Source organism: Salmo salar, chromosome ssa01, assembly GCF_905237065.1.
Source record: "Salmo salar chromosome ssa01, Ssal_v3.1, whole genome shotgun sequence".
Classification (NCBI taxonomy): domain Eukaryota; kingdom Metazoa; phylum Chordata; class Actinopteri; order Salmoniformes; family Salmonidae; genus Salmo; species Salmo salar.
Window position 1 is genome coordinate 124,219,002 of NC_059442.1, and position 144,179 is coordinate 124,363,180.

The following is a 144,179-nucleotide window of genomic DNA, read 5'->3' on the forward strand; positions in this document are numbered from 1 at the left end:
AGTACGCCTTCACAGCTCAGTTCATCCTGTGCCAGCGCCCCGCACTTGCCGGGCTAAACTGAGCATCCAGCCAGGACGGGTTGTGCCAGCCATACGCTCCAGACCTCCAGTGCGCCTCCACGGCCCAGTATATCCTGCACCAGCTCTACGCACTGTGTCGCCAGTGCGTCTTCACAGCCCATTTCGTCCTGTGCCAGCGCCCCGCACTTGCCGGGCTAAAGTAAGCATCCAGCCAGGACGGGTTGTGCCAGCCCTACGCTCCAGACCTCCAGTGCGTCTCCTCAGTCCAGTGAGACCTGTTCCGGCTCCACGTACGAAGCCTCCAGTGATGATCAATGGTCCGAAGCCTCCAGTGATGATCCATGGCCCAGAGCCTCCAGTGATGATCCATGGCACAAAGCCTGTAGTGATGATCCATGGCCCGGAGCCTGTAGTGATGATCCATGGCACGGAGCCTCCAGTGATAATACATGGCACGAAGCCTCCAGTGATGATCCATGGCCCAGAGCCTGTAGGGATGATGCATGGCATGAAGCCTCTAGTGATAATCCATGGCCCGAAGCCTCCAGTGATAATCCATGGCCCGGAGCCTCCAGTGATGATCCATGGCCCGGAGCCTCCAGTGATGATCCATGGCCCGGAGCCTCCAGTGATGATCCATGGCCCGGAGCCTCCAGTGATGATCCATGGCGGTAATGTCACGCCCTGACCTTAGAGAGACGTGTTTTTTCTCTATTTGGTTAGGTCAGGGTGTGGGGTGGGCATTCTATGCATTCTACTTCTTTGTTTTGGCCAAGTATGGTTTCCAATCAGAGGCAGCTGTCTCTCGTTGTCTCTGATTGGGAATCATACTTAGGCAGCCTTTTTCCCACCTGTGTTTGTGGGTAGTTGTTTTCTGTTTTGTTAGTGTACCTTTTCGTTTTTGTTTGAGTGTTTATGTAAATAAAAATCATGAACATGTACCACGCTGCGTTTTGGTCCACTCCTTCTGAAGACTGCCGTTACAGCTACAGATATACTGTGAAATTATAATGAATTTAACAGGATTGTGAAAGTGCACATTATGAACTTGATGCTCACATCTGGGCACTGACATCAGTTCAACGTCTAGTTTTTATTTACATTTGGTTGACTTGTGTGAATTAAATGTGAAATCAACAAAAATTGTCATCGGATTTGGGTAAAAAGTTGAGTTGAAAAAAAAAAAGACATTTCCCTTGCGCTGATTACTTCTTGCAAATCCAATCATTTTCCCACATTCAAAGTCATCACATAGATTTTTTGGGGTTGAAATGATGTGGAAACAACGTTGATTTAACCCGTTTTTGCCTAGTGGGTCATTTCCAATAAATCTTGAGGGTCTTATTCTAGTGAAATGATGATCAATGCTTGGCTGCCGTTTGACAAATAAAAATAATCTTGCTCTTTTGTCCATAATCTTACCATGTAGGTAGCCTACCTGCACTGTATCAGCAAGCTGATGTCTAGAGCGTGCCAAGACCAGAGTGGGCACATTAGCTATATAACACAACATATTTTGTGACAAAACGATCCGTAGAGTTGATGCGATGGAAACCCATTTAACTTATATTTTGTATTTGGTACATGAGAATTTAAGTGCAAAAGTTATTTTTATGTACGCTACCTCATCACGTACAGCATTTAATCCACAAGTCAATTTGATGGAAACACATCTCTGGTAGGAAAATTAGCATATTGTTTTTATGCAGATTTTAGAATATTCGCATGAAAATCTGTTGCCAATTGGGTGGAAACCTACAGGTAAACTTGTAGTCATGACCAAATTACCGACCAGGCACACAGGCCACATGCCCAGGTTCCCTGACCTCCAAGGGGCCCCCATTTATTTTGTTAATTACTCTCAATCAGATATCATATTAACATGGTATAAGTCATGGCAAAATGTGTAGAATTGCAGGAAATTTGCTTTTAAAACGGCAAAAATGTCTCCCCACCCCATGGCAAAATGTGTGGAATTGAAGGAAATTAGATGTAAAACTGCTACAAAAACAAGTTCTGTAAAGCAAACGTACACTACATGACCAAAAGTATGTGGACACCCGCTCATCGAATGTCTCATTCCAAAATCATGGGCATTAATATGGAGTTGGTCCCTCATTCGCTACTATAATAGCCTCCACTCTTCTGGGAAAGCTTTCCACTAGCTGTTGGAACTGTAATGGGCGTCGTAAGGATTGGACCAAGGTGCAGCGAGAACGTGTATACTCATCTTCTTTATTAATTTAAAAGAAGGAAAAACAAACAAATCACGTATACAAAACAATGAACAACACTAAACAGTCCTGTCAGGTGCACAGACACAAAACAGGAGACAACTACCCACAAATCCCATTACAAAAACACCCCTATACATAGGACCTTCAATCAGAGGCAACGAGGAACAGCTGCCTCCAATTGAAGGTCAATCCAATGAACTAAACATAAAAATAGATAGACTAGACTGAACATAGAAATACACTAACATAGAACATAAACCCCAAAAAAACAGAACACATAAAACAAACACCCCTCTTACATAATACCATAGCCCAACAAACCCCGAAACACTCTAAACAAACATCCCCTGCCACGTCCTGACCAAACTAAAATAACAAATAACCCCTTTACTGGTCAGGACGTGACAGGAACATTGCTGCGGGGACTTGCTTCCATTTAGCCACAAGAGCATTAATGAGGTCCGGCACTGATTTTAGGCGATTAGGCCTGGTTCGCAGTTGGAGTTCCAATTCATCCCAAAGGTGTTTGATGGAGTTGAGGTCAGGGCTCTCTGAAAGCCAGTCAAGTTCTTCCACCCCAATCTCGACAAACCATTTCTGTATGGACCTCGCTTTGTGCACAGGGGCATTGTCATTCTGAAACAGGAAAGGGCCTTCCCCAAACTGTTGCCACAAAGTTGGAAGCACAGAATCGTCTAAAATGTAATTGTATGCTGTAGTGTTAAGATTCCCCTTCTCTGGAACTAAGGGGCCTAGCCCGAACCATGAAAAACAGCTCCAGACCATTATTCCTCCTCCACTAAACTTCACAGTAGTGTTCTCCGGGCATCCACCAAACAAAGATTTGTCCATCAGACTGCCAGATGGTGAAGCATCACTACAGAGAACACGTTTCCACTGCTCCAGAGTCTAATGGTGGCAGCTTCACACCACTCCAGCCAACACTTGGCATTGCGCATGGTAATCTTAGGCTTGTGTGTGCCTGCTCGGCCATGGAATCCCACCATGAAGCTCCCAATGAACAGTTATTGTGCTGACATTGCTTCCAGCGGCAGTTTGGAACTCAGTAATGAGTATTGCAACCAAGGACAGACAATTTTTATGCGCTACATGCTTCAGCACTCACCGGTCCTGTTCTGTGAGCTTGTGTGGCCTACCTCTTCATGGCTGAGCCATTGTTGCACCTAGATGTTTCCACTTCACAATAGCAGCTCTTACCGTTGACCGGGGCAGCTCTAGCATGGCAGAAATATGCAGAACTGACTTGTTGGAAAGGTGGCTTCCTATGGCAGTGCCATGTTGAAAGTCACTGAGCTCTTAAGTAAGGCAATTCTTCTTCAAATGTTTGTCTATGGAGATTGCAGTAGTGTGTGCTCAATTTTATACACCTGTCAGCAACGCGTGTGGCTGAAATATCCAAATCCACTAATTTGAAGGGGTGACCACATACTATTTTATTTATCCCAGTCACAGCCGGTTGTGACACAGCCTGGATCTGTAGTGACACGAACCCGGGTCTGTAGTGACGTCTCAAGCACTGGGATGCAGTGCCTTAGACCGCTGCGCCACTCGGGAGGCCCTGCCCACATCCTTTTGTATATATGGTGTATTTGTTCACCTTTTGTTAATAAATACTTTTTCTAATTATAGATCCTTCTAGTTAAAAATCCCCCCCACCCAAATTTTACTAACAGACCCCCCCCAAATCTGCTGTCTCTCTGAACAGCCCATCTGATTTTCAAAGGCCCTGTCAAGTGAGTGATAATATGGTTGAAGCTCAATGCCCTTGGCCTGCGGCTGCTGCTCTCTCTCTCTCTCTCTCTCTCTCTCTCTCTCTCTCTCTCTCTCACACACACTCTCACACTCTCTCTCGCTTTCTCTCTCTCTAAGTCCCTATCTCCACTCCTCTCATTCTCCCTGGTCCAGTCATTGGAGAGCAACACACATCAGGCATTCCTTCTACTCCTGTGGGAGAGCTCTAGTCTAGCTGCCTGCCATGACTGCTCCTCAGTCTCTCTGTCTCTAGGGGTCGTGAGTCTGCCGTTGGCTCCTCAGAAGTGGTGAGCTTCAGAGATTCCCACTCCTGATCCCACATGTCTTGAATATATTTTTTAGAGATTATGTTAGAACTGTGAAATAAAGTGCTTCCAAAATAGGCATTAGGAAATACTGAACTGAGAGTAAGACTGAGAGTAAGACTTTGACTTGGATGTACTAAGACAAGAGAGACCCAACTCTAAAGGAGTAACTCACACACAAGCTACTGTCTTTTAACACTACAGTACAAGCATATCTTATTCTAAAATGCCTGAGGAGACATCTTTAATTTATATTATTTTTACATAGGCTTACATTACCCCACTGTTCCTGTATCACATGTGTGTATCCTGTACAGGACTGGTAGTCAAGCATTCCTCTGGGTTTGTGGTTTGGATCAGTTGAACTCAGTTCCCAGTTCTACAGAGTTGATGACCGAGATGTTAGTAGGTAAGTGAGAGAAGCCACCTAGCTAACAATTCTAGGGAGAGGGAACGTTTTTGTAATGTTACCTGTAATGTTCCCCTAACGTTTGGATGTCCAGTTTTCTGTTAGTTAGGGGAACATTAGTCTATGTTAGCAAAAACTTGCTCAGAACCTTTTTAGCATGTTTTGGAATTACAGATAGGAGAACATTCCCTTAATGTCAAACAAAACTTATCATGTTCTCAGAATATACAATACTAATGTTCTAGACACATTTCATGGGACGTTGCAAGAACATTCCTGTGTCCAGTTTTCTGAGGGTTAGGATAATATTCCATAACATTCCACCAAACATACACAGAACATGGTTGCTAAGTTCTCAGAATATAAGATATTTATGTTCTAGACACATTTCATGGGACTTTGCAAGAACATTCCTATGTCTACTTTTCTGAGGGTTAAGAGAATATTCCATTAACGTCCCACCAGACATACACAGAACATGTCAGTTATCAGTTAATTTGACTGTTCTCTCATCATTAAATTTGATTAACTTATTTCAGCAATTTAATAAGGGCTTTCTGCGTAGTTGTCTATTGCTGATGGGGAATATTAACCTGTTCTAATGATACACCTCAATGACTATAATCAGTAAAAGTTGTCTTTTTTGTGTACTTTTAACAGAGCTGAGATTTACTTCGAAGTGTATTCACCCTATTGCTTACAGCCTTACACCTATCAGATCTACAAAATGCTTCGTAAACAACAGGTGTAGACTAACAGTGAAATGCTTACTTCCCAACAATGCAGAGAATTAAAAAAATATATATACACTGCTCAAAAAAATTAAGGGAACACTAAAATAACACATCCTAGATCTGAATGAATTAAATAATCTTATTAAATACTTATTTCTTTACATAGTTGAATGTGCTGATAACAAAATCACACAAAAAGAATCAATGGAAATCCAATTTATCAACCCATGGAGGTCTGGATTTGGAGTCACACTCAAAATTAAAGTGGAAAACCACACTACAGGCTGATCCAACTTTGATGTAATGTCCTTAAAACAAGTCAAAATGAGGCTCAGTAGTGTGTGTGGCCTCCACGTGCCTGTATGACCTCCCTACAATGCCTGGGCATGCTCCTGATGAGGTGGTGGATGGTCTCCTGAGGGATCTCCTCCCAGACCTGGACTAAAGCATCCGCCAACTCCTTGACAGTCTGTGGTGCAACGTGGCGTTGGTGGATGGAGCGAGACATGATGTCCCAGATGTGCTCAATTGGATTCAGGTCTGGGGAACGGGCGGGCCAGTCCATAGCATCAATGCCTTCCTCTTGCAGGAACTGCTGACACACTCCAGCCACATGAGGTCTAGCTTTGTCTTGCATTAGGAGGAACCCAGGGCCAACCGCACCAGCATATGGTCTCACAAGGGGTCTCATATCGGTACCTAATGGCAGTCAGGCTACCTCTGGCAAGCACATGGAGGGCTGTGCGGCCCCCCAAAGAAATGCCACCCCACACCATGACTGACCCACCGCCAAACCGGTCATGCTGGAGGATGTTGCAGGCAGCAGAACGTTCTCCACGGCGTCTCCAGACTGTGTCACGTCTGTCACGTGCTCAGTGTGAACCTGCTTTCATCTGTGAAGAGCACAGGGCGCCAGTGGCAAATTTGCCAATCTTGGTGTTCTCTGGCAAATGCCAAACGTCCTGCACGGTGTTGGGCTGTAAGCACAACCCCCACCTGTGGACGTCGGGCCCTCATATCACCCTCATGGAGTCTGTTTCTGACCGTTTGAGCAGACACATGCACATTTGTGGCCTGCTGGAGGTCATTTTGCAGGGCTCTGGCAGTGCTCCTCCTGCTCCTCCTTGCACAAAGGCGGAGGTAGCGGTCCTGCTGCTGGGTTGTTGCCCTCCTACTTTCTCCTCCACGTCTCCTGATGTACTGGCCTGTCTCCTGGTAGCGCCTCCATGCTCTGGACACTACGCTGACAGAAACAGCAAACCTTCTTGCAACAGCTCGCATTGATGTGCCATCCTGGATGAGCTGCACTACCTGAGCCACTTGTGTGGGTTGTAGACTCCGTCTCATGCTACCACTAGAGTGAAAGCACCGCCAGCATTCAAAAGTGATCAAAACATCAGCCAGGAAGCATAGGAACTGAGAAGTGGTCTGTGGTCCCCACCTGCAGAACCACTCCTTTATTGGGGGTGTCTTGCTAATTGCCTATAATTTCCACCTGTTGTCTATTCCATTTGCACAACAGCATGTGAAATCTATTGTCAATCAGTGTTGCTTCCTAAGTGGACAGTTTGATTTCACAGAAGTGTGATTGACTTGGAGTTACATTGTGTTGTTTAAGTGTTCCCTTTATTTTTTTGAGCAGTATATATATTATACTGCTAAAAAAAATTATAGGCAATTAGCAAGACACCCCCAATAAAGGAGTGGTTCTGCAGGATTTTTTGAGCAGTATATATATATATATAGGAATAAAATACACAATGAGTAACGATAACTTGGCTATATAGACGGGGTACCAGTACTGAGCTGACGCGCAGGGTATGAGGTAATTGAGGTAGATATGTACATATAGGTAGGGTAAAGTGACTAGGCAACGGGATAGATAATAAACAGTAACAGCAACATATGTGATAAGTCAAAAGATGTAGTGCAAAAAGGGTCAATGCAGATTATTCTGTGTAGCTATTGGTTAGCTATTTAACTAACTATGTAGCAGTCTTATAGCTTGGGGTAGAAGCTGTTCAGGGTCCTGTTGGTTCCAGCCTTGGTGCATCGGTACCGCTTGTCGTGCGGTAGCAGAGAGAACAGTCTATGACTTGGGTGGCTGGAGTCTTTGACAAATTGTAGGGCCTTCCTCTGACACTGCCTGTTATAGAGGTCCTGGTTGGCAGGGATATACTGATAAACTACCCTCTGTAGCGCCTTGCGGTCAGATGCCAAGCAGTTGCCATACCAAGCGGTGATGCAGCCAGTCAAGATGCTCTTAATTGTGCAGCTGTAGGACTTTTTGAGGATCTGAGGGCCCATGCCAAATCTTTTCAGCCTCTGAAGGGGAAAGAGGAGTTGTTGTGCCCTCTTCACGACTGTGTTGATGTGTGTGGACCGTGATAGATCCTTAGTGATGTGGACACAGAGGAACTTGAAGCTCTCGACAAGTGCCTAGGGAGGTGGGATTAGGGTTTCTTCTGGACAGGGCCTAACTATACAGGCCCAATAAGTACATGCCCTATCCACTGTCCCTTATTGGGACAGTGGATAGAGTGTCCTTCATTGATGCTGGTGGCCTAGGTTTGAGACCCGCTAGGAGATTCGCTGTTCTCTCACATTCTTAGCAAAACATGTTAAAAGGGGACTGCACTTCCTAATATGGCATTGTTATGGATTTGGTTCATTAAGAAATTCTAGCAACCATTCCAACATGAGTTGGTTTCAAGTTGTGGTTTGATATGGGTGTTTCGTGTGTGTGTTCACAAGTGGGAAGAGTTAGAGAAATTATTTGGCCAATTAACTTCAGCCGGCTGGTGTACACTGTGGCAAAGGTAGTTTGACTTTGGATAGCCTACCTCTGGGGCTAGTTAGGGACGTCAATAAATTACACAATGTAAATTAGACAATATTTTCATGTTGCACACCTTTTAGTTTTCTCATTAAATCCTTTCAATATATGCATATGAATTTCTACAATTTATAGTTGATTTGAGGTTTTTAAGTCATTGAAACTTGGAGCTATTGGAATTTTAACATATTGTCCCATGTACATTGTGTAATTTATAGCTGTGGGCATGTGGGTAGGATTGAAGCAAACCCAACCTTAATTTATGTTGTGATGCAGTCACGACCACGTCTCACAAACTCTGTTTTGGATAAGACTGACTTTATGACCAAAATAAACCAATTTACACTTTGTAGTAAATTTTGACAGTAGAATAAATGTTTCAGACTCATATCGATGCCACATAGGCTGTTTTCAAAATTATACGTTTTTAGGGGCATTGGCTCTTTAATGTCATTATTTGGCAACAGTTACACAACACACCTATCTGATCTAACAAAATGAGTTTCTCATTGAAAGATGGGAATCCATAGGATTTCCCCTTGAGCACTAATTATGACCACATTCAATTATCAGTATTTATTAATTGTATATAGCTGAGCATCTCAAAGAGAACACTATCGTCTTTTTGAAATCCACACCACATATATCATGTAGAACAAACGTGTCAAAGAGAAATTCATTGTAATTAGATCAGATAGGTGTGTTTTAACTGTTGCCAAATAATTACATTAAGATTGCTAAAAATGTGAGAGTTGGGTGACTCCCCTAGCGGGTCTCAAACTCAGGCCACCAGCACCAATGACAAATGCCTTAACCATAGTCCCAATAAGGGATACACAGTATCTAGAGCATGTGCTTATTGGGCTAGTATAGTTATAGTTCATTGACTCGGCAACAGTAACAGGGCTTGATGTGTAATGAAACCTTTTTTTGGGGGGGAGAACGTTTCTTTGGGACCATCAGGCGACGTCCTGACAACTGATACACAGAAATGTTCTTGCAACGTTACTATGAAACGTGTCAAGAACATTAATATCTTATATTCTGGGAACATGGCATCCAAGTTCTGTGTATGTTTGGTGGGACGTTGATGGAATATTCTCCTAACCCAAGGAAAACTGGACACATTACTGTTCTTGCAACGTTCCCATGAAACGTGTCCAGAACGTTCATATCTTAAAATCTCTCTATATATTTTTTCTCCCTAATTGGTAGTTACAGTCTTGTCTCAACGCTGCAACTCCAATGGACTCAGGAGAGGCGAAGGTTGAGAGCCATGCGTCCTCCGAAATACGACCCAACCAAGCTGCGCTGCTTCTTGACACAATGCCCGCTTAACCCGGAAGACAGCCACACCAATGTGTCGGAGGAAACCATACACCTGGCAACCGTGTCAGCGTGCATGCGCCCAGCCCGCCACAGGAGTCGCTTGAGCGCGATTGAACAAGGACATCCCTGCCGGCCAAACCCTCCCCTAACCCGGACGACGCTGGGCCAATTGTGCGCCGCCCCATGGGTCTTCAGGTCGCAGCCGGCTGCAAAAGAAGCCTGGACTCAAACCAGGATCTCTAGTGGCACAGCTAGAAATTGCAATACAGTGCCTTAGACCACTGCGCCAATCGGGAGGCCCCATATCTTAAATTCTGAGAACATCGTAACAACGTTCTGGGTAAGTTCTATTTGACATTAAGGCAATGGTCTCTTGGAAACATTCCCTTGCACTTCACAGGAACATTCTTATGCAAACATTAGTTAATGACCTACTGAGAATCTTAAGGGAACGTTTTCTAAAGTTGTGGGAACGTGTTGTTAGCTGGGCAGGTACTGGGTGGAAGGGTGGAACATAGAAGTTTGGACCACTGGGATTTCTTCTCACTCCGTAGCTATTTCCTGTGGACAAGCTGTTGTGACTATTATGAGCTGCTCTGAGGACTCTCTCTCTGTGGCAACCATCCAACAGGACAGCCTGTATAGAGGATGGTAAAATGAACAAGTTGTAGAGTAGAACATGTGTTGTCAACTTGGGGTAGGGACTGACATTGGCATGGTAGTTCATCTAAAGGGTTCATAAAAACTCCTATGCAATCTTTATAAAAGACCTTCACTCATTTCGAGACTTCCCTCATATCGATTATCACTATCAGATTGATTAGGTCACGTCAGTTTAATCTTTGACAGTGAAAGTAAACCATAGCTGTTTTAACCAGACATCCTACTAGGTAGTTCTAGAACTACCCTGCCCTAGAACAGTTCATCTCTCTGGTAGCTACAGAACTGACAGTTGTCTTTGTCATTATTTCTCTTCTCTGGCCATTTTCTCAGACCTATGGACAGATGAGGAGGGAGTCCCAGCCGTGAATATAGCCTGGCTTGGTCCGTTGGTTTCACAGTCTTTCGAATGTCTGTCACATTATTTTTATCTTTGACTGACGTGAGACAAAGGATTATGTAAGTAAAATGGCACCCTATCCCCTACATAGTGCACTACTTTGGACCAGAGCCGTATGGGCCCTGGTCAAAAGTAGTGCACTATATAGGGAATAGGGCGCCATTTGGGATGGCTTCTCCTTTGAACTTTCTCTTTGTCCTCTGCCACCAAGGGATGGGTGCATCACTCCACTAACAGACGATTGAAGATGCATAAAGACATTTGATCTAAAAGAAGATTTCCACCGTCTATGACAGACACATTCAGACAAGCCGCATTGTAGGACCACATCTGCAGCAAGCAAACATATTTGATATTTATCCATTTCTCATTCTCTGGAATCATCCAAAATAATAATTATTACACTAACAAATGATTAGCAACCATGAGGGATGGGATGAGTAATAAATAATACATAAAGAATGAATGATAAAAAATGTTTGCATAGCAGTGATTGTGAAACACTTTTGTATTATTTTATCTTTGAGAATCTCATCCATGCTGTACTTGAAAGCAAGCATTCGTGTTTGTAATCTGCTTTCCTGGAAGCTTGCTTAGCTTCGAGCATTACAATTCATGACAGCTATTGGGATAGGCATACTAATAGATTTGGCCTGTACAAATAATTGTTTTTGGAGTGTCAGTAACCTGAAACAATGGTTTAGTTTAGTTTATTAGGATCCCCATTAGCTACTGCTCATACAGTAGTTACTCTTCCTGGGGTCCACATAAAACATACAAATACATTACAAAGTACAGAACAATTATAGACAAGAACAACATAAAATATTACATTAAATTCAAAATAAAAAATTATTATGCGGATTGACCTGCGATTTCTGGGAATTTGTGACAGAGACACATAAACAGATATATCTGATTGGAAACAACAGACAAACAAAACGCAACTATAATCCCTGACATCAACAACAACAACAACTACAGAGTACCGTTATCTGATAACTTTATTAACAAGTTAAAAAAAGACAATGAGTTACAATATTTACAGAATATCCAGAGATAAAATGGAATACAATTGTAAACAATCATTCTAGGTAATATCACAACCCACCATCAGGAATCAGATTTTCACAGGAGAAAGGCAAGATGGAGAATCTAAGGTAGTCAAACAATAGAGAACAGTCTGAAGAGAAGAAGAGGAGAGAAACATCATGGAAACAAACTAAATATGTACATACAAGTATCCAGTGTGTTATGACGAGCAGGGGTTCAATTGGGAGGTGGGAGGAAGGGGTGAGACCAACAACCAACAAAGTCCCGCCACCTTATGGTACAGTGGGACACTGAATACAGTGAGTATTTAACAGATGTCTATTAAAAATGGACAATGGAAAAGCAGCCAATTTGGGATACAGAGAGACAGGACAGTTCCAACCACCTCACAAAATCCCAAATTAACCCCACTTCAAAAAGCTTATTTCCTCAAACAAACATTTCTCTATGGGTTAATGTTTAAAAAGCTAAGCTAGTCCTTTTAAAGGATAGGAGGAGGAGGGGTAAAAGATTCAGCACCAAATCACCCCCATGTTGTTGTTTTTAAAGGTACAAAATAAAAGAAGACATATTTCTTATCAACCAGACGTTGTACAACAGCTTATTATAACATTTTGATTTGGGAGTCTGAAAAACAGCTCACTCCAAAGTTTTTTTAAAATCTTTTTACTTGATCTTTTTGTTTTGTTTATTTGTTTAATATGAGACCAACACCTAAAGGAAAAAGGTAAACATTTCCTTTCTGAAACACCACAGTTTCAAACACTTGACAAGTAGTTTGTTTTTCTATACACAACTGCATATCACATACGTACATGCATGACTCTCGGAATGCACCCTATAGGGGACTAGGATTTTACCAGAGCCACATATACATGTATTTATGTCTCTGGGTTCCGACCCCCTTTGCAACAATGGTTCGTTACTCAGGAAAGAACATTGTAGCAAACATAGCCAGCTAAATATTTTGGTACCAAGAGCACATTTCCATTTTTTGCGTTTCTCCTTTGATGGCTCGAAGGAGTCATATTACAGATACACTGTCAATCACTTTGTATTGGTTTGTATCGGTTCCAACCAACCAGTGTTGGAAAGAAAGCATTTCTATTGACGAAGCTTGAAATAATTGCTATTCATTATTCTAATAAGGCTTTGGGGTATTTGAGCAGCAACTTCTAACATATACAATCTCTGCCTTATTGGTCAAAACAGCGTAGTCTAAAAAGAAGCATACAGAAGAACAGACTCTTCAGAATCATCTTCATACACAATAATAGAATCATAGAATACAGCACTTTACACTGCAAAATGTAAGTTAAACACCTAAGTGTTGTACTTTCACATTGCTGGTCAGTCACATTTATAATCCGTTTCTCTAGCATACTTACACGTTCTCTTATAAATGCTGTCACAATTATCTGTTGATGAAGTGAATTATCTGCTTACATCATGCCATTTTCCCCATGTTAATGTCAGAAAGAGAAACTATAGCTTCAGGATGTACAGTATTCTCTCTATGTTCTTCTGACATTGGTGACATGTACTGTATCACAGACTACAGTGCAGGTTTTACAACAACATCTAACTTGTTATCGATAAACCAAAATAACAAGGAAACCAATCAATGCCACAATAATAAACGTTATTGATTTAACTGCTGGTTATCATTTTGGGTGGACATTTGTGTCAGTTCACGTTCAAATTTACAACTGTCAGAAGATGGACAATAGACAATAAAAGCAGTATTAAAGAGTGGAAGTGCTGGGAATGCCTAAGGCTGAAGGCATATTGATCATATTCAAGGGTACTATTGTATATAACAATTTGCTATATATAAACTTTGGGGCAAAAGTCAAGTCAATATTCTAAAAATGTAACAAATCAACGTTTGAAATATACTATAGACAAATAAGGTGCAACTATTCCTCAAGGAATGATTCTACTTGATTAATAACACAAGGCTAAAAATTAACTAATGTAAAGTTATCATCCGGGTCAAATCACAGAAACCGTTCTACTGTATGTTTTACTGTATGTTTTACAGCTAGTATGGACGGGGTGGAGAGTGACAGTTGAGAAGACAGATCTAGGATCAGCCCCCCCCCCCTGTCCATATAATCATATTCAGTTTGGTCTAAAAGGCAAAACAGCTCTCCTACTCTGAAATGTTTTATGAATACAGGCCCAGATCATGGTGAGTCATCTCTCACACACAGCCTGTCTCTCAACATTACAACACTAGATGATGGGATTATAAGTATATTAGGATCTTGTTGGTAGCAGTGAGGTTAAAAGGGGGTCAGGGAACTAAATGTGGTAGCTCATACAGTAGGTTATCTATATTTATAGAACCCCTCGTTTGGAACTTCCAAGGGGTCAGTATATCTACGTATATCTAAAAAGAAAATTCCCCCAATTTCAAAAATGTTTTCCCAACATTTCTTCCCACAACTTCAAACACGTTTTTGGGAAATGTGACCCACTCTTTCTTTCTACAAAATATTGTAGTTAGTAGACATGAACTAGGACTTTGAACTGTAGAAACTGCAGATTTGACCATAATGTGTGCTTTACAGTAACATTCACTATTGGTTACCAATATATTAACATCTGTCCTATGGGACCATTGACTCATTTTAAGGTTCAGCCATTTAAAAAATGTAGGATGTAACACAGCCTATAGTTTCCAATATGTAACACTTAAAATCTAACAATACTCCAAAAGGTGATCATTCTTTTTTGTTCCCATAATTTTATTTTCTTTCTTTAGCAGCCTATTTTTGATACACAACCCAATATCAATATCAATCCAACCTAATGTATAGTCTCTAGCAAAGTGACTACAATGTTAGGCCCCAGTACTCTTCTCTTCCATCTTCTTATATGTCATTTTTTGGTTTCAAGCATTTCTTTGTTGTCTTCCTCATTCAGATTGTTACTACTCTGTAATAGGTCGGAGGCATATTCTTTCTCCACTTCCATGCCGTTGCTAGATAGGTCCACTCCTCTGTCCGTCATCGTCCCAATGGTCGACGAGCCAATAGAAGGCAGAGCTGAGGCTGATGCGTCTATTGCTGGGGTGGTGCTAGTGTCTGTTCTGCTGTTGGTAACAGTCCTGTATTACGATGAGAGGGGGAAAGGTCAATGTCCATTACCACAGGAACATATTGGGGGAAAACATGCAGAAGAATGAGGAAGGGAGGAAGAGGGGTAAAGAGAGAGAGATAGGGAGGGAGGGAGGGAGAGAGAAAGTATGTGTGTGAGGTAGAAGGAGAGACGAAGGTAGGAAGAGAGAGAGAGAAAGAGACTTACATGCCGTGTCGGAGGACGTGTCGTTCCCACTCTATGCTGTTAGTGAAGCAGCGACCACAGAACTCACAGGGGAAGCGCTTTTCAGCGGAGGCAGTCACACTGCTGCTGCTGGGGGAAACTACTGGGACGTCTGGGGAACAGACAGAGATCAGCATGATGAGAGGTGCGTATGATACGACATCAGCCCAGACAGATACAGCAGAGACCCAGTCATGTCAGATTACAAGGTTGGAGTGAATCCCATTTAAATTCAGGAAGTAACTGAATTGGAATTTCAGTTTACCTCTCTGAATTGACTGCATTGAAATGGGACTGAGCCCAACCCTTTTGGTAGCAGCCAACAGAGTTGGATTTTGCATTGTTAGTCATATTGTTAGTAGTAAGTAAGTAGCCTTGCATGAGCCTTGGCTTCTGCGAGCCAGAATGGCTCATAGGGAAGGAAACAATCTCCTGTTTCTGTAGCGAGAGGCAGCTTTATGTACAAGTACACCCCCTGGACAGGACGCTAGTCTATCGCAGGGCCTTACCCCCAATATATCTCCTTAATGCTGAGATCCAAACGGAGACGCATCAGGTCCCATTTTTACAGTATTTGGTATGACTCGGCCAGGGCTTGAACTCACAACCTTCCAATCTCAGGGCGGACACTAACCACAAGGCTGCTGAGTTGTTAGTTATATCAATAATGATGATGAAGATCCTTGTTTACCTTTTGGAGCTGGCTTTTCTGCCCCTTCCTCTTCAATCCTCTTCTCCTTCTGCTCTAGCTCTTCATCCATACTCTCCTCCATCTCCACTTCATCCTCCACAATCTCTTCCTCCATCGCTCCTAATCCATCCTCCTCTCTCTCCTCTTCCTCCTCGGCACTACTGTCCCTCTCCTTTATAGCATCCAGCTGATCCAGGTTGACCTGCCCCATCAACTCAAAGTTACGGATCACCTGATCAACAAAAAAAGACAGAGGTAGGATTGATTGATTCATTAATAATTGATTTATCAGTAGGATCAGTGTTGCAGTGGAAGGTAAACGCCTTTTGAGTAAAAATGCATTGAAAGTATAGGAAGTGTTACTTTATTCACTGTGAATGGCAGTTTCTTTTTCTTCACTACATCACCGAGTATGAAGACCCCATTGGGTATTACTGGAACTGAACAGGTTGTAATGAAGTCATTTCAACCTGCTGCCCAATGGGACTGTCTCTGAACACACATTCTACAGGCAGTTCAAGTTGCTCATGTTTAGTGGTACTGTATATAATGCTATTATTCAACAAGAAGTGCATTTTTATTTTACAATCTATGAGCACGTCACCACACACTATGATTGACAGGTATCATGTCAGAAAGAGTTGCTATAATTGGCCAACAATGAACACACAGTAAGAGCAACTTCTCTCTTCCTTCCCTTGAAAGGGAGTCTCCGTCTGTGCCCTTTTAAGTTTAATGTATACTTCAACCTCATGAAATGCCATGTGACCTCGCTCAGCATCTCATGCATTATCCCCATTATGGGACTAAGGGAAATGAAACCTATTATTTGTGATGTGCACTCAGAATAGATAGCAGGCAGCTTCTTCCTACCAAGCATATGTGTGTGGGATTTTAATCATCTGGCATGATCTACTTTGTATGACTACAGATCCTTTTATCGGTAAGCACATTTGATCTGCATGCCATGGAGGTATCATGATAAAGTACTGAAATAACTCATTAGACACTGATATTAAAGACACTAAAGACCAATTGAAGCCATTGTTTTACAATCAAGGTATCCGAGCGTTTTGGGTTTTCATCTCTGAGGTTAAGGTGTGCCAAAACGGAAACTGTATACAAGTTGACACGATCGCGTGATTGTCTCAGGATGACATCCTTAGAAAACTGCCTGCTTTAAACAGTAAGTAGGTCATTTTGGATCATTTTCTTTTAAAGCCAACCCACCCTACCAAATGTTAGCTCTCCAGGTACTTGTATTAAAACTGACTGACTGTAGGTTTGAGCCAGGGTGCATGCTGGGACTTGTAGTTCTGACCTACCTTGTGCTCGTCTCGGAGATGTGTCTCCAGCTGGTAGCGCTGCCTGCTGTCGTAGTAGCACAGCTGGCACTGGTAGGGTTTCATCTCGTCGTGCTTGGTGATGTGCATCTGCAGGCTCTGGTTGCTGGAGTGGAACACCCCGCCGGCCAGGTGGCGAGACAGCTTGTAGCGAGACACTTCCAGGGGCACCACACGCTCCTCTGGGGTAGGGAAGGAGGTGGTAGAGGGAGGGAGGGAGGGAGTGAGGGGGGGGAGAGAAAGAGATAAATATTGTGTCAACAGCATCATAGCACCTCCAACTGTGAAGTTGTAACTTAGTATAGCTAATAGCTAAGTATAGCTAATCATTATGGTGTGCGACAATACAGCGTGATGTCTAGCACTGCAATACTAGTACAGCTTTGACTTTTAGGAGGACTCAATGAGCTCCTTCCACCTGGCACTAACAGTTATTTCCTCTAAATTGTCTTAACAATATTTGAGCACATCAAACAAGTAATCACAGGTTTTGGCTTGGCTTACCCCTGTGCAGGACGATGTGGTCGATCATATTGCTCTTGTATTTGGTGTGGTAGAGACAGAGGGGACAGCGTAGGTCTTTGGGACCCTCCTCAGGAACCACAGTGTGTCCTGCTTCCACATGCATGGTGAATGTCGACCTGAGAAGAACAGAATAGATGTAGTGAGGCCAAATGGACATAAGAAGAAACAACCCACGGCTCAGTTGTCAACCAACTATCGTAAAAAGAAGAAAAGGAAGACATAAGCTCTTTCCCAATTTGACTCTCCGTGATTTCTTACACCCACTCTCTTCTTCACTTTCTCAAAATGTTTTGGAGGAGAAGGTCCGAAACGAGGGACTTTGGATCCTCTCCTCCAATGCGGTTTGAGAAGGAGGAAAGAGGACGTGATTGAAATTGAAAAAGAGACCATCTTATGTTGTCACAGTAACATTCATTTCCTTACTTGGAGCAGGTGAAGAAGGAGCAGTCTTTGCACTTGAACAGCTTCTTGCCTCCGTGTCGGTCTCTGTAGTGGCGTCTCAGGCTCTGCATGTATCCCGAACTGAACTCACAGAACTCACAGGTCAGGATGCCGTCCGGCCGGGTGTCAGAGCTCGCAGCCTGGGGCCGGGCGGTGGGGCTGGAGGATGTCACATGACTACGAGACGCCACCTGGTAGTGACTGAGCTGCCGCCTCACGTCCGCTGTCTCATGCAGGTACCCACCGTCTGAGAGAGAGAAGTGTGTCACTGTCAATATTGACAGTTCTGTAAGTCGCTTTGGATAAAAGTGTCTGCTAAATACTAATATCATATACAGTTGAAGTCGGAAGTTTACATACACTTAGGTTGGAGTCATTAAAACTTGTTTTTCAACCACTCTACACATTTCTTGTTAACAAACTATAGTTTTGGCAAGTCGGTTAGGACATCTACTTTGTTCATAACACAAGTAATTTTTCCAACAATTGTTTACAGACAGATTATTTCCCTTATAATTCACTGTATCACAATTCCAGTGGGTCAGAAGTTTACATACACTAAGTTGACCGTGTCTTTAAACAGCTTGGAAAATTCCAGAAAATTATGTCATGGCTTTAAAAGCTCCTGATAGGCTGATTGACATCATTTGAGTCAATTGGAGGTGTACCTGTGGATGTATTTCAAGGCCTGCCTTCAAACTCAGTGCCTCTTTGCTTGACATCATGGGAAAATCAAAAGAAATCAGCCAAGACCTCAGAAAAAGAATTGTAGACCTCCACAAGTCTGGTTCATCCTTGGGAGCAATTTCCAAACGCCTGAAGGTACCACGTTCATCTGTACAAACAATAGTACGCAAATATAAACACCATGGGACCACGCAGCCGTCATACCGCTCAGGAAGGAGACGCGTTCTGTCTCCTAGAGATGAACGTACTTTGGTGCGAAAAGTGCAAATCAATCCCAGAACAACAGCAAAGGACCTTGTGAAGATGTTGGAGGAAACTGGTACAAAAGTATCTATATCCACAGTAAAACGAGTCCTATATCGACATAACCTGAAAAGCCGCTCAGCAAGGAAGAAGCCACTGCTCCAAAACCGCCATAAAAAAGCCAGACTACGGTTTGCAACTGCACATGGGGACAAAGATCGTACTTTTTGGAGAAATGTCCTCTGGTCTGATGAAACAAAAATAGAACTGTTCGGCCATAATGACCATTGTTATGTTTGGAGGAAAAAGGGGAGGCTTGCAAGCCAAAGAACACCATCCAAAAAGTGAATCATGGGGGTGGCAGCATCATGTTGTGGGGGTGCTTTGCTGCAGGAGGGACTGGTGCTCTTCACAAAATAGATGGCATCATGAGGGAGGAAAATTACGTGGATATATTGAAGCAACATCTCAAGACATCAGTCAGGAAGTTAAAGCTTGGTTGCAAATGGGTCTTCCAAATGGACAATGACCCCAAGCATACTTCCAAAGAAAAATGGCTTAAGGACAACAAAGTCAAGGTATTGGAGTGGCTATCACAAAACCCTGACCTCCATCCTATGGAAAATTTCTGGGCGGAACTGAAAATGCGTCTGCGAGCAAGGAGGCCTACAAACCTTACTCAGTTACACCAGCTCTGTCAGGAGGAATGGGCCAAAATTCACCCAACTTATTGTGGGAAGCTTGTGGAAGGCTACCCGAAACGTTTGGCCCAAGTTAAACAATTTAAGGGCAATGCTACCAAATACTAATTGAGTGCATGTAAACTTCTGACCCACTAGGAATGTGATGAAAAAAATAAAAGCTGAAATAAATCATTCTCTCTACTATTATTCTGACATTTCACATTCTTAAAATAAAGTGGTGATCCTAACTGATGTAAAACAGGGAATTGTTACTATGATTAAATGTCAGGAATTGTGAAAAACTGAATTTAAATGTATTTGGCTAAGTTGTATGTAAACTTCCGACTTCAACTGTAATTACAGAGAAGGGCCGAGTGTGGACATGGTGAATGATAATCATGAGGAAATACTACCATTAACCAGGATACAGTAACTTCCTAACACCCCTCCAGAATCTGAGAAGTGTGAGGATTTACCCAAAGACCCAAATAAGTAAACATCGCTTCAGAATCAGAATGGATTTGAAGTGTGTAGGGTTTTGCTTCTAGAATTCCAGAGGATTCTGGAATGGAATTTACACCCCACCACAGCTCTACCATAACATCCCAGAACTGTGCCGGTGATTATCACCACAACTCCCCCACCCCCCCTCCCATTCCCAGTGTAGTGTATAATATCAATGAGCAACCTCATCTACTTGTCCTACTTCCAGAGTACACCACATCAATAAATAAAACCAAGTGCCGGTAAAAGGATGTCTGCATGTGAAAAATACTTCATTCAGCAGTGGCAAGATGAAGCGAGCGCAGAAGACGGCAGAAAGACAGATTTTTTTTCAAATGCATTTCTTACTTTCTTACTTGGGAAAGAAAACTGGGTCCCGCTTGAAATTACGTTCGGCTTATAAAGGCTTCATAAGGCTTCATAAGCACTACATAAATGTGTTAAAGCATCTGTAACCATATGTCATGCTTTATAAAGGGTTCATAAACGTGTCATTACTGTGTGACATAAATACCAATGTCAAAAGGTGACATAACCCTCTATGTCGATATGATATAAACTTGTGCTTTATAAAGGGTGACATGTTGTGCTGAAGGATGGCACGCTCTCTAAAGGGAAGTCAGTTAGTCACATTACACCTAATATTTTAATGAAGGCCAAAGTGAAGGCCAAGTTTGATGCATTGGTCCACCACGTGTGAAAGGTCTGGTGGACCAATGCATCAAACTTGGCCTTCATTAATTAGGGTTAAGTTTCAAATCCAATTTTAAGAAGAGAAATTATGGAAATGGACAGGGTTTCGCCATAATTATTACTTTGTGGCTGTGTTAAATAGTGACAACCGGCAAACTCAGTAAAGTCACTCCCATAGTGGGTGTGACCATAGAATTCTAAGACCAACATTGAATGGTTGATATCTCAGGCTTAGATGTGCTGTGTGCGCAATAGCCTGGAGACGGCATTATACCAAAAAACACTTATCTTGATGAAAGCACCCAACATAAGGAAATTGAAAGTGTTTCTTCTGGAACCAAATTACCTGTTCTTCAGTACACAAACACACACAAAACTATATAACGAGCCATACCGTGCATTGATGGACCTAGTCAGGTCTTTGACACATTCACCCACTCCCCCGCTGAAAGATCAGCCACAAAATGTTGGCACCATTGTAACAGATTACAATCAAGCCCTGGTCTCCAGCATGGGAACAGAAGACAAATACCTGGTGTGGTAGTCTCACATAAGACTACTTCAAATCATCTTGGCTCTGACACACACACACACACACACACACACACACACACACACACACACACAAAAAACTTTGCAGGTCCGTCAACCCATTTAAATACCTCTCACACCCTACCTACACTAACCTGTGAATAATGAGATAACCTTCATTAATCAGCAGAACGTTAATAACCTATTTATTGACACTATGTAGTGTCCTGTAATACTTTGTTTGAAGTGAAACACCTTCGGTCATTCATAACACTTCCATAAAAATGTATCATATGACGCTGTACTTACTACACTAAACAAAAATTAAAGCGCAACATGCAACAAAGATTTTACTGAGCTACAGTTCATATAAGGAAATCAGTCAATTGAAATGAATTAATTAGGCCCTAATCTATGGATTTCATGACTGGGAATACAGATATGCATCTGTTGGTCACAGATAACTTAAAATAAAAGATAAGGGTGTAGACCAGAAAACCAGTCAGTATCTGGTGTGACCATTTGTCTCATGCATCGTGACACATCTCCTTCACATAGAGTTGATCAGGCTGTTGATTGTGGCCTGTGAAATGTTGTCCCACTCCTCTTCAATGGCTGTGGGAAGTTGCTTGATATTGGCGGTAAGTGGAACACACTGTCGTACATGTCAATCTAGAGCATCCCAAACATGCTTAATGGGTGACATGTCTGGTGAGTTTGCAGGTCATGAAAGAACTAGGACATTTTCAGCTTCCAGAAATTGTGTACAGATCCTTGCGACATGAGGCCATGCATTATCATGCTGAAACAAGAGGTGATGGAGGCGGATGAATGGCACAACAATGGGCCTCAGGATCTCGACACGGTACCTCTGTGAATTCAAATTGCCATCGATAAAATGCAATTGTGTTTGTTGTCCGTAGCTTATGCCTGCTCATACCATAACCCCACCGCCACCATGGGGCACTCGTTGACATCAGGAAATCGCTCACCCACATACCTGTACACACTGTCTTCCATCTTCCCGGGTACAGTTGAAACCGGGATTCATCCATGAAGAGCACACTTCTCCAGCGTGCCAGTGGCCATTGAAGGTGAGCATTTGCACACTGAAGTTACAACGCCGAACTGCAGTCAGGTCAAGACCCTGCTGAGGACGACGAGTACGCAGATGAGCTTCCCTGAGGAAGTTTCTGACAGTTTGTGTAGAAATTTGTGCAAACCTACAGTTTCATCAGCTGTCTGGGTGGCTGGTGTCAGACAATCCCGCAGGTGAAGAAGCCGGATGTGGAGGTCCTGGGCTGGTGTGGTTACACGTGGTCTGCGGTTGTGAGGCCGGTTAGATGTACTGCCAAATTCTCTAAAACAACATTGGAGAGAGCTTATGGTACAGAAATGTACATTCAATTCTCTGGCAACAGCTCTGGTGGACATTCCTGCAGTTAGCATGCCAATTGCACACTCCCTCAAAATCTGAGACATCTGTGGCATTGTGTTGTGTGACAAAACTGCACAATTTAGAATGGCCTTTTATCGTCCCCATCATTGTGTTGTGTGATAAAACTGCACATTTTAGAGTGGCCTTTTATTGTCCCCAGCACAAGGTGTACCTGTGTATTGATCATGCTGTTAAATCAGCTCCTTGATATGCCACAGCTGTCAGGTGAATGGATTATATTGGCAAAGGAGAAATGCTCATTAACAGGGATGTAAACAAATTTGTGCACCAATTTTGAGCGAAATAAGCATTTTGGAAAATGTATGGGATCTTTTATTTCAGCTCATGAAACGTTGGACAGACACTTGTTCAGTATATCAAGTCAGACACTTTTGGTCATTCATGACACATACATAAAGGCTTAATGATGTAAACACAAATGGGGAATTATCACATAGGGAATTATCACTAACAGGTAACACATATAAACATTAAAGACATGGTTAAACCATACATTTCCTTTTATTTTTTTTAAACAATACACATACATTAAGTTTCCAAAAGTCCAGCAATGTAATTTTATACATTTCATTCATTTGCTGTGCATGACTGCACTTTAAAGTGTCTCATCCTGTAGTCCAGCATTTTAGGGAAAGTTGAGGCCAGGTTCAATATTGGCGATGCACCCAAGAGAAAAAGCGGTTGGGCCATCCTAGAAATGGTTAGAGTAATATAAGATATGCAATTTAGCAGACACTTTTATCCAAAGCGACTTGCAGTCATGCGTGTGTAACAGTGTAGGTTCCGTCCCTCTCTTCGCCCCAACCTGGGCTCGAACCAGGGACCCTTGCACACATCAACAACTGACACCCATCGTTACCCATCGCGCCACAAAAGCCACGGCACTTGCAACGCAAGGGGAAACCCTACTTCAAGTCTCAGAGCGAGTGACGTCACTGATTGAAACGCTATTAGCGCGCACTACCGCTAACTAACTAGCCATTTCACATCGGTTACACGTGTGTGCATACATTTCCACATATGGGTTGTCCCGGGAATAGAACCCACTATCCTGGCATTGCAAGGCTCTACAAATATGCATGACAAGGTTATAAATTCTTTGTGAAGCCTCAATCTATTATGATTTATAAAGCCTTTATTAAGCGGTACTTAAAACACAGGTTTATGTAATATTTGACAGTGGGTTATGTCGCATTTGACATTGGTGGTTATGTCACATTTCTTAACCCTTCATAGAGCACGAAATACAACTATAGATGATATGTGACACATTTATGTAGTGTTTATCACGGATTTATGAAGCCATTACAAGCTGCACGTCATTTAAATTGGTTCCGAAAAGGTCTTAAATCAAACAATGCCACACCTGATTCATAACAGCAATCTTTTCTCTGTAAAAGAGGAAAATATGTAGGTGGGATGGCAGGTACAGTTTGAGAAAGTAGTAATCTGTCTTTTTAAATAGGAGTAGCAGAGCCAATACCTCTGTCCAAGAGATACATTACCAGTCAAACGTTTGGACACACCTACTCATTCAAAGGTTTTTCTTAATTTTTTTTTACTATTTTCTACTTTGTAGAATAATAGTGAAGACATCAATACTATGAAACAACACATATTGAATCATGTAGTAAGCAAACAAGTGTTAAACAAATCAAAACATATTTTAGATTTTAGATTCTTCAAAGTAGCCACCCTTTGCCTTGATGCCAGCTTTGCACACTCTTGGCATTCTCTCAACCAGCTTTACCTGGAATACTTTTCCAACATTATTGAAGGAGTTCCCACATATACTGAGCACTTGTTGACTGCTTTTCCTTCACTCTGCAGTCTAACTCATCCCAAACCATCTCAATTGGGTTGAGGTGTCACGGTTGTCTGAAGGAGTGGACCAAGGTGCAGAGTGTTTGTAGTTCCACATTTTATTTATTAGTGAAACATAATGCAATACACTAAATAACTGAATATACAAAAACAACAAACCGTGACGCAGAGAGAAACAAACACTACCATAATTTCCGGACTATTGAGCGCACCTGAATATAAGCCGCACCCACTGAATTACAATTTTTTATTTATTTTGAACATAAATAAGCCGCACATGTCTATAAGCCACAGGTGCCTACCGGTACATTGAAACAAATGAACTTTACACAGGCTTTAACGAAACACGGCTTGTAACAAAAATAAATAGGCTTTAACGAAACACGGCTTGTAACAAAAATAAATAGGCTTTAACGAAGCACAGCTTGTAACAAAAATAAATAGGCTTTAACGAAACACGGCTTGTAACAAAAAATAAAAAATTAGCAGTATACAGTAGCCTACCAAGAAAGTCATTGGTCACTATCTTCCTCCTCCTGTGCACTGAAACCACTGAAGTCATCTCCTTCGGTGTCGGAGTTGAATAGCCTCAGAATTGCTTAATCCGATATTGGATCGTTTTCATTGTCGCTCTCGTCACTGTTTGACCTTAACCCGTTCGGCAATTTCATTGGTCTAATGAAAGCTTCATGCCGCCAAAAAACTGAGCACGTCACAGAATGTGTTTTTTTGTAGAAAAAAAATTTGAAAGCGGGAAAAATCCATATATTAGCCGCGTCATTGTTTAAGCCGCGAGGTTCAAAGCGTGGGAAAAAAGTTGCGGCTTATAGTCCGAAATTTACGGTACTCAAAAAATAATAACCCACAAAACAGGAAGAGGAAAAACCCCTACTTAAATATGATCTCCAATCAGAGGCAACGAGGATCAGCTGCCTCCAATTGGAGAACAACCCAAACAACCCCAACATAGAAATAGAAAAACTAGAACTTAAACATAGAATTAGAAAACATAGAAAAACCCAAAACACCCCCTGTCACACCCTGACCTACTCTACTATAAATGACATCTTACTAGGGTCAAGATGTGACAGTACCCCCCCCAAAGGTGCAGACTCCGAATGCAACATAAACAATAAAGAAACCACAAAGCAAAAGGGAGGGTAGGGAGGGTGATAATTGTCTATGGCGGCTCAAATGCAGTCCACATAACCTTAACCTCCAGCAGAGGAGGCGGCTCCGGTTCGGGGCGTATTCCCCGCTCCACCCGCTGATCCCTCCGCTCTAGTACCACCGGACCGTGAATCATCATCGGAGGAGGAACCGGACTGTAGATCATTGCTGGAGGTTCTGGGCTGCAGGCCGCCGCTGGAGGTTCTGGGCTGCAGGCCGCCACTGGAGACTCTGGGCTGCAGGCCGTCGCTGGAGACTCTGGACTGGGGAACTTCTCAGGAGGTTCCGGACTGTAGACCGTCTCAGGAGGATCTGGACTGTATGCCGTCTCAAGCGGTTCCGGAGTGTAGACCTTCTCCGAAGGTTCCGGACTGTAGGCCGTCTCAGGAGGTTCCGGACTGTAGGCCGTCTCAGGAGGTTCCGGACTGTAGGCCGTCTCAGGAGGTTCCGGACTGTAGGCCGTCTCAGGAGGTTCCGGACTGTAGGCCGTCTCAGGAGGTTCCGGACTGTAGGCCGTCTCAGGAGGTTCTGGACTGTGGACCGTCTCAGGAGGTTCTGGACTGTGGACCGTCACTGCAGGCTCCGTGCCATGGATCATCACTGGAGGCTTCGTGCCATGGATCCTCTCTACAGGCTCCGGGCCATGGATCATCCCTAGAGGCTTCTTGCCATGGATTATCCCTACAGGCTCCGGGTCATGGATCATCCCTACAGGCTTCTTGCCATGGATCATCTCTACAGGCTTCGGACCATAGATCATCACTGGAGGCTTCATTCGTGGAGCTGGAATTAGTCTCACCGGACTAGAGAACGTCGCTGGGAGTTCTGGACTAGGGAACGTCTCAGGGAGTTCTGGACTAGGGAACGTCGCTGGAGGCTTCGGACTGGAGAGCGTCGCCGGAGGCCAGGTGTGCAGAGCAGGCACAGTGTATACTGGGTCGTGGAGGTGCACTGGAGATCTGGAGCTTATGGCTGGCACAACCCGTCCTGGCTGGATAACCTCCGTAGCACGACAAGCGCGAGGTGTTGTGACAGGTCGCACAGGTTTGTATTGGCGAACTGGGGTTACCGTGCGTAGAGCTGGCGCAGGATAACCAGGACCGAGAAAACACACCGGAGACCAGGAACGCTGAGCAGGCATACTCCTTCCTGGCTGAATGCCAACTCTAGCATGGCACCTGTGAGGAGTTTGCACCGAGCGCACCAGGCTGTAGCTGTGCACTGGCGACACAGTGTGCATCTCAGCATAACTTGGCGCTTGCTCGGTCACTCGCCCCCCACAGTAAGCACGGGGAGTTGGCACAGGTCTCCAACCTGACTCTGCTAATCTCCCTGTGTGCCCCCCCCAAATTATTTTTTGGGGCTGCCTCTCGCACTTGCCTTGCCGTTGGTATCGTGCCTCCTCTCGTCGCCGCTCTGCTCTTGCTGCCTACACCTGTTCCCATGGAAGGCGATCCCATCCAGCCTGGATCTCCTCCCATGTCCAGGATCCCTTGCCGTCCAGAACTTTCTCCCAGGTCCATTCTTTACCACGCTGCTTGGTCCTTTTATAGTGGGTTATTCTGTCACGGTTGTCTGAAGGAGTGGACTAAGGTGCAGCGTGTTTGTAGTTCCACATTTTTATTTATTTGTGAAATGTAATGCAATACACTAAATAACTGAATATACAAAAACAACAAACCGTGACACAGAGAGAAACAAACACTACTCAAAAGATAATAACCCACAAAACAGGAAGAGAAAAACCCTACTTAAATATGATCTCCAATCAGAGGCAATGAGGATCAGCTGCCTCCAATTGGAGAACAACCCAAACAACCCCAACATAGAAAGAGAAAAACTAGAACTTAAACATAGAATTAGAAAACATAGAAAAACCCCAAATACCCCCGTCACGCCCTGACCTACTCTACTATAAATGACATCTTACTAGGGTCAGGACGTGACATGAGGTCAGGTGATTGTGGAGGCAAGGTCATCTGATGCAGCATTCCATCATTCTCCTTCTTGGTCAAATGGCCCTTACTGTCATGCCCCTGATCTGTTCCACCTGTCCTTGTGCTTGTCTCCACCCCCCTCCAGGTGTCGCCCATCTTCCCCATTATCCCCTGGGTACTTATACCTGTGTTCTCTGTTTGGCTGTTGCCAGTTCGTCTTGCTTGTCAAGTCAACCAGCGTTTTGTCTCTGCTCCTGTTTTGTCCAAGTCTCTCTTTTTCTCGCCCTCCTGGTTTTGACCCTTGCCTGTCCAGACTTTGAGCCCGCCTGCCTGACCACTCTGCCTGCCCCTGCCCCTGCCTGCCGTCCTGTACCTTTGCCTCTATTCTGGATTATCGACCCCTGCCTACCTTGACCTGTCGTTTGCCTGTCCTTGTTGCTGTAATAAACATTGTTACTTCTGCATTTGGGTCTTACCTGAAACCTTATAGTACGAACTGGCCATGACTGACCCAGCAGACTTGGACCAGCTCCGCAACGCCATCTCCTCCCAAGGAGCCACCATTGGTAGGCACGAGGAGTTGCTTCGCGGTCTGATGGAAGGGGTCCCAGCTGGTAGCAGCGCCGTCACCCTTATTTCCCGGGAACCCTGCTTACCTCCCCCGGAGCGTTACGATGGAGATTCCAGAACCTGCCGGCCCTTGTTTTCGAGCTGCAGCCTTCTTCGTTCCCCTCAGACTGCTCAAGTATACGCTGATGTCTGGGAGGGCACTCGCCTGGGCCACGGCGGTGTGGGAGCAACAATCCGCCGTCTGCCTCAGTCTGGAGGTATTCGTTGCGGAGGTGAGAAAGGTTTTTCGAGGCTCTGGTGTCCGGGAGAGAGGCTGCCCGGAAGTTGCTCCAGCTTCAGTAGAACTCCCTCAGTGTGGCAGACTATGCGGTGGATTTCCGTACGCTAGCAGCAGATGGTGCCTGGAACCCGGAAGCACTGTTCGACATGTTCCTACACGGATTATCGGAGGAAGTAAAGGACGAGCTTGCAGCCCGGGAACTACCGACGGATCTCGACTCACTCATCGCTTTAACCATCCGGCTCGATGGACGGCTATGGTAACGTAGGAGGGAGAAGAGGTCTGATTGCAGTTCCAATCACTCACTCAAGGATCCCACCTTGCATCTGATGAACTCCTGAAGTCCCTGGCATCTACACCCCCGAGAGGATCCGAAGTCTGCTGATTTATCTCTTCCCAAGCCGATGCAGCTCGGCAGGGCTAAGCTGTTTCCAGCCGAATGCGTACGCAGACTTAACACCCAGAGTTGTCTGTATTGCGGTACTGCCGGTCATTATGTGTCTACCTGTCCGTTCAAGAGTCCTAGCTCATTTGTAGGAATGAGTACTCTGGTGGGTCTTAAGGACAATTTTGCTTCTCCCCCTACTTGCACCCCTCTCCATGCCACCATGCTGTGGGGTGACCAGTCCAAATCTATCCAGATACTCATCGACTCGGGGGCCGATATGAGTCTTATGGGCGTTACCCTGGCGTCCGAGCTGGATATCCCCACTCAACCCCTCTCCATTCCCATGAGTGTTAGAGCGCTGGACGGGCGCTCTATAGGCCGGGTCACCCACCATACCACCCCCATCAACCTACGAGTGTCGGGGAACCACAGCGAGACGATCCAATTCCTGCTAATTGAGTCTCCGCAGGTTCCTGTGGTTTGGGATTCTCCTGGCTCCAGCGACACAATCCCTCGATTGACTGGTCTACTGGTGCTGTCGTGGGCTGGAGCCCGTTCTGCCACACTCATTGCCTGAAATCAGCTCTGCCTGCCCCAGGACGTATTCCCGGGGGCTTGGAAATTTCCCCGAACCTCACCGCCAGTCCCGCGGAGTACCAGGACCTCCGGGAGAGGTTCAGTAAGGCCCGGGCCAATTCACTTCCGCAACACCGACTGGTACCCAAGGATGTGAAGGTGGATGCTCTGGCACGCCGCTATAGCCCTGCGGTTACTCCCCTGGAAGCTGAGACCTTTCCCCACTGCTCCAAGATCATTAGCCCCTCTGCTGTTTGTCCTCTGTTGCCCCGTACTCTCCCCATACTTCCTACTTTTAATGTGTCTAGATGTAAACCCATGTCTCACAGCCCTTTGTCTCCTGTTTCCAGGCCCACCCCTCTCCCCCGTATCATTGACGACCAACCGGCGTACAGAGTGAGACGTCTCCTGAAGGTTTGACCTCGGGGTAGGGGATTCCAATACCTGGTTGACTGGGAGGGTTATGGCCTGGAAGAGAGGTGCTGGGTCTCCACTAGGGACATCCTGGACCCAGGCCTCATCTCTGAATTCCAACACCAGCACCCCACTCAACCAGGTATCACACCTCCTCCTCCATGCTTCAGGGTGGGAACCACAAATGCGGAGATCATCCGTTCACCTACTCTGCATCTCACAAAGACACAGCGGTTGGAACCAAAAATCTCAAATTTGGATTCATCAGACCAAAGGACAGATTTCCACCGGTCTAATGTCCATTGCTCATGTTTCTTGGCCCAACCAAGTCTTCCTCTTATTGGTGTCCTTCAGTAGTGGTTTCTTTGCAGCAATTCGACTAGGCCTGATTCACGCAGTTTCCTCTGAACAGTTGATGTTGAGATGTGTCTGTTATTTGAACTCTGTGAAGCATTTATTTGGGCTGCAATTTCTGAGTCTGGTAACTCTAATGAACTTATCCTATGCAGCAGCGGTAACTCTGGTTCTTCCTTTCCTGTGGCGGTCCTCATGAGAACCAGCTTCATCATAGCGCTTGATGGTTTTTGCGACTGCGCTTGAAGAAACTTTCAAAGGTCTTGAAATGTTCGGCATTGACAGACGTTAATGTCTTAAAGAAATGATGGACTGTCGTTTCTCTTTGCTTATTTGAGCTGTTCTTGCCACCTCATGAAGTTGGTTGAGAGAATGCCAAGAGTGTGACAGCAAAGCTCTCATCAAGGAAAAGGGTAGTTACTTTGAAGAATCTAAAATATAAAACATATTCTGATTTGTTTAACATTTGTTTGGGTAGTATATGATTCCACATGTGTTATTTCATAGCTTTGATGCTTTCACTATATTCTACAATGCAAACAATAGTAAAAATAATGAAAAACGCTGAAATTAGCTGGTGTGTCCAAACTTTAAACTGGTACTGTATTTAATAGTGCAAAAGCACCATGTAGCAGTAAGTAGCAGAGTCGTTGGGGAGTTTAGAAGATCAGCCAAGGACAGAAAGCAAGCCATCTTCAAAGTGGAAATTATAAACTTCTGAAGCCCTTTAAAACTGACCATCCTACCGATCCTCGACTTTGGTGATGTCATCTATAAAATAGCCTCCAACACCCTACTCAACAAACTGGACGCAGTCTATCACAGTGCCATCCGTTTTGTCACCAAAGCCCCATACACTACCCACCCATACACTACCCACCATCATACTCGTCGCCAAACCCACTGGCTACAGGTTATCTACAAGTCTCTGCTAGGTTAAAGCCCCGCCTTATCTCAGCTCACTGGTCACCATAGCAGCAACCACTCGTAGCACGCGCTCCAGCAGGTATATCTCACTGGTCACCCCAAAAGCCAATTCCTCCTTTGGTCATCTATCCTTCCAGTTCTCTGCTGCCAATGACTGGAACGAACTGCCAAAATCTCTGAAGCTGGAGACTCATATCTCCCTCACTAGCTTTAAGCACCAGCTGTCAGAGCAGCTCACAGATCACTGCACCTGTACATAGCCCATCTGTAAACAGCCCATCTATCTACCTACCTCATCCCCATACTGTATTTATTTATTTATTTATCTTGCTCCTTTCCACCCCAGTATCTCTACTTGCACATTCATCTTCTGCACATCTACCATTCCAGTGTTTAATTGCTATATTGTACTTACTTCGCCACCATGGCCTATTTATTGCCTTAACTTACCTTCATTTGCACTCACTGTATATAGACTTTGTGTTTTCTTTTGTTCTACTGTATTATTGACTGTATGTTTTGTTTGTTCCATGTGTAACTCTGTGTTGTTGTATGTGTCGAATTGCTATGCTTTATCTTGGCCAGGTCGCAGTTTCAAATGAGAACTTGTTCTCAACTAGCTTACCTGGTTAAATCAAGGTGAAATAAAATAAATAAATAAAATAAAAAACTTCAAAGACACTACAAGTTTTTAAATGTCCTGCATTGCAGGAAAGTTCTACAGCAGGGTGATCAAATTAAAACTGTAGCAGCCTCCAGCACGATAGCTCGTCATCTTAAAAATCGTTTTACACTAGTATCATTACGATCACAGACAGTCAAGCAACAGACAAGATCGTTCATAGCTTAAAACTCTACACCTAACTAAAAGTTTAGCAAGCAATCCACCAGCTTTACCATGTTACCAAGCTACAAAGATTGAGAGTGAGAGAGAGATATTTGATAGGCTCTGGTCCTCCTCAATGCTTAATTTGTTTTCTGTAGCCAACAGTGACATGGCGGTGGCATTCCATAGTGCTTCTCTGCTCTGCTCTGTCTGTGTTTCATGTTTTGTGTTCCACTTCCACCTAGAGGGAAAATTCCATTGTGCCAGAAGCAGATGACAGCTGCCAAGAACATTCTAGAACAGAGCGGACCGTCGGTTGGACACATGGAGAGCCGGGCACCTGACACGCTAGATTAACACCTTCTGGGAACCAGTCATGGGCACAAACAGAAGGATATATCCTGTTTGATCGGGTCTAACAACGTGAATTCTGTGATTTCAGTGGAAGACCATGCTTTTACTCCTACCACAATGTTTCCCAAAGCGGTGAAATGGGCTGCCCTGCTGAGTTCTGATGCTCTCCAGACTTGAAATGAACAAGACTTGTACTGGTAGTAATTGAAAATGTGTATTTGTGTCAACAGCTCCTGAACGGCTCCTTCTGTCAATGGCTCCTAAACTGCATATCAGCGAATAAATTATAAATTAGGGCTCATTTGAAAAAGAGATATCTATCTAATTGTGACTTTCTTGGTAAATAAAGAATAAATAAATAAGAAATAAATAAGACAAAAATAAATCAAACCAAAAACTCTAAGATCAATAAAAGTCGCCCAATCTGTTAGATGCTACAGATGGAGCTCTTACCGTCAAGGTCAGAGGTCAGGGGTGTCTGGTGAGGATCTGAGCCCAGCCTGAAGGGCCTGATCTGGGGGGCGTGGCCGGCCTGGGGAACCTGGGTGTGGGTGGTAGTGCCAGCGCGCAGCTTGGGGAGGGTCAGGGCCTGTCCATGGTCCCTCAGAGAGTGCTCCTTCAGTTGGCTGATAGTCATTGAGGAGAAGGGGCAGGACAAGCACTTATACGTGTTCTCGCCTGTAAGATAATAATAATAGAAGGGTTTTATAGAGCACTTTTTAAGGACCTAAAGACGCCTGTGTGTGTCAAGAGTAAACAGGAATGAAATCAATCTTTCATGAATCTCGCAGTTTTATTATGACCCCTTCGGACATGAATAATTATCGCCCGATGTCTAAACTACGTATATCTGCTGCTTCTTTGGTAATAAATTGACATTGTAAATAGCATTGACAAAAGGCAGCATTGTGCTGACCTTTTTCTGGACCTGTCAAAGGCTTTCGACACTGTTGACGTTCCGTTATTCATTCTTAGACTGTCTAACATTGGCCTGGGTCAGGCAGTCTGCAATTGGTTTGAAAATGACCTGATAGACAGGACACAATGGGTTTCTTCTGATGGTGTTAAGTCAGGTTTCTTTGACATTATGAAAGGTGTCCCACAAGGGTCAATTTTAGGTCTTGTACGTTTTACTGTCTATATAAACAATATTTGTTTTTCTGCAAAATTTTTTTTTTTTACATACTATACTCCTGTATGCAGATGACACTGTTGTGTATGCTATTGTCCCCACGGTCGGCCAGGCTCTTTCGGAGCTCCAGTCTGCCTTTAATGCCCTCCAGAAAGCCTTTGTTGAATTGAAATTGGTACTAAATGCAGGTGAAACCAAGTACACTATATGTTATTTTGTAATTCACGTAAAAATGTATCTGATGATTTACGTATAATTATGTATATTTGATGGTGCCCTCATTGATCGTGTTATAAATATCTGGGCATCTGGATGACGAAAATATTTCAGAAAGAATGTTAATGAGTTAAGAAATTAAGATTTCAAATGGGCTTATGTTATAGGAATATGTCATGCCTTTCGTTATATAGCAGAAAATAATAATTCAGTCGACATTCATTCCGGCTTTAGACTATGGTGGTATTGTCTATATGAATGCAGCTGCCACTGTATTGAACACAGTTTATCATAGTGCGCTACCTTTCATTACACCAATAGGTTCAGTATCTTTATCAGAAAGTAGGATGGACCTCTCTTAAGTCTCATAGATCAATTCACTGCTCTGTTTTTGTTTACAAAGCCTTCTAGTGCAAACTTCCACGATACCTTACTTCATTGTTAAATTACAGACATACGAGTTACCAGACCCAATAGCAGGGATGGCTAACTCTATAGGTCCCGTTGATCACTAAAGAATTAGGAAATCTGCAAAGCCTTCTGCACTTTGATGGTCTGGTGCTTCTAGGGCAGTTCAAGTTGTTAATGAAGGACCTCATTGTGTTTGTTCTTAAATTGCTTGTAGTATTGTATGTTTGTATTATGTTTTGGGTTTGAATGCTGTACATTTAATGAATTGTGCTCATGCAGGGCTTGGTTTCAATGGGACTCCCTGCTAAAATGAAGTAAACAAATATATAACTATAATTTCGTTAAAGCCCAAGTCCCAGTTCAACCCAGCTAAAAAGAAAAAGACAGAGTGCAAAAGCAAGGACTATCTCTCTTTGGCCAAGGAGAATAAACTTTGGTCAGAGAGAAACTCTTTTGAGAGTGGCTTTATCCAACTTAGTATAGAGTTGAGCATGTCAGTCAGTGTTCAGACTTCGAGTAGCACAAGACACAAAAATCTGCCTCTGTCACCAATTTTCTATTTTTTTTTACACTTTTTATGATGACCTCCCTCAGTCCATTCAAGGGAAAATCGATTGGCTTGGTACTATATAGTAAGCCCAAAAGCTTTCAGCCAGACAGACAGAGCCAGCGCCTGCCGACGGATCTGAAAAGAGGGGTGTTGACACTCATTTCCTGCTAATCTACCCTCGAATGACTTTTGCACCTTATCGAGAGAACCAGCATTCACATAACGAATGCTACCCACTACGCTACCCACTGTGCACACCATGTCATTTGAACGTGGAGATGTTGGTAATATTTGGTTGAGATCAATGAGATTTCAATCTTTATTCACCCACTCACAAGGAGGGTAAGTAGTTTGTTGAATTCCCAATGTGTTCTCACTATGCTTAAAAACATCTAAAAGAACAACCAAATTCAAAAAAAAAAACTATGTTTGATTTTTGGTTTCGTTGTCTTCAAACACTGCGCTTTCAACTATTTAAAAGCCAAACAAAGGCCTAGGTCAGATCAAGCATTAACCGGCGATAGCCGACACCCGCATAGGTAGTGCTTTGGCGGTGTCTGAGGTAGAGCTGTCAAATCAGAGCGGCTGCTCCTGTGGTCATTGTCACGAAGCCACACCCGTTCCACTTGTGTTAGAAGTTTAGAATGAGAAAGTGTCGGCTAGCACGGATCTGATAGAATCTGGCCCAAGGTTCAAATGGGAATACAATGTCAGATATTCTGTATTCATACATCTTCACTGTACTACTTCTGAGTACTGCTAGGTTTTACACAGTCAAATGTAACAAATAACTACATTTTCTATAAAAAAAATGGTACAAATGATACATTTGTGACATCAATATATACTATATAAAATAATAAAAATTACTCAATACAATAATATGTGATCTGTATGTAAAACATTTACATTTGACATTTTTGTCATTTAGCAGATCTAAAATCTATGGAAAAAATTCTGAGAACAGTAATATTTTACACAAACATGAAGGTACCCATAAGCAATAATTTCAGAAGAAAACAGACAAATGTAAAAAATTGGCGGAAATAGCGTTTTGAAAATAAACTCTTCAAATACTGTTACAATAGTTTGCAAGATGGCATTTACTTTAGACTATGTACTGTATTACAAAAGTAATAATGAATTGTGTTTGGTTGACAATGCAACCAAATACCAACATGAAGTGCATTTAAAGTTTGATTTGATTTATTCCTATCCTTTATCTTAGATTTTCGGCTGAGATGGAGACGTGAATCCAACATATTCCTTATTAACTTGAAGATTAAATCTGAAATCAACATAAGCCTCAAGTCCTAGGCTTATATGTATTGTAAATTTTTTTGTTGAACCCTGGGTTGAATTGAAACATTAGTTGTTACTAACTTCAAATGCCGTAAGCCTAAATAGTATCCTTGATGATATATCACTTATGGTTACATTTTATTTGCTCTGTTAAACCTACCCTTTGAAGGACTTCGATAGCAACAGTGAATATATTTAGTTATTAATAGATAGATTCAATAATCATTCTCACGATAGCACATTGGCAGTAGTCAGTGACAAATACAAAGCTAAGCAGGGCTGACCTTAGTTAAAACCCTGGATGGGAGACTAAATAGGTAACTGTACTGTAGATAGTTCAACTCTCCAGTAGATGGTGCGGCCCAGCTTATTTTTTTTTTCTGATAGTGGATATACCATTGAAAATCTGACGTTGTTTCAGAGGTACAAATTCAACATATTTTATACAAGGTTCGTCTATGTTGAAAATTGGTTACCGTGATGACATAATCCCGTGGTTGAAATTGTATCCTCCAAACAACAGTTTTGATTGCTTTTTGCAAATCCAATGTATTTTCCACGTAGACTCTACGTCACAATGAGTTGACAAATTACGTTGAAACAATGTTGATTCAACCAGTTTGTGCCCAATGGGTATGGATTCCACAGCATACACATTATGCATTACCAAGGCAGCAATCAAAACCCACAGGCAAATAAGTGGCTGGATGATTGTGAGATTGATACAATATACAACAGAAGCAGAAAACATGGTGTTTTGACACCACCGCCAACAGACCATGTCAGAACACTTTCAAAATGTAATCAGATTCTAAATGGCTCTGGTTCGGAAGTCGATTATCTGAATCAACTGTTGATTGTTGTTGACTCATCTTTCTGTGTTATTTTCCAATCATAACTGAGACAACATTCGCGACTAGTTTTTGTACTCTCATTGTCATTTGTGATGATTGACTATCTATTCCTCTGCTCGGGCGTTGGTTCACTGGCTGCATTTGTGGAATCAATTTCTGTAGACTACAGAATCCTTTGCAAAAATACAAAATATCTAATGAAAGAAACATAACATTGAACAGAGAAAATATACAGGCTGTGTCTGCAATGGCACCCTTTTCTCTATATAGTGCACTACTTTTTGACCATTTTGGACTCAACCAAAGACTCGCATAGCTATGATATTCAATGGACTCAATCACAAGACAGTTTAAGATATTCCCATAGGGGACATCCTAAGGGAATGATGATATTAGTGTTGATTTAAGATCCTCAAACAGCTGTGGTAGTCAGACATTCAGACTAGCCCACAGCCCAATACACAGGTGTGGTCAATAACCCACTAGTCTGTTTCAGGATCAGTTTGTGCTGTTTAGCCAACTACAAGTAAAAATTCTACTTACAGTGCCTTCAGAAAGTATTCATACACCTTGACTTTTTCCACATTTTGTTGTGTTACAAGGTGGGATTAAAATGGATTCAATTGTCATTTCTTGTCAACGATCGACACAAAATACTCTGTAACGTCAAAGTGAAAGAAAAACATTTGTAAAACATTTATGAAAAATAAAACACTAATATATCTTGATTACATAAGTATTAAACCAATACATATCAATACATGTTAGAATCAATTGATTACAGCTGTGAATATTTCTGAATAAGTCTAAGAGCTTTGCACACCTGGATTATACAATATTTGCACATTATTCTTTAAGAATTTTTGTTCACACTCTGTCAAGTTGGTTGTTGATCCTTGCTAGACAGCCATTTTCAAGTCTTGCCACAGATTTTCAAGCCGATTTCAGTAAAAACTCAGAAACATTCAATGATGTATTGGTAAGCCACGCCAGCGTATATTTGGCTTTGTGATCTAGGTTATTATCCTGCTGAAAGGTGAATTTGTCTCCCAGTGTGTTGGAAAGCAGACTGAACCAGGTTTTCCTCAGATTCTTTTTATTAAAAAAACTCCCTAGTCCTTGCCAATGACAAGCATACCCATAACATGATGCAGCCACCACCATGCTTGAAAATATGAAGAGTGGTACTAAGTGATGTGTTGGATTTGCCCCAAACATAACCCTTTTTTATTCAGGACATAAAGTTTCACTTTAGTGCCTTATTGCATACAGGATGCATGTTTTGGAATATGTTTTATTCTGTACTGCCTTCCTACTTTTCACTCTGTCATTTAGGTTAGTATTGTGGAGTAAGTACAATGTTGTTGATCCATCCTCAGTTTTCTCCTATCACAGCCATTAAACTCTGTAACTGTTTTAAAGTCACCATTGGCCTCAAGGTGAAATCCCTGAGCGGTTTCCTTCCTCTCTGGCAAATGAGTTAGGAAGGATGCCTGTATCTTTGTAGTGACTGGGTGTATTGATACACCATCCAAAGTGTAAGTAATAACTTCACCATGCTCAAAAGGATATTTAATGTCTGATTATTATTTTTTACCGATCTACCAATAGGGGCATTGGAAAACATTCCTGGTCTTTGTTGTTGAATCTGTGTTTGTAATTCACTGCTCTACTGAGGGACCGTACAGATAATTGACTTATTGACTCAAGACATTTCAGCTTCCATTTTTTTATTAATTTGTAAAAATGGCTAAAAACATAATTGTACTTTGACATTATGGGGTATTGTGTGTAGGCCAGTGACACAAAATCGAAATTTAATCCATTTTAAATTTAGGCTGTAACACAACAAAATGTGGAAAAATTCAAGGGGTGTGAAAACTTTGAAGGCACTGGAAGTAGAAGTTTTGTCCCATAACAAACACTGACCACTCGTGAAGTCGTGGTGAGCACAGAGTAGTGAGGTGTGTGGTTTTTACCTGGGTGTGCTTTGTGCAGATGACTCTTCAATCGGCTCAGGTAAGCAGACTTAAAAGGACAGAGCTTGCATCTGAACGGCTTGTGGTGCCTGTGGTGAGACTGCACATGTTTGTCCAGACTGAGGAGAGAGACACAGACAAAGAGGAGAGAGAGTGAATGAGAAGAAAGGGAGGGAGACAGAGAGAGGGGGGGGTCAGAGTGGGAGAGAAAGAGAGATATAGAGAAAGAAACGCCTACACCAGGTGTGGGCAAACTACGGCACATTCAAATCCAGCCCACGGGAGGTTTGATAATTTAAAAAAAATTTAAACTCTTGAACGTCTAAAACCAGATAGAAAGTATGTAGAAATTAGAATGGACTTTTGAAATAACTGCCCTTTTCCTGGCCTGCAAATTGATTTTTACAAACAAATCAATTACAAAAAATATGTGCGGCACTTGAAATCCTGTGGCCCTTGAGCCAAAATGTTTGCCGACCCCTGGTCTGCACATATGTTTCAACACATCACAACAGAATACTTCCAAGGAAGCAGAGGGAATCTGATTGTACCTAACTTGATTTTCTGAACCACAACTAGCAGAGCATTTCCAATGACTATTGAGCAGAGGCCATAGCGGAAAACCATCTACCATGGTCCCAGTATCCCTAGTGTATCTCTGTGTGTCTGACTGCAAACCACATAGAAGGTATCTGGGGAATATGAATGTGTTTTCATCCCAGCCTCTTGGGTGGCATAGGAACACATTTACTTTCTGGGTCAGCAATACAGTGGGACTACACAAAGGAGCTGGGATGAGGTCTTTCAGCTTTGGATAAGAAGACAAATTACACTATCAAAATGTCTGCCATGTCTACAGTGTCTCAATGGATTCTACTGGAGTGAGTTTTGGAGGAAATGCGCATTCCATCTAGCCTGGTGCCAGATCTCTTTGGGCTCTTTTCTACCCCATTGCTCCGTCATTGTCAATCACAAACAGACTGGCACTTAGGCTACATTCCATCCAGAGTGTATGTCCGATATAAAGCACAGCTCAGATGACAGATGGCGTTGACAGATAGGGCTGCCGTGCTTCTAGCGCTTAGGAAACTTTGCAGTATATATATTTTTTGTGTTATCTCTTACATTATTAACTCATAATTTTTTGTGTGTTATTACAGCCAGGAAGAACTGGCTTCAGAACGGCGGTAACTCACCAGCATTATCAGCACTACGACCAGGAATACGACTTTCCTGAATCTAATCCTTTGTTTGTACCCCCCAGGGCAATTGAACTGATTCCAGAGGCTGACCCAAAACACCACCGGAGGAGAGGTCCTTGGAGTGAACTTCTAGTCCTACTCAGGAGGCGCGCACACCACCCACCGCTTCCGAGTATATTACTCGCTAAAGTTCAGTCTCTGGATAATAAAGCTTACGAGCTCAAGGCGAGGATTTCCTTCCAGAGAGACTTCAGTGATAGTAACATACTCTGTTTCACGGGAACATGGCTCTCTGTCTGAGTTCGTACAGCCAGTTAGGTTCTCAGTTCATCACGCAGAACAGGAAAAAATATCACTCCGGGAAGAAGAAGGGCAGGGGTGTATGTTCCATGATTAACTACTCATGGTGTGATTGTGATAACATACAGGAACTCAGGTCCTTTTGTTCACCTAACCTAGAATACCTCACAATCAAATGCCGACCGTATTACCTCTCAAGAGAATTCTCTTCGGTTATAGTCACAGCCGTGTATATTCCCCCTCAAGCCGATACCACGACGACCCTCAAAGAACTTCACTGGACTTTATGCAAACTGAAAACCACATATGCTGAGGCAGCATTTATTGTAGCTGGGGATTTTAACAAAGCAAATTTGAGGAAAACGCTACTGAAGTTCCATCAACACATTGACTGTAGTAGTCGCGCTGCTCAAACACTCGACCACTGCTACTCCAACTACTAGGATGCCTACAAGACCCTCCCCCACCCTCCCTTCAGCAAATCTGATCACGACTCCATTTTGCTCCTCCCTTCTTATGGGCAGGAACTCAAACAGGAAGTACCCATGTTAAGGACTATTCAACGCAGGTCTGACCAATCGGAATCCACGCTTCAAGATTGTTTTGATCACACGGACTGGGATATGTTCCAGGTAGCCTCCGAGAATAACATTGATGAATACACTGATACGGTGACTGGGTTTATCAAGAAGTGTATAGGAGATGTTGTACCCACTGTGACAATAAAAACCTACCCTAACCAGGAACCAAGGATAGATGGCAATATTTGAGCAAAACTGAAAGTTCGAACCATCGTATTTAACCATGACAAGGTGACTGAGAATATGGCCGAACACAAACAGTGTAGTTATTCCCTCCGTAAGGCAATCAAACAGGCAAAACGTCAATATAAAGACAAAGTGGAGTCACAATTCAAAGGCTCAGACACGAGACGTACAGTTGAAGTCGGAAGTTTACATACACCTTAGCCAAATACATTTAATCTCAGTTTTTCACAATCCTAGTAAAAATTCCCTGTCTTAGGTCAGTTAGGATCACCACTTTATTTTAAGAATGTGAAATGGCAGAATAATAGTAGAGAGAAAGATATATTTCAGCTTTTATTCCTTTCATCACATTCCTAGTGGGTCAGAAGTTTACATACACTCAATTAGTATTTGGTAGCATTGCCTTTAAATTGTTTAACTTGGGTCTTGCGTTTCGGGTAGCCTTCCCACAATAAGTTTTGGTTTGTAGGCCTCCTTGCTCGCACACGCTTTTTCAGTTCTGCCCACAAATGTTCTATAGGATTGAGGTCAGGGCTTTGTGATGGCAACTCGAATACCTTGACTTTGTTGTCCTTAAGCCATTTTGCCACAACTTTGGAAGTATTGTTTTCCTCCAAACATAACGATGGTCATTACGGCCAAACAGTTGTATTTTTGTTTCATCAGACCAGAGGACATTTCTCCAAAAAGTACGATCTTTGTCTCCATGTGCAGTTGCAAACCGTAGTCTGGCTTTTTTATGGTGGTTTTGGAGCAGTGGCTTCTTCCTTTCTGAGCGGTCTTTCAGGTTATGGCGATATAGGACTTGTTTTACTGTGGATATAGATACTTTTGTACCAGTTTCCTCCAGCATCTTCACAAGGTCCTTTGCTGTTGTTCTGGGATTGATTTGCACTTTCGCACCAAAGTACGTTCATCTATAGGAGACAGAACGCGTCTCCTTCCTGAGCGGTATGATGGCTGCGTGGTCCCATGGTGTTTATACTTGCATACTATTGTTTGTACAGATGAACGTGGTACCTTCAGGTGTTTGGAAATTGCTCCCAAGGATGAACAAGACTTGTGGAGGTCTACATTTTTTTTCTGAGGTCTTGGCTGATTTCTTTTGATGTTCCCATGATGTCAAGCAAAGAGGCACTGAGTTTGAAGGTTGGCCTTGAAATACATCCACACGTACACCTCCAATTGACTCAAATGATGTCAATTAGCCTATCAGAAGCTTCTAAAGCCATGACATAATTTTCTGAAATTTTCCAAGCTGTTTAAAGGCACAGTCAACTTAGTGTATCTAAACTGACCCACTGGAATTGTGATACAGTGAATTATAAGTGAAATAATCTGTCTGTAAACAATTGTTGGAAAAATTAGTTGTGTCATGCACAAAGTAGATGTCCTAACCGACTTGCCAAAACTATAGTTTGTTAACAAGAAATTTGTGGAATGGTTGAAAAACAAGTTTTAATGACTCCAACCTAAGTGTATGTAAACTTCCGACTTCAACTGTATACACTAAGTGTAGAAAACATTTGCAACCTAATACTGAGTTGCACTCCCCTTTGTCCTGAGAACAGCCTCAATTTGTTGGAGCATGGACTCTACAAGGTGTCGAAAGAGTTCCACAGGGATGCTGGGCCATTTTCCCACAGTCAAATTGGCTGATAGTGGATCTCTCCGAATAACTCATTCCAGATCATCCCACAGATGCTCAATTGGATTGAGATTTGGTGACTGGGCAGGCCACTGCAGTAAGATGAATTCTCTGTCATGTTTGTGGAACCATTTCTGGACAATCCTAGCCTTGTGGCATGGGGCATTATCCTGCTGAAAGAAATCTATTTGCACTGCTGCCATGAAGGACTGCACCTGATTGGTAATGATGTTCAGATATCCTGTGACATTCAAACATTGCTCCACTTTTATTAAGGGGTCCAATGTGTGCCATGAAAACACCCTCAACACAATCACACCACCACCATCACCAAAAGTGTGCAATGTTGAAACGCTGATGGATGCATGTACTCATGGGGTTTTCTCCATACCCTAGTCCTCCCATCAGCGTGAAACAGCAGGAACCAGGATTCATCAGACCAGGCAATGTGTTTCCAATTCTCAAGGGTTCAGTGTTTTCGTTCCTTAGCCCACTGCAGCCGCAGTCTCTTGTTTTTTGCTGAAAGAAGTGGAACTGAAATACCACATTGTGTCAAGGTACGACGAGTTGTGCATTCTTTTATGTGTCTTTGGGCAGCAATGTTGTACTGTACTGTCAGTTGACTAACCGTAGCCAGTCTGTTGCTCTGCACAATTTGTGTCAGCCCTCTTTGTCCTCTTTCCTCAATGGCCCGTTTTTGACCACTGGCTGGATATCCTTTTGGTGGTGGACCATTCTTTATACGCACGAGGAACTGTTGAGGGTGAAAAACCCAGCAGAGTTGCAGTTCTTGACACACTCAAACCGGTGCGCCTGGCACCTACTACCATATCCCATTCAAAGGCACTTACATTTTTTTCTTGCCCATTCACCCCTGAATGGCAACATACACAATCCATGTCTCAAGGCTTAAAAATCTTTCTTTAACCTGTCTCCTTCCGTTCATCTACACTGATTGAAGTGGATTTAACAGATGACATCAATAAGGGATCATAGCCTTCACCTGGATTCACCTGGTCAGTCTATGTCATGGAAAGAGCAGATGTTCCAAATGTTCTGTCCACTCACTGTAATATAATATATGCCATTTAGCAGAATATTTTATCCAAAGCAACTTACAGTCATGCGTGCATAAATTTTATGTATGGATGGTCCCGGGAATCAAACCCACTAGCCTGGCGTTACAAGCGCCATGCTCTACCAACTGTGCTAAAAGGACCATTATTCATCATAACAGTAACACACTCAATGTTAAACAATGCAGATGGCTAACGTCAGCGAACTCCAAATCCCAGAATGCCCCTGGTACATAAAGGTTATTTTCTGGATCAAAAAGGGGCTTAGGTGGTGTGTGTGGCATGGGGCATGGCAGGGTGCATAGCAATGGGCTGGATTTTAGATAACATTTTAGAGGCCCCCATCTTGCGGTGTAGAGAAATGTTTTAATATTTATTCCTGCAATTCTACAAATATCTCCATGGAGTTAAGAGAAAATGTAGTAGTTTTAAAGCTAACTTCCTGCGATTCTACATATTCTGCCATGGAGCTGAGAGAAAATTGTTCCGTTTTATGCATTTTGCCATGGCTTAATGCTGTGTTCTTTTGCTCAAACATAATAACAAAATCAATACCGCAAAATGCATTGTTTTGGGAATTTTAGCTTTTATTTTGGTGATTGTTAGTTCTCAAAGACTATATTATAAAAAAATATATAGGTCCATTGTCTTTTCTACATATTTAATATCTTTATATCTGGTTTTAGTCAGTTAAGTTTACAGTGAAAGTGTCTTTCCATCCAGAAAATGTATTTACAAAAAAAAATCATATTTATATACAGTACCAGTCTGGACACACCTACTTGTTCCAGGGTTTTTCTTTATTTTTCCTATTTTCTACATTGTAGAATAATAGTGAAGACATCAAAACTATGAAATAACACATATGGTATCATGTAGTAACCCAAAAAGTGTTTAACAAATCAAAATAAGTGTTTTATTTTAGATTATTTAAAGTAGCCACCCTTTGCCTTCATGACAGCTTTGCACACTCTTGGCATTCTCTAAACCAGCTTCATGAGGTATTCACCTGGAATTTCAATGAACAGGTGTGCATTGTTAAACGTTAATTTGTGGAATTACTTTCCTTCCAATCAGTTGTGTTGTGACAAGGTAAAGGTGGTATACAGAAGATATCCCTATTTGGTAAAAGACCAAGTCCATATTATGGCAAGAACAGCTCAAATAAGCAAAAAGAAACGACAGTCCATCATTACTTTAAAACATGAAGGTAAGTCAAAAGTTTCTTCAAGTGCAGTCGCAAAAACCATCAAGCGCTATGATGAAACTGCTGGTTCTCATGAGGACCGACACAGGAAAGAAAGAAGCAGTTACTTCTGCTGCAGAGGATAAGTTCATTAGAGTTACCAGCCTCAGAAATTGCAGCCCAAATAAATGCTTCACAGAGTTTAAGTAACAGACACATCAATACATCAACTGTTCAGAGGAGACTGTGTGAATCAGGCCTTCATGGTCGAATTGCTGCAAAGAAACCACTAATAAAGGACACCAATAAGAAGAAGAGACATGGTTGGGCCAACATGAGCAATGGACATTAGACCAGTGGAAATCTGTCATTTGGTCTGATGACTCCAAATTTTAGATTTTTGGATCCAACCGCCGTGTCTTTGTGAGACACAGAGTAGGTGAACGGATGATCTCCGCATGTGTGGTTCCCACCGTGAAGCATGGAGGAGGAGGTGTGATAGTGTGGGGGTGCTTTGCTGGTGACACTGTTGATGATTTATTTTGAATTCAAGGCACACTTAACCAGCATGGCTACCACAGCATTCTGCAGCAATACGCCATCCCATCTGGACTATCATTCGTTTTTCAATAGGACAATGACCCACACACCTCCAGGCTGTGTAAGGGCTATTTGACCAAGAAGGAGAGTGATGGAGTGCTGCATCAGATGACCTGGCCTCCATAATCACCCGACCTCATCACAGTTGAGATAGTTTGGAGTTGAGTGAAGGAAAAGCAGGCAAAAAGTGCTCAGCATATTGTGGGAACTCCTTCAAGACTGCTGGAAAAGCATTCCAGGTGAAGCTGGTTGAGAGAATGCCAAGAGTGTGCTACTTTGAAGAATCTGAAATATAAAATATATTTTGAATGGTTTAAAACTTTGCATTGCGCATGATGATCTTAGGCTTGTGTGTGGCTGCTTGGCCATGGAAACCCATTTAACGAAGCTCCCGACTAACAGCTCTTCCAGAGCAGCTCTTCCATGCTTCCAGGGGCAGTTTGTAACTAGGTAGTGAGTGTTGCAACCGAGGACAATTTTTACACGCTACAGCACTCGGCAGTCCCGTTCTGTGAGCTTGTGTGGCCTATCACTTTGCGGCTGAGCCGTTGTTGCTCCTATACTTTTCCACTTCACAATAACAGCACTTACATTTGACCAGGGCAATTCTAGTACGGCAGAAATTTGAAGAACTGACTTGTTGGAAAGGTGACATTATATGACGTTGAACGTCACTGAGCTCTTTAGTAAGGCCATTCTACAGCCAATGTTTGTCTATGGAGATTGCATGTCTGTGTGCTCGATTTTATACACCTGTCAGGAACAGGTGTGGCTGAAATAGCTGAATCTACTAATTTGAAGGTCATGACTTTTGGCCACATAGTGTAGAATGGTAGTCATCTTACATTTGGGAACTTCACAGACCTATTGATCAAACAACCATGAAAAAGGTATGCTCTCTCCCTCAGTTGCCTATGTACATCAACAACAACAAGATCAACAACTAATGCTAGCCAGAGAGAGATGAGCTAAAATCTAACGAGGGAACACTAGATAAACCCCCTCAAACTTTTTCAGCTAGTTGGCCGTCAAAATTGCACTGATAAACGATGGGGAGTAGTAGCCTGTTCGTCCTTCTGCAGGTTGTCTGCCAATGCATGCTTGTTCTAACCCACGTTTTGACAACTGAATGGGAACTTTCCTTCCTGCCTGCCAAATACATTGACGGACAACTAAGAGATATGCTAAATGTGGATAACAGTCGTTCAAGTTCAGCATAGCTAGCTAGCAACACGATTCACGTGTCTGTACACTTTCCTTCCGCTGCTCGCTGTAAACGGGACAAACAAAAGCAAAGCAATTGAAGTTGAATTCAATAATGCAAATGCATCAGCCTGTAATTTCATTAAGTAGAACTCAACTGTTGACTTGCTTGTGTGTCCTATTCGGCCCGCAGGCCTTGTGTTTGACACTTACGCTAGCCAATTAGCCAAGTTATGACTGACTTGTGATCATTGCCCTTGCTCGTTTGATTGTATTGACATTCCCAGCCTTAGTCACAGTAATCCGTTTTTGTTCAAAATATTGAGTCGTTGAAATTGAAACAGTGTATCCCGAATGAGTGGAGGCAGCAAGAAATGTACCAGGCCAGCTGTGATTTACAACCTGATAGCAATATTTGTTGGACTACCAAGAAATGTATTGGTGAATTATATTAATCATGCATGGAAATGCATCTATCTATTCTGCCAACAATGTCTTAGTGTACGTCATGGAATGTTGAGTCAAATAGAACCTATTTGTAAAACCTTTTATGAAGTTGGTTTTGTAGCATAAACTAGGAATTTTATAATAATATGATTGTCTGTTTGTTTCACATTTGCAAAGTAGTTAAAACACTGTCAGTTCCACTTTAAGTCTATATTATGTCCTCTTACTTGTGTCTGAAGGGGGAGACAAACTGGCAGTACTGGCAGCTGTACTTGTCCTCTCTGGTGAACATGGCCATGGCTGAGTGGCTCCTCTCGTGGGACCTCAGCCCCTGCATGGACATGAAGACACGGTCGCACTGGGCACACGGGTGTCCCCCAATAGGCCTCTCCTTCACCTGGTCAACGGGCAACACCGCCGCCCCAACCACCGGTGACATCCCAACTGCCATCTCTGCCGTCTCCATGGCAACAGCAGCCCCGGCGACCACCGGGCACATCGCAGCGGCCACCATCGTCAGGTCCTTGGGGACTGACTCCATGACAGAGTCGTTGGTCACCTCTTCCACCTCCCCGTTAGTGAGGCTGCTCTCAGCCGGGATGGTGGACAACGGCACATCTGCGACTTCCTGCTGTTGAAACATAAGATAAATATTTACTCTCAATTTCCATTTCACAAATATGCTCTGGCAGGTAACATGACATCGAGACTCATGCACTGTACTCCGAAATGTTGCCATTGTACGGGAGGTGAGTGTGCTAAAACAGTCTTGATATTCAAAGAGGACCTGGAATCGAACTCAGTCAGTCACACCTTTGTGGCTGTTATTAGATTCCTGAATTATTAGCCATAGAAAACTAACTTTGCCTTCCTGTAACTGTAGACATTAGCCCTGAAGAGGCCTCCTACCAGGCGACCAGAGACCACAGCCTGCCCTAAAAATGTTTTGCAATGGGAAACAGAAATGAACATTTCTTATTAGAGTCCAAGTCGTTTCAGTCTGTTTTCTTCCATTTCGTGCCTAATGAATACAACCCCAGGCTGCCCTGGTCTGTACGTCCCACTTCCTTGATCTGGGAAAGCACAAAGTGCTTCCTGTCCTGTGCCCCTCTCTCGCTCCGTCTCTCTCTCGCTCTCTCACTCTCTCTCTCTCACACAGACAGGACAATTAACAGACAGCCAACCTGGCTTTTTATGGCCTACGGGAAGCTCACTATTTCTGCTGAAGGACCTGACCCTGCACTTCATAGGACCATAAATAAGATGGGCGTCCACAGAGCCGCCCAGCCTTGTATCATCAGCCTATTCTCACCAAACTTTATGAGAGCGATGGGGACAGACCAGGGCCAGTCACAATGTAAATGGCAAGAGATCTAGTACAAATTAGTACAGAAACATCTAATAGCCTACATGTTCATATGAAACTAATATAGTATAATTATTCCCTTTCATTTGTATTTCTCTGGCAGACTTCATATCATCATATTAAAAACATTTCCAACACACTTATGGCCAAAACTCACCAAAGGCGAACATGCATGTGATTCATTTTAGAATGCATTGTTTTTAATTATAATGACCCAACCAGGCGGGTTGTCCGCTTTGACACCTCTCTCAATTAGGAGGTGTCTCTATTTTCGCATTTTATAGCTGATGCTGTAGTCACACAAAACAATACAAAAAATTTGTAATTATTCACTCTTTTTTTGTTGTTTTTTAATTGGAAGAGGTAGCCAAGTGTTGAGGCTTTACCATTCATACTAAATTAGACCAATTCGTCCACTTATGGAAACACAACATCGCTATCAGCAAAGATGATTGTAGATATGGACTATCCTGCTAGCATACAGTCTGGCTCGGATTAATTCAAAATACACCAGAGAACATAATTTAGCCACAGAGGATAAATCTTTTTTTTATTTTTTTTGTGGATTCAGTTTTATCACAAGCACATACAGGTAACTGCCAAAATAAAGGAAACACCAACATAAAGTCTCTTAAAAGGGTGTTAGGCCACCATGAGCTGCCAGAACAGCTTTAATGTGGCTTGGCATAGATTCTACAAGTGGACCTAAACCATACCAGGAAAATGCACCCCACACATCATAACATATACTTTGTATCCTTCATTTACTCAAGTGTTTCCTTTATTTCGTCAGTTATCTGTATGCCTACAGTCGGGAAGGCAGCAATTTGGGCAGCATTAGGGCTGTTGCGGTGACCGTATTACCGCCACACTGGCAGTCTTGAGTCATGACCGCAGTAAAATTTCACGTGACTGTTGAGTCACGGTAATCTCCTTTTATGCAGCCTGGACATGTGTTGGTAGGACCTAACTCCATCAGGTCGCTAATTGCCTTGTACTCAGGGCTCTATTGTCCTTCTAACCACTCTGACATCAATGCAAATGCAATAGAAAATCCCATCAAACACGTATCATCGAAACAGTAGGTGTTTTTAAGTCACCTCACTGTGATTGATCAATTTGAAGAAAGAAGTTCAGCATGTTGAAACTGAGTGGAAAACATGGTCGTTGTGGATGTTGTTTCAAAGCCTAACCCAATGAAATTGACTTTCTAATGATCAATTCAAAACTGCATATGCATTTTAGAGAAACCCTGAATTAAAATAATGATTGTGCTGTTATAATGATTGTGCCATTATAATGATTGTGCAATACATAGCCTACCGCATATTACCCACGGCAGAAAAACATTTAAAAAAAAAAAACTGATTTAAGATGTCTTTGGTACATAATTGGTCTTGCCTACCTCCGAAATTAAACAAATGAATGTGGACTGTATTACTATGCATACTCACTGGGCTGGTTACCTTAAGCTACAATCCAATCTTTCTATTCATGAATCTGGGAGAGAATGTATAGGCCTAGGCGATGCTGTGGGTTCACTGACTATGCAGGGCGTCTAAGCCTACAATTATAGTTATTTTGTATTTGATATTGAATAGCCTAGTAATAGGGACTTTTTTTTATATTTTCCCAATTAAAAGGCTGACACATTACCTTTAGCTACAGAATATCTCACCCCTGTGCGTTTCCATCTCCTCTCTCTCTTTCATTCCTTTCTCCAGCATGCTGAGAGAGGGGCTGTCAACAATTTAATGATATATGTTTTGTTGTGAATACATGTTACTATCGATGTTACCGAACAGATTTCACTAGGTTTCCCAAATTAAGCACGGGGTAAATGCAAGAACAGGGTTGGAGAGCCCATGGCATAGAGAGTTTGGGCGGAATAACACCTGCCGCGCAGTGGTTGATGAATGTAGTGAAATAACCGGAGTAGCCTGAAAAAGGAACCAGTGGAAAGTAGCATCCATTCACTATTTGAGTGCATATGGATGACATGTCTTTTGAACAAATTTTACATATTAATAAAGACAAGATTAAATTGAGAATAGTAAAAATATGATCACTTGATGAGAGTGTGCAGCCTGAAGCAAGGAACATAGTGCAAGCTTTTTTTGCAACTTTTTCAAATCATCAATAGCCTATAGTTGTATGATGCAGCCCATATTTGTTTTGATTTCTAAGACATTCTAAGGTTTGTATCATTCACAACTAAAGTTGCCAAATGACTCTAAATCTAGCATATAGGAACTTATTCAAATGATGGCTTTTACGCTCAATATAGCCACTTCCTATATGCACTCGATCCAAATGGGAAACATATATTTTATTCAGCTAAGATCAATTATATTCTTATTACTATAAAATCATATAATATAAAATAATGGCATGGGACTTATAAGCATATCTTCTCTGCTAAATTATCTTATCCTTATCTCAGCTCACTGTTCACCATAGCAGCACCCACCCGTAGCATGCGCTCCAGCAGGTATATCTCACTGGTCACCCCAAAAGCCAATTCTTCCTTTGGCTGCCTTTCCTTCCAGTTCTCTGCTGCCAATGACTGGAATGAACTGCAAAAATCACTGATGCTGGAGACTCATATCTTCCTCACTAGCTTTAAGCACCAGCTGTCACAGCAGCTCACAGATCACTGCACCTGTACATAGCCCATCTGTAAATAGCCCATCCAACTACCTCATCCCCATACTGTATTTATTTATTTATCTTGCTCCTTTGCACCCCAGTATCTCTACTTGCACATTCATCTTCTGCACATCTACCATTCCAGTGTTTAATTGCTATATTGTAATTACTTCACCACCATGGCCTATTTATTGCCTTACCTCCCTTATCCTACCTCATTTGTACATACTGTATATAGACTTTTTCTACTGTATTATTGACTGTATGTGTCGAACTGCTTTGCTTTATCTTGGCCAGGTCGCAGTTGCAAATGAGAACTTGTTCTCAACTAGCCTACCTGGTTAAATAATTATTATTATTATTTTTTTTAAATGAACAAGCCTACAGTGTCATGTTGGTATGAAGAGATTCGGGAGAAATGCTCAGGAATGAGTAATATTTTTTTTTATTAAGCCCAAATTGCGGCGTGCCGTGTAAAGGCACGGGGAAAAAGACCAAACAAACACCTAGCAAAACACAGGGTAGAAACCCAAAACAAAAGAGCGAGGAGTACCGTGAATAAATAACACACGTGCACAATGATTAACACACGGCACGAGACCCGTAATCATCTGAGCAATCCACAATGGCACGAAAGCCAAAACACACAGCACAGGTACTCACACGCACCAACGGACATAGTAACAATAATGGACAGCCAAATTTAAACCAAAGGGCACACTTATACAAGTACTAATCAGTGGGAATAGGGGACAGGTGTGTGTAATGAAATTTCCAGAGGGATCTATGATATACAGCCAATGGTATGGCGCATAGCCAGATAACATACAGTAGGCCATCTCATATTCTGTTCTTCTGAAATAAAATGTCTTCCTATCATAATGTTTCTTTAGACCTGCCTAAAATAAATAATGGATTTATTGTGATGGTGTATATTAAATTGATTTATTCAACTTTTTTTTACGTAGACATTCCAAAGGTGCGCATAAGTGGCTTGTATGCAAGGAGACGCTAAACGTGTTTATGTTTAGTAACGGTCAATTACAGTGAGACCGGCACACTTTTTGCATGACAATAACCGTCTGACAAAATGTCATTACCGCCACAGCCCTAGGCAGCACGCGTGCCAAATATAGAACAGCTTGTTGCTTTGTGGCCATAGACATATAGCATAATACATAGAAGGGTTTGAGAACCTCTTACTCTGTTAAAATCATGGATAAACTAACAATGGATTCCAGTCCTGAATTGACTGTAAACTGCCATCTATGGATTACATTTCTATAGTCAGTTGCGGCTATAATTTTGCCTATAGCAAACTTCAAAATACAATTGTGGGAAGAATGTACAGTTTGGAAAGCAAATGCCTATTGTTGAAAAGAGAAGACTAATCTGTCTGTAGAAGCAATAGAAAAATGTATTCCCAACTTTAAGCGAACAGCAAATTGTTTTTCCAAAGTAGCTTATCTTGAGATAGGATATTGCCATGAGGAGCGCATCGGCCATCACCAGGTAAGTCGGTGTGCCACTGGAAAGTTTATTTAGAAGCCTACTATGGCCTGTAATACATACAGTTGAAGTCGGAAGTTTACATACATCTTAGCCAAATACATGTAAACTCAGTTTTTCACAATTCCTGACATTTAATCTTAGTAACAATTCCCTGTCTTAGGTCAGTCAGGATAACCACTTTATTTTAAGAATGTGAAATGTCAGAATGATAGTAGAGAGAATGATTTATTTCAGCTTTTATTTCTTTCATCACAATCCCAGTGGGTCAGAAGTTTACATACCCTCAATTAGTATTTGGTAGCATTGCCTTTAAATTGTTTAACTTGGGTCTTGCATTTCGGGTAGCCTTCCACAAGCTTCCCACAATAAGTTGGGTGAATTTTGGCCCATTCCTCCTGACAGAGCTGGTGTAACTGAGTCAGGTTTGTAGACCTTGCTCGCACACGCTTTTTCAGTTCCGCCCACAAGTTTTCTATGGGATTGAGGTCAAGGCTTTGTTATGGCCACTCCAATACCTTGACTTTGTTGTCCTTAAGCCATTTTTCCACAACTTTGGAAGTATGCTTGGGGTCATTGTCTATTTGGAAGACCCATTTGCGACCAAGCTTTAACTTCCTGACTGATGTCTTGAGATGTTGCTTCAATATATCCACATCATTTTCCTCCCTCATGATGCCATCTATTTTGTGAAGTGCACCAGTCCCTCCGCAGCAAAGCACCCCCCACAACATGATGCTGCCACCCCCGTGCTTCGCTGTTGGGATGGTGTTCTTCGGCTTGCAAGCCTCCCCCTTTTTCCTCCAAACATAACGATGGTCATTATGGCCAAACAGTTCTATTTTTGTTTCATTAGACCAGAGGACATTTCTCCAAAAAGTACGATCTTTGTCCCCATGTGCAGTTGCAAACCGTAGTCTGGCTTTTTTATGGCGGTTTTGGAGCAGTGGCTTCTTCCTTGCTGAGCGGCCTTTCAGGTTATGTCGATAAAGGACTCGTTTTACTGTGGATATAGATACTTTTGTACCTGTTTCCTCCAGCACCTTCACAAGGTCCTTTGCTGTTGTTCTGGGATTAATGTGCACTTTTCGCACCAAAGTACGTTCATCTCAAGTAGACAGAATGCGTCTCCTTCCTGGGCGGTATGACGGCTGCGTGGTCCCATGGTGTTTATACTTGCGTACTATTGTTTGGACAGATGAATGTGGTACCTTCAGGCATTTGGAAATTGTTCCCAACTTCAATGAGTCGGAGGAGAAAGACATATTGATTATCATCTCGGGCCAGGCCCACACTCGTAGAAGGGGAAGACGGTGCTATAGAGGCCAGCGTGGGCACCTTGATGAGACTACGGCGGCGAGTGAAAAAAACACCTCTACCCCTGTTCTATTGGCGAATGGTCAGTCACTGTTGAATAGACTGGATGAGCTCCGTTCGCGACTACCCTATCAACGGGACATTAAGAACTGAAATGTGCTTCTCGGAGTCATGGCTGAACAAGTACATGGATAATAAACAGTGCATTCGGAAAGCATTGTCACCCCTTGACTTTTTACACATTTTGTTACGTTACAGCGTTATTCTAAAATGGATTAAATTGTTTTTTTCCCCTCATCAATCTACACACAATATCCCATACTGACAAAGCAAAAACAGATTTTTAGAAATTTTTGCTAATTTCTTAAAAAAAATAAAACTGAAATATCACATTTACATGAGTATTCAGACCCTTTACTCAGTACTTTGTTGAAGCACCTTTGGCAGAGATTACAGCCTCAAGTATTCTTGGGTATGATGCTACAAGCTTGGCACACCTGTATTTGGGGAGTTTCTCACATTCTTCTCTGCAGATCTTCTCAAGCTCTGTCAGGTTGGATGGGGAGCATCACTGCACAGCTATTTTCAGGTCTCTCCAGAGATGTTTGATCAGGTTCAAGTCCGGGCTCTGGCTGGGCCACTCAAGGACATTCAGAGACTTGTTCCGAAGCCACTCCTGCATTGTTTTGGCTGTGTGCTTAGGATTGTTGTCCTGTTGGAAAGTGAACCTTCGCCCCAGTCTGAGGTCATGAGCGCTCTGGAGCAGGTTTTCATCAAGAATCTCTCTGTACTTTGCTCCGTTCATCTTTCCCTCAACCCTGACTAGTATCCCTGTCCCTGCCGCTGAAAACCATCCCCACAGCATGATGCTGCCACCACCATGCTTCACCGTAGGGATGGTGCCAGTTTCCTCCAGATTTGACGCTTGGCATTCAGGCCAAAGAGTTGAGTCTTGGTTTCATCAGACCAGAGAATCTTGTTTCTCATGGTCTGAGAGTCTTTAGGTGCCCTTTGGCAAATTCCAAGCGGGCTGTCATGTGCCTTTTACTGAGGAGTGGCTTCCTTCTGGCCACTCTAACATAAAGGCCTGATTGGTGGAGTGCTGCAGAGATGGTTGTCCTTCTGGAAGGTTCTCCCATCTCCACAGAAGAACTCTGGAGCTCTGTCAGAGTGACCATCGGGTTCTTGGTCACTTCCCTGACCAAAGCCCTTCTCCCCCGATTGCTCAGTTTGGTTGGGCGGCCAGCTCTAGGAAGCGTCTTGGTGGTTCCAAACTACTTGTATTTAAGAATGATGAAGGCCACTGTGTTCTTGGGGACCTTCAATACTGCAGATATTATTTGGTGCCCCTCCCCAGATCTGTGTCTCAACACAATCCTGTCTTGGAGCTCTACGGAAAATTCATGGCTTAGTTTTTGCTCTGACATGCACTGTCAACTGCGGGACCTTATATAGACGGGTGTGTGCCTTTCTAAATCATGTCCAATGAATTGAATTTACCACAGGTGGACTCCAATCAGGTTGTAGAAACATCTCAAGGATGATCAATGGAAACAGGATACACCTAAGCTCAATTTTGTGTCTCATAGCAAAGGGTCTGAATACTTATGTAAATAACTGATTTCTGTTTAAAAAAAATTATACATTTGCAAACATTTCTAGAAACCTATTTTCACTTTGTCATTATGGGGTATGGTGTGTAGATTGATGAGGAAAAACATTGATTTAATCCATTTTAGAAGAAGAAATTGCTCATCGAGAGGCTGCGCTCTTAGTGGCCAGTGATTTTAATGCAGGCAAACTGAAATCTATTTTACCTCATTTCTAACAGTATGTCACCTGTGCAACCAAAGGTAAAAAACTCTAGATCACTTTTACTCCAAACACAGAGATACATACAAAGCTCTCCTTCGCTCTCCATTTGGCAAATCTGACCATAACAATATCCTCCTGATTCTAGCTTACAAGCAAAAACTCAAACAGGAAGTACTAGTGACACGCTCAATACAGAAGTGGTCTGATGAAGCGGATGCTAAGCTACAGGACTGTTTCGCCAGCACAAACTGGAATATGTTCCAGGATTCATAAGATGCCATTGAGGAGTTTACCACAGCAGTCACCGGCTTCATTAATAAGTGCATCGATGACGTCATCCCCACAGTGACCGTACGTACATATCCCAACCACAAGCCATGGATTACAGGAAACATCTGCAGTGAGCGAAAGGCTAGAGCTGCCACTTTCAAGAAACGGGACACGAATCCAGACCCTTATAAGAAATCTCAGTACGCCCTCCGACGAACCATCAAACAGGCAAAGTGTCAATACAGGACTAAAATCGAATCCTACTACACCGGCTCTGAAGCTTGTCGGACGTGGCAGGGTTTGAAAACTATAACAGATTACAAAGGGCAACCTGGCCCAAGAGCTACTCAGTGACCATCCTACGAGACGAGCTAAATGCCTTCTATGCTCGCGTCGAGGCAAGCAACACTGAACCATTCGTGAGAGCACCTGCTGCTCCAGACGATTGTACGATCACGCCCTCCGTAGCCGATGTGAGTAAGACCTTTAAACAGGTCAACATTCACAAGGCCACAGGGCCAGATGGATTACCAGGACGTGCACTCAGAGCATGCGCTGACCAGCTGGCAAGTGTCCTCACTGACATTTTCAACCTCTCCCTGACCCAGTCTGTAATAGCTACGTTTCAAGCAAACCAGCATAGTCCTGTGCCCGAAAATGTCAAGGATACCTGATTAAATGACTACCGCCCTGTATCACTCACATCTGTAGCCATGAAATGCTTTGAAAGGCTGATCATAGCTCACATCAACACCATCGTCTCAGAAACACTCAACCCACTCCAATTCGCAAACCGCCCCAACAAATCCACAGATGACGCAATCTCTATTGAACTCCACACTGCCCTTTCCACCTGGACAAAAGGAACCTACGTGAAAATGCTTTTCATTGACTACAGCTCAGCATTCAACACCAGAGTGCCCTCCAAGCTTATCACTAAACTAAGGACCCTGGGTATGAGCAGCTCACTCCGCAACTGGAACCCGCGCACGACTCCAACACCATCATTAAGTTTGCAGAAGACATGACGGTGGTACGTCTGATCAACGACGATGAGGAGACAGCCTATAGGGAGGAGGTCACAGACCTGGCAGTGTGGTGCCAGGACAACAACCTCTCCCTGAACGTGCATAACACAAAGGAGCTTATCGTGGAATACAAGAAACGGAGGGGCAAACACGCCACCATTCACACTGACGGGGCTGTAGTGGAGCCGGTCGAGAGCTTAAGGACCTATCATGGTCCAAACACACCAACACAATCGTGAAGAGACCATGACAATGCTTCTTCCACTTCAAGAGGCTGAAAAGATTTGGCATAGGCCCTCAAATCCTCAAAAAGTTATACAGCTGCATTGTTGAGAACATCATGACTGGCTGTATCACCGCTTGGTATGGCAACTGCTCGGGATCCGACTGCAAGGCGCTACAGAGTGTAGTGAGTACGGCCCAGTACATCACTGGGGCAGAACTCCCTGCCATCAAGGACCTCTATACCAGGCGGTGAACCAAAAGGTACCTGAACAGCTTCTCCCCCGAGGCCATAAGACTGCTGAAGAGTTAATCAAATGGCTACCAGGACAATTTACATTGACCCCCTTAAATATTTATCTTTTCATCTAATTTATTTTGCACTGATACTCTTGCACTGGCTCTACGCACACTCACACTCTATACCCATGCACTCACACATACTGCACTGACACTCCAACACACACACACACACACACACACACACACACACACACACACACACACACACACACACACACACACACACACACACACACACACACACACACACACACACACACACACACAGAGACCTGCATATTGATGCCACATACTCACACATAGACACACTTTAATACTCTTCACATACAGTGCCTTCGGTAAGTATTCAGACCAGTTGACTTTTTCCACACCTGTCTATATAAGGTCCCATGGTTGACAGTGCATGTCAGAGCAAAAACCAAGCCATGAGGTTGAAGGAATTGTCTGTAGAGCTCCGAGACAGAATTATGTAGAGGCGCAGATCTGGGGAAGGGTACACCTTCCAACAGGACAATGACCCTTAGCACACAGCCAAGACAACGCAGGAGTGGCTTCGGGACAAGTCTCTGAATGTCCTTGAGTGGCCAAGCCAGAGCCCGGACTTGAACCCAATCGAACATCTCTGGAGAGACCTGAAAATAACTGTGCAGCGACGCTCCCCATCCAACCTTACAGAGCTTGAGTGGATCTGCAGAGAAGAATGGGAGAAACTCCCCAAATACAGGTGTGCCAAGCTTGTAGCGTCATACCCAAGAAGACTCAAGGTTGTAATCGCTGCCAAAGGTGCTTCAACAAAGTACTCGGTAAATGGTCTGAATACTTATGTAAATGTAATATTTCAGTTTTTTATTTTTAATACATTTGCAAAAATGTGCTTTGTCATTATGGGGTATTGTGTGTGGTTTGATGAGGGAAAAAAACAATTTCATACATACATGTGGAAAAGGTCAAGAGGTCTGAATACTTTCCGAAGGCACACTATGATGCTGCTACTCTGTTTACTATATATCCTGATTGCCCAGTTCCTTTTATGTCTACTTACATATACATACTGTATAACCTCAATTACCTCAACTACCTCGTACCCCTGTACATTGAGTCGATACTGGTACTCCTTGTATATAGCTTCATTTTTAAAATGTTATTGTGTTACTATCTTCTTTTTTATTTAGCTAATATTTTTCTTACTATTAACTATTTTTAACTCAAAGCCTTAGGGCCTATGATTTCTTAATCTGGCCCTGCATACAGTCACTGCTCTGCCTGTCCAGTCCTTTCCACCCGCCTTGCTCTGCTTGCTCCGCCCACCCACTTCTCGTGAGTTTTTCCGCTTTAGTTGGGGGCAAATTTCCAGCGTTTTTGGTATGAAGATGGCTTCTCTCGCTCTCTCTTTCCTATAATATTTTTTGGGGGTAAAATAAACATACGAACAACAATTTACAGACACCCCTATCCTTAGTGCCTGCACTGTTTGCCACATGGACTTAAATTGTACCAATTCGTTTTTCTCAATCGCCCATGCTATTTCAATGATAAATCATTCGATTTTTCCATTGTGTTAATGATGGCGGATTACGTTTTTAATATATGTTTTTCAAGATGAGAAGGGAATTGTACAGCCCATTGGGTCTCTAACTACACGCCCATATTCCGTGTTCTGAAATATGCAGACAGACAGATTAAAAGTACATTTGAATAACTTTTGTACTTTAAAGCATTCCCAGAAAGCATAGTGTCACGTCCTGGCCAGTATAAGGGTTAATTGGTATTGTAGTTTGGTCAGGACGTGGCAGAGGGTATTTGTTTTATGTGGTTAGGGGTGGTGTGTTTGTTGTAGGGCAGTTGATTTAGGTATTCCGGGGTTTTTGGTCACTGTTTGATTTTCATGTATTCTATGTTTAGTCTAGTGTGTCTGTTTCTATGTTTGGGTTCATTGGGGTTGGGACTCTCAATTGAAGGCAGGTGTTGTCTATTTGCCTTTGATTGAGAGTCCCTTATATGAGGGTGTGTTTGTGTTTGTCTTTTGTGGGAGATTGTTTTTGCACTGCGTTTTTGGATAGCCTGCAAAACTGTTGCAGTGTCGTTGTTTATTGTTTTTGTATAGTGTTCAAGTGATCGATTAATTAAACTCAAAGATGAACACGACCTCGGCTGCGTATTGGTCTACTTTTTCTGATGAGGACTTTTCTATTTCATCTGAAGACGAAGACGACTGTGACACATAGATTATTGAATCATTGTTAGTTTTAGACTTAAGACATGACTCTGTCGTTGTACTGTAGAATGTGTGAATTTTGTCTTTTGCATAATAAATTCTATACGTTAGTTTATACTGGATTAAGCGTACATTTTCGTTAACTGTAATTTCATTAGTTATGCTCCAACTTTCCCTCCATCTTGTGCCAACGTCAGTTCGTTTTCAGTCAAATAGTTTCTTTTATTAAGAGATTGTCAGTTGGATAGGCTCTCTGCAAGATTTGTACATCGTATCTATCATATGAACATCCCTTTCTGACTCAAATAAGATTCCCTCATGGGTTGCTCTGATGATCAAAATATTTCAAATCGAAATTGTGTGATTATGTAACTTTTGTGATATGTATTTCAAATGATCTACGTTGGTATGTCCAAAATTACTTTTTCATTCTGTAATGGAAATATGAGTATTTCATGTTACCAAGTCATTTATGATTTCTATGTCTTTAGATATCCAGGTTGTGTTTTTAGAGAGTGATATTGGTTCTTGTAGAATATGTGAAATTTTCTTCTATATTGTTAATGTGTTCTTAACTATGAAGTTGTTAATGTTTTTAGATGTATCCTTCGAAAATAGACACATAAACAGATTCTGGGGATGAGCATGATCATCTTCAATATGTACCCATTGTTCCTCTTTAGTGCATTTAACTATATGTCTCAAGTAAAAGCCTTGGGTAGTGAGTTGATACACTTCCAAGTCTGGAAGGTTAAAACCACCCTCAGGCTTTCATATTGTTGAGTAATGGAATAACGTTATCTTTATATATTTGTTGTTTGTTGACACTTATTAAGCATCCTAAATATTACATTTTTAATAATCCACAAAGGATTGCTGTAGATTGTGAGTTATTCTTTTTCTTTTTCCTATTGCCATTATTTTGTTTTTTCCCACGTTATTTTATAACCTGAGATTTTAGAGTATTCTGAAAAGGACTTCAGACATGCCATCTTCTGTATTCAGTATACAACTGCCTGGACTGGCCTGGCCCTGGTCTGCAGAACCAACAAGGCCTTAATTTGGCTCCTGTCTTGGGTGAGGCTTAAATCCTCAGGCCTGCCGTCCCTTTGCCAAGTCCCTGGCAACCTCATCGGAATACTAATGTTGAAACGGTTACCCGCTGCCCTCAATGTTATGGCCTCTTTTCCCCTTGCCTGCCTGCAACGGTCAGGAGGGACTACCTCGCTTGTTTTCTCCAGGGGAAGTTGACAGACTGTCTACCCAGGGGTCTCCATTGCAATAAAAAAAAAAATGGAAACAGAACCCTGCCATCCGTATAAAACAGACTTCGGCAGTGTGGGGGCCTCTTAGGTCTGAGAGTCAAAAGTCAAGTCGGACTCTGTACTAAAGAGTTGGGGGACACAGTGGATTTTAGACAGAAGTTGTAGGGAAATTATATTATTTTCAAAGCAGCTTCAGAAGTAACCTTTCAGTTACAGCTGAAATAATTTACAATTCTATTTCCTGCTAAAATGAGTTATGGGATGAAAAAAACATAATAATACATCATCATTCTATTTGTAAGAAAGTAATTAACAATCTGAATGCATGCACATGAATAATATGCATATAAATCATTAACATTTACAGTGGCAAGAAAACGTATGTGAACCCTTTGGAATTACCTAGATTTCTGCATAAATTGGTCATCAAGTCACAACAATAGACAAACATGTGTGCTTAAACTAATAACACACAAATGTTTGTATTTTTCTTGTCTATATTGAATACATAATTTAAACATTCACAGTGTAGGTCGGAAAAAGTATGTGAACCCCTAGGCTAATGACTTTTCCAAAAGCTAATTGAGTCCAATCCATGAGATGAGATTGGAGATGTTGGTTAGAGCTGCCTTGCCCTATAAAAAACACTCACAAAATTTGAGTTTGCTATTCACAAGAAGCATTGCCTGATGTGAACCATGCCTCGGACAAAAGAGCTCTCAGAAGACCTAAGATTAAGAATTGTTGACTTGCATGAAGCAGGAAAGGGTTACAAAAGTATCTCTAAAAGCCTTGATGTTCATCAGTCCACGGTAAGACAAATTGTCTATAAACGGAGAAAGTTCAGCACTGTTGCTACTCTCCCTAGGAGTGGCCGTCCTGCAAAGATGACTGCAAGAGCACTGCGCAGAATGCTCAATGAGGTTAAGAAGAATCATAGTGTCAGCTAAACACTTACAGAAATCTCTGGAACATGCTAACATCTCTGTTGACGAGTCTACGATACGTAAAACACTAAACACGAATGGTGTTCATGGGAGGACACCACGGAAGAAGCCACTGCGGTCCCCCAAAAAATATTCGGTACGTCTGAAGTTTGCAAAAGTGCAACTTGATGTTCCACAGCTCTACTGGCAAAATATTCTGTGGACAGATGAAACTACAGTTGAGTTGTTAGGAAGGAACACACAACACTATGTGTGGAGAAAAAAAGGCACAGCACACCAACAACAAAACCTCCTCCCAACTGTAAAGTATGGTGGAGGGAGCATAATGGTTTGGGGCTGCTTTGCTGCCTCAGAGGCTGGACAGCTTACTGTCATCGACAGAAAAATGTATTCCCAAGTTTATCAAAACATTTTGTAGGAGAATGTTAGGCTATCTGTCCGCCAATTGAAGTTCAACAGAAGTTGGGTGATGCAACAGGACAACGACCCAAATCACAGAAGTAAATCAACAACAGAATGGCTCCAACAGAAGAAAATGCGCCTTCTGTAGTGGCCCAATCAGAGTCCTGACCTCAACCCGATTGAGATGTTGTGGCATGACCTCAAGAGAGCAGTTCACACCAGACATTCCAAGAATATTGCTGAACTGAAACAGTTTTGTAAAGAGGAATGGTCCAAAATTCCTCCTGACCATTGTGCAGGTCTGATCCGCAACTACAGAAAACGTTTGGTTGAGGTTATTGCTGCCAAAGGAGGGTCAACCAGTTATTAAATCCAAGGGTTCACATACTTTTCCCACCCTGCACTGTGAATGCTTACACGGTGTGTTCAATAAAGACTTGTTTGTGTATTAGAATTGTTTGTGTATTATTCGTTTAAGCAGACTGTTTGTCTATTGTTGTGACCTAGATGAAGATCAGATCAAATTTTATGACCAATTTATGCAGAAATCCAGGTATTTCCAAAGGGTTCACATACTTTTTCTTGCCACTGTTTAGGCGCAACATTTGTATGCGAAAGGAAATTAAATACACTAAATATACTAACTTAATTGACTAGTAAATGGTGTAAACAAATATGAAAAACTGGGTAACACTTTACTACCTGTTAGACATAACAGGACGATTCCAATGCCGGAATAAAAACAATTCTTATGAGAGGGCCATGAACAGTACCCAGTAATGCTGTATACTGCTAGAAAGCTCAGATTTTCCCTTTTTTTGTTCCTCATTATTTATTTATTGTTGTATTCACTTTTCCAACCACAAGATGTAGTAAATAGTAAATAGTATGAATCGTATGAAAATATTATGATGTCATATGCTATGAACAACCTAGTCATGACAAATTTGCGAATATGGCCTGACATACATTATGTTTTGGGATAATCTACATATATTTACAATCAACTTTACAAATTACATCCTATAAGATTTTAGCTACCTTATTACTGTAATAAATTATGATAAAACTTGTGGTTAGGGAAAAGTAGCCTTATTTTTGGGTCACGGCTTTTATTCATTCTTGTGTCCCTCCCCTTCTGAAACTCACAAATGTTTTACGATCTCTGCTTTAATCTCCTCTAAAAGTTGTCCATCTGTGAAGGTTTATGTTTCACATCTACAAATATTGTTTGTTTTGTTTTTTAAACTTGATATAAAACCATTTGTGTTTGTTGTAGAACGATCCCACTGGGCACACAACATTTCAATGTGAATAATTGGGTAATATTTGGTTGAGATGTTGATCAATGAGATTACAACCTATATTCACCCACTCAAATAGACAGCCAAAATTGTTTTAAACTTCCAATATGTTATCACTATGCTTTTAACCATCTAAAACCACATCCAAATTCCAATGGAAAAACAATGTCTGATTTTTGGTTGAGTTATCACACTTACCACTGCGCTTTCAACTATTTATAAGTTCAAATGAGAATACAATGTCAGATATGTTGTTTATTTATACAACAGATGAACGTGTTATCACTGTGCTTCGTCTAATAGCACAACCAAATGACGTGGATTGCAGTTGAGATTACATTTAAAGTATATAGCGCAAGTGATCATTGCTGTTCGAGATTCTGCACAGATTATTATAGCAATTGTAAAGATCTCCACAGACCTATTCTTTAACTTAGATTTATGTTTGAGATGGGGACATAAATCCAACATATAAACTATTCATTTGTTGACAAACTGGAATTAAAGCCAGAATAAGTCAGTGGCACAGATGGAACTATCCAAGCAGAACTTATCCAATCTCCTTCAAATGTTGATATTTGGTTGCACAGACAACCAAACACAATTCAACATCCAGTTTGTCTACAACTTAATAATTGATATGTTGGATTCACATCTCCATCTCCACCAAATCTCAAAGTTAAAGAAAATGACTAAATCTAATCCAATCAAACTTTAAATGCACTCCAAATAAAGTTTCATTTGATTTAGTCCCATTCTTTCAATTAATCCAACATATTCATAATTAACTTGAAGCCAAAACCTTATTTGTATTGTCTATTTTCTGTGGAAACCTGGGTTGAATTGAAACAGCTCTTGATGACTTTGCAAAAGCCATAGGCCTAAATAGTATCATTGATAATATATCACTTATAAAGTATGGTTACATTTAATATTCTCTGTTAAACCTACCTTTGGAACGACTTTGAGAGCAACAGTGAATATGTTTAGGTATTCAGAGACCTCTCAATAATCATTCTCACGATAGCACATTGGTAATAGTCAGTGACAACTATTAAAGCAAAGCAGGGAGACTAAATGAATAGCTGTAGATAGATCAACCCTCCAGTAGGAGATGCTGCCCAGCCTATAGTTTTTTCTCTGATAATGAATTTTAAGTTGAAGATCTGACGTTGTTTCAAAGGTACAAATTCAACAATTCAACAAGGTTCCAGCTTCCAGTGGCTGTGGATATGTAACCTGATACCCCAGGGTCTTCTGAGGCGAACTCAATTCAATGAAATAATAACGTAAATCTCAAGAATTGCGGAGTTTACGCTTAACCGGTTAAATCCTGAAGGTATAATGCATTATGTGGTTATAATGCATTGTAAGAGCATGCATGACCCCCGTGCGTTACCAAACTCTTGGCTATTTGATCTTACCTTGACATGGCCCTCTTTGACCTCCCCGTACTGGACGTGTTTCCTCAGGTGGTTACAGATGGCTCTGAGAGTAGGGTGGACCTCCACACAGAAGTTACACCTGTAGCCAATCGGTGCTTTGTCAGCATTATTCACCAGCTAAAAGAAAAGAAAAAGGGAAGAAAAGGTGGCAAATCTAACAGCCTTACACTCATTCCACTGATATTCTCTATAACTGATTTCATTTCTAACGATAAAACTTTAAACATCAATGTGTAACATTACTATGTTAGCCCAATACACTGAAAATGCTTCATATACTGTTGGTTATTATTCACAGTCTCATTCTACTCTGAGTCCAAAACAATGACCACATCTAGTATTTTACTGAGATGATAAATCACCATCCTTTTGTAAACTCTTCTACTCACTTTCTCAGGCTTTGTTTCCGGTGGCTCGGACGACTTCTGCTTGCTAAGGAGCTGTTTCCTCCTCTCTTGCCGCATCGCCCTCTTCTGGAACTCCTCGTTATGGTTCATCAGGTGAGTGCTGAGGAGAGGAAGGCCCAGGAACTTCAACTCGCAGTGGGAACACTGATAGAGTTCTGTCTCCATCCCATCTTCCGTGAGGCTGGGGTGGATGACAAAGTCCTGTTTGTGGTCCTTGCCACTGTGATGATCATTGTAGTGCATGGAGAGAAGTCTCACCGTGCTGAATTGCTGGAAGCATTTTAAACACTTGAAAGGCAGCCACTCGGCAACCTCTCCCTCTGGTTCGGGCTTCGGTTCAACCTCCACCACTTCTGTTACCTCTTCAACATGTTCAGGTTCTTTGGCATAGAGCACAGTGAAGTAGCGTCCGAGCTTGCTGGTGTGTTGCCGCTTGGGGAAGACTCCTGGATGGCGTTTGATGTAGTGTGAAACTATGCTCTTCCTGCTGAAGGCCTGGAACGCACAGAGCGAACACTCCCTCCTCTCCACGGCCAATCGTAGCTCCTCGCTCAGCTCCGACCCTTCAGCCTCCGATGCCACGGGCACAACCACTTTACTGGGCTTCTCCGTCAAAGTCTTGGAGGCTGCCAGGCAATGTGTGTAATAAGCATCAATGTCATGACGTTTCTGGTAATGTGCCGCCAGGCCTTTGCGAATTGGATTGGTGTATGAACAGAGAGCACACTTGAAGACGTTGTTCTTGCCTTCCGGTTGAGCTCTGACGTTGTTGTGCTTGATGCGGTAGTGTCGAGCTATGCCTTTTCTGGTTGAGCAGAAGTACTTGCAGAGCTGACACCTAAACACAGCATGGGTCTCTCCTTTGTTGATAGGGAACTGGGTGAGAGCAAGTTTGAATTCGCTAACCTCTTGTACCTCTGATGATACACTTGTGGCACTGCATTCAGCGACCACCTCATCTTTCACAGTGGAATATGGCACGTGGGAAGGCTTGAACATATCTGAAGCTGGTTGATTGTGATATTTTTCATAGTGAATTTTCAGTTTCTCCAATGTTCCATGAGTGTACGGACACATTTTGCATCTGTATGCTCCATAACCCTGTCTTTGGGTCTTGCACTTGTCATCCACTTCAGTTATATCTTTAACCTGCTCGATGTCATCCGCAAAGTCCTCAGCGGTGACTTTCACCAATGGATGCCTCTTCTGGTAATGAGTAAGAACTCCATGGATGCGTGAATTCACATATGGACAGTGTCGGCACTTGTAAACCGAACTTGGATTTATATCAGCTTCTTGTGCGAAGTCAGCCGCCTTGACTTTCATGCCTGGGTGTTTTTTGCCATAGTGTGTCAGAAGTCCATGTAGGCTGTTATACTCAGACAGACATACAGTGCACTGGTAGGGGTTGTTGGAGATCGAGTTGCTTGTGTGGGAGAGCCTGGGATGGTATTGGTGGTGTTGGTGCTCTTGAGGTGAGGTAGGGATATCCAGTGGTCCTTCATCGTGAGCAGTTGGAAGAAAAGTGAAAGGTGGTCCTTTAGCCATTGAGGGGTGGACTTTCTCTTGGGATCTTGGACCTTTGATTATGTCCAATAGCACAGACTCATCCCCTTTGACGGCCCAGGGGTGGACAGCTTGGTAGTGGTTGGTAATATCCCAGATGGAGCACGCCTCGAAGGCACAATCTCTGCATTGGTAGTGCTTACTGTCCCCAGCGTTCCCCCCTGGCTGGGAGGCGGTAGTATCAGGCCCAGCCCACAGCTTGCTGGCCATGTACGTGTAGTCAACATTGTGCTCTGGGTGGCGTCTTTGGTAATGCATTAGCAGCCCGTTGGGTTCCGCATGGGAGTAGATGCACCACTCACAGTGATAACCAGCCTCCAGGATGCCATCTTGGTACGCCCAGTGTAAAATGGTCATGGCTGTGGCTTTCACAGTAGGATGATCCTTCTTCAGGTGCTTCTTCAATGCGTACACGTATGGAGATGTATAAGAGCAGTGCCTGCACTTCAGTGAGCGAAGACATCCGGAGGATGCCTCGGTCTCGGTGGGAGCAGCAGGGGCTATGGCAGAGGCGGTAGTGCCTGACTGGCCCATCTGCGCTCGCTCTCTTTGACTGCGGACCACTGCAGTGTGCCGGCGTACAAGGTCAGCATTGGACTTTGCGTCCCTGTGCTTCTTCTGGTAGTGAATAAGCACTCCTTTTACAGTGCGGTTCCCGTAGTCACAGTGCTGACAGAAGAAAAGCATCTCTGCTTCTCCTTTCTCTGTGACAACTCTAGCGTGAGAATTGCTGGACCCATCAAATCCATTGTTGTTGAACTGTTTGAGAAACTGCTTTGGGGGTGCAATCTGAAGCTCATCCATTAGTTTCATCAACCCAGAGGTGGGAGCGGCGTGCTTGATGTATTTCGCAGTCACCTTTATTTCTGCATGTCTCTTTTGATAATGGACAAGAACTCCCACTACAGAGCGGTTGCTGTACACACAATGTTTACAGTAGTATATCTCCTCATCTGTACCAAATGGCATGGCGGCGCTTGGCGACTTAGCAGGGGTTGGTATATTGATGTTGTAAGAAGAGTTGCCTGCTGACTGTGGCCTATCGACTGTGGTAACTCTCATGGTTTTCTGAATGCGGAAATATGAGGCCTTTTGCTCTGGGTGCTTTTTCTGATAGTGAACCAATACAGAGTGCATGTTAGGGCTAGCAAAGGAGCATATGTCACAGTCATAGACCACAACATTACCAACCTCTTTCAGGGCCTCTGTCTCAGAGCTTGAATCTTGTGTCTTTGCAACACTTTTGAGCACAGGACTGGACGAGGACTTGGGTGTGGAAGTGGAGGAGCTACATGTGAAACTCTTGGGACCGGAATTTAAAATTTCTCTCAGCGTTTGAGATTCTGCTCCCTTGTGCTGTTGTTCCACCACGTAACTCGAGAAGATCATAGCGTTGTTTATTTTCACCTCAGGGTGCATTCTTTGGTAATGGGGCATCAAGCTTCTGACGTTTGGACTTGTGTACGAACAAAAGCGGCACATGTACACCAAATCTGGCTGGTTGAAGTTCAGCACATTGCTGGCTTCTGGGTGGTGATCCATGTAGTGCTCATGAAGGTTGTTGAAGTTGGTGTATTCGATGAAGCACTCCAGACAACGAAATACGGCACTTTGGTCCTCAGGGTCGAGGATGTATCTAAAGCTAAACTTAATGTAGGGGTGCATTCTCTGGTAGTGGGTGCTCACACTGCGGGCTGACTTGTTATGGTAGTCACAGTGCTTGCAATAGAATCGTGCCATCCCTGAGTCCTCTGTATAGTCGAGGTTCTCCTGGAAAGAAGTGTCCCGGCTGTCTTGGCTGCTCTGGTCTTGGAGATCCGCTTTAAGATCAACAGACTCCTTGTCCTCATCGTCAGAGAGTGTCATTGCGATGGGAATGTTTCTTAGCTTTGACGTGAGGGTTCTTTTTCTTTTACCCACCCGACCTTCGTAAAGCTTGTTGTAAACGTAGCCATGATTTTTACTCTCGCTGTTGTTCTCCTCCTTGTCTCTGCCTGCATCTTCGTTCATGTTGAGCTCTCCTTCCTCTTCATCATCCATTTCTTCCAGATTAATCACCAGATCCTCCTGTTGTTGACTGATCTTGCTCTGAAGGTTGTTGGCAATTTCATCAATCCTAGTTCTCTTCTTGACTGGGGACAGATCCAAAGGTAGATCATTGATGGACTTCCTTGCAGTTTTCCCAGTTAAGTGCTTTTTGGATCCAAGTCCTAGAATTGAAGTCTGTGTTTTTTGTACCTGGCTCGGAGAACTGGAGAATGTTTCCAATTCCAAGTCCTGCTGCTCATTTGTAGAGCCTTCCAAGCTGGCAGCTTGCATGTCGTCACAGTAGGAGTGCTTGTGTTGCTGGTGAACTCGCAGCCCTTTCAGCGTGGTTGTCGAGAAGCTACAGAGTGTACAGCGATGAGGATTTTGCTGGTTTAGATCATTGCCCACATTACTTAGCTTTTTCCCATTGACTTTGGAAGCAGCGACGTTTCCTCCGTTCACTGATTCTGGTGTCTCGTTATTCTGAGGACCTGGGCTTTCACTGGTCAGGTCCATGGTGTCCCAGTCTGAGGAGTGACTTTGCTTGTGCGTGCCTAACTTGAGAGGGCTGGTGCAGATAAAGGGGCACTCATCACACTTGTATACTGTCGTCTTCCCAGATAGGTGTATGTTCTCAATGTGACGGGAGATGCTTCTGCGATGCATGGTGAGGAAAGAGCAGAAAGGACACTGGAACCTGTTCATGTACCTTCTGAATGGTATCCCTTTAGTCTCCAGCATCTTGTTATCCTCTTCGGACAGAAGCTGCTTGGCAGAATCCCCAGTTGACAAGGGATCGGTGTAATTGGGATCATCCTCATCACCCAGTTCCTCGTCATCTTCCTCAGAGGTGCTCCTGGAGTCGTCAAGCATACTTAAATCCATCTCCATGGCACAGTTGGAAACATCGGACATGACGAAGGTGGACCTGTCAGACAAAATGGAGGATCCCGTGCTGTTGGGCGCTACCGATTGAATCTGTGAATACTGATAGGGTGATATCCCAGAGGCAGGCTTGTTGAGCTTGAAAACTGAGGAGTTGACTACAGAGGAGCCTTCATTGCCACTCAGGTCTTTGAAAACCATTTTGGAGTTAGGAGGGCTTCTGGGGGAGGAGGGGGAATCAGATTTAGATGAGCCTGTGCTTCCTTCTCCTTCTCCACCCGGCTGGATGGTTGAGATCATTTTCACCATGTTGCGGTGCTTTTTCATCATGTTGTCACACCACTCTCTTCGAAGCTCTTGGTTTCCCCTTGACTTCCCCAGAGGTTTAACCATGGACTCTAGGATACCACGCTCTACCACATCCTCTGCTAGTTCCTCACTGGGTTCCTCGGACGATAATGCCTCAGGGTCATCAACAGCCTCAGACAGAGATTCTGGGGGGTCCAGATTTCCTTTATGATACATCTTCTGGTGCTTCAGGATCCTGGCTTTGCGTGGAGACTTGTATGTACAATACTGGCAGGAGAACACTTTCCCAAGACTGTCATGGATAACGATGTTATAGTTGGACTGTTTGGATGTATGGGAGGCTGGTGAGTTCCCGCCACTTAGTGAGGTTCCATGTACCTTCTTGGTGTGTTCAGACAACAGACATTTTGATCTGAAGTAACGAACACAGATTTTGCACTGGAATAACTGGTTTGCAGTTTTGTTGGGATGGTTTGCTGACTTGCTGTATGGCATTTGGTTCGAACTTGAAAAGTCTGTTTCAAAGGGGTGGCCAATGGAAAAAAAAGGAAAAAAGAGATGTTAAAACAGTCTTTCCTTAAATAGTAATATCAATGTTAATATACTGTAAATATTAGAATGTATTCATACCCCTAGACTTATTCCACATTTTGTTGTGTTACAACCTGAATTCAAAATGGATTAAATAGATTTTTTCCTCATCCATCTACACACAATACCCCATAATGACAAAGTAAAAACATGTTTTTGGAAATATTTTACAGAAATATTTCATTTACATAAGAATTCACACCCCTCAGTCAATAATTTGTTGAAGCACCTTTGGCATAGATTACAGCTGTGAGTCTTTCTGAGTAAGTCTCTAAGAGCTTTCACACCTGGATTGTACAACATTTGCCCATTATTCTTTTCAAAATTCTTCAAGGTCTGTCAAATTGGATGTTGATCAATGCTAGACAACCATTTTCAGGTCTTGCCATAGATTTTGAGGTAGATTTAAGTCCAAACTGTGACTCGGACACTCAGGAACATTCACTGTCTTCTCGGTAAGCAACTCCATTGTTGATTTGGCCTTGTGTTTAGGTTATTGTCCTGCTAAAATGTGAATGAATCTCCCTGTGTATGGTGGAAAGCAGAATGAACCAGATTTTCCTCTAGGATTTGCCTGTGCTTAGCTCCTTTCTGTTTCTTTTTTATCTTGAAAAACTACTAAGTATTGACTCAGGGGTGTGAATACTTGCAGTACCAGTCAAAAGTTTGGACACACCTACTAATTCAAGTATTTTGCTTTATTTTTACTATTTTATACATTGTAGAATAATAGTGAAGACATCAAAACTATGAAATGACACATATGGAATCATCTAGTAACCAAAAAAGTGTTAAACAAATCAAAGAATATTTTATATTTGAGATTATTCAAAGTAGCCACCCTTTGCCTTGATGACAGCTTTGCACACTCTAGGCATTCTCTCAACCAGCTTCATTAGGAATGTTTTTCCAACAGTCTTGAAGGAGTTCCCACATATGCTGAGCACTTGTTGGCTGCTTTTCCTTCACTCTGCGGTTCAACTCATCCCAAACCATCTCATTTGGTTTGAGGTCAGGTGATTGTGGAGGCCAGGTCATCTTATGCAGCATGCCATCACTCTCCGTCTTGGTCAAATAGCCCTTACACAACCTGGAGGTGTGTTGGGTCATTGTCCTGTTGAAAAACAAATGATAGTTCTACTAAGCACAAACCAGATACGATGACGTATCACTGCAGAATGCTGTGGTAGCCATGCTGGTTAAGTGTGCCATGAATTCGAAATAAATCACAGACAGTGTCACCAGCAAAGCACCCCCACACCATCACATCTCCTCCCCCATGCTTTAGGGTGGGAACCACACATGCGGAGATCATCCGTTCACCTACTCTGCGTCTCACAAAAACCAAAAATCTCAAACTTGGACTCATCAGACCAAAGGACAAATTTCCACCGGTCTAATGCCCATTGCTCATGTTTCTTGGCCCAAGCAAGTCTCTTCCTCTTATTGGTGTCCTTTAGTAGTGGTTTCTTTGCAGCAATTCGACCATGAAGACCTGATTCACGCAGTCTCCTCTGAACAGTTGATGTTGAGATGTGTCTGTTACTTGAACTCTGTGAAGCATTTATTTGGGCTGCAATCTGAGGTGCAGTTAACTCTAATGAACTGCAGCAGAGGTAACTCTGGGTCTTCCTTTCCTGTGGTGGTCCTCACGAGAGCCAGTGTCATCATAGCTCTTGATGGTTGACTGACCTTCATGTCTTAAAGTAATGATGGACTGTCGTTTCACTTTGCTTATTTGAGCTGTTCTTGCCATAATATGGACTTGGTCTTTTCCCAAATAGAGCTATCTTCTGTATACCACCCCTACCTTGTCACAACACAACTGATTGGCTCAAACGCATTAACCTGTTATGGCTAGGGGGCAGTATTTTCACGTCCGGATAAAAAACATACCCAATTTAATCTGATTATTACTCCTGCCCATAAACTAGAGTATGCATATAATTATTAGTTTTGGATATAAAACACTTCAAAGTTTCTGAAACTGTTTGAATGGTGTCTGTGAGTATAACAGAACTCATTTAGCAGGCCAAAACCTATGAAGATTCTGTACAGGAAGTTGCCTTTTCTGACCATTTCTTGCCCTCCTTGATCATCTCTATCCAATACAGGGGATCTCTGCTGTTACGTGACACTTCCTACGGCTCCCATGGGCTCTCAGAAGGTGGCAAAAAGCTGAATGATATCGAGGCAGCCCCTGGCTGAAAAACATTAGCGCATTTGGATAGTGGCCAGTCACAGTACTATGAGACTCAGGCTCGTGCACGAGGGGATCCCATGCTTTTATTTTCTCTCTCTTTTGTACGTAAACACGCTTTCCCGGTCGGAATATTATCGCTTTTTTACGAGAAAAATGGCATAAAAATGTATTTTAAACAACGGTTGACATGCTTCGAAGTACGGTAATGGAATATTTCGATTTTTTTTGTCACGAAATGCGTCGTGCGCGTGACCCTTATTTACACTTCAGATAGTGTCTTGAACGCACGAACAAAACGCCGCTATTTGGATATAACAATGGATTATTTGGGACCAAACCAACATTTGTCATTGAAGTAGCAGTCCTGGGAGTGCATTCTGACGAAGAACACCAAAGGTAATCAAACTTTTCTAATAGTAAATCGGAGTTTGGTCAGGGCTAAACTTGGTGGGTGTCTAAATAGCTAGCCGTGATGGCTGGGCTATCTACTCAGAATATTGCAAAATGTGCTTTCACCGAAAAGCTATTTTAAAATCGGACACCTCGATTGCACAAAGGAGTTCTGTATCTATAATTCTTAAAATAATGTATGTTTTTTGTGAACGTTTATCGTGAGTAATTTAGTAAATTCACCGGAGGTTTGCGGGGGGTATGCTAGTTCTGAACGTCACATGCTAATGTAAAAAGCAGTTTTTTGATATAAATATGAACTTGATTGAACAAAACATGCATGTATTGTATAACATAATGTCCTAGGTGTGTCATCTGATGAAGATCATCAAAGGTTTGTGCTGCATTTAGCTGTGGTTTTGTTTTTTGTGACATTATATGCTAGCTTGAAAAATGGGTGTCTGATTATTTCTGGCTGGGTACTCTGCTGACATAATCTAATGTTTTGCTTTCGCTGTAAAGCCTTTTTGAAATCGGACAGTGTGGTTGGATAAAGGAGAGTCTTGTCTTTAAAATGCTGTAAAATAGTCATATGTTTGAAAAATGGAAGTTTTTGTATTTTTGAGGAATTTGTAATTCGCGCCACGCCTATCATTGGATATTGGAGCAGGTGTTCCGCTAGCGGAACGTCTAGATGTAAGAGGTTAAGATGGAAAGAATTCCACAAATTAACTTTAAACAAGGCACACCTGTTAATTGAAATGCATTCCAGGTGACTACCTCATGAAGCTGGTTTAGAGAATGCCAAGAGTGTGCAAAGCTGTCATCAAGGCAAAGGGTGGCTACTTTGAAGAATTTGTATAACACTTTTTTGGTTACTACATGATTCCATATATGTTATTTCATAGTTGTATGTAGAAAATCAAAAATAGTAAAAATAATGAAAAACCTGGAATGAGTAAGTGTGTCCAAACGTTGGACTGGTACTGTATGTAAAATGAGATATTTCTGTATTTCATTTTCAATACATTTGCTAAAATGTCAAAAAACATGTTTTCACTTTGTCATTATGGGGTGTTGTGTGTAGATGGGTGAGAAAATAAATCTAATTAATCAATTTTGAAATCAGGCTGTAACACCAAAAAATGTGGAATAAGTCAAGGGGGAAGAATACTTTCTGAAGGCACTGTATGCAAAGAACAAGACATATGCCTATACATATTATATCAATATCATTAATAATAATAACAAACATTATCTTTAAAATAATAATCATAACCTTAATCATAATAATCTGTCCATAAACATCACCGTTGATGCAGTTCCCTTACCCGTTTCAGTTTGTGGAGATTTATTCTGCTCTTCCTCCCCCTCTGTCTGGTTGGGGGAGTTCAGAGAGTCTGACCTGGACTGGCAGGGACTCCCGTCCCCCTCTCCGTCTCCAACATCAGTGGGCTGCAGGAAGGCCGTGTGTACATCCTGGATGTGGGTCTTGAGGTCGTCGTACGACTCAGCACGGAAGTCACAGCCATCGCACTGTAGCACCTCCATCGCTGAGGACTCCCTGGAAAATCAGGGAAACCTGGTAAGAAAAAGACAAAAGAGAATGGGTGAGGCCTCAGTCTCAGTCTCACACAATAACATGTCACATTTAGGCCTCAGGGGTGGAAACACAAAAGTCTGAGTCTTTAGGCCTAGCACCGGTGTAGGCTAAAAACCTGTGATAGAAATGTAACAGAGAGATTGAGAAAAGGCTGGATTCTTCAGCTCTGACATTACTGCATTGCATACTAAGAAGAAGATCAGTTTTTTTTGTTCCATGGTTCCAAGAACAATGGCGAGCTGAGGAGGGATTACTGAGTTGATTTGTTCCATTTTTATTACCTTGGGATAAGCCACAGCTGGAGTGCAGCACCGTCAGACTGCATCCCAAAAGGCACCGTATTCCCTATATAGTGCACTACTTTTGAAAAGAGCCCATAGTGCTCTGGTCAAAATAAGTGCACTTTATAGGGACTAGGGTGCAATTTAGGATGCAGGATGCAGAACCATCAGACTGCATCCCAGTATCTACATCAAACATACAAACAATTCCCTCAGATTGCATCACGCCCTAGCTCCCTCTCAAATAAGATTGAATGAATCCCCTGAGAGAGAGAGGAAGGTTTGTGACTACAGTGCTATTCTGTTCCTTGATGAAACACACAACTGATGATAATGTCAACATCACTTCCGAGCTGGTATGACCTGTCACCTCTGACCTTGGCATTCTAACTAACCAATGGCATTGCTTGATAGTCAAACTGACTTCCAGTACTTACTCATAGCCACCAGATATATAGCCACCTCATTCATATTTCTGGTTCAAATGGATCGTTTTTCATGTAGACCAATGCCACAGATGTAGTGTTGTTGTGAAACAAACATAAATCCAGAACTTGTGTGGCAACCACAAACAATCCAAATGGTAACCTTTCCATTCTAAAATATATTTCAACAAATGCAGTACGTACAGTATGTTAAACAAATACATTTGTAAAATAAAACAGGCCAGTTTTTAGAGCATCAAAAAAAAAAAGACGGCCAATCTTAATTACCCATCTCAGTTTATATTCAGTGTCATTTAAAAAGGAAAAAACATATTTCAAAGCATGATTAAAACTGACAGAGTGAAAAGTGACTGGGGCATAAAATGGCTGTTTATGTGGCAGTTATGACAGTTTTTTTCATCAAATGGTTTTCTCCTCTTGTCCACCCTTTGTGCGATGACACAGAGAGACACACGGCATTACCTTGAAATGTAACTCATCAGCATTTAAACTGGTCATGACACGATGTGCACTCTCTTTTATTTTTTAAAATATTATTTTATTGGATTTAACACTTTCTTTAAGCTTAACTAAAACACTAGGCCTAATTCTGCAGATAGCAGAAGCAGAGGCAATATTTAATACATTTTCCATCCATTTGCCCAGAGGTCATCTGTGCTGTGCATTTGTCTAGGCCAAGGACATGAATATTTCCATGTATTCAAAGAGGATTAATGCTTCACACTACTAGCACAGCGTAGCCCGATGAAAAATCACAACATAACATTCTGGGGGTCATTTATTGGTAAGATGTCTATAAAATTTGACCGGCCCTTATGGCAATGGCCTTTAAATCAGTTCCTTTTCAGAAAAAATAGAAAGTAGAGAGCTTACAAACTGTTGCATTGTAGAAACGCTGTTATTTGACTCGTGTTCCTATCTTACATAGCCATCCACCAGCATTCCCTTCCTAGGAGAAGCATTTCCTCTTTCACCACGAGCAGCTAACCGATCGCTGCAGGTGTACATAGCCCATCTGTAAATAGCCCACCCAATCTACCTACCTCATCCCCATATTGTTTTTATTTACTTTTCTGCTCTTTTGCACACCAGTATTTCTACTTGCCCATTATCATCTGCTCATTTATCACTCCAGTGTTCATTTGCTAAACTGTAATTACTTCGCTACTATGGCCTATTTATTGCCTTACCTCCTCATGCCATTTGCACACACTGTATATAGACTTTCTTTTTTTTCTACTGTATTATTGACTGTACACTTGTTTCTTCCTTGTGTAACTCTGTGTTGTTGTATGTGTCGCACTGCTTTGCTTTATCTTGGCCAGGTCGCAGTTGTAAATGAGAACTTGTTCTCAACTAGCCTACCTGGTTAAATAAAGGTGAAAAAATAAAAATAAGGCCTAGTATTTCCTGACTATTTCAAGCTCCTGCACCTGTGGCAAAATGGTGTCCTCTAAATGTAGCCTAGCAGTTTCACTATACAGAAGGTATCATTTGCTAAATAACAACCTGTTGCAGAGCTCCAAAGCCACATGACATCAGCCTTCCTCACCTATGGCTAACCAACAGACCTCTGGACAAAATGGTGTCCTCTAAATGGAAATTTGAGTTCAGCACAATCTCTCCCTTTGCCTGGTCCTGTACATGTTCACCATACAAAGGTTAAAAAAAGGATTAAACATGGTTAACAACCTGTTGCAGAGCTAAAAGAAAAGACACATAAATGAGCCCTCCACAACTATGCCAAACCAACAGAGCTCTGGTAGAAAGGGAAGAAAATGAGTCATATGTCCATTTGTTTTGGTATTACCCCATCATAGGCATTTATTTTTTGGCTGCAGATCTCTGGACTTAAACCACAACAGTTGACGTTCAGTAACCAGTCTACCTCCACTGGAACAACCCTTGCTGCCTGCCAGTGTGTCCCTGAGAAGACAGCCTACTCCCCATTGTTGTCCAGGGTCAGGTTACTGCGCCATGAAAGGCCCATCCCTGATCTGTTGGCAGCTCTCTTGTCAGAACACAGAACAAAGTTGCATTCTAAAGCCAGGTTCCTTGACATGGATATCAAGAAGAATCCTTTGAGGTAAAAAAAAAAAAAAGAAAGAAAGGAGAAAACAGCCTCAACCTAAAATTACTACTACTACTATTTCTCTTGGTGTCAGTTTAGTGACTCCATGACAGCCACACCAAGTTAATGGATGGTATTTGTAATGCTTTCATCTACTCTATCAGGGCTTTGACAGTCAGGCAATGAGCTGTGCGGAAGATCCTTTGAGCTTCAAGGGCAGCCATTTTAGGAGCCAGCCAGCTATGTGTGCTTAGGTGTTTAGCCAGTGCTCTCACTGCACAACATGGACCCATGGATCAGATCCTCCTCACAGTTAGGCTGTGTCCCAAATGGCACCTTATCCTCTATGGGTCCTGGTCAAAAGTAGTGCACTACAATCAGGAAAAGGGGGTAATTTGTGATGGGGCCTGAGACAGCCCAGACAGTGACTGGAGAGCTGCTGACAGAAATCCATCTGCCCAATGTACTGTACCCAAGTCCTTCAGCCTGCCTGCCTCGGTACAGCACGCAAAGCTCAGCAAAACCACCTCGCACTTGCCAGCCATCCCGACTTAGCCCTTTCATTTATTGGGGACATTATCTTTTATACTTTGGGATTTATAAAATGACTGTACCCAAATAATCGAGAGGGTCAGATGTTTGGAGTGACACCACACCATTTCTTTAACAATCAGGAAGAGAAAAAAATAGCATTTTAGGAATTGTCATCTGAGCTCCTCAAGGGGTTTAACAATGCAAAGCATGCCTGGACTTCCTTTTCAGAGCAAAGAAAAAAATCTGCAGCCTTGGGTTTGAAGTGCCAGAGAGGAGGGGTGAGGAAAGGGGGGAGAAAGAGAGGAAAAGCATGCCAGCATGACCCGGCCACCTGGGAGACCTTCCTCTGAGCACAGAGGACAATGCCATCTGACTCGGCTCCCCAGATTCCAAAGTCTACTGACATTTGTTAATCACCAACCGGTCTCTCTGCATCGGCGAGGCCTGCCAGCAGTCACACCCTCTCCTCAAACTGGGCCCGGCCCGGCGGCAGCAGCTGCTCTGTCTGAAAGAGGGCCTTTGAATAAGCCAGCAATAAGCTGATTAAGAGTACAGAGGTTTTGTCCTTAACCGTTAGTCGGGCTGGTCGCTCCAGTCCACCATCTCATGTAGTATACAGGAGAGGGAGGCCACAGATTATATTATGTGACCACAGTGGGGACACAGAGTCATCTGATAACATGGATTGGGAGTATTGGACACATATTGTGAACGTGTAGAGATCCTCAATTATTCATGCTTGATTGATTGAGAACATCAACATTTTATAAACAAGTAATAATAACAGCCTACAATCGGCCAGAAATCTATTCTTGTCCGTGAGAGATGACGCCCAACACACCATCAGAGAGAAATCAATAAATTAGCCTGTTATTCCATATTTGAAAAGGTTTAGGCTAGAAATGACTAACATGAAACCAGATTTTGACTGTAACCCACAGGGACTATAGCCTACCTCTAGTCTTGTGCCAGTAGAAGTCATGGAGTAGAAAGCTTCTATTGTCCCAACAGCAGAGGGGAGGTTGCGTCACCAAGCAGTGAGCCTGTTCTGTTGGCCTCATGCACAAACAGAAGATAAAGGAGTGGGAGATAAAGATGGAAGCTCCCAACAGCTCTCGGGTCACTTTGTCTATGCTTTTGAAAAGTAAAAGGCGCAGCGCTCGCTCACCAATAAAAACAATATTTTATTTAAGCAGCAATTAAAAGCTTGACGTTTCGGCCTTAATCATGGCTTTTAGAAAGAATATGAAGCAAACAAAACTAGACTACCAACTAAAAGCCAGTGCCTCATCATCAATGGAATGAAGTGGAATTATTTCCACCACGCTCTTACAATTAGCCAAGATTGTCACTCAAATCTACTGGTATATATGTCTATTGCTGAAAATACACCTGTATAGAACAATGTCAAAATAATAGCTAATGTTTCTCATGATTGACTTTATAGCTAGTTAATTTTGTATAACAATAATCAGAGGAGGTGTTTGCTTACTGGTTTGCATGCTTTGAATACCTGATCACTTCAACTCCTACATCTACAATGACTGTATCGTGTTCTTCACTTCAAAATAGACTCACAGCATTCTTTCAGCTAAAACCCAGCATTCAGATACTGTGTGACCCTGTATCTCTACTAAGTACCATTAACACTAAGCAACAGGCCACCACAGCCCTGAGGGTCAGCACCAAGGACCACTGTTGAGTCACAACTTCATATCTCCATGGAATATTACTAGCCTATTCTAGTGCACCTAGCAACTAAACTCTTTTAGAGGTATTCAAAGTTGACAAAACATCACCAAAATGAATAGCCTATGTTCTTGACCATAATAACTGTAAGAGTGTATTCCCACTGGGCACACAACATAATTTCAACATGGACATTTAGGTAATATTTGGTTGAGAGGTTGATCAATGAGATTTCAACCTTTAATCACCCACTCAAAAATACAGCCAGAAGTATGTTGAATTCCCAATGTGTTATCACTATGCTTTCAACCATCTAAAAGCAGAACAAAATTCCAATTGTTAATTTTTTTCAGATTTCTTTTTTTTTTAAATCAGTTGCCATCTAAATGTGTTATCACTACACTTCACCATTTAAAAGCACAACACATGGGAATTCAAACGGGAATACAATGTCAGATATTTTGTATTTATATAACAACTTAATGTGTTATCACTGTGCTTCAACTAATAGCACAACCAAATGACCTGGATTGCAGTTGAGATTACATTAAAAACACATCGTGCAAGTGGTAAATGCTGTTAGAGATTATGCACAGATTATTATAGCAATTGTGAAGATCTCCACAGACCTGTGACTTTTGCATGCAATCTTGAAAATGCACGATTTCTATGATTACATAAGAATACATTTATAGTTACAGTAACCTCAAAATGTGGCCATGGATGTTACTAATTTTAAAGGACAGGTTACACAATATATTCCCACAAAACGAACAACATAGATTGATGATATTCCATCTACTAAACGGCCTTTACACAAAAGTTGCTGAAAAAATGATTATACACTTCTATTTTCGCAATTTTAATTACATTTATCAAAAACTCATACACCCACAATACAATGCGGCTTTGACTTCAAGAGAGGAACTGCCTGGTGGTGGGGGAAGTGTACTGTTTACCTGCATGCATGTTTGGTCGAAATGCAAGTATACTGAACAAATACAGCACCAGTCAAAAGTTGGGGCACACCTACACAATCAAGGGTTTTTCTTTATTGTAGAATAATAGTGAAGACATCAAAACTATAAAACAACACATTTGGAATCATGTAGTAACCAAAAAAGTGTTAAACAAATCAAAATATATTTTATATTTGAGATTCTTCAAAGTAGCCACCCTTTGCCTTGATGACAGATTTGCACACCCTTGGCATTCTCTCAACCAGGTTCATTAGGTAGTCACCTGGAATGCATTTCAATTAACAGGTGTGCCTTGTTTAAAGGTAATTTGTGGAATTTCTTTCCTTCTTAATGCATTTGAGCCAATCAGTTGTGTTGTGACAAGGTAGGGGGGTATACAGAAGATAGCCCTATTTGGTAAAAGACCAAGTCTATATTATGGCAAGAACAGCTCAAATAAGCAAAAACAGTCCATCATTACTTTAAGACACTTATTTGGTTACTACATGATTCCATATGTGTTATTTCATTGTTTTGATGTCTTCACTATTATTCTACAATGTAGAAATTAGTAAAAATAAAGAAAAATACTTGAATGAGTAGGTGTGTCCAAACGTTTGACTGGTACTGTATATAAACGCAACATGTAAAGTGTTGATCCCATGTTTCATGAGCTGCAATAAAATAAATGTCCCATACGCACAAAAAGCTGATTTCTCACAAATTCTGTGCACAAATGTGATTACATCCCTATTAGATAATCCATCCACCTGACAGGTGTGACATATCTAGAAGCTGATTAAACAGCATGATCATTACACAGGTGTAACTTGTGCTGAGGACAATAAAAGGCCACTCTAAAATGTGCAGTTTTGTCACACAACACAATGCCACAGATGTCTCAAGTTTTGAGGGAACGTGCAATTGGCATGCTGACTGCCGGAATGTCCACCAGAGCTGTTGCCTGATAATTGAATGTTACCTTTCTCTACCATAAGCCGCCTCCAACGTCATTTTTGAGAATTTGGCTTTTGAGGATATGGGGACCCATGCCAAATTTTTTCAGTCTCATGAGTGGGAACTGTCTTGGTATGTTTGGACCATGATAGTTCATTGGTGATGTGGACACCAAGGAACTTGAAACTCTCGACCCGCTCCACTAGTTTGCAAGATTTACTGTATTACAAAAGTAATAAAGCAACCAAACAATAACACTAAATCAAATCAAACTGTATTTAAAGTTTGATTTGAATTAGCCCTATTCTTTAACTTAGATTTTTGGTTGAGATGAAGACGTGAATCCATCATATTAATTATTAATTTGTAGACAAACTGGAATTAAAGCCAGTGGCACAGAGTCAGTGGCACAGATGGAACTATCCAAGCAGAAGATACACTATATACACAAAAGTATGTGGACACCACTTCAAATTAGTGGATTCGGCTATTTGAGCCACACCCGTTGCTGACAGGTGTATAGAATCGAGCACACCACCATGCAATCTCCATAGACAAACATTAGCAGTAGAATTGCCTTACTGAAGAGCTCAGTGACTTTCAACGTGGCACCATCATAAGATGCCACCTTTCCAACAAGTGAGTTCATCAAATTTCTGCCCTGCTAGAGCTGCTCCAGTCAACTGTAAGTGCTGTTATTTTAAGTGGAAATGTCTCGGAGCAACAATGGCTCAGCCGCGAAGTCATATGCCACACAAGCTCACAGAATGGGACCGCCGAGTGCTGAAGCGTGTAGTGCGTGTAACACTCACTACCGAATTCCAAACTGCCTCTGGAAGCAATGTCAGCAAAATAACTGTTCGTCAGGAGCTTCATGAAATGGATTTCCATGGCCGAGCAGCCGCACACAAGTCTAAGATCACCATGTGCAATGCCAAGCGTCGGCTGGAGTGGTGTAAAGCTCGCCGCCATTGGACTCTGGAGCAGTAGAAACGCGTTCTCTGGAGGGATGAATCACGCTTCACTATCTGGCAGTCTGACGGACCAATCTTTGGCGGAAGCCAGGAGAACACTACCTGCCCCAATGCATAGTGCAACTGTAAAGTTTGATGGAGGAGGAATAATGGTCTGGGACTGTATTCATGGTACGAGCTAGGCCCCTTAGTTCCAGTGAACGCTACAGAATTCAATGACATTCTAGACGATTCTGTGTATCCAACTTTGTGGCAACAGTTTGGGGAAGGCCCTTTCCTGTTTCAGCATGACAATGTCCCCCTGCACAAAGCAAGGTCCATACAGAAATGGTTTGTCGAGATCAGATTGGAAGAACTTGACTGTCCTGCACAGAGCCCTGAAAGTTGGTAGAGCATGGTGTTTGCAACGCCAGGGTTGTGGGTTCGATTCCCACGGGGGGCCAGCACAGAAAAAAAAAAATTTATGAAATGAAATGTATGCATTCACTACTGTAAGTCGCTCTGGATAAGAGCGTCTGCTAAATGACTAAAATGTATTAAAAAAAAATGTAACTAGGGATGCACAATATATCGGTGAACATATTGGAATCGGCCAATATCAGCTAAAAATACCAACATCGGTATTGGCCCGATGTCTAGTTTAACACTGATGTCAAAGCTACCGTGCATACCTATATAACCTGGGTACAGGATGTAATGACGCCACGTAAAATGTTGCACTACACGGGCAACACAGCATTCCTAACCTAGCCCACAATGTCTGCTGTGTGGATTGAGTAGTCAACAAGTTGAGCAGTCACTTGAAAGAGTAAGAACATTTCAGTGAGACAATTCAAACGTGAAATTAAATCCAAGGTAATGGAATTCATTGCCCTTGAAAATCAACCAGTCTCTGTCGTGGGTGATGTTGGCTTTCGCCGACTGGTCGAGCACCGGCACACACTACCAAGTGCGCTATTTTTCAAACGTTTCCCTACGGGAGTTACACAGTAATAACGTTACTGCTATTAGCTTCACGACATACATACTATGGAATTTGCGTGTCAAAAAAGATACAGTAGCACTGTCAAAGCTGTACAAAAAAGTCTGCAAACAAACAAACACCGGCCACGAACGATGTGTTTACAATACCGTGTTGGTAATAAAGCATAATTTGTTCGATCGCAACTTCTGGGGTAGCTAGCTTTAGCTTGGTACCTAGTTAGCACCAATACAACCAGCCTGAAAACAACGACCAGTAGAAACTGCAGTCATTTTCATTATTCTTAGAAATGATTTAGGAATCCTTGTGAGTAAGTATTAGCTAGGTTGCCACTTGTTGTTCGCCTACTGAAATTGAACTTCAGTTCATGAAAATAAATAGCTAGCCAGCTACTTAACCCTGTTGCCCACCTTATAAGCAGCCAGCTAGCTTCCTCTGGCTTGAGGCTCGACTGGACCGGGTTATGTGTTGTGAAGCTAGCCACGATCAGGATTAGGCACAACAGTGAATTTGCAGTTTGCCTTCAAAATAAAAGTATGTCATTGACAACGATGCAAATTAGTGTTATTTGACATGTCAAATAGTGTTATTTGACGTGTATCTTTTTTGACAAGCAAAGACCCAAACGGCGTTCCATAGAAATCCTGGTTGAGAATGAAACGACTGAACAAAGAAACAGCACCGCAAGTAAGTGAAATAAATAGGTTTTGATTATGTTTTACTGGTAATGGGGACATGCGTAAATGCCAACGAAATAACATTTTGGTCAGTGCAGTGTGTGTGTGTGTGTGTGTGTGTGTGTGTAACCTTTATTTAACTAGGCAAGTCAGTTAATTAAGAACAAATTCTTATTTACAATGACGGCCCAGACGACGCTGTGCGCAGCCCTATGGGACTCCAAATCATGGCCGGATGTGATACAGCCTGGATTCGAACCAGGGACTGTAGTGACACCTCTTGCACTGAGATGCAGTGCCTTAGACCGCTTTGTCCATATGTGTGTGTTAACTATTTCACTGAACTAGAATGCTTAAAAGGCCGCAAAAATGTTCAATATCGGTTATCGGCCAAAAATGTCATATCGGTGCATCACTAATTGGAACTCAGACTGAGAGCCAGGCCTAATCGCCCAACATCAGTGCCTGACATCTAGTGGAAAGCATTCACAGAAGAGTGGAGGCTGTTATAGCAGTAAAGGAGGGACCAACTCCATATTAATGCCTATGATTTTGGAATTGGTTGATTTCAAATGTAATCTTCAAGTTAATAATTCATATGTTGGATTCACGTTTAAATCAAGTTTGATTTGATTTAGTCCTATTCTTTAACTTTTATTTTTGGTTGAGATGGAGAAGTGAATCCAACATATGTGGGCTTAGTGGGCTCATTTCTGGATGTGGAAATTATATTTTAAATGGTGTCAGCATAATGTTATTTTCATTCATTTGGAGTAAAATGTCCTTTTAAAAAGTCACCAGAACTGAGCTTTCATTTCATTTTTGGTTGAGTCCTACATAAAAATGATACTTTGGGGAATGACGACATAAACCTGTGGTTGAAATTTTACCCACCCTCTATGTGTATTTTCCAAGTAGAATCAACGTCACAATTTGTTGACAAATTAGGTTGAAACAACATTGATTCAAGCAGTTTGTGCCAAGTGGGTTGATACAGGCAACTCACAAAATAAAGGAAACACCCACATAAAGTGTCTAAATAAGGGTGTTGGGCCAACACAAGCTGCTGCTCCAGAATCTCCCATAAGATCTGGTGACTGAGACAGCCATGACAAATGGTTTACATGGTTTTCATGCTCATCAAAACATTCAGGGACCACTCGTGCCCTGTGGATGGGGGGCATTGTCATCCTGGAAGAGACCACTCCCATCATGATACAAATGATTCATAGGTTGAAGGTGATCACTCTGAATGGCTGTGTATTTTTTGGCCTTTACCTTGCACTCTAAGGGTTTGAGTGGAACAAAACCATGACAGGAAAATGTACCCCACACCATAACATAGATTTGTATCCCTCAATTACTCAAGATTTTCCTTTATTTTGGCTGTTACCTGTATGTTCTTTACCATAATAACTGTAAGAGCATGTTTTGACAGTGTAGCCTATATGTTCTTTACCATAATAAGTGTAAGTTATGTGTTCTGTCGTTGTACTGGTAATGTCATCGCCAGTGGGAGCGTGTCCTTTTTCAGTGTATAGTTTTATCTCCAGCTGCAAGAAATGGAAGCTTTGACATGATGACACAACTTGCTTTAAAAGTCTTATGGGAACTGACCTCAACTCTGCTGTATTAAAAACTGAAATCAAATGGTTGTTAGGTTGTGTTGAAATGGTCAAACTGTACTAAACCTTTCCACACATAATATAGACCAGTGTTTCCCAACTCCAGTCCTCCAATACCCCCAACAGCAAATATTTTTGTTGTAGACCCGGACAAGCACACCTGTCAAACGCTCCCTAGGAGAGGTGGGTGTGAAGTCAGGCGCAGGAGAGTAAGAATATAGAGAAGGTGTTTATTAAAGAGTCCATCCATAGAACAGGCACAGGACCACAACAGCAGTCCACTAAATAATCCAGAACACAGTCCAGAAAATACAGCTGTCTAACAGAACAAAATAAAACACACCCCCAAACCAACAACAGGTACACATACAATCCCACACGAAACCAAGCTGGTAGGGCGAGATTAAATACCCCACTAATTAACCTAAACTAGACACAGGTGAAACACAAGACAGACAAAACCAAACGAAAAAGAAAAAGGGATCGGTGGCAGCTAGTAGACCGGCGGCGAACGACCGGCGAGCGCCGCCCGAACAGGGAGAGGAGCCACCTTCGGTGGAAGTCGTGACAACACCTGATTCTCGAGGACTGGAGTTGGGAAACACTAATAGAAACATAAATACAGAAAGTACAGTAGGATAATATGTTAGTAGGTAAATATGTAAGAATGTAGGCCTAAATACAATACATGACCAAAAGTATGTGGACACCTGCTCTTCAAACATGGGCATTACTATGGAGGTGGTCCCCACTTTGCTGCTATAATAGCCTCCACTCTTCTGGGAAGGCTTTCCACTAGATGTTGGAACATTGCTGCGGGGACTTGCTGCGGGGACTTGCTTCCATTCAGCCACAAGAGCATTAGTGAGGTCGGGCACTGATGTTGGGTGATTAGGCCTGGCTCGCAGTCGGCGTTCTAATTCATCCCAAAGGTGTTCGGTGGAGTTGAAGTCAGGGCTCTGTGCAGGCCAGCCAAGTTCTTCCACACCGATCTCGACAAACCATTGTCATGCTGAAACAAGAAAGGCCCTTCTCCAAACTGTTGCTGTAGCGTTAAGATTTCCCCTCACTGGAACTAAGGGGCCTAGCTCAAACCATGAAAAACAGTCCCAGACCATTATTCCTCCTCCACCAAACTTTACAGTTGCACTATGCATTGGGGCAGGTAGTGTTCTCTTGGCATCCGCCAAACCCAGATTCATCCATCAGACTGCCAGATGGTGAAGCGTAATTCATCACTCCAGAGAACGCTTTTCCACTGCTCCAGAGTCCAATGGCGGTAAGCTTTACACCACAGAAGCCAATGCTTGTCATTGCGCATGGTGATCTTAGGTTTGTGTGCGGCTGCTCAACCATGGAAACCCCTTTCATGAAGCTCCCGACGAACAGCTTTGTGCTGATGTTGCTTCCAGAGGCAGTTTGTAACTCAGTAGTGAGTGTTGCAACCAAGGACAGAAGACTTTTACGCACAACACGCTCTTCAGCACTCGGCGTTCCCGTTCTGGGAGCTCTTGTGGCCTAACACTGCGGTTGAGCCGTTGTTGCTCCTAGGCAGTTTCCACTTCACAACAGCAGCACTTAACAGTTGACATGGGCAGCTCTAGCAGGGCAGAAATTTGGAAAACTCACTTGTTGGAAAGGTGGGTATCCTATGACAGTGCCACGTTGAAAGTCACTGAGCTCTTCAGTGAGCCCATTCTACTGTCAATGTTTGTCTATGGTGATTGCATGGCTGTGTGCTCGATTCTATACACCTGTCAGCAACGGTGTGGCTGAAATAGCTGAATCCACTAAATGTAAGAGGTGTCCACATACTTGTGTGTGTGTGTGTGTATATATATGGCCCTGAAGTCACCAGTCTGTCAGTGAATCATCTCCAATGTGTTGTGGCTTGGGATTACATGTTTCATAGTTGACCACTTATATTATTGATATAATTAGAATCACATTCCCATGTATTATTTATGTTGAACAGACCAGACTACCAGACCTAGGGCTGCTCCTGTTGGCGCTGCTGCTCCAGCCTTAACCTCCAACCCAAGGCCACAGTGTGGTAAAATAAGACAGTATAGATGGCTAAGCTTTCACACCTGGGTCAAATACAGTACATGTGAAATGCTTCGAAATACTTGAGGTGTGCTTTAACAGAAGTCCCATTGAGGTCTGAAGACCTCTTTCCCAAGGGAAGGCCTGGCCAAAAATGGCAGCTAATGCATCTTGGGCATGCAGGGTGAGTGAAGCTTGCATTACACTATTCCATTGGTTCCATTATAGCGGACAAGTTAAATCAAGCGCAGCTCAAATATTTGTTAGTATTTGATCCAGGTCTAGTAAAGGGAAAAGGGGGATACCTAGTCAGTTGTACAACTGAACGCATTAAACTGAAATGTGTCTTCCGCATTTAACCCAACCCCTCTGAATCAGAGAGGTGCGGGTAGTAGCTATACAGGTCTCCACACAAAGTTCAAAGGAAGGCCTGTTACCTTAAAAGGATCTACAAAGACTTTCCTAATGCATGCTTTGGGAGTTATTTTCCTCTAAATTGTGACTGGTGCCCTCACTATGCACACAAAGGTTATGCAAGCAACCCAAATAACTATCTCTAGTTCAAAGTGATCCTTTCAGCTACATGCACTGTATACAACACAGTTGTCCAATTCGCCAACAGTTGGGGTTGGTTGTGTAGATTAGAACCTTTCTGTAGTCTAGTTGAACTTTTCGATCTGCTCGTAGTGGATGACATCAGTAGTTAAAGACGCAGTCTGGGATCTTAAGCACAACAAATTTGTAACATGTTGTACGAATGTGACTTGTAACATATAAGAATTGCAAGTAAATATATATACAGTGCCTTCAGAAAGTATTCATAGCCCTTGATTTATTCCACATTTTGTTGTGTTACAGCCTGAATTCAAAATGGATGAAATAAAAAAAAATTGAAAATGAAATACAGACATATATCATTTACATAAGTATTCACACCCCTGAGTAAAGACTTTGTAGAAGCTCCTTTGCCAGCGATTACAGCTGTCAGTCTTTCTGGGTATGTCTCTAAGAGCTTTCCACACCTGGATTGTGCAACATTTGCCCATTATTCTTTTCAACATTTTTCAAGATCTGTCAAATTGGCTGTACAACCATTCATTGCTAGACAACCATTCTCAGGTCTTGTCATAGATATTCAAGTAGATTTAAGTCAAAACTGTAACTCGCCATTAAGGAACATTCCATGTCTTCTTCATATGCTCCTCCAGTGTAGATTTGGCCTTGTATTTTAGGTTATTGTCCTGCTGAAAGGTGAATACATATCCCAGTGTCTGGTGGAAAGCAGACTGAACCAAGTTTTCTTCTAGGATTTTGCCTGTGTTTAGCTCCATTTCTTTTTTAATCCTGAAAAAATCACCAGTCCTTAACGATTAGAAACATACCCATAACATGATGCAGCCACCACTATGCTTGAATATATGGAGAGTTGTATTCAGTAACGTGTTATATTGGATTTTTCCAAACATAACACTGTGTAATCAAGACAAAAAGTTAATTGCTTTGCCACATTCTTTGCAGTATTACTTTAGTGCCTTGTTGCAAACAGGATGCATGTTTGGAATATTTTTATTCTGAACAATTAGGTTAGAATTGTGGAGTAAGTACAATGTCGTTGATCCATCCTCAGTTTTCTCCTATCACAGCCATTAAACTCTGTAACTGTTTTAAAGTCACCATTGGCCTCATGCTGAAATCCATGAGAGGTTCCCTTCCTGTCCAGCAACTGAGTTAGGAAGGATGCTTGTATCTTTGCAGTGACTGTGGTATTGCTACACCATCCAAAGTGTAATTTATAACTTTACCATGCTCAAAAGGATATTCAATGTCTGCTCTTACAGAAAATTGTATGTGTGGGGTATAGAGATGAGGTAGTCATTCAACAATTAGTTCCTGCAACTATTATGTGACTTGTTAAGAAAATGTTTACTCCTGAACTTATTTAGGCTTGCCATAACAAAAGGGTAGAATACTTCCTGACTCAACACATAAAAATGTCTAAAAACATAATTCCGCTTTGACATTATGGGGTATTGTGTGTAGGCCAGTGACAAAAAATGTAATCCATTTGAAATTCAGGCTGTAACACAACAAAATGTGGAAAAAGTCAAGAGGTGTGAATACTTTCTGAAGGCACTGTATATACAGTTGAAGTCGGAAGTTTACATACACTTAGGTTGGAGTCGTTAAAACTCGTTTTTAACCACTCCACAAATTTATTGTCAACAAACTATAGCTTTGGCAAGTCGGTTAGGACATCTACTTTGTGCATCGTTATGTTTAGAGGAAAAAGGGGGAAGCTTGCAAGCCGAAGAACACCATCCCAACCGTGAAGCACGGGGGTGGCAGCATCATGTTGTGGGGGTGCTTTGCTGCGGGAGAGATTGGTGCACTTCACAAAATAGATGGCATCATGAGGCAGGAAGATTATGTAGATATATTGAAGCAACATCTTAAGACATCAGTCAGGAAGTGCAAGCTTGGTCACAAATGGGTCTTCCAAATGGACAATATCCCCAAGCATACTTCCAAAGTTGAGGCAAAATGGCTTAAGGACAACGTGTTGGACGTGTTGGAGTGGCCATCACAAAGCCCTGACCTCAATCGCATAGAAAATGTGTGGGCAGAACTGAAAAAGTGTGTGCGAGCAAGGCAACAAACCTGACTCAGTTATACCAGCTCTATCAGGAGGAATGGGCCAAAATTCACCCAACTTATTGTGGGAAGCTTGTGGAAGGCTACCCAAAACGTTTGACCCAAGTTAAACAATTTAAAGGCAATGCTACCAAATACTAATTGAGGGTATGTAAACTTCTGACCCACTGGGAATGTGATGAAAGAAATAAAAGCTGAAATAAATCACTCTCTCGACTATTATTCTGACATTTCACATTCTTAAAATAAAGTGGAGATCCTAACTGACCTAATACAGGGAATTTTTTTACAAGGATTAAACATCAGGAATTGTGAAAAAGTGAGTTCAAATGTATTTGGCTAAGGTGTATGTAAACTTACGACTTCAACTGTATGTATATAGATATATATATATATTTACCACAAAAATATAAGGGTGATTGGAAATGATGCAGACAATTACATTGTTGCTTCCATCAATCTATCCTCAATATTAAAGCTGATCCACCCCCTAATATATATTTTTGATTACTTTTTTAAAATAAAACAAGGACAGCGTCTGGACAGGGGAAAACATAAAGACATCAATGCTGACACGGGGAACAAACTGAGGAGCAGACCGATATAGATGGGCAATCAACAAAGTAATTGAGTCCAGGTGAGTCCAATATTGCGGAGATGCGCGTAATGATGGTGACAAGTGTGCGTAATGATGGGCAGCCTTGCGCTCTCTAGCGCCAGGGAGGGGGAACGGGAGCAGGCTTGACAGTACCCCCCCCAGGGGCGCCACCCGGTGTCCCACCTGGGCAAGCCTGATGGGCCAGCTGAGGCGTGGAAGCCCGACAAGCAGGTTGAAGCGCGGAAGCCTGACGAGCTGGCTGAGGCATGGGAGCCTGACGAGCCGGCGGAAGCGTGGAAGCCTGACAAGCCGGAGGAACCGTAGGAGCCTGACGAGCCGGCTGAGGCATGACTTGGGATGAGAGCCTGATGAGCCGGCTGAGGCATGGGAGCCTGACGACCCAGTTGAGGCATGACGTGGGATGGCAGCCTGATGAGTTGGCTGAGGCGTGGGAGCCCGAAGAGCCAGCTGAGGCACCCCTGCTTCCTCCGGCAGCAGCACCCGGACCCGACGTCACCAACAAAAACATAAAACAAAAATCTTCCTGAAGCTTCAAATTGTGGTGTCAGCATTCTGTAAGGACAGACGCTGGGAGACGAGAAGCAAGTACAGGGAGTGAACATTTAATGGTTAACAGACAAGAAACAAACAAGAACAGCGTCTGGGCAGGGGAAAACATAACAACATCAATGCTGACACGGGGAACAAACTGAGGAGCAGACAGATATAGAGGAGCAATCAAAAAAGTAATGGAGTCCAGGTGGGTCCAATATTGTGCTGATGCGCGTAATGATGATGACAAGTGTGCGTAATGATGGACCGCCTGGAGGGAGCGGGAGCAGGCGTGACATCGTGACATTATTTGATTGTGTGGCTCTACTCATTTGAGCAGGTGTCTAAAAACACAGAGATTAAATCACTGATTCCACCTGGCTGATCGATGAGTCAAATTCAAAACAGAGGACATAAATCAATAGTCTGCCGTTAGAATAGGCACAATATCATAAGATTAATCAGATATCAACTGGTATGTGTCTGAAATGGCACCCTATGCCCGATGAAGTGCACTAGAAGCCAATTTATGCTTGATCTAAAAATGTGGTGGGAGGCTCGATACACAGTGCATTCAGGAAGTATTCAGACCCCTTGACTTTTTCCACATTTTGTTACGTTACACCCTTATTCTAAAATTGAATTCATATTTTTTTTTCCCTCGTCAATCTACACACAATACCACATAATGACAGTGAAATCAGGTTTTTAGAAATGTTTGCAAATGTATTTAAAAAAAATAAATATATAATATATATATATATATATTCAGACCCTTTACTATGAGACTCGAAATTGAGCTCAGGTGCATCCTGTTTCCATTGATCATCCTTGAGATGTTTATAAAACTTGATTGGAGTCCACCTATGGTAAATTCAATTCATTGGGATTGATTTGGAAAGGCACTCAACTGTCTTAGGTCCCACAGTTGACAGTGCATGTCACAGAAAAAAACAAGCCATGAAGTCGAAGCGATTGTCCGTGGAGGTCCGAGACAGGATTATGTCGAGGCACAGATCTGGGGAAGGGTGCCAAAACATTTTTGTAGCAACTTGATTGGACATGATTTGGAAAGGCACACTATATAAGATCCCACAGATGACAGTGCATGTCAGAGCAAAAACCAAGCCATGAGGTCAAAGGAATTGTCCGTAGAGCTCCGAGACAGGATTGTGTCGTGGCACAGATCTGGGGAAGGGCACCAAAAAATGTAGGCAGCATTGAAGATCCCCAAGAACACAGTGGCCTCCATCAGTCTTAAATGGAAGAAGTTTGAAACCACCAAGACTCTTCCTAGAGCTTGCCGCCTGGCCAAACTGAGCAATCGGGGGAGAAGTCCCTTGGCCAGGGAGGTGACCAAGAACCCGATGGTCACTCTTACAGAGCTCCAGAGTTCCTCTGTGGAGATTGGAGAACCTTCCAGAAGGACAAAAATCTCTGCAGCACTCCACCAATCAGGCCTTTATGGTAGAGTGGCCAGACGGAAGCCACTTCTCAGTAAAAGGCACAAGACAGCCCACTTGGAGTTTGCCAAAGGGCACCTAAAGGACTCAGACCATGAGAAACAAGATTCTCTGGTCTGATGAATTCAAGATTGAACTCTTTGGCCTGAATGCAAAGCGTCACATCTGGAGGAAACCGGGCACCATCCCTACGGTGAAGCATGGTGGTAGCAGCGTCATGCTGTGGGGATGTTTTTCAGCGGCAGGGTCAGGGAGACTAGTCAGGATCGAGGAAAGGATTAACGGAGCAAAGTACAGAGACATCGTTGATGAAAACCTGCTCCAGAGCGCTCAGGACATCAGACTGGGGCAAAGGTTCACCTTCCAATGACTCTAAGCACACAGCCAAGACAACGCAGGAGTGTCTTCGGGACAAGTCTCTGAATTAACTGCCAGAGCCCGGACTTGAACCCAATCGAACATTTCTGGAGAAACCTGAAAATATCTGTGCAGCAACGCTCCCCAACCAACCTGATCTACAGAGAAGAATGGGAGAAACTTCCCAAATACAGGTGTGCCAAGCTTGTAGCGTCATACCCAAGAAGACTCAAGGCTGTAATCGCTGCCAATGGTGCTTCAACAAAGTACTGAGAAAGGGTCTGAATACTTAAGTAAATGTGATATTGAAGTTTTTTTTTTTTTATACATTTGCAAACATTTCTAAAAACCTGTTTTTGCTTTGTCATTATGGGGTATTGTGTGTAGATTGATGAGCACATTTTTAGAATAAGGCTGTAACGTAACAAAATGTGGAAAATGTCAAGGAGCCTGAATACTTTCCGAATGCACTGTAGAGGGTGTGAAGCAATTGCGGAGCCTCCGGATGCATGCAGAGGCCAAATTGCACTCCGTACTGCATCGCCGTACGCCTCCCAAATTTTTAACAATGCAGAGGGCTCCATATAGCTCCATTTAGCTGATTGATTGACGGTAGGTAGGGGGCGGAAGGTCATGTATAACCACAAACTCACTTCCTTGATAACTTACTTCAAAACAGCTCTGCTGAACAGATCTGCGCTGCGAAGCGCAAGAAGTATGCATGCCCTCTGACTTCTGCAGAGGCCGTATCATCGTAAATGCTGCACGGCCAATGCAGACGTCAGATTGACCATGCAGCGCCTTTATGTCTGTGTTTAGACCAATGACTGTATATATGAATGGACAAAGCCATCGATCACGTGACACCATTCATTCCTATGTGAAGACTCAATAGCGCATTGAAGTCAAATAAAGCCGGTTAAGATTGCCTCTCATGGAGACATGACATGCGCAATTTGAGCTACTCTAGGAAGTGATGTTGCAGGCTAGCTCAGCGCTGCTCCCGCTCATTGAGTAGGAACTCAAATTGAAAGGCCGACCGAGGTACTGCAGGCTGCCGTTAGCAACCAAATTATGCTTCTGTCTGCGATTTTAAAAGAATTCAGTGTCGCGGTGGGCCTTGAACTTCTGTGGCTTCAATGAGAGGGGAATCATTCTCCCCTGGTTTAGACAGGCAGCCCAGTTCTGATCTTGTTTTCACTAATTGGTCTTTTGACCACTCAGATCTGAAAATGAAAAGATCTGATGTGATTGGTCAAAAGACCAATCAGTGGGGAAAATAATCTGCTGGTATAATTTGACCAGAGCTCTGTGGCCAAAGAAGTGCACTACATAGAGAATAGGGTGCCATATGGCTCTGGTCAAAAGTAGCGCACTTTAGGGAACAGAGTGTCATTTCAGACACAGCCCTGGTATCATGAGTCGGGCCCTGGTCAAAAGTAGTGCACTGCATAGGGAATAGGGTGCCATTTCAGAGGCACCCTGCTGGTATTATGGGCCATATGAGGTTACAGACAGTCATCTTCCAGTGAGTCCCTGCCCAGCGGGCAGCTGCTAGGCATGGTGAGTGGTGACATCAACCCAGGCTGGGAGTATAAGATATCTCTTCAGTTGTCTAAAATGGTGGTGACATACACTATATATACAAAAGTATGTGGACATCCCTTCAAATTAGTGGATTCGGCTATTTCAGCCACACCCGTTGCTGACAGGTGTATAAAATTGAGCAAACAGACATGCAATCTCCATAACTTAACATTAGCAGTAGAATGACCTTACTAAAGAGCTCAGTGACTTTCAACGTGGCATCGTCATAGGATGCCACCTTTCCAACAAGTCAATTCATCAGATTTCTGCCCTGCAACTGTAAGTGCTGTTATTGTGAAGTGGAAATGTCTAGGAGCAACAACGGCACAACTGCAAAGTGGTAGGCCACAAAAGTTCACAGAACGGGACCAGCAGAGTGCTGAAGAGCGTAGCACGTAAAAATCGTCTGTCCTCGGTTGCAACACTCGCTACCGAGTTCCAAACTGGCCCTGGAAGCAATGTCAGCACAATAACTGTCCATTCATGAAATGGGTTAACGCTACAGCATACAATGACATTCTAGATGATTCTGTGCTTCCAACTTTGTGGCAACAGTTTGGGAAAGGCCATTTCATGTTTCAGCAAAACAATGCCCCCGTGCACAAAGCACAAAAATGGTTTGTTGAGATCGGTGTGGAAGGACTGCACAGAGCCCTGACCTCAACCCTATCGAACACCTTTGAGATGAATTGGAACGACGACTGCGAGCCAGGCCTAATCGCCCAACATCTGTGCCCAACCTCACTAATACTCTTGTGGCTGAATGGAAGCAAGTCCCCGCAGCAATGTTCCTAATCTACATTTCAACGCTATATCTGGTACAGGTGTCTTCTTTATTTAACCCATAACCATGTGGGTTAGGCGTATACTTTTGTTTCAAAGTACATTTGTTTAAGACTACCAAGAAACACTATGTGACCCTGATTTAGCCCACTGCAGACCACTGTGAAGATGATGAATCAATCAATCAGCATGGATGGATCAGGATTCTGATAATCCAATATTTTACAATGTTTTCAAAATGAGTTGCAACATCTTTTAATATTATGACACCTTGGCTTGAAACATTACTAAATGAGATGATTGGAGAAGATTACTGTAATGTACAATCTCCACCGCAAAAAAAAAAAGTGCTTTTATTTTAGATGAAATGTGTTCCAGGAAGCATATGGCAGCTGAGTTGAACTAGGTCAACCATTATAACCAACTAACATGAAGCTTCTCAGACAGAGAACACCTAACACCCGACTAAAGCCCCGCTTCTACACAGGCAGATCTTTCACTGTGTGACGGACCGTCGTTAATATCACAATCCGACTGAGGGAGTGGAGATACAGACTGGTGACAGCAGGACCCATCTGAATCATGGGTATTCACAGAAAATGGCTGTGTTCACTATAGAGATGTAAATGTGGTAGCAACAGCTTCTCCTCTGAAATAATTATCTTCAACATCTCCATTTTAATAGCTCTCTGAGTAATAATGAGCTAATTCATTCATTAACAATGGAAATGCTTATAATATGACTATCCTTGTCGACAAAAACAAAAAAACGCTTGTTAAACACTTGTCGTGTTACATGTCATACTAAACCTGTATGGCTTCAGTACTAATAGAGCAAGAGGAGGATTTTGATCTTTGGACCTCAAAGACTTGTAATGCTGACTGAGAGCTTGAAGCAAGACTTCACTTCAAAAAACACCATTAGGACAGCTAAGCACAGTTTTATGCTAATCCGCAGTGAGAAATTATAATTTGCTATTGATGTTTGGGAATCCAGAGGAATCCCTGGAAATTCAGAAAGGAGCCTTGTCCAACAGTCATTATCAGATGGCAGACATCTGACATCAACCGAGCTAGCTACCGCTCACTAGCGTTTAATACTTAATATCGCCACATTTCTTTTCTTTATGCGGTCTGAGCTGCCCGCCTGCCAACCAAACCATTTCCCATTTCCTCTTCCCATCAAAGCCACTCCATGGTTCAGAGGGTTGAATCAAAAGAGCGCGTCATGGCACAGTACAACCTTGCTCCGAGGGTAGCATTTGTCTCTTATAGAAAGCTTCTATTGTTGCTACACTGCTTCTAAAAAAAGGGTGCTTGTGACACAGAGCACTCAAGAGCAACGGCCCCCTCTTGCACAAGCAGAAGATAATGGAGCTGCAGATCAAGAAAGAAAAGTGCTCCTCCATAGTTGTCCCTCTCGTGTCATTTAGCTAGCTATGCATTTAATCATGGTATAAAGCCTCAAAGGCAAGGCTGCTACGATCTACTCATAGATCAATGTGCTCGTATAGTATTCTCCTAACATTAACATTGCCTGCTGAAGCAAACATACACAACATTCAATATTAATAACAAACATTGCTGGATTAATCCAAAGGGAAGCCATTATCATTTCACCAACTGGCTGTGTGACCTTCAAACTGCAAAAAGCAATCAACAAAAGCAACAAAACATGGCTTAGTAAATCCTTAAAACCCTAGTAGGTTTGGTTTGATGGCAGCTAGGCTAGATAAGAGTCTCAGTACTCTGGATCCTTCCTGCCATGCATGGCTGGGGTTCAGTGATGTCTCATCAGACTATTGCTCAACCTGTTTTAAGCAGAGTCACCTCACTTGGCTTGCTGTTCCCTCTGGCCTGACAGAATTATCTTCTGCATCACAGAGGGCAGCAGAGCAGAGGCTGGGTGAAGAGCTAGCTACACAGAGACAGAACAGTGCTAGCTACACGGTGACAGAGAGAGCGCTCCATTTCACAGCCGAGTCCCAGCCCACTGCATAGCAGAAGAGAGAGAACAGGGAAGTATCAGTGGCTCAGCGGCATTGGACGGTCATCCACCATTTTGTGAATCCTCAAGGTCTGCATTGGCAACCCATTCCCTCTCCATACCTTGCTACCTGCCTTTACCCTGCTATCTTGTTACACAGATAGGACTGTTTAGCTAAGAGCACAGACCTGGACCAATTTCCTTTCTCATTTTCTGCTGTCATAGCTGCCAGGGAAAGGAGAAGTTGTTTTCTGGTCGGTGGATGCATGATCACCACAAGGTCTTCTTCAGATAGACAGATCTCAAGAGATTTGAGGATCACAGTGCACACCGCCACCAAATATGGAACTTGAGAAGGGCCATGAGAGGCCATGAGAAAGGCCATGAGAGGCCATGAGAAAGGTTTACTGATAACCCAATGTAACACAAATATAGACCGATCTACCTGGTGACTCCACGTTTTGTGTTTAATGAACCACATTTGCAGTGCTTCATATTTAGTTAATTTGTTTCTATTTCTGATCGAAACTGACAAAACTCTTGCTTTTAGGCTCACAGCAACAAGGTTAATTAAATATGGCATCCTCAAAAATGATTAAGTGCACAGACTAATTGCAAGCCTTGAGCATGATTCTTTTATTGTTAACAAAATAGGTGGAGGTATTTCTCGCCAGGTTTCTCTGCCTTTTGGGTTGGAGTATTCTCCATGGTCTGAGCTGAGACATGCGCCTAAGCAACTTCTCAGATGACGCAAACCTCGCTTTACTTTGATGTTGCTCCTGCTCAAAACACCTGCTCTTGAGTGTTAAAATGCAACGGAAAGGAATCAACATATGTACAGGTAGGCTAAGCACCAACAACATGTGTTCAATTATATTTTGTTAAAAATGTCATTCATTTAATGTAATGCTTGAGGCCATATCCTGCCAATGCTTTGCTTTGCTTTGCTTTGGTATAGTGTCAGGATTTCATCATTTGTATCCATTTTCTCAACGCTCTCACTAGCTACAGTAGTTGTTTGAAATTCAGTAATACGTAGTAAAGGGAAAACGGTGTGCACTAGAGTCGCAGAAAAACATCCGACACACCAACTGTCTCAAGAAACAACTATTCTGCAATCATTCAGAACAGCCGTATGCAAGGCCACTATGAAACAATATCTGCCTCCCATATCTAAAACCATTACCATAAAACCATCACTTTAGTACTCAATTAAATGGTCATCTCACATTGTGGAATTTCCATTATCCTACACAAATGACAGCTGTTCAGCACCACAAGGCTGTGGAAATTACCATTATAAGTCATAAGAAATCTCTCAAAATCCAGAAATCTCAATCAAAAGGTGTGATTGTCGAAAGGCCTCAAGGTCAAGGACCCAGGCCAAAAGGTCAGCATGAAAACAAACAAGCTGAGCAAACGGCAACACTTATGTTCCCATTTACAAATGTAAACAAGATTCTAGATTTAGTGGCCAATTGAGAGGAGACTCAAAGTCAAACCCTCGGTCTGGTTGAAGCAAAACTCAAACTCAAGCAAAAGTCAAGTTATGGCTCTTCTTTCAAAATGGCTTGGTTTTGTATTTACCAAAGGGAATGTGCTGGGTCAAGGATTAATAAGTGGAGTTAAAGAAACAAAAAACTGAAGAAGGATGTCCAAGGCTAGTCTTGCAGGAAGTGTTTTTCCACAAGGACAATTACTTCAGGAAAGAAAACTATGTCTGTGTCTCAAATGGTACCCTATTCCCTTATATAGTGCACTACTTTTGACCAGGGCCCATACCTCACGATGCATTCAGCATTCCACAATACAACCATGCAGCCAGTCCATAACCCATCTCTGTTTGGCACCGTTTACCAATGTTACAAAGCCGATCTGAATCTACAAAGCCAATCTGAATCTACCAATGTGTCCGATTCAAAATAGATTTGAGGCATATGGATTTCATTTCTCCCTTGAGGGATCACACATAGTACACAAAGCGTGACTATCATTGGCCTCTGTTGACAGACACCCACATAGGTATGAAACAAAGGTTGTGAATAGGTTGTAACAAGATTAGCCCACTACAAGATTACTATATAATTACATCAGCTCACTCTCTCTCTCGATGCGTTGGGGTTTGCCCACTACGTTCAGAGCTGTCATCTGAAGAAGCAAACCATTCAATAAGTGCATGGTTCTTCTACCTTGCTTCAGTGATGGTCAACACCAGAAGTATTTTGAAGGCTGTCCTCTATTTTTAGACTTGGGTTTTTCTTTAATCCTTTAATATAGCTGCTAAATTTAAAGATAAACAAGAACATGACTAATCTTAAAACATTATTGCTTTTTATGAGGTGTAGGCCAAATTTCTCTAAATGACCTCTCTCTGTACGTCTGCCAAAACATTCACCAGTACCGTCATCTTCCTTGTAACCTTGACATAGCAGATACTACAGTTACAATGTTTGGTGAGGTTACAAACTGGTCCAGAGGTCTTGATATGACCAGAGAGGGACATAGACATAGATCCTACTGGTGGAAACTGGAAAGCCTAAAAGAAGTATGACTTTCTAGACTGGATCTTTTGAAACGTCTTTTAAACCTTTTCAGCTTTTTGTGTCTCTCTTATTTGTAGAGGAGACGTAGCCAAAAGTTCCCTCTTCAGGTCAGCCAAACCACCCTCTTGAAGAGCAACAGAAATTGTGATGGAAAGATGAGAGACCCATTAATATTAACTGACCAGTGGGACCTCCATTCCAACTCCATTAAATATTTCATCGCCGTTGGACAGCTTCATTGCTCCGTAGGCTGAGGCCAGTGGATCCTCTCTACAAGACCACTCCTGTTCCCTCTCAAAGACGGCCTTGTGCCCTGCCACCAGACTGCCTCAGGAACAGGCATCTCCACGCGTCTCTCTCTTTCCACCACAGGCAGCTCGGAAATAGCTCAGAGTTAACTGACAGGGTTAGTAATACTGTGTCTTGTTTGAGAAGCTTATGAAGCATTGTGGATGAGACTAACCAGACTAGCTGACCTATGACCTAAAGCTAAAGCTGGTGGCTAGCATATATCAGTCTGATTAAATATGGTAACTTGTTAGAAGACTTGGCATCGACACACACATTGGGTCTTCTTCCATTTGGGTCAAAATAGGCCTAGATGTGCCATGATGAGACCTGGACATTGTGTCTTGTTTCCATGCCTCATCGTTTCAAAATATAAGTGTAAGTGCAGTCGTCACACACTGTAAAGCCAAATGCTTATAACATTTCACACAAAATGATATATAGTGTCAAAAGTTTCTACAGATAGAACACATAAGCTCCTTCCACAAGCTGGCGTAACCCGGAAAAACTCCCTGGCCCTAATGTATTTTATAATGCAAAGTAAATATTACCAAATATTTAAACAAAACTGTTAAGCAAAGTTATTTCATAACCACTTCCAAAGTTAGCATACAGGGTAAGATGACGCCATTGGCACTGAAGTGAAACATGGCAACAGTAACCAGTATGTCATTTCCACAAGAAAACCACTTCATTATCCAGTTTAATTTATTCTACCATGACCTGTGCCCATTCATCTAAAGACAAAATCAAGTTCAGAATAGAAATAGCTGTAACGTGAGCAAGTGTTTGAATAAAAAGAAAGTTAATTGGCAAGCAGGAAGCTGTGTTTTGAGTCAAAACGCATTCAATGGCCAATATTGACACATAGGGGCCCTTCTGAAATAGGGCCATGTAGCCTACTATATAAAAATGTGAGCCAATGCATCATGTCAAGAAAGCACATCATTCTACCTCTTGTGTGAGCTCCATTTCCTACCTCCTCCACTTCCAAACCACCACTAACTATTCATTATGTTGTCTAATTCTTCCCCTTTTAAAAAAATACACTGAACAAAAATAGAAACACAACGATTTCAAAGATTTGACTGAGTTACAGTTCATATAAGGAATAAGTCAATTGAAATAAATTCATTAGGCCCTAATCTATGGATTTCACATGACTGGGAATACAGATATTGGACCTGTTGGTCACAGATATGGGGGAAAAAAGTAGGGGTGCTGATCAGAAAACCAGTCAGTATCTACTATGACCACTATTTGCCTTATGTAGCGCGACATATCTCCTTTGCATATAGTTCATCAAGCTGTTGATTGTGGCCTTTGAAATGTTGTCCCACTCTTCTTCAATGGCTGTGCGAAGTTGCTGGATATTGGCGGGAACTGGAACTTTGATGTCTGGTCTTTGATGTCGATCCAGAGCATCCCAAACATACTCAATGGTTGACATGTCTGGTGAGTATGCAGGCCATGGAAGAACTGAGACATTTTCAGCTTCCAGCAATTGAGTACAGATCCTTGCGACATGGGGCCGTGCATTATCATGCTGAAACATGAGGTGATGGCGGTGGATGAATGGCATGACAATGGGCCTCAGGATCTCGTCACAGTATCTCTGTACATTTAAATTGCCATCGATAAAATGTGCTTGTGTTCATTGTCCGTAGCTTATGCTTGCCCATACTATAACCCCACCGCCCCCATGGGGCACTCTGTTCACAAGGTTGACATCCGCAAACCGCTCGCCAACACAACGCAATACACGCTGTCTGCCATCTGGCCAGCACAGTTGAAACCAGGATTCATCCGTGAATTGCACACGTCTCCAGCATGCCAGTGGCCACCGAAGGTGAGCATTTCCCCACTGAAGTTAGTTACATAGCTAAACTGCAGTCAGGTCAAGACTCTGGTGAGGACGACGAGCACTCAGATGAGCTTCCCTGAGACGTTTTCTGACAGTTTGTGCAGAAATTCTACAGTTGTGCAAACCCACAGTTTCATCAGCTGTCCGGGTTGCTGGTCTCAGACGAAGCCGGATGTGGAGATCCAGGGTGGCATGGTTACACGTGGTCTGCGGTTGTGAGGCCAGTTGTACATACTGCCAAATTTTCTAAAACGACGTTGGAGGCAGCTTATGGAAGCGAAATGAACATTACATTCTCTGGCAACAGCTCTGGTGGACACTCCTGCAGTCAGGACACTCCTGGCAACAGCTCTGGTGGACACTCCTGCACGCTCCCTCAAAACTTGACACATCTGTGGCACTGTGTTGTGTGACCAAACTGCATTTTAGAGTGGCCTTTTATTGTCCCCAGCACAAGGTGCACCTGTGTAATCGGCGTCTTAATCGGCTTCTTGATATGCCACACCTGTTAGGTGGATGGATTATTTTGGCAAAGGAGAAAAGTTCACTATCAGGGGTGTAAACACATTTGTGCACACAATTTTTGAGAAATAAGCTGTTTGTGAGCATGGAACATTTCTGGGACCTTTTATTTCAGCTCATGAAACATGGGAATAACACTTTACATGTTGTGTTTATATTTTTGTTCAGAATACAGTGAGGGAAAAAAGTCACCAAGAAAACAATTGGTAACACACTACGCCATGAAGGACTGAAATCCTGCAGCGCCCGCAAGGTCCCCCTGCTCAAGAAAGCACATATACATGCCCGTCTGAAGTTTGCCAATGAACATCTGAATGATTCAGAGGACAACTGGGTGAAAGTGTGAAAGTGTTGTGGTCAGATGAGACCAAAATGGAGCTCTTTGGCATCAACTCAACTCGTTGTGTTTGGAGGAGGAGGAATGCTGCCTATGACCCCAAGAGCACCATCCCCACCGTCAAACATGGAGGTGGAAACATTATGCTTTGGGGGTGTTTTTCTGCTAAGGGGACAGGACAACTTCACCGCATCAAAGGGACGATGGACGGCGCCATGTACCGTCAAATCTTGGGTGAGAACCTCCTTCCCTCAGCCAGGGCATTGAAAATGGGTCGTGGATGGGTATTCCAGAATGACAATGACCCAAAACACACGGCCAAGGCAACAAAGGAGTGGCTCAAAAAGAAGCACATTAAGGTCCTGGAGTGGCCTAGCCAGTCTCCAGACCTTAATCCCTAGAAAATCTGAGGAGGGAGCTGAAGGTTCGAGTTGCCAAACGTCAGCCTCGAAACCTTAATGACTTGGAGAAGATCTGCAAAGAGGAATGGGACAAAATCCCTCCTGAGATGTGTGCAAACCTGGTGGCCAACTACAAGAAACGTCTGACCTCTGATTGCCAAAAAGGGTTTTGCCACCAAGTACTAAGTCATGTTTTGCAGAGGGATCAAATACTTATTTCCCTCATTAAAATGCAAATCATTTTATAACATTTTTGACATGCGTTTTTCTGGATTTGTTGTTGTTGTTATTCTGTCTCTCACTGTTCAAATAAAACCTACCATTAAAATGATAGACTCATCATTTCTTTGTCAGTGGGCAAACGTACAAAATCAGCAGGGGATCAAATACTTTTTTCCCTCACTGTAAATGGAGGCTTTCTGACGTAATCCTTAAATACCTAACCTTCAAATCCTGCTGTGCAATTTTTCAAAGTTTCTGAGCTGTTCTCTAACGTCCCTCTTTATGTTGCATATCTGATTGTTATAAGAACTGGACTAATGTTCACAACAGTAGATCCCTTACAACCAGAGCCATGTGTTTAGAAAGTTGGGACAATGAGGTTTCTGCTTTATGATGCATTTACATGACACTACATTCCATGGCAGCCATGTTGACCAATAGCAGTTCACTGAATGTAACCAATGCTATGCACAAGATTCCAATAAAGCAATTGTACACGAGGGGGCGTGCTAAACAATTTCTCTAGCACGGCTGTGCTGCGGTCCGCAGAGTACCGTAGGTCAGCACAACCGTGCTATAAAAAGTTGTGGGTTATCAATTAAATAAAAAATGTTATTTTGATAAATGTATTCATAGGCTACTATTTCATCCCTCAATGAAAATATAGACCTAGTCCCGACACATTTATGGTTGCTAGCCAAGCCGGCTGGCTGTTCATTCTATCAGTTTGGTTGCCGGAGATGCGACCCAGTCGCAAAGTCTTTTTGTTCTGTATCTATGGACGTGACCCAGTCGTTCGTTGTAAATGTTCTGTTGCCATGCTGGCTGGCAACGCACTTATCCCTTGCTTGCTAGCTAGCCAACTATGGCTAACACGGTCAGGTCAAACAGTGCAGTTAGAATAACAGCAAAGTAGCTGAATTTCATTTCTTTGCATACGTCCACAAAAATGATGCTTATTCATGATTTCCCCTGGCTGAGAAAAGATGTCCTGACATGTTGATTCTCAATAGGACACTGGAGATCGAATTTCAACATTGAAACAATGTTGCAAATGTTGAGAGACAGACAGCAAGGTTTGTATAAACCCCCTGGAAGCGCAGAGATTTCTCAAATGGAACAGAAAACAAGATTCCCATTATGGCGTCGTAGGCTTACGGGTTAACTGGTTTATTTAGTATGGCTTTGAACACATCTCAGTAAAGAACAAGAAGGCCTGCACACTCTTTAAACTCCCAATTCACTGCTTTATTGACAACGTTTTGATCCGAAACAGATCTTTGTCAGGTCAAACAAACGAGTCTCAATCTATCAATGCTTGTATATTATTTTATTTCACCTTTATTTAACCAGGTAGGCCAGTTGAGAACAAGTTCTCATTTACAACTGCGACCTGGCCAAGATAAAGCAAAGCAGTGCGACAAAAACAACAACACAAAGTTACACGTGAACAAACGTACAGTCAATAACACAATGGAAACATCTATGTGCAGTGTACGGGTTTTGACCAACCCGTCGTAGAAATACTGATAATGAATGGATGAATGGAATGCTTAAAGGTGCGAACACGGCGGCTGTTCTAAAAGTTGGCCGAACTCTCGAAATAAATGTCTCTGCTTCCAACTAGATGGGGATAAAACATCGACGTAATATCAATATTTGTATAGGAACTAAAAGTCACCTTGTTTAATTTGGAGAGACTTTGTAGCGCTTTCTGCGGCTCAATCCTGATCCTTGCTACAGCAGTTGACAAATATTTGAACTAAACATTGCACTATTAGTAATGAGTACAATGACGAACAAAATATATCAATATTAACGCTAAAGTAAAACAAAAATATCCTTCAATAATGCCATGCCCTCTGACCTCTATAGTAAACGAATCACACAACCTGTGGAGGTCTTGAACAAACCACCAGTTGGGCTAGTAGTACCATTGTGTAATAAAGTGAGTAAAAAATAGACATGAAGTTCACTTCAAAGAGATGTTTTATCAGTTAGTCTTTGTATTGTAGACCAGGAAGAATATCTTATTTAAAGAAAGGTCGAAAATACAGATGTTTTTTCATCTATTATATTTTAGTTATTGTGGAAATCCAAGAATAATCTAGCGGGAGTAATACTAAGAAAACATGTTGTTTGTGGACTGAATTTCCAAGTTGTTTAGCACAGTGATGAATTGTGATCATAGTGTATTATAACGCAGGTAACTTGGGCTGTAACAGTATCCTTCAGAGAGGAAGCAATTATGCATTGCACAAGATGTATGTGGAAAATATCACACAGGAACTACAGTAGGAAGTCTAACAAGATATCTAGTAAGAACATAATTTCCCAGCAAACACAAGAACCTGCTCTGAAGCTACCTGAGAAACACATTTCTCAACCACTAGCCTTCATATTTTCAGTACAAACATCCAGCTAGCTCCACCTTGAGAAACTGGTTCCCTTGACATGACATGAGAGACCGAGACTAGCGCCACCATTTTGATTGCCTCCTAGCCCACAGTTGTCGCAGAGTGTGTCTAGCTCTGTCTCCTTGTCAGCAAGATTTCACCGTGGCCAGAGTGAGTGAGTCTGTAGGAGAGCATGAGCACGCACACACAGGCACACAAGGCAGGCAGACGCACATGGAGGAGCACACCTTGTTTTCTTCTGACTGAGTGACAAGGAATGCCATTCCTTCAGAGATAGGTTAGACAGAGTATACATCACAGTTAAAGTGAGGTTGAAGAGAACTACATTTACTTTACATGCTGAGAACAAGTACATAAATAACAAATCAATGAACAAACTACTAATAGCCCAAGTATCACCTTGTATTCAAACTCTAAATCTCAAAACATGTGTAATGCATTTGTAATCAACTTTAAATCTCAAAACAATATGTGTAATAAAGCATGTAAATTGTTACCTTTTGGAGAGCTCTGCCTATGTAATTTACTGTACCCTAAATTGAAGAATAACCAGAGCCTGCAATGTGAGATGGTTGAGATGTAGCAAACTGCTTTTCAAAGGTGTCTACTTTACTCTCAGGAACTTTCCTGAGTTAGCCCAACTTCATACTCCTCATCTTGTGTGGGGGGAGGGGTGGGGGGGCATTAAAATCCCCATTTCATCCATGTGTGTCTGACTGTCCTCTCACCATCTCATTGTCAGCTCCAAGCCATCACTGACTGTCCTACCACTGGGACCCAATAATACCACTCCTATAACACCCTCCAATTCTCCCTAACATCAATGGCAATAATGTAACAGGTGGAAAGGAAAATAAATAAAATAGCTGAAGGTTGAAAAAATAAACTACACTTCCCCTTTACTAGTTCTCATAAATCACGACAAATAAAACTAAAACATTTGGAAGTCTCCAAAAAAAGACTTTCAAACTACTGAATATAACAACCCAAAACTGGCTGCTGTACAGGGCAAAAAAAGTCAACCTTTGTTCTTCCGTGAGGGCTCCTGTCTGACTCCAGGCTCTCCTCTGAGAGTCATCTGCCTTCCTCCATTTTATGGTGAAGCCCCACAATGACATACCTGACTTCAGAGCCCTGGCTGACAGCATACGCATCCAAAACAGCTATGCTCACAGCTTCAGAGCAAGAGCCCGGGTGATCAGACTCAAATAATTAATTTAAAAAAAGTCTAAACTGAAAATAAAAAAAGGTGGCAATTCATCCATGAAGCTGCCCTGTAGCTTGATAGATCAAATCATAAGGAGAACCATATGAAATCCCCAGCAGATTAGATTTTAATTGAGGGAACAAGCTATGGCTTTTTAGTGAGTGTCTGGAAGTGTACCAGCGGCTATGCCAGCCAGACTGTCGCTAATGGAGGCTGGACTCTCTCTCTCTTGGCTCTGGCTGGCTGGTTTGCTGGCTGTGCTAGAAGAGGAGGTAGAGCAATCCGTGCAATGGCTTCTTCTTGAAGCAATCGCACAACACAGACGGGGGACCGACGCTAAATCCCCTGGCCAGACATGCCAAAATAAAACTCTCCCGACCTAGTGCTGAAACACGCAGCTCACAACCTCGGTTCTCTTTTTTTCCTCCTCGTCCAGTTTGACTAGTTCAACAAAACGCTAAACGAAAGACGGATAGATAGAAAGCTAAACGAATGGAAGGTTGGGAGTATATTATGAGTAGGTAGAAGAACCTAGATGACTTTGAATACAATGGGTGCCAGCGCCAGCTCAAGCGTTATTTCGTTCGTTCACCCGTTTATTCTCGCTCGCACCGGCTGGCTATCTCAATTCACCACGTCTGGTCCTACACTAAGAAAATGAGATGAGCTCTTTGCAGGTCATTCACGAGGCGCTCGCTTCTGTATTTCATCTACCAAACAACGACGTGCTCCTGAACCATGAAGCCAAGCGAGCCGTGATCTTGAACAAACTGGTAAATTACGTTATAAACTCACAGGTATGTCTTCTTCTGGTGGAGAAGCGATCTTCTTCCTAAAAGTTGTCCTGTATTTCATGCGTGCGTCCGGTCTAATGGATGATCGCCATCTTTCCTGCTTCTCCGTTGCTGCAGCTGCAGATGACCTGAGATCCGCCTGTCTCTGAATAATGAGCAACCACAGAGACAAGGAAGACAATCTGCAAAGCAGGCAACACAAATAAGTTTTGGAGACTAGCAAGCACCAGAGGGTGCACAAGAGTTTGCTATAAGACGACAGGAAAGGAGCAGGAACAGCAAGATGATGATCAACGTGTGTATCCCCAGAGGAACTCATCCTCCATTGAGTCAATTTAAACCCATGTCGGCTACAGTCAGATTGAATGGACGTCGTTAACATCTCGACTGCGTCGATATATAAGTATTATATCCATATGCACACGTCATTAGGGTTATCTGCAGTTCACAGACTGAACCTTGGTAATGATGCTGTGTACTCTATCCCCACATCCAACCTGACAAACATACATACTAGACAGACAGACCAGACAAAGGGACAGACAGAAAGACGTGAGAATAGAATAGACAGGCAGAATATAGTACAATATTGGCTTCCCCATCACCATCTCGTTTTGTAATAAAGTACTGGTTTAATAAACAGATTCAAGAGAAAATGTAAAAGTCACAGCAGATAGATTATGACTAATGAGCTCTGTGATGATACCCATAGCCTAGTAGTGTACTCCCTGGCTATCTAGTCAATGCTGCTCCATCAAGATGGAAACAAATGTAAAGCCCAGGGGAGATTCTCAGTTGGATGCTCAACTCCTAGCATCCTCTTCTCTGTCCTCTCCTCGCCTGCTTTTAAAAAAGGTAATCGAGGAATGGAGACAAGGAGAGGAAACGTGGAAACAAATTTGCTTGTATGGAAGGAAACTCTCCTCCACTTGTGCATCATAAGGCATTTTTACATTTACAGTGGTGGAATCCCAAAATAAATGTGTAAAGTGATCAAAACAGTTAGTTGCGCAAGACATTTTACAGATAGAAGGATAAGTAGCCTATCATTTTTAAATGTGTAAATGCTTTTATCCTTTGAGAAAACTGCTGATTCAAAAGGGGTGTTGAGGATCTTTAAAAACTTCTGCGCCAGCCGCCGGGAGGGTACTCTTGTGCATCCTCTGTCGAAGTAGGTAATCGAAGAGGGGAGCACACTCCTCTGTTCGCCTACAAACGAACTGACACGCTCCTCAACCTCTTCACGGTTTCTGGGTCATGAGAAGAGGAGGACAGAGGAGTCAAGAGGAGGACAGAGGAGTCGAGGAGAGGACATACTTTTAAATTTTTTTTATTGAGAATCTCCCCAGGACAAAAGTATTGGGACATCTTGTTGTGATTCTATATAAGTGGAGAGAGAGAGAAAGAGAGAGAGAGAAGGAGGGGGAACTACGTCCCCAGTTGAAGGGAACGTAAACAAAAGTGAAACTCATCTAAGTAAATTTGTCCTGCTCTTTTATTGCTTCAGTTACAGTATCATGTTCCAAGTTGTGTCAGAGCCCCCAGATATGAATATAAATGTACAGTCATAGTTTAACAAGCAGTTAAATATCAATATAATAAACAACAAATGCCTAAAACAATTATGTTCCTGCTAATTGTGGGTTATTTATTTTTCTCATTATGTAATAAATTATTTTATTTACTTGTTACTATGCATAGAGCATGTGCATAAAATTATGTTGGTTAAGTTGATAATTATTTTATGATGGATAATATCAAGAGATTATTTGACACAGACCTGACACAAAGAAATACAACATTAAATAATAGTTGCAAGCAGCAATGCTGGGGCCCACTGTGCTACAATCAGAACAAATTGGATACATCCACCTAGGATGAGCGACTTCTGTACTCCTTACCACGCTTGCTAAATATCAGAAGTCAAGACTCTAGTTCAAACAATAATAAGCCAATGAGGTTGCATTAATGTTTTTTTTGTGTCCAACAGTACCACCATGAAGCCAAACAGAACCATACTCTACAGGTAAGGTAGACTCACTTCGCTGAGCATGTGTGGCAAATTCCATGACTGAGTCTAACAGATCAATGTATACTGCTCAAAACAATAAAGGGAACACTTAAACAACACAATGTAACTCCAAGTCAATCACACTTCTGTGAAATCAAACTGTCCACTTAGGAAGCAACACTGATTGACAATACATTTCACATGCTGTTGTGCAAATGGAATAGACAACAAGTGGAAATTATAGGCAATAAGCAAGACACCCCCAATAAAGGAGTGGTTCTGCAGGTGGAGACCACAGACCTCTTCTCAGTTCCTATGCTTCCTGGCTGATGTTTTGGTCACTTTTGAATGCTGGCGGTGCTTTCACTCTAGTGGTAGCATGAGACGGAGTCTACAACCCACACAAGTGGCTCAGGTAGTGCAGCTCATCCAGGATGGCACATCAATGTGAGCTGTGGCAAGAAGGTTTGCTGTGTCTGTCAGCGTAGTGTCCAGAGCATGGAGACGCTACCAGGAGACAGGCCAGTACATCAGGAGACGTGGAGGAGGCCGTAGGGGGCAACAACCCATCAGCAGGACCGCTACCTCCGCCTTTGTGCATGGAGGAGCAGGAGGAGCACTGCCAGAGCCCTGCAAAATGACCTCCAGCAGGCCACAAATGTGCATGTGTCTGCTCAAACGGTCAGAAACAGACTCCATGAGGGTGGTATGAGGGCCAGACGTCCACAGGTGGGGGTTGTGCTTACAGCCCAACACCGTGCAGGACGTTTGGCATTTGCCAGAGAACACCAAGATTGGCAAATTCGCCACTGGCGCCCTGTGCTCTTCACAGATGAAAGCAGGTTCACACTGAGCACGTGACAGATGTGACAGAGTCTGGAGACGCCGTGGAGAACGTTCTACTGCCTGCAACATCCTCCAGCATGACCGGTTTGGCGGTGGGTCAGTCATGGTGTGGGGTGGCATTTCTTTGGGGGGCCGCACAGCCCTCCATGTGCTCACCAGAGGTAGCCTGACTGCCATTAGGTACCGAGATGAGATCCTCAGACCCCTTGTGAGACCATATGCTGGTGCGGTTGGCGCTGGGTTCCTCCTAATGCAAGACAATGCTAGACCTCATGATGCTGGAGTGTGTCAGCAGTTCCTGCAAGAGGAAGGCATTGATGCTATGGACTGGCCCGCCCGTTCCCCAGACCTGAATCCAATTGAGCACATCTGGGACATCATGTCTCGCTCCATCCACCCACGCCACTGTTGCACCACAGACTGTCCAGGAGTTAGAGAATGCTTTAGTACAGGTCTGGGAGGAGATCCCTCAGGAGACCGTCCACCACCTCATCAGGAGCATGCCTAGGCGTTGTAGGGAGGTCATATAGGCACGTTGAGGCCACACACACTACTGAGCCTCATTTTGACTTGTTTTATGGACATTACATCAAAGTTGGATCAGCCTGTAGTGTGGATTTCCACTTTAATTTTTAGTGTGACTCCAAATCCAGACCTCCATGGGTTGATAAATTAGATTTCCATTGATTATTTTTGTGTGATTTTGTTGTCAGCACATTCAACTATGTAAAGAAAAAAGTATTTAATAAGATTATTTCTTTCATTCAGATCTAGGATGTGTTGTTTAAGTGTTCCCTTTATTTTTTTGAGCAGTGTATATAAATATGTGCCTGTTATTGCACCACATTGTGGTGGATCTGATTGTTCTTGCATATGTTAAGTCTTGACAGTGTTTGGAACCTGTGTATCAAGTTTTGTTTCAATACAAATAACCGTGTCTGATTTATATGCATTTATGTGACAGACCAATCCCACGTTAATGTTTATTGGTCAGTAACAGCCATGTTGTTTGAGATGCTAGCCTGGAAAAACATAATTTATGAGCACTTGGTCCATAGATGCCATGTATCGAGTTTTCTGCAGATCGGTCATTCGGTGCCAGAGGAGTAGCGTTTTAAGTGTTTTTCACAAAATCCAAAATTGCGGAAAATCCATCATGGCGGACCTTAATGGTCCTTCAGGCAAATGTGTTCCTTGTGAGGAGAGAGACCTATGTACCACATTTCAGGACTATAGCTCACACATTGTGAGGGGCGTGACCTTTCAAAGTTAGCATTTTCAATTGCTTGTTATAGTTCCACTATGTGGCCAAATAGCATGGCATTGGATGATAGGGTGTAGCCCTTGGCCCTTTACCATCGTGCAAAGTTTCACCCTCGTGGGCCTTACCATCTCACAGGAGTTTGCATTTTTTTCACCAAATCGCCGGAAGGAGAATAATAATAACACCAAACAAATATGATAGTGTTTCACCCTGCTTCGCTGCTTGAACCTCTCATTAATTACGCTTGGTTTGAAATGTGTTCATGTCATTCATGAGTTTTGAAATATGCCGTGCATACAGTATTTTGTATACAGAATAGAATTGGATGATTCAGACTGGAAATCATATTTCCGTCTGTCGCTCACTTGGTGCATCATTCAATATGCTATTTGTGTCATGTTACAGAGCCTGACTGGATTAAATGCAAGATGATGTCATAAAATCCAGTGACTAATAAATGGTACCTTGACAGCTGAAACTCAGATACAAGAGTAGGAGATATTTTCTTCTCCTATCTATCAGGTGACAGGTGGGATCTGATTGTAACCCACAAGGTGTATAAGGGGCGGCAGGTAGCCTAGTGGTTAGAGTGTTGGTCCAGTAACCAAAAGGTTGCAAGTTCAAATCCCCGAGCTGACAAGGTAAAAATCTGTTGTTCTGCCCCTGAACAAGACAGTTAACCCACTGTTCCCAGGCCATTATTGTAAATAAGAGTTTGTTCTTAACTGACTTGCCTGATTAAATAAGCAAAAATATGATTCCTTGGGTGAGTCTCAGTTGTCTTCTCTTGATTCCTCATGTCCTCTCTCCTCACCTCCTTCATAAAATGCATTGGAGGAGAAGATCTGAGATTCCTCGTTTCAAACCATCTCCTCCAATATGTTTGGACATGAAGGCAAGGAGAGAGGACAAAAGGAATCAAGAAAATAAGGTTTAAATTCACCCATTGAGATGTGTATAGGCTGTGGGCTCCGCTTTGGGCACTCCCTAGCCACACCCATAGTCACTATCTGGTTTGACTTGATATAGGGAGTGGGTATGCCAGGAAATGGGGGGATCTATCTTGACTCCATCTTGTAAAAAAGAAAATGGTGACCTAAGCTGCATTCATAATAAGTGGAAACTCTGAAAATACTACTTGTAAACTGGGAGAAAAGAGTTGTGTGCATTTACATGCTTTAAACTCGTTGAGAACACTGCTCGGGTAATGGCAAAAAGGCTGTGTCAACCATAAACATAAATTACATCTATCATGCTTGTAAACAAACAATAGTGTTCAAAATACATATTAATAGATTGTTTTCCTATAAATAATGTTTTGTTGTTGCATTTTACTGCCAAAAATGTGTTATCAGGGTCATTTCCTTAGTATGTGACATCGGAGTTCAGCATGTGGGAGAAATCGGAGCTCATAGATGATAGACGAGTTTCCCACTAGTAATTACCAGTTGGAGAGGCATTCAAATGGATTTTTCCGAGTCAAATGCAGTTATTTAGTCAATGTTATGAACGCAGATTAGGAAACGTTGATAGTTTAAAGGGGCAGTGCAGTTACTAATGTGGTTATCCTGTTTTTTATTTCCATACTATGAAGTCGAAATAACACTCTTAAAATATGAAAAGGATCATATTTTTGTGTGTAAGAGCTGTTTGAAAAAAAAAGGCTGGAATTTCAGTCTGTTCAGGTGGGATGGAGTTTTCGGCCCAGATCATGACATCACAATCTGATCTGATTATAATAGACCAATGACCGTTCATCTGGGTAAGGGGGTGGGCTCTAGACCATCATATCAGCCAATCAGGGCTGTGTATGTAAATATCTTCACATGAGCAGTTCAATGGCCAAAGAGGCTCAGGGAAATAAATGATAAACTCCCAAGTGGTAACTCCCGAGTAGGGCGCAGCAGTCTAAGGCATTGCATCTCAGTACTAGAGGCGTCACTACAGACCCTGGTTCGATCCCAGGCTGTATCAAAACCGGCCGTGATCGGGAATCCCATAGGGCGGCGCACAATTGGGCCAGCATCGTCCGGGTTAGAGGAGACTTTGGCCGGGTTAGGTCGTCATTGCAAAATAAGAATTTGTTCTTAACTGACTTGCCTGGTTAAATAAAACCGATATTTTCAAGTTATTTTCATTAAATACACACTCACACAGTGATTTATTTGACATACAGTGATGATTCAAACATGTAACTTAAAAAGCCTGCGTAGGGGCTTTAAAGGCGTTGTTTTCTCATGTCATACAGGTGAGAACTTTGCAAAAGATTTGTGAAGGATATTGATCATCTAAATACATTTCCTATTGTGGACTATTGACTTCTAATGGAGGCTATTTCTAACGCCTACTTATATATGTTGGGATTTTTGCTCTGTGGACTATTTTCCTTTGGATTATTATACTGAACTATGCAACTAAACTGGGTAAATAAATTGTTATTTAATTTCTCACAGCTGGATTAATTGGGATTTTTGCATAATTTTGGATTTTTTACTGGATTGTTGGACATAACCAAACATTTACTTTCATTGGTGGAAAAATACATTGTTGACAAAACAGAGACTTGATTTAGCATTTTAATTTGTGTTTCAGAGACTGAGCCTATATTTGAGATTTTTTGGGGGAATTTGGATTCTGTATGCCTTGTGGTTTATTTGTGAATATCTTTCTTTACGTGACACTTGTACCCTACCTTGTATTTCTATTAGTGGCATTGAATTTAATGCTAATTGACTGTTATAAGAGATATAATAATATGAACTAGGTATATCTCTCACTATATCTTTCTAACTATGTTTGTCCTATCAATGGGGTGAAATTACATCAGATGACAGATGGAGAACAGATAATACATGACTTGTACATACTGTATCAACACACACACACACACACACACACACACACACACACACACACACACACACACACACACACACACACACACACACACACACACACACACACACACACACACACACACACACACACAGTAACAACTGATCCTGCCCAACTAATCTGTAGCTCTCTGTATTTACTGTAGCCAACGCAACATTCTGGAATCCATACAGTCCAAAGCACCGATGAGGGCACCAAGATTGTTGTTGTTGTGAAAGTGAGTGATCATCATTTGGCAACCTCCTCATCCTCACCACTTTTGAGCTCTCTGTGATTTTAGTTCTTGAGTATACCTTTTTCTTCTTCACCTTTACCACAGAGAAGAAGAGCGTTCCAGAGCCATCATGCAGGCCTAAGATAGCCCATAACCTTCACTGTAGCATAGGAATGTGTTTGGATTTGGAAGGAGATCCATGTGAAAGACACACACAGCCAGGCCAGGTTTGTGAGTTGGTTGTGGTTGGGTCTATCACGCTGCTACGACATATGGCTGCTGAGGAAAATCCGATTAATATGGGAGGACCAGGGCTGTGTCCCAAATGGCACCCTATTCCCTATACAGTGCACTACTTTTGACCAGAGCCCTATGGGCCCTGATCAAAAGTAGTGCACTATATAGAGGAAAGGGTGACATTTGAGATGCAACCCGGGAGAGACTGCACCGGGAAACACCAACCGTTTCCACGTCCCCTCTGTGCCTCAGTGCCAGGCCTTCCTCCAGAGCATGTAGCTAAAAACAGACAGACGTCAGGGATTCATATAGTTCCACCATGGGAGAGTGGGAGGTACATACAACAGTAGGAGGGGAGGGGGGAGGAGAGGGAAGGTACAGATTTGGAAGATGAGAATATGGTCCTCCTTGTGGATCCAAATGGTTAATACTGTGTAATCCTTTTCCGTGTATAATTGATCGGGATGATTGAATTCACTTATTTGATTAGATCAAATGGATCGATTCATTTATGTGAAACTTTTTTGAAAAAAATAAGGATATACCATGAGTGTCCACAGCTTATGATACAACGTTCCAGTAAACATCCTGTGTTGGTATTGATACACAGGACAGATGTACTGTATTGTGAACAATTGAAGAGGCCTCCTCAGTTAGCATTGTTGTCCATTCCATGAGCTACCTTCTTTAGCAGTCTGTCAGTATCTCACGACCTGTCCAATCAAATCCACGTGTCACTGTCTGATGCCTCTCAGGATCTAGTTGATGTCAATCGGTGGGTGAGGTGCTGGGCTGTATGTAGAGATCAATGAACTGTTAACAAAGGTGAAACAGACAGACAGACAGACAGACAGACAGACAGACAGACAGACAGACAGACAGACAGACAGACAGACAGACAGACAGACAGACAGACAGACAGACAGACAGACAGACAGACAGACAGACAGACAGACAGACAGACAGACAGACAGACAGACAGACAGACAGACAGACAGACAGACAGACAGACAGACACCAGAATGAAAGCAGGCTGTTCAAAGTGTGTACAAAAGTTGACAATGTCTGCAAGATTCTTGGTCTTATCTGAGAGTGCTTAGAGAGCTATTTGTTGAGTTTGTCAAAGCCTTTAGTCTTTCATTAGGTTTTTGATCTTCAGAAAGACATTTTCAAGTCAAATTCTCGCCAAAATCGAAACTAGAAAGACTGCTTTGAGGACACACTTAGACATAAATACAAAAAAGCAACCATGAACTGAACAATGGCTGTGCCTGCTGTGTAATTTGAATGCAATTTTGAGTGACGAAAAAGCAGTTCTTTTCAAGGGAGGCTCTATTGATGTGTTTTGACAAACACAGAAGCACCAGACTATCAAGGGCAATTTTAAAAAGAAAATATTGTAGTACAAATATACATAAATGCAGCCTCCAAGCATATGTGATAAGGGCTCTTCAACACTGTAGGCTGATTATTTCTCTGCAAACATAAATAATCTATTTTTTGGCCAAATCACACTCCCTTTTCTACATGTAGCTGAAAGACGATCAAAAACAAGGAGGAAAGGGAAATAACATAGATTATAGATTGATCAAGTATGATCAATATCTGTTTCTGTGAATTTGAAAAATGCTAAGAAAAACCTTGGCTAAGAAAAACCTTGGTCAAGCCATGAAACCTCCACATCAACCATGGGTGATAAGAGTGGTGGTCATCCCACCCATAAACCAGCAAGAAAGATGGTTGAAATAACATCATTACAACTACAGCTGATTGAAATCTGACTGTAATGACATTGTTTCAACCTTCTTTGCCCACTGAGAACACACGTCATCAAACCATGTAGATTTAAGTAACACATGCAGATACATGTACATCTCCCTGGCATTAGCACACCGCCATCGCTATTAGAAACTGTGGAGCTGATGCTGAAGAAAGATCCCTCCCTCTCTGTCCTCTTTGTCAGAGGCTGCCTCTTCTGCTGCCTATGCAGAATGCATTCCACATTTGCATAGCACTTACACACCTCATTTGGCTATGATATTTTAATCAGGAGGTGTTGTCACATCTCCCATGGTCTGGGCCAGGCTGAAGGATTGCCCTGCCACTCTTGTTTATCTCTGTTCTCCCTCATGACACCTCATGATGTCCTGTGCTGCTGTATAACGTGAACGAAATGGCACCCTTTAATTCCCCGCATAGGGCTCTGGTCAAAGGTAGTGCACTATGTAGGGAATACGGTGCCATTTTGGACACAGGCCAAGAGAAAGGAGAAAGGCTCTACTCAACAGTCTAACAGGTTGCCCATAGCTGCCCTCTCCATCGCATGACACAACAATGGCTCAACAATACATGTGCAGTATATCTGTCCTTAAGTGTGTTAATATGGGATTAGAATACAGATTTCTATTCTTGCCCTTCTCACCAGCTCTATAATCCTAGTCTGGGTTATAGGACAATGGCAAAGGTATCATACAGTATGAGGACAATATTGTACTCTAAATCCTCCTTTTGATTATGTTAGATTTAATATTGTAATACAGCTTTCACAGAACAGTACCTACTATTGACAAGACAATGTCACCTATTTTTGTGGATGTCCTTTTTGATGCAATATAAGGATTTCAGTATAGAATGTATCCTTTTCATGGATATGCTCAGGATTTGTGGCTTTGTGGTACAGATATGACATATCCATGACACACATATTGCACAGTTAGACAGTGTAGATCATCATTCTCCCACCAGTGACTGGGTCAATACTGCCAGTCGATGGGTAGAAATGTTTGATTCTAGAGTGATGGGATGAATATCAAAGATTCCAAATAAGAAAATGATCTCATCAACTTCTGTCTCCAGGCAAAACACAACCAAATTTAGCAACTGTCTGGACGATCTCAGTTAACGTGTATACATTTGGGGCAATTTGGGATAGTACGGTTCGATATTGTAGATGTGGTTCTGTCCTTTGGTTATATATAAAATAATTAACAAGACACTAGTAACAATATTCAACCTCAACATTAAAATAATGTTTTAAAATGAGAAGCCAGATTAACTCAGTGTGCCTACATAAAGGTTTTCAGTTCATTAATCCAGTGTTCTAAGGCTCCTGGATGCTTTGATGTGCTGCTGTTGGTCTACTCTAGTTCCTGCTTTCCTCCTCAGCTTTGGGAAGTCATGAGATGTTACATGAATACAATAATTCAAATGCAATGAGGGTGTCTTTCTCCTATTTTTCTAAATTTCATTGTTTCATGCTGCACCACTACCAGATTGACACTGCAAAGCCTGGAGACATCTTCAGGTCCATCTTGTGTGGCATAAACTAGCTGTTTGGTAAGATAAACGTGATCCTTCATGGAGACAAAGAGATCCCAGGTGAGAGGATGAGCGAAGACGAACCAAGACCACCAATCAGACCGATGACCAACGGACCGTACAGTACAGAGGACATCAGCTAGCGCCATGCACTCTGAGGATTAGAAACTGCTGCATCCACTGCTTCTCCTGCTCTATTGATGGATGGATAAAGCCTTGGACTTTACCTTATTGAAATAGGAGAAAGTGCCGGGGGAGCCATGAAATCCATAGACCCTGCTTAAATGGGTTTGTAAGAGGCTTTTGCCAAGTGGACCATGGATGTGTCCCAAATGACACCCTATTCCCTATATAGTGCACTTTTGTTTTTTTTTACCAGTGCCCATAGGAAAACCAATAGGGCTCTGGCCAAAAGGAGTGCGCTATGTAGGGAATAAGGGGCCATTTGAGATGCAGAACCATGGCTGAGAGAGAGAGAGACCCTTAAACATAGCCAGCGACTACCCAGGCAGATTCCAAGACCATCACGCACAGCCACGTGTGAGACATTTGCGCCTTTGGTCTGCTCCAGGGGGACCCTGTCAATAATAACATGGCCTTTTTAAAATGTATTTCTTTATTTAACCTTTATTTAACTAGGCAAGTCAGTTAAGAATAAATTCTCATTTACAATGACGGCCTACCAAAAGGCAAAAGACCTCCTGCATGGACGGGGGCTGTGATTTTTTTAAATAAATAAAAAATATAGGACAAAACACACATCACGACAAGAAAGACAACACAACACTACATAGAGACTTAGACAACAACATAGCAAGGCAGCAACACATGACAACACAGCATGGTAGCAACACAACATGACAACAACATGGTAGCAACACTACATGGGAGCAGCACAAAACATGGTACAAACACTATTGGGCACAGACAACAGCACGAAGGGCAAGAAGGTAGAGACAACAATACATCACACAAAGCAGCCACAACTGTCAGTAAGAGTGTCCATGATTGAGTCTTTGAATGAAGAGATTGAGATGAAACTGTCCAGTTTGAGTGTTTGTTGCAGCTCGTTCCAGTCGCTAGCTGCTGCGAACTGAAAATACGAGCGACCCAGGGATGTGTGTGCTTTGGGGACCTTTAACAGCATGTGACTGGCAGAACGAGTGTTGCATGTGGAGGATGATGGCTGCAGTAGATATCTCAGATAGGGGGGAGTGAGGACTAAGAGGGTTATAAATAAGCATCAACCAGTGGGTCTTATGTTGGGTATACAGGCCTTACTCCTCTCTCCTCCTCCTTTTCTACTTCTTCTCCCTCTTTCTCACCATCGGTCTCTGTTTCTCTCTCTCACTCTCTCTCTCTCTCTGTCTTTCTTTTTCTCTCTGTCTTTCACACTTTCTCTCTCCCTCTTTCTAGCTCTCTTTCTCACCTTCTTTCTCTCTATCCCCAGAAACCTTCAGCAGCAGACCCCCCCACCACTACCTCCAAGCATGTTTCACTTTGACAGGCGAGAGGTGAGTGGGTTTGTTTTGTTTGGATTTTGTAGTTGTAATTTGTTGTTTCGTGGTTGTCTAATGGTGCCTGTTTCTCTGGTTTAATTATTAATTAACCTACACTCATTAAGGTGCATTGTAATGGGCATTAACAACATGTAATGAGGTAGTAGTGCCCTTAGGAACCATGTAAAACGCCTTTAGAGATTGTCACATTTGAATGTGATTTCATCATAACCAAAAAATCATGACTAAATATGTAATATGTAATTTGCACCATATTTTTTATTTAACACTAACTAAACCAGGTAGTCCAATTGAGGTACCGAGTTGCGCAGCGGTCTAAGACACTGCATCTCAGTGCTAGTGGCATCACTACAGACCCTGGTTTGATTCCAGGCTGTATCACAACCGGCCGTGAATGGGAGTCCCATAGGGTGGTGCACAATTGGCCCAGCGTCGTTACGGTTTGGCCGTGGTAGGCCGTCATTGTAAATAAGAATTTGTTCTTAATTGACTTGCCTAGTTAAATAAAATAAAATAAAGTAAAGGTCAGAAGACCTCTTTCTCAAGGTAGACCTGGCCAAGAAAAGCAGCTCAATAGAAAGTGCCAGTGAACACAGTATGCTCCAAAACAAACATTTAATTTCGACATAGCTACAGTACAAAACATTCCAGTGACTATGTCACCACCAAGGCTTTACCTCTGGGAGAGTATATGATTAAAATCAATAAACGCAATAATGGTACAGAATGAAAAAAACATGACTTGTTGTTGTTCGGAATGTGGTGGTGACAGACAACAAAACAACACAGCAGATTACTAGAGAACATATTCCAGTTCAAAAGAGACGTTTCCCTTGTCAGATCATCAGCTTGAGCCCTCCCCTGTTCCTGTTCTGTTCCACTCCTGTAGGAACTTTGCGAAGGGTAGGAATCAGGGAGAGGAGAAGAAATGAACCCTGCCCTGTTCCTCCGTAGGTATGCAGCAGCCTCAGAGCCCTTTGTGTGGCGACTGACGATGGAATGCTGTGTAGATTTGAATATCAATGTGCCAGGGGAGTCCGTAAGAGGAGCAAGGAACAGTGAAGGAGAGGGAGAGGGGCCCCTCTGGCAGGACAGTGAGAGATGTGTCATTTGCTCTTCGTTCCACCTGCTCCCCTGTCATGCATCCTGCCCGAAAAAACACATTCCTTCCCTGACGTCTGTCTGACAGAAGAAGTGCTGCGGGGAGAGGAGAAGGGAGAAATATATGCATGCCATTGCGCATTCTGGGGGCCTAAGATGCAGTATTTAGCAACAGGGGCTAGCAGGTATGCAAATAGGAGGGATGTAGCAGTCAGCCACCAGATTATATTCTAGCACATTTGCTATTCATAATTTGCAAGGTGACTCACTTCAGACAAAGCAGGTGATCAAGAGCTTTCTCTCTCTCTCTCTCTCTCTCTCTCTCTCTCTCTCTCTCTCTCTCTCTCTCGCTGTCTCTCTCTCCGCCTCTCTCTCTTTCTCCCTCTGCCCCTCTCTCTCTCTCTCTCCCTCCCCCCCTCTCTCTCTCTCTCTCTCTCTCTCTCTCTCTCTCTCTCTCTCTCTCTCTCTCTCTCTCTCTCTATCTCTCCTTACTTCTCGTTCTCTCTCCCTCCCTCCATCCATCCGTGAGGCAGAGAAGATGAGAGGGAAAAGGCGTGATTGATCCAAAGCTTCAGCAGAAGTCATAAGCCATGCAAATGCCGGAGCGACAATTGCACGCCGCAGATTTGATATGTATTCCGTCAGCAAACCCCAGTTATTAAATTGAGCTGTCAGGGCCCTTTAAAAAGTCCCTCAAATAAGACAAGAGTTTAGCGGGAAGAAAACAGGCACTCTACACGGATGTGTTATAACCACCGGTGGTTACAAATTTGAAGTATTTTCTTAGAATTGTTCCTGCATTACAAACCCGCTGGCTGGTTAAAGATGGACATAAATAAGCAGTGGTTTAAGTGATAAACAAATGACCGTGTGAATATGAACACTTCCTACAGTACGAGCATGTTGGAAGGACATCAGCTTGCCCCTGCTGTTAGTTTAATGAAGGCCACTGAAATAGGACAAATCAAAGCTTATAGTGCTCTCTGCATACAAATGACATGAACCATACACCACTCTGCCTGCCGTGACCAAAATGAATATGTTACTTGGATAGAAGGCTATAGATACAGATACATGTATTTAGGAGATGGCAGTGTGTCCTAGATACCAGCTCCTTCACACAGATACCAACCACTGCGGGCAAGCCTTGGAAAATGAGATATTTCTCTGCCTTCTATTTTTATTATTGCAACCTTCAGCTACTAACTAACACACTCCAGAGATCCAGTAACATGACATGTGGACTAACCCTTTAGATTTCCATCTCAAATCATCACATTCATTGCATGATGCCACTAGAGAACGACAATATCAACCCAGAGCATATCGGACTGCTTTTCTCCACCATATCTCCGGATTCCTTCCGCAAGCTCTGAACCTTTACTCCGGATCATCGCAGTTAACTAGCTGCTATCCGAGTGGCTATTCCTGGTTAACATCTCTGTCCCGAAGAAAGCACCAGTTAGTCTGGAGCTAGCCTCAAACTAGGCCCAAGAGATAGCTAGCCGAAGAGATCCATCAAGCAATCCCTGGGCTTCAATACCTCTTTTGCCAATTGGCCTGGACCCTTTGCTAATGACACGGAGCCCCGCCTATCCATCCCGACTGGTCTGCTGACATAACCGTCCGAGGGGATTTCAACAGGCTCTCCCATTGCGACGTCCCCCTGAGGCCCATCTGCTAGCCTGCTGCTAGCCCCGGCCTGCTAGCTGTCTGAATCTCCGTGCCTCCAGCTCGTCTAGCTACTCACTGGACCCTATGATCACTCGGCTACACATGCCTCTCCCTAGTGTTAAAATGCCTTGTCTATTGCTGTTTTGGTAAGTAATTGTTGTCTTATTTCACTGTAGAGCCTCCAGCCCTGCTCAATATGCCTTAGCCAGCCCTGTTGTTCCACCCCTCACACATGCGGTGACCGCACCTGGCTTAAATGGTGCCTCTAGAGACAAAACCTCTCTCATCGTCACTCAATGCCTGGGCTTACCTCCACTGTACTCACATCCTACTATACCCTTGTCTGTACATTATGCCTTGAATCTATTCTTCCGTGCCCAGAAACCTGCTCCTTTTACTCTCTGTTCTGAACGCACTACACGACCAGTTATTTTAGCCTTTAGCCGTACTCTTATCCTACTCCTCCTCTGTTCCTCTGGTGATGTAGAGGTTAACCTCGGCCCTGCAGCCCCCAGCATCACTCCCATTCGCCAGGCGCTCTCATTTGTTGACTTCTGTAACCGTTAAAGCATTGGTTTCATGCATGTTAGCATTAGAAGCCTCCTCCCTATGTTTGTTTTATTCACTCCTTTAAGACACGCCTCCAACCCGGATGTCCTAGCCGTGTCTGAATCTTGGCTTAGGAAGGTCCCTTCAGCGCCCAGCTGTGCCCTGGACACCATATGTGAATTGATCGCCCCCCATCTATCTTCAGAGTTCGTACTGTTAGGTGACCTATACTGGGACATGCTTAACACCACGGCCGTCCTACATTCTAAGCTAGATGCCCTCAATCTCACACACATTATCAAGGAACCTACCAAGTACAACCCTGAATCCATAACCATGGGCACCCTCTTAGATATCATCCTGACCAACTTGCCCTCTAAACACACCTCTGCTGTTTTCAACCAGGATCGCAGCAATCACTGCCTCATTGCCTACACGCGTAATGGGTCCATGGTCAAACGACCACCCCTCATCACTGTCAAACGCTCCCTAAAACACTTCAGCGAGCAGGCTTTTCTAATCGACCTGGCCCGGGTATCCGGAAGGATACTGACCTCGTCCCGTCAGTAGAGGATGCCTGGTTGCTCTTCAAAAGTGCTTTCCTCTCCATCTTAAATAAGCATGCTCCATTCAAAAAAATTTAGAACTAAGAACAGATATAGCCCTTGGTTCACCCCAGACTTGACTGCCCTTGACTGCCCTCTCTTTCTAAAATTATCCACTTAAATTGTTGCAACCCCTATTACTAGCCTATTCAACCTCTCTTTCGTATCGTCTGAGATCCCCAAAGATTGGGAAAGCTGCTGCGGTCATCCCCCTCTTTAAAGGGAGAGACACTCTAGACCCAAACTGTTATAGACCTATATCCATCCTGCCCTGCCTTTCTAAAATCTTCGAAAGCCAAGTTAATAAACAGATCACCGACCATTTCGAATCCCACCGTACCTTCTCCACTATGCAATGTGGTTTCCGAGCTGGTCATGGGTGCACCTCAGCCACAAGCCTCAAGGTCCTAAACGATATCATGACCACCATCGATAAAAGACAGTACTGTGCAGCCATCTTCATCGACCTGGCCAAGGCTTTCGACTCTGTCAATCACCGCATTCTTATCGGCAGACTCAATAGCCTTGGCTTCTCAAATGACTGCCTCGCCTGGTTCACCAACTACTTCTCAGATAGAGTTCAGTGTGTCAAATCAGAGGGCCTGTTGTCCAGACCTCGAGCAGTCTCTATGGGGGTGCCACAGGGTTAAATTCTCGGGCCGACTCTTTTCTCTGTATATATCAGTGACGTCGCTCTTGCTGCTGGTGATTCTCTGATCCACCTCTACGCAGACGACACCATTCTGTATACATCTGGCCCTTCTTTTGACACTGTGCTAACAAACCTCCAAATGAGCTTCAACGCCATACAACTCTCCTTCCGTGGCCTCTAACTGTTTTTAAATGCTAGTAAAACTAAGTGCATGCTCTTCAACCGATTGCTGCCCTCACCCTCCCGCCCGACTAGCATCACTACTCCGGACGGTTCTGACCTAGAATATGTGGACAACTACAAATATCTAGGTGTCTGGTTTGACTGTAAACTCTCCTTCCAGACTGATATTAAGCATCTCCAATCCAAAATTAAATCTAGAATCGGCTTCCTATTTTGCAACAAAGCCTCCTTCACTCATGCTGCCAAACATACCCTCTTAAAACTGACTATCCTACCGATCCTTGACTTTGGCGATGTCATTTACAAAATAGCCCCCAACACTCTACTCAGCAAACTGGATGTAGTCTATCACAGTGCCATCCGTTTTATCACCAAAGCCCCATATACTACCCACCACTGCGACCTATATGCTCTCGTAGGCTGGCCCTCACCACATATCCGTCGCCAAACCCACTGGCTCCAGGTCGTCTATAAGTCTTTGCTAGGTATAGCCCCGCCTTATCTCAGCTCACTGGTCACTATAGCAACACCCACCCGTAGCACGCACTCCAGCAGGTATATTGCACTGGTCATCCCCAAAGCCAACACTTTCTTTGGCCGCCTTTCCTTCCAGGTCTCTGCTGCCAATGACTGGAATGAATTGCAAAAATCTCTGAAGCTGCAGTCTTATATCTCCCTCTCCATCTTTAAGCATCAGCTGTCAGAGCAGCTTAAAGATCACTGTACCTGTACACAGCCAATCTGTAAATAGCACACCCGACTACCTCATCCCCATATTATTACTTACCCTCTTGCTCTTTTGCACCCCAGTATCTCTACTTGCACATCATCATCTGCACATCTATCACTCCAGTATTAATGCTCCATTTTTATAATTTTTGCCTCTATGGACTATTCATTGCCTACCTCCCTACTCTTCTACATTTGCACACACTGTACATAGATCTTTCTATTTTTCTTTCCTTTTGTGTTAATGACTGTACGTTTGTTTATGTGTAACTCTGTGTTGTTGTTTTTGTCGCACTGCTATGCTTTATCTTGGCCAGGTCGCAGTTGTAAATGAGAACTTGTTCTCAACTGGCCTACCTGGTTAAATAAAGGTGAAATAAATAAAAATAAATAAATAGAGTTATATACAGTACTATATATACATATGGCTCTGGATACCACCTTAGTTTGGTGTAAATTTCCATACCATATTACATTTCACTTGGACAGTATTTGGATAGGTGAGTGTAAGGTAGACTAGCAGTGTCCTGTTTGTCTTTGGATCACCAGAAAGATGAGGACAGAGACAATAGAGAGACACTTAATTGGGTTCAGTACCCTCTAAAGAGCTGTTTATGACTCCACTCTGATTGCTTTCTCTTGATGAAACGCCTGCATGATGTATTGAAGAAGAGAGGGAATGTACTACTACCTTCAGCCCAGAAGTGACAACGTTAGGCAATAGATAATAGCATTTTATCTGTTTCAAATAGGTACAAACATACAACGTGTAACACCAGTAAATAATAGTTGCAAAGCAAACTATTATCACTATCAGGTGTAATACCACTCTAACCAGAGGTTGTACCGTTAGTAACAGGTCAGATTGATCAATAAAAGATATGAAAGTGGGAAAATAAATATTATGGCAGCAAAAGAGAAACTAATGAGAGGAGGAGAAGTTGTTGCCATTTCATTTAATATGAGTTCTTTGTTGAGATTTGAGACTGAGACAGGGCCTTGGTGTCAGCAGATTCCTCCCGGCAACAGCAGCAGCACTAGGACTGCGTCCCAAATGGAACCCTATTTCCTATTTAGGTGCACTACTTTTGACCAGGGCCCATCAAACTCATAGGGCTCTGGTCGAAAGTAGGGCACTAAACAGGGACTAGGGTGCCATTTGGGACACAGAGCATAATTCACGAGACAAGTGACCGAGTCAGCGTTTTCTCCCACAGCCACTGTATTAAGGAACATCACAGTTGTCAGCCTCACCAAGCAAAACTTTTAAGGACAGATAAAGCTGCCTGTCTAGTAGTCTGCAGACTGCACCTCGCTCCACAAGATGAGGAGGAATTTCAAAGAGGAGGATAGGATTCCCCATTGGATAGATTGGATGAGATGTCTCATGGTTTGACAAAGAGACATACTATCCATATATTGTGCGTGTGTATATGTGCGGGGGGGTGGAGGTGTGTGTGTGTGTACGTGCGTGCTTGCGTGTGTGCTCATGTGTGTATTTATGCACATGTGCATGTACAGCTGTTAGTGTGACTGTAGGGCAGAGACCATCAGACTATATCATTTGCATTTGGTTTATAGAGGAGAGGTGAGTAAGGGGTTGGGATTTACTGTCTGACAGGTATTGGTTCTGGTCTCAGTTCATTAGAGACAAAGTAATACCACGATAATCCCTCCTATCCACTTGTCATTCTCCATGAAACCTGCAAAACTCCTCTCATTAAAAAGTTTTAATTTTACATTCACTTGATCATAACAACTACAACAGCCCCCTTCCTTCCCACGTTTTGAACCTAAGACAGAGAGAGACACACTGATGATAAGAGTTGATGATGTAACACAGAGTAAAGGAAGAAGGTATGGTGGAATAGCGGTTTAAGATTCAGCTCAGGAAGACTTGAATGAAAGACAAATAATTAACAGACCCATCCCCGTCTGAATATAGTTAGTTAGTTAGTTAGTTAGTTAGTTAGTTAGTTAGTTAGTTAGTTAGTTAGTTAGTTAGTTAGTTAGTTAGTTAGTTAGTTAGTTACCTTCCTAGGGGCTTTACAAACCAACGTGACGTTTAGAGATCTTGAACCAGAACCCTGCTGGGCATCATGGAACCTAATTAGGAACATGTGTGATCCCAACGTTCTGTTCCCCAACACTCTGAGCCCCACATCCACATAGGACCTCATTATGATCCTCGATCCAGACACTACTGAACCCGTTTAAACACTGGAGACTAGTAACTTTACTGTATGACTGAACATGCTCATCATTGAGTACTTAGAACAAAATAGTGAAATAACACATTTATTCTGATACAGAATTTATCATGTATTACTGTCTGTTGACAAAGTGAAATATTCTTAATCAGTGAATGGCGAAACTTCTTTGATTGACAGTGCCTTTTGTTTAATAAAAACTACAGTATGTGCATTCATTTATCAAAGTCATGCCTTGTACAGTCTTGTTTGTGAGGTGGAGGAATACCACACCTTATTTACAAATCTCTTAGGCACTAGATCAGTCATCCCTATTCAATAAATACCAGAAATTCGTTATTCACTTAAGTATTCAAACCATTTGCTATGAGACTCGAAATTGAGCTCAGGTGCATCCTGTTTCCATTGATCATCCTTGAGATGTTTCTACAACTTTATTGGAGTCAGCCTGTGCTAAATGTAACTGATTGGACATGATTTGGAAAGGCACACACCTGTCTATATAAGGTCCTTTAGTTGACAGTGCATGTCAGAGCAAAAACCATGAGGTCGAAGGAATTGTCCGAAGACAGGATTGTCTCGAGGTGCAGATCTGGGGAAGGGTACCAAAAAAGGTCTGCAGCATTGAAGGTCCCCAAGAATACAGTGGCCTCCATCTTTCTTAAATTGAAGAAGCTTCCTAGAGCTGGGCACCCGGCCAAGCTGAGCAATCGGGGGAGAAGGACCTTGGTTAGGGAGGTGACCAAAAACCTGATGGTCACTCTGAGTTCCTTTGAGGAGATGGAAAAACCTTCCAGAAGGACAACCATCTCTGCAGCACTACACCAATCAGGCCTTTATGGTAGAGTGGCTAGACGGAACCTGCTTGGAGTTTTCCAAAAGGCACTTAAAGGACTTTCAGCCCATGAGAAACAACATTCTTTGGTCTGATGAAACTAAGATTGAACTTGTTGGCCTGAATGCCAAGCGTCATGTCTGGAGAAAACCTGTCACCATCCCTACAGCATCATGCTGTGGGGATGTTTGTCAGCGGCTGTGACGATCATCGTAAGGCGAAGACCAAGGTGCAGCGTGGTAAGTGTTCATATTTCTATTTTATTTAACTCAGAACACTAAATCAAAAATAATAGACAACGAAAAACAAAGGTCACGTTCTGCAGGCTTACTGAGCTGTACAAAGGAGGGAAAAAGGGCTGCCTAAGTATGATTCCCAATCAGAGACAGCGATAGACAGCTGCCGCTGATTGGAAACCATACTAGGCCATTGAAAGGAAAAAAACAATATAGAAATATAACACATAGAATGCCCACCCCACACCCTGACCTAACAAAATGGAGAAATGAAACATTTCTCTCAGGTCAGGGCGTGACAGCGGCAGGGACTCTGAGACTAGTCAGGATCGATGGAAAGATGAACTGAGCAAAGTACAGAGAGATCCTTGATGAAAACCTGCTCCAGAGCGCTTAGGACCTCAGACTGGGGTGAGAGTTCACCTTCCAACAAGACAACGACCCGAAGCACAAAGCCAAGACAGCGCAGGAGTGGCGTCGAGATACGTCTCTGAATGTCCTTGAGTGGCCCTTCCAAAGCCCGGACTTGAACTCGATCAAACATCTCTGGAGAGACCTGAAAATAGCTGTGCAGCGACGCTCCCCACCCAACCTGACAGAGCTTGAGAGGATCTGCAGAGAAGAATGGGAGAAGCTCCACAAGTACAGGTGTGCCAAGCTTGTAGCGTCATACCCAAGTAGATTAGATGCTGTATTTGCTGCCAAAAGTTCTTCAACAAAGTACTGAGTAAAGTTTTGGCAAGTCGGTTAGGACATCTACTTTGTGCATGACACAAGTCATTTTTCCTACAATTGTTTACAGACAGATTATTTCACTTATAATTCACTGTATCACAATTCCAGTGGGTCAGAAGTTTACATACACAAAGTTGACTGTGCCTTTAAACAGCTTGGAAAATTCCAGAAAATTATGTCATAGCTTTAGAAGCTTCTGATAGGCTAATTGACATCATTTGAGTCAATTGGAGGTGTACCTGTGGATGTATTTCAAGGCCTACCTTCAAACGCAGTGCCTCTTTGCTTGACATCATGGGAATATCAAAAGAAATCAGCCAAGACCTCAGAAAAAAATTGTAAACCTCCACAAGTCTGGTTCATCCTTGGGAGCAATTTCCAAATGCCTGAAGATACCACATTCATCTGTAGAAACAATAGTACGCAAGTATAAACACCATGGGACCACGCAGCAGTCATACCGTTCAGGAAGGAGACGCGTTCTGTCTCCTAGAGATGAACGTACTCTGGTGCGAAAAGTGCAAATCAATCCCAGAACAACAGCAAAGGACCTTGTGAAGATGCTGGAGGAAACAGGCACAAAAGTATCTATATCCACAGTAAAACGAGTCCTATATCGACATAACCTGAAAGGCTCTCAGCAAGGAAGAAGCCACTGCTCCAAAACCGCCATAAAAAAAGCCAGACTACGGTTTGTAATTGTACATGGGGACAAAGGTTGTACTTTTTGGAGAAATGTCCTCTGGTCTGATGAAACAAAAATAGAACTGTTTGGCCATAATGACCATTGTTATGTTTGGAGGAAAAAGGGGGAGGCTTGCAGGAGGGACTGGTGCACTTCACAAATAGATGGCTTCCTGAGGGAGGAAAATTATGTGTATATATTGAAGCAACATCTCAAGACATCAGTCAGGAAGTTAAAGCTTGGTCGCAAATGGGTCTTCCAAATGGACAATGACCCCAAGCATACTTCCAAAGTTGTGGCAAAATGGCTTAAGGACAACATTGTCAAGGTATTGGAGTGGCCATCACAAGCCCTGACCTTAATCGTATAGACAATTTGTGGGCAGAACTGAAAAAGTGTGTGTGAGCAAGGAGGACTACAAACCTGACTCAGTTACACCAGCTCTGTCAGGAGGAATGGGACAAAAATCACCCAACTTATTGTGGGAAGCTTGTGGAAGGCTACCCAAAACGTTTGACCCAAGTTAAACAATTTAAGGGCAATGCTACCAAATATTAATTGAATGTATGTAAACTTCTGACCCACTGGGATTGTGATGAAAGAAATAAAAGCTGAAATAAATCCTTCTCTCTACTATTATTCTGACATTTCACATTCTTAAAATAAAGTGGTGATCCTAACTGACCTAAGACAGGAAATTCTTACTAGGATTAAATGTCAGGAATTGTGAAAAAAGTGAGTTTAAATGTATTTGGCTAAGGTGTATGTAAACTTCCATCTTCAACTGTAAATGTGATAATTCATTTTTTTTCTAAATTTGCTAACATTTCTAAAAACCAGTTTTTGCTTTGTCATTATGGGATATTGTGTGTAGATTGATGAGGGGGGAAAAAACATTGGCTGTAGCGTACCAAAATGTGTAAGAAGTCGAGGTGTATGAATGCACTGTATGTTGGCTCTAATTCAACCTGTCTTGTTTAATCTCATGATAGTGTAAACCAGTAGCCAGGAATAGGTTTTAGATTGAAGTTCATCATCATTATTGAGTAAGTAAACAAATATAAATACAGTACCAGTCAAAAGTTTGGACACACCTGATCATTCAAGGGTTTTTCTTAATTTTTTACTATGTTCTGCATTGGAAAGGGAACCTTCACCTCAACCCAATTGAGATGGTTTGGGATAGACCGCAGAGTTAAGGAAAAGCAGCCAACAAGTGCTCAGCACATGTTGGAACTCCTTCAAGACTGTTGGAAAAGCATTCCAGGTGAAGCTGGTTGAGAGAATACCGAGTTTGCAAATCAAAGTGTGGCTATTTTGAAAAATATAAAATATAAAATATACTTTGATTTGTTTAACACTTTTTTGGTTACTACGTAATTCCATATGTGTTATTTCATAGTTTTGATGTCTCCACTATTATTCTACAATGTAGAAAATAGTAAAAATAACGAAAAACCCTTGAATGAGTAGGTGTAGCACTTTGACTAGTACTGTATATATTTTAAAGTTAAGGAACTTCTCAAACAAGGCAGTAAAAAAAACATCTGCTTTCAACACATTTTGTATAATCTCTCATCTGAAAACAAATTGGAATACATAATCAAAGACATTACCTCAGGAGATCTGCTGCACTGCATCCCAAATGTCACCGTATTTCCTATATAGAGCACTACCATTGACCAGGCCCATAGTGCTCTGTTCAAAAGTAGTGATCTAATCAAATCAAATCAAAGTTTATTGGTTGCGTACACAGATCTGCAGATGTTATCACAGGTACAGCTAAATGCTTGTGTTTATAGCTCTAACAGTGCAGTAATAGCTAGCAATAAAAAAATAACAATACAGAATTTTATGTTAACAGTATGTTAACATTATTAAAGTGACCAGTGTTCAATGACTCTCTGTACATAGGGCAGCAGTCTCTAAGGTGCAGGGTAGAGCACTGGGTGATAGCAAGCTAGTAACAGTGACTAAGGTTCAGGGCAGGGTACTGGGTGGAGGCTAGCTAGCGGTGACTGTTTAACAGTCTGATGGCCTGGGGATAGAAGCTGTTTCTCGGTCCCAGCTTTGATTCGGTCTCCACCTTCTAGATGGTAGCGGGGGGGGGACAGGCCGGGGCTCAGGTGGCCTTGATGATCTTCTCGGCCTTTCTGTTACATAGGGTGCTGTTGATGTCCTGGAAGGCAGGAAGTGTACCCTCCGGTGATATGTTGGGCTGACCACACCAGCCTGTAGAGAATAGGTTGCCATTTGCGAGATAGCTCGGTTTATGTGCAGCGAGCTTATTACAGCTATGATAATAATGAGCTACGTCTTTGAAAGTGTGGGCGGACTCATTTCTTCACAGCAAACCGGTTGCTGATTTATTTCAGTACGTTGTTTTTGTTGCCATTTGTTTCTGATGGTGATGGATGCATATTACAGAAGTAGTTCAAGACATAGTTAGTGATAATGGTCACATCTCTGGTGGGAAGAGAGACAGTGAGTGAATGGGAGTTGAGTTTTATTTGTGTTCTTTCGCATATTAAATACCTCTCTATCCTAGAAGTGAATCCCTGTAGATTTAGATAATCAGGTTAGATTTTTGCATTTAAATGACTTATGACTACATTATTTTTTTACATTTTGATACAGTTCGTAGTGTTTGTGTTAGATGCTTGACAGACTTGCTGCCATGGGAATTTGATGGCGTTGTAATACGTATAAAAATTTCTGTGTTACCTCAAGAAGAACTATATTCAACAAAATTGGAATAATCCTCTTTAATCGTCAAATTATTCACATCTCACTGTTGTTAACAATAGGTTGAATTTGGGATTTGAAATTCACTTTCTTTGTAATCACCATGATTACACTGTTATTGCAGCAGCCGTATACATAAAAAAAAAGACATGTATAGCACAACAAAGAAATGAGGCTTCTCTGAGGCACGGTGTATAGATTCAGTCAGGTCACATCACATTCCTCTGAAGTCGAGCTCAATGCAGGCCTACAGATGCTGTATCATAATTGGATTACCCTGTTGTTGCAGGAATGTTCCTGCACAGTAGGAAAAGCAAACTTGTAGTGTTTTCAAAGTTCTAAAAGGCTTCTAAAGTTTGTAATTTCCACTTTAAAAGTTCAGACGTGATAAACCCTAATGATAAATGTATTAACCCCTGCAAAAATGCCTGTTAATTATAATCCACATAATAATTCACATTTCCTGTTGCTGTAGGATTATTTTCATGCTGTTGCAAACTGTCTCAAATTAAGATCCTACATATGTAGTACATCAAACACCTGATACCGGCCCCTGCTCATTTGTTGTTAGTAACATCTTGTCTCTGAAGGCGAGAGGACTGAAGCTCGTAATTCTGAAGGAGTATTTCAAGAGAGCCACACGTTGCCAATCTTGTTCTAGTGCACTCCCCAGTGATTGCATTCAGCAGTGACTTTTTGGCTGCCAACTTAAGAGACAGACACATCCCATCTCAAATATGTCCCTAAAACCTTTTTTCTATGCTGTCAAAGATGTTTTTCACTCAATGGCCTTTATCCCTCAGTGACCTCTTAGGGAGGGATTATGTTCTTTTTACAGAGACAGTCAGTTACCTTTTGGCCTTTTTTGTTGTTGGTACAAACCACTATAGAACATGTGGATAGAGGACTTCAATGTTGTCACACTCATGGGTGGGATTTTCCATAGCCTTGTGAGTTTCCTGGATGTGTTCCTGATGCACCACAGCTTGCTTTGTTGCATTGTTTGGTTTTGAACAATAGAGGAGCTATTTTCTACAAACTTCCATTTGTCATCCAAGAGTGACTGAATTCCTCTCATATGCAATTTGTTCTTCTGTTCATGAACTTTGGTTTGACTGTGAGGTAGCAACAGTATGTTTTCCCTTAGCACTGATGTAGCACAGAGACCCAGTCAGGTGGAAGCACACTATTTCCTGTTTCCTGTGTGAGGTCGTGGTTAGGTTGGCCCTGTGATCTTACGGTTGGTTGGAGGAGATGCTGCTAAGCTGTTTAGATTGCGAGCAAGCCTTGCTAGCTAAAACCTCCTCCTTAAAAGCTATGATTAAAACCTTCCTCCAAACATGCATCCTTTACCTAAAACTGGCTTCATCCAATCACAGACCAGAATGTTGAAGTAAAAAAAAAAACGTTCCACCCCACCATTACCCACCTCCCAGTCACGGCTCCAGAGGAATCTGTTTTAAACTGAGCTACAGTACATCTGCAGGATAAGAAAGCATGCCCTCCTGGCACTCACCCAAGCAGCTTATTGATGGCCAGATTTAACCCTCATTAATTTCACTGAGATTCCTTTATCAAGCCACCATGTCACGCACATGTCATTTTAGTTGGTTGATTAAAAGTGTGAAACTGAAAAGTCCACAGTAGTTACTTTAAAAGAAGACGAATTGAGTTAGAATAATAATGCGAAAGACTCTGAATAAAATAAGTGAAGTGTTGATATGGGCAATGCGGTCTCCTTCTCAAACTGCTTCCAGAAGGACAGCATCCTTTTAGCATAATAAATAATGCCAATATTCATATCTGGTTTCTCCACTGCTGTCTGCTGTTCTGACAAAATTGTCACTATTCGCACCTGGCAGACATGATCTGTGTGTGTGTGTGTGTGTGTGTGTGTGTGTGTGTGTGTGTGTGTGTGTGTGTGTGTGTGTGTGTGTGTGTGTGTGTGTCCATTTTGCCTGTGTCTGTGCGTGTCACTGCAGACTGCTGTCATCTCTTGTGCCAGGGCTTCTCATGTATCCTCTGGCTCTGTGGCAGACGCATACCACCATGTTACTCATTCCACCTATCACGCCAGGGTGATTGAGGCCACACCACGTTTTATCTCAGACCATCTCTCCTCTCTGAACAGAAAAACAACCTCAAGGTCTCCCTATTATTTTACACTTCTATCTGTATGGATTCCCCCTTTTTGTTTTTGTTCCTCAAAAGGATCTACCTTCGTGCTGCTCATCCTCCTCTTTAAAAAATCCCCTCTCCGCCCTCCCTCTCTTTCCCAGGCCCTCAACAACAACTAATAACCTTGTGACTAGTTTAGTGCCACCCCATAATAACCTTGGTACTTGTGTGTAGTTGCCACCACCTTTTCCTTCTGTCATCTGCTACCTGGGAATCGTCCTTCTCGCTGCATGTCACTCATGCATTTCATTATTTGGGGGAGAGCCGAGAGAGAGAGAGAGAGAAAGAGAGAGAGAACATTCCAATGCAACACAAAAAAGAAAGAGAGGGACAGACTCCCACTGTGATTGTCTTTCTTCTCAAGCAGGAAATAGCATGTCTCACGCTCCTGTCGCATGGAGAAATCAAAATGCAGGAACAAAGGAAGCGTGAAGGTTGAGGAGAGATTCATCAGAGGGACTCGGTAGATTTCCCTCAAGGGGGGATAGATTAATTGAAAAACAAAAACAGGTGATTATAATAGAATTTGTTACCAGCCAACCACAGATCTAATACAGCACAAAGAGGTCTTGTGGGGGCAACAGAAAATTCTCTGTTCACATTGTTTCTGCCATAGAGCTCCACCTCAAAACAATTCGATTTCACACAAACGGACCATGTTTTCCATTTATACTGGATCTCTACGGATGTGGTTGATTTTCCAGCTACTGAGGAGCTTGTGTACCTGATACAGTAGGCCTTCAGAGGCAGGGGGAAAATACAGTATGTTGTTCCCCCATAGCAGAGTTTGATTGCCATACTTGTTCTTAGACTACAGAACTGCTCACAATTGGTATTCAATGAAGACATCAAATATTATCTGGCCACAATCCGAATAGAGAAATATGAGGGATTCAGAATATGATGTGTTTTGCAGCCTTGGGTTAAGAGACTAATAGAGTGTCAATCAGTCAACAGATAACAAGGAAGTAGCCTCCAGTTCCTTTAACTGGACACTGTAGTAATAGTCTAACTGAGGAGATATGAGAACCAACTGACCAAACATGCATAGTTTACAGTCAGAATGATCTCTAAACATTTGGTTTATATGGAGCAGCGTAGCGGCAAAGAGAAACAGTGATATTATTTATATGATGTCATTCAAAACCGGAATGGAGTGACACTTCAATTAACTGACCATCTTCTCAACTAAGAGATTCAAGCCATCGCTATTTTCATTTCCCTGGTTTAACCAATCATTTTTACAATCTCGTGCTGTCATAATGCAGCATTCCTGTGGAGGTGGGGAAGAGGAGACAGGACTTTCCCTCTCCCTCAGTCTCAGGCCAAATACGGCTGTAAATGCTTTTTGCTTCCTCAGAACTCTTCTGTAGATGTATTTCTTTATTTTACTTCTTTGTAGGTTACAGTATGTTTCCTCAATGTTGTATTTGCCACATGAGTTATAATCCTATTTTAGAATGAAAATCCCCTCCTAATCTTGAAAATAATACAGTGCTCTTCACAGAGGACGCTACTGATGTAGTGGTATAAGAAGCAACCTTTTGGGTGTTGCTTCATTAATATTGCATGTTCATCAAAAGATCCATGTCATTCATTTCAGCTGTATGGATCAGGTGAGTAAGAGAGTCCACCATGGCACCAGACAGGATGTCAGAGGAACATCTACCTATCGGAGTGCATAACCCTGATAACCCCATGGCCCTCCTGTCTTCTCACCAACACCTCAATGGTCTTGTGTAAGTCAGTCTGAGGGAGAAAATGATTTGATATTCCATCTGAAATCTGACTACTAATGCCATGGTGTAGGGCGCTGTGGAAGATGAAGTGATGGGCAGACTGAATGAAAGACGACGATACAGAGCCAGCGTTGCTTTGAGTCAATTTTACTCAAAGCCTCCGCAAGCCAACATCTCTACTGATTTATTATCTTTACTGTCAAAGACAGCCAATCTCAAAGTGACAGTGTAACTCATTCCATCCCTCCTCCTCTCATCCCCCTCTCCCCTCATCACTTCATCTCATTCAACAACAAACAATCTCCCCTACGCCCAGGTAGCTGGGAGTCCCAAGATCAAACACCCCAGACACACAGAGATCCAATCTGCATTTGTCTTTGTTCATTTAAATGTCAAAGTGTCATTCAACATGTCAGACCGTAAGATTGTTGAAATAGAGCAAATAAAACGTGCTCCCTCAACAGCCATAGTGTGGTACTGTGTTTCTTATTGTACTGTAGCTATGGTCTGTTAATCTTTCATTGCCAAATAGTCAAGTACCACTGCTTTGTGTGTATGTGCCTACGTACAGTATGGCTATTATCACACAGCAGCTTTATGAACGCTGGGTGAATAATGAATGAATAAAAGGTGTGGACCCGTTATTCATTAGTCATGTTGAAACTTGCTGTTGGACCTGATCTAGTTTGACTGAACTGAAGAGGACAATGGTCTCTAATGCCCTGCCAAGTCCTCAGCAGGCAGTCCCTCCCCCTAATTGACACTGTACAAGTCATTCCCCCTAACTAACACTGTAGCAATATGAGACTGTGTTCACACAGTCAGTAGAAGTCAGCTGGCCAAGCTAAATGACAGTTTGTCGGATGTCTTTTAGAATCATTACAGAACATTCAGATAGAAAAGTGTATCCTGTAGGACAGATATGATTGTCTGTCTGATAGAATAGGGAATTGTGTCCGCTCTATTCATTCTATTTCTATCTGCAATGTTCAGAACCCTGTGGTCTTGTCCGTTGTTTTCTTTTCCCCTTTGTTTTCCATCACAGAGGAAGGCACATCCTCACAACACAAGGTGAGCTGTTTAAAATTACTTTTATTGACTATTAATCCTTATGGAGCTACGAGCTTCATAATGTCCTTGACCTTGGCTTCCTAATGTAATGACCTGTGTCATTATACAGCCCTTTTAGCAGCTCTTAACACCAGGGGAGAAAGATAAACACGGCCCAGTGAACCCCTCCTCCATCATCTTTCTGTAATGCCAGTTACCTTGGCGCTGTCAGATGTATCATCATAATCATGAAGGGGATTTAAAGGGGAAGCAAGGAGGGACATACACCTCTCACACAACCCTATGGTGTAAACAAACACAACGCCCTCTGATGGTGACGAGAATAAACGCCCAATCTGTTAAAAGGGGAGTTTTTTACGAGTACTTTAAAAAATAAATAAAAAATTGACTGTTTTATGAATTTTTTGAGTAATTTGAAGATGATTATTAGAGAATGACAGTAATTGAGATTCACTGTCAAAGTATACTATGATTTCAAATATGCAATGTTATTGTATTTATCTCCTTGGTGTCTGTGAGACGGCGTCCTCAGTGGTTGAGACTCGGCAGCACCTCTCAGGTTTATAGAGCAATAAGATCTCTCCAAGGCCCCACCACATGTTCTGAGATTGACAGAGTACAGACGTTCTTCTCTCAGCGCTCTGTTCTGTTAGCACAGCACATGTTCTATGGTCTACAGAGCTCTGAGTTCTCTCCTAGTACTCCTTTACACAGCCCATGTTCCCAAGTACTAAGATCTCATAGTGCTCCCCTTCTGTTAGCACACCACATGTTCTCTAGTCTCTGACCAGTCAGCCCACATCCTTCCTGTTATTCTCTGTTTTCTCCGCCAATCATGAATCACCATCTATTTAGTCATCCTCACACACTGTCTTGCTCTACTCAACACACCCTGTGAACATACGTACAGTCTTGACTTACTTGACTGGACTTATACCTTTTAGCTCCTAGTGGAGCAATGGGCCTCTAGATTGGAGATACAGTATATCCCCATTTTTCCATTGAAACAACAACAACAACATTTTGAACAGTTCAAGTTCTCAAAGAGTGGATAGAGCTTTCTTTCTTTCTCGCTCTCTTTCGCTCTCTTTCGCTCTCTTTCGCTCTCTCTCTCTCTCTCTCTCTCTCTCTGTTTCTTGTTTTGGTTTTAGTGGGTTGTTCAGTTGGCTGTTTCCTGGTTAATGTATTCTCTACCTACCCTGTAGTGGCCTCTAGCCAGACAGGCTCTTGTGCAGTTCAACAATGGGGAGGAGGTCAATGACTCTCCATTCTACCCCCTGGGCAGCACTCTCTCTCTCTCATTTTCCCTCTCTTTCTCCCTGCTCTCTTTCTCGCTCTCTCCCCCTCTCTCGCTCTCTCTTTCTTTTCTCTCTCTTTCGTTGCTCTCTGTCTTTCTCTCTCTCTCTCCCTCTCTATGTGTGTCTCTCCCTCTCACTCTTATTCTCCCCCCTCTCTCTCTCTCACTGTCCCTCTTTCTCACATCCCCCCTCCTTTCTCTCTCTGGAGACCGTGGAATGTTTCAGGTTGCACCCCAGTGAGTTGTGACTTCCTTTTCCTAAGAAACCCACAAATCAAAAACCCACTTGTAGTAGGCAACAGTAACTGTTGCTGACACCATGTGGAGAGAATCATCATGGGGACCTTAGAATTAGATGTTTAGATGTCAGGAAATGTTACAAATATGTTTTCAATAGTTATATATTCTATGAATATGAATGCATGAATATTGTAAAATAGTACAGAAAGAAAGCCACAAGGAAATCTTCACCTATCATAAATGATGCATTACTACTCCCACTGACTGAGTGTCAGATGCAAAACCTGAATCATTTACAACATTGTGCTGCTGGTTTCTGTTGCGTCACCATGACATCATCAAGAGAAGAGAACTCTCTCAAGCAGTCACTCAATCATTGTATCATTATATACTACATACTAGAGTAGATTCATCTCCCTTCCCTTGCTTTATATGAGTCTCTCCTCTCCTCTCCTGTCCTCCTTCCTGTCCGTAGTATATCTCTCTCTTCCATGTCCTTGATGCTTTACCTGAGTATCTTTTCTCCTGTCCTTCATGCCTTCTAGCTCTTCAGAGCCACAAGCTCCTCCTCCTCCACCCCACCACACCCCACACCAGGTCCAGTCAGGCCATCTAGTGGCTGTGGAGCTTCCTCTCCCCACCCATACCCAGGCTGAGGACAGCTACCACCTAGTGGCTGTGGAGCTTCCTCTCCCCACCCATACCCAGGCTGAGGACAGCTACCACCTAGTGGCTGTGGAGCTTCCTCTCCCCACCCATACCCAGGCTGAGGACAGCTACCACCTAGTGGCTGTGGAGCTTCCTCTCCCCACCCATACCCAGGCTGAGGACAGCTACCACCTAGTGGCTGTGGAGCTCCCCCTCCCAGTCCCATGGTTAGCTAATGGCTGTGGCTGTGGAGTCAGCAGAGGATGTGCCATCAGACCGTGATCGACTTCCCTCCACCACAGTGGCCATGATGAATGATTCATTCTCAGCATTCTGCTGACTCATCCCTCCAAGCCTGCATCTCTTCTCTCCTCCTTCCCTTCATCCCTCCATCCCTGCATCTCTTCTATCAGTCCCCCATCCCTTACCCTCTCCTCCCTCCCTATCCCTCCATCCCTGTATCTCTTCTCTCCTCCCTCCCCATCCCTCCATTCCGGCATTTCTTTTTTTATCCCCCATCCCTTCCTTTCGTCTCTCAGCTCGCTCCATCTCTTCTCTCTCAGCTGCCTCCATATTTTCAAAGCAGGAGGAGCTAAATGGCTTTACTAATGCGGCCTTCCTCCTGCTGCTCTTTCTATAACTAGAACCACCAACATCTATGCTGAATGAGAAAGTAAGTAAAGAGACCCACCTGCTCCTCTCAGGAAATCAGTAGGCAGTTGTAGTGTTTGAGGTATACACACGTGAAGGGATGCAGGCACACACACACACACACACACACACACACACACCGAACAATGGGGCATGGATATGATGATTCCAGTTTCTGAACAAATGTTGAGGGAGCAGAGAGAACATTTGAGTTATTGTTGTCCACCAACAGAGAGACAACGAATGGTCATAGCAGATTAATTTCCTTCTCTATCTTCTTATCCGCAAATGTGAATTAGTATATGTGTGTGGGTACGTGCGTGTCCTTCAAATCCACGACTCCAGTTATTATGGACATTGTAAATTCAGTGCCAGGCTTTAGATTGAGCGGAGGGGATTACTCATCTGCTGCAGATATTGTGTTCCTCAGCGACGTTGGCTTTTCCTCTCTGACTTTAGAGGAAGGCTTTGTTGTTGTGAATCTTTCTATTCATAGGAAGAGGAAGGGAAAGGTGCTTCTGATTCTGCTAAAGGTACTCACTCTTACCTCTTTTCCACAATCTCTCTCTCTCTCTAAAGGTACTTATTCTCGCTCTCTCTCTTTCTCTCTCTTTCTCTCTCTTTCTCTCTCTCTCTCTCTCTAACAGTACTCACTCTCTTTAACAGCTTTCCACAGTGAAAAGGAATGACATCTAATACCTAAGGGGACTTCCTTATCTTCAGACTGTCAAAAACAGACATGCCCATCATTCACTGGAGGCTTTAGTCCACACAGCACAGCACAGCACAGGAAGTATCAGGGTTCGTCGCAAATGGCACCCTATCCTCTATATAGTGCGCCAATTTTGACCAAGGCTGTGCACTACATAGGGAATAGGGTGCCATTTAGATCACAGTCAAAGTCTCCTCTACCTCAGCCAATGGAAATAAGCCCTTCACTATTTCCCTAAATTGTAACTATGCAACTCAACCTTTATCATTCAGTTATTGTAGTTACCCCGTGCCTCGATGTGAGAATGCCATTCATTTCATATTTTTTTTAAGTAACCCTGAAATGCTTCCCAGCTTGAAAAATGCAACCAGTTCTGAGGGAGCTTTTACTAAGCAGCAAGTGTACAAGAGGACAAATGGTAGGATTATCTGGTGGGAAAATAAGATCGTGCTCAATAGATATGCTTACTGCATGTTTGGATGTCTGTGTAAAGTGTATTGCAGTTTTTTGTTGGTGTTATGTTTGGGGTATGATGCATTTTTCCTCTTATCATTTTTTTCAGGACTTGTGATCCTACAAAAGTTGTCCATAAAAGCATACTTTCAGAAACTTGGTATGAATGATCCAGACTTCATCCGGAATTGACAACGAATTAGCAAAACAGCATAAAAATATCTAGGACTAGGCTACAGTTAGCATCCTGAGAGCTGTAGAGCTCTTGGACGCCTAAAACGTCTGACATTACAAGGCCTTGGTCGGAGTCAGTGCTGCTAAACCACAAGGTACATTTGAAAACCCAAATCATCCTTGAGATGTCGCGTCAGTGATGAATGGCCAGTGCTCTTTCCAATGCTCACTTCACAACACATAAAGTCAAAAGACCATTACAATGTTTCGCATATACAGTATAATCCAAAATGTATTTCCATGTGTTCCATAACCATCCACTTCCAGCTGTAATCTTCCTAATTGTCCCTGGTAACAGTGACTCTAGATTGTTCTGAGACAGTGTATTTAGGACCTGAGGTCTCCAGAGCATCATGGCTCAGATCCACTTTCATGATGCTCTGATTGCCTGCTTCATTAATTGTTAAGCTCACAGACAGATGGATAGGGAATCCATCTCCTTCCCCCGAGACGACAGAAAGTAGATCACTGAGAAGAG

At 42.6% G+C, this 144,179-nt stretch overlaps 1 protein-coding gene across 3 annotated transcripts; it reads right to left on the bottom strand.

Annotated features, from left to right (window-relative positions):
• Window positions 1-11,690: 11,690 nt before the first annotated feature.
• LOC106561374 (zinc finger protein 462-like) lies at window positions 11,691-109,473 on the bottom strand. Of its 3 annotated transcripts, none has more exons than XM_014125267.2 (13): window positions 109,236-109,473; window positions 75,148-75,398; window positions 65,827-71,147; window positions 65,417-65,554; window positions 47,608-48,008; window positions 38,952-39,070; window positions 32,961-33,185; window positions 18,070-18,334; window positions 17,626-17,762; window positions 17,104-17,303; window positions 15,779-16,010; window positions 15,070-15,199; window positions 11,691-14,872 (listed from the first exon to the last, which is right to left on the bottom strand). In XM_014125267.2, exons 2-13 carry the CDS (start codon window positions 75,365-75,367, stop codon window positions 14,644-14,646), a joined length of 7,617 nt encoding a protein of 2,538 aa, XP_013980742.2. In that variant the 5' UTR covers window positions 75,368-75,398; window positions 109,236-109,473; the 3' UTR covers window positions 11,691-14,643. The 3 variants fall into 3 exon arrangements, with proteins under 3 accessions (XP_013980742.2, XP_013980732.2, XP_013980751.2); XM_014125257.2 differs by having other exon boundaries at window positions 47,608-48,011; window positions 109,236-109,471; XM_014125276.2 differs by lacking the exon at window positions 32,961-33,185 and having other exon boundaries at window positions 47,608-48,011.
• Between the last annotated feature and the right edge of the window lie 34,706 nt (window positions 109,474-144,179).

What these genes read in the sequence shown, in the direction of transcription:
- LOC106561374 (XM_014125257.2), bottom strand. Translation starts at nt 75,367, where the DNA reads ATGGAGGTGCTACAGTGCGATGGCTGTGACTTCCGTGCTGAGTCGTAC. An exon ending in CGGAAACAAAGCCTGAGAAA is followed by an intron (nt 65,555 to 65,826) that starts GTGAGTAGAAGA and finishes CTTTTCTTTTAG; the next exon opens with CTGGTGAATAATGCTGACAA. An exon ending in ATCTCCGAGACGAGCACAAG is followed by an intron (nt 16,011 to 17,103) that starts GTAGGTCAGAAC and finishes TTTGTTGATCAG; the next exon opens with GTGATCCGTAACTTTGAGTT.